General features: G+C 51.6%; 2 protein-coding genes, 1 long non-coding RNA gene and 1 pseudogene across 4 annotated transcripts in view; all 4 read left to right on the forward strand.

Moving 5' to 3' along the window:
• The first annotated feature begins 11,717 nt into the window (after positions 1 to 11,717).
• On the forward strand, positions 11,718 to 52,259 carry CLPTM1 (CLPTM1 regulator of GABA type A receptor forward trafficking). Of its 2 annotated transcripts, none has more exons than XM_050927795.1 (14): positions 11,718 to 11,825; positions 12,785 to 12,900; positions 24,877 to 25,000; positions 30,353 to 30,511; positions 32,619 to 32,736; positions 37,179 to 37,264; positions 39,593 to 39,713; positions 41,346 to 41,590; positions 44,990 to 45,083; positions 45,945 to 46,135; positions 46,616 to 46,711; positions 48,034 to 48,169; positions 50,854 to 51,021; positions 51,563 to 52,259. In XM_050927795.1, the coding sequence occupies exons 1-14, from the start codon at positions 11,775 to 11,777 to the stop codon at positions 51,850 to 51,852; spliced, it is 1,995 nt and encodes a 664-aa protein (XP_050783752.1). In that variant the 5' UTR covers positions 11,718 to 11,774; the 3' UTR covers positions 51,853 to 52,259. The 2 variants fall into 2 exon arrangements, with proteins under 2 accessions (XP_050783752.1, XP_050783753.1); XM_050927796.1 differs by having other exon boundaries at positions 11,720 to 11,825; positions 12,788 to 12,900.
• Positions 52,260 to 53,229: 970 nt separating this feature from the next.
• LOC127036737 (uncharacterized) lies at positions 53,230 to 65,085 on the forward strand. Its single transcript, XR_007770213.1, has 4 exons — positions 53,230 to 54,305; positions 57,521 to 57,983; positions 61,463 to 61,523; positions 62,274 to 65,085. It is a non-coding gene; the product is annotated as an uncharacterized LOC127036737 (long non-coding RNA).
• A 27,245-nt stretch (positions 65,086 to 92,330) lies between these two features.
• Positions 92,331 to 96,821, forward strand: LOC127036699 (CLOCK-interacting pacemaker-like; annotated as a pseudogene).
• Positions 96,822 to 102,052: 5,231 nt separating this feature from the next.
• The window catches only part of ERCC1 (ERCC excision repair 1, endonuclease non-catalytic subunit), an 8,039-nt gene continuing 7,354 nt past the window's right edge, over positions 102,053 to 102,737 (forward strand). Inside the window, exon 1 of the mRNA XM_050927847.1 lies at positions 102,053 to 102,243. The gene's annotated coding sequence lies outside the window, so the exon portion shown is untranslated. The remainder of the gene's footprint in view (positions 102,244 to 102,737) is intronic.

Consider the following 102,737-nt stretch of genomic DNA (forward strand, 5'->3'; position numbering starts at 1 on the left):
GCATTAGAGAACATGGGGCTGGGCTATGTACAGGCACACAGAAGACACAGTCCCTGCCCTGAAGTGTTCATTACCATCTAAAACAAGGCACAAAATATTAATAGATTCTATGCCCAGAAGGCACCACTGTGCTCATATAGTGACATCCTCCGTCACACAGGTCATGTAACTCCCCTGAATGAATTTTTGTTCAAACCAGAGCAGATGCTAAATGGAGGAAGAAGAGGTCCAGGAATGGCTTGTGTGGTTATAATGAGCACAACTGGGCTGTTCCACCTCCTTAGGCAATGCATGCGGTTGCTGGGTTTGCAGTCTCAGGTTTTGCAAGCCGCTCTTGAAAAATCTTGGGCCTGATTTTTGGAGGTGTTGAGTAGCTGAAGCCAATGGGTGCTCAGCACCTCTGAAAATTCACTGGCCCAAACTTCATTAATGCAGAGTTAGAGTTGTCTGGCAGCATCTCATACCTGTCAGGAATGTCAAATGCACCCAGCCTGAACCCACTGAAACCCAGGGGACACTGAGTCCTGGTGTCACGGACTCGTGCACTCTCTCGCAGGGCCGCCCAGAGGATTCAGGGCCGAATTGCCACCGAAGACCTGGAGCAGAAGAAGCCCTTGCCGCTGAATTGCCAATGAAGACCCAGAGCAGAAGAAGCTCCAGGTCTTGGGCAGTGAAGTGGGTCCTTCACTAGATCCGGGTGTGTTTGGCGGCACTGAAGGACCTGCCGCCAAAGACCCGTCGAAAATTCTCATGGGGGCCCCTGAAAACTATCGTGGAGGCCCCTGCAGGGCCCGGGGCCTGGTGCAAATTGCCCCACTTGCCCCCCCCCCCCGCTCTCTTGGCTCCGTACGGTCCCTGGGAGGAACCCCCTTCAGAGCAACAGCCCTTCTCAGGGGTCCACCCTGTCTCAGGATTTAAGCCGTAAGCCCTTCTGCCTCCTGGATCCGCACCTCTCTGAGCCCTAAGCACCGCACACCTGTCTCTCACCATGGGCATCTTCAAGGAGTCCACTTGCTCTGAACCCCGGGGCCTCCATACCCAGAGGGAATAATGCAACCCTGAGCTCTAGACCATAGTGACTCTCAGCCAGCGTAAAACAAGAGGTTTATTGAATGTCTGAACACAGCACAGGAAACTCTCTGGACCGTCAGGCTTAGCATCCCTCAGCACAGTACATCTAGGTCTGTCCAACCTCCAGGTGGGCACTGGCTGCTCTCTCTCCAGTCCAGAAGCCTCCTCCTTCCAGCCAAGCATGCTATATCACCAGCCTCAACCGTTCCTCCCCTGTCCTTTGTCTTCCATCCCAGGTATACAGGTCGCTGGGGCCCTCTCTCCTCCTCTGGCTGGAAGTGGTTGGTCAGGACACCGGGGTCCTCTCTCCACAGCCCATTATCTTCCCACTGGCCAGAACTGGCTGCCGGGGTCCCAGCTGCTAGGCGAGGCCACACCTGGTCCTCTGCAACAACAAATCTTCTCCCCCCACCTCGTTAAACATGCAGCACAAAGGGAAACCGAAGCACGCACACACTATTCATGTAAAACCCTACAAAAATCCCCAACTTTGTCACACCTGGTACGTCAGCCCTGCCCTGCAACCTTCACTTTGCTCTGAGCCACAGGGAATGTACTGCAGGTGGGCTCCTGCAAGCACTGCCCTGTAACAAGGCAGAGGAAATGTGCCCTTGATGTGGAGGACCCTGAGCATATTTTCTCTGCAGCTGTTCCAAATGCCCCCTGCTGCACTAGGGATGGCTGCAGTGACTGGTCAGGGATTGCTTGCAGCAGGTGGTCATGCTGCAATGTGAGAAGAGGGACACCTGCACCCAAAAGACCTGGCCTATGTGGGTTGTGCAAAGAGAGGAGTACAATGGTCTGTGGCCAGAGGTGTAACAGTGGGAGCCATGCCTGTGAACTGAAGAGCAGATGTTCCAGAGGGATCCTTAGGACAAGGAGTGGGAACACAGGGCAGCTTTGCACGGGGTGGTGAAGTGATCAAGGTCACGCAGGCCACTCATAAGAACACCTCCTGTTACCCTGCAGCATTAGTGAACACGACATAGGAAACTAATACAAGGTCAAATCTAGTGATGACAAGGCCGTTAATAGGGAAAGGGCAGAGTTAAGGTTGCAGGGCAAGGCTGCTGTAGGAGGCCCTTCCTTATAACCCTTAGCTTAATGACTAGGGGACACACCCTGCACTTGGGAGACCCTAGGGCAAGTCTCCCCTGCTCCTGATGAAGCAAAAAGATTTGAGCGGTGACCTGCCCCCTCAGGTGAGTGCCCACACAGCTCTACAGGGTAGTCCAATATGGGCCTCTCTTAATCTCGCATATGAAGTTGTTCCACTTTAATTAAATTGAATAAATCAATATTAACTGGGCCAGAAAGTTAAAATCATTCTATAGCCTAGTGATCAGACCCTTGTTCAAATCCCTTCTCCACCTCAGGAGGAGGGGAGACTTGAACTGGGTGTCATCCTGGCTGAGTGCCCCATCCCCTGGGCTAATTATTGCAAGGGAAAGCTGCTCCCCACTCCCAGACCCTGCATGCAACATAGACAGCCAGCCTTTTTTCCCCCTTTTTCCCAGAAGCTCCAACATTTCTATGGGCCATGCGGAGACATGACCCCCTGGTTTGTGTACACTGGATGAATTATTGTAGAAAGCTGCAAATTATGTTGTGTTTACTTTTCACGACAAACATAAGTTACTGTTTGGGCTGAGGAGAGTACCCAGGTGCCACATTAGTCAATGTTGACCTTGCGTCAGTCAATACAATAGGGCTCTCTATTCTGGGTACATTTTCTGTTGCTCAGCAACCCCTGTGATCATGCCAACATTGATGAACTGCAGCTACTTGGTTTTCTTTGATCACACTCAGTCCCATTGTTCAGGAAATGAGGAAGGAGCACAAGACATAATTACAGCCCCCAAATGCTGCTGCTGCTTCCTAGAATCTTTCACTCCCCATCTAATTAATGCTGTTTGCCTTGGCCAAATGTGTAATACAAAATCTGGGAGTGGGGCGGGGCACTTTCGAGCACTTTCAAACATCATCTCTTACCCTAGAAGCTTTGCTCTCAGGGCTTGTCTACATCAGAAAGTTGCAGCGCTGGTGAGGGAGTTACAGCGCTGCAACTTTGAAGGTGTACACATCTGCAGGGCATCACCAGCGCTGCAACTCCCTGTTTGCAGCGCTGGCCGTACTCCCGTTTTGTCTCGGGTGTAGAGGATCCAGCGCTGGTGATCCAGCGCTGGTAATCCAATGTAGACACCTACCAGCGCTTTTCTTGACCTCCGTGGAAGGAGGAAGCCTCTGGTAATCAAGCTGGTCTCCTTTCCCGGTTTGCTCTCTCGTTCCCGGAACCCCGAGCAAGCAGGTCTCCTTCCCTGCGGTTTGCTGGGTGGCTCCGGGAACGCGAGAGCAAACCGGGAAAGGAGACCAGCTTCGCCGCGGTTTGCTGGGTGGCTCCGGGAACGCGAGAGCAAACCGGGAAAGGAGACCAGCTTCGCCGCGGTTTGCTGGGTGGCTCCGGGAACGCGAGAGCAAACCGCGGCGAAGCTGGTCTCCTTTCCCGGTTTGCTCTCGCGTTCCCGGAACCCCGAGCAAGCAGGTCTCCTTCCCTGCGGTTTGCAGGGTGGCTCCGGGAACGCGAGAGCAAACCGGGGAAGGAGACCAGCTTCGCCGCGGTTTGCTCTCGCGTTCCCGGAGCCACCCTGCAAACCGCAGGGAAGGAGACCTGCTTGCTCGGGGTTCCGGGAACGAGAGAGCAAACCGGGAAAGGAGACCAGCTTCGCCGCGGTTTGCTCTCGCGTTCCCGGAACCACCCAGCAAACCGCAGGGAAGGAGACCTGCTTGTTCGGGGAACGCGAGAGCAAACCGCGGCGAAGCTGGTCTCCTTTCCCGGTTTGCTCTCTCGTTCCCGGAACCCCGAGCAAGCAGGTCTCCTTCCCTGCGGTTTGCAGGGTGGCTCCGGGAACGCGAGAGCAAACCGCGGCGAAGCTGGTCTCCTTTCCCGGTTTGCTCTCGCGTTCGCCGAACCACCCTGCAAACCGCAGGGAAGGAGACCTGCTTGTTCGGGGGTTCGGGGAACGAGAGAGCAAACCGGGAAAGGAGACCAGCTTCGCCGCGGTTTGCTCTCGCGTTCCCCGAACCTCCCTTGAAGCCGCCCAACAGCGCTGCAGTGTGGCCACATCTAACACCACTTGCAGCGCTGGTTGCTGTAAGTGTGGCCACTCTGCAGCGCTGGCCCTATACAGCTGTACTAATACAGCTGTAACAACCAGCGCTGCAAAATTTTAGATGTAGACATGGCCTCAGAGCAAAACTTCTAGAATGAGCCTCTGCAGAACAGAGGCAGAGAGCAATTAACATGCACAACACACACCCTCAGAGAGCTGTGAAGGACAGGACTCACACAGTACCTGCGTGCTGGGCAGGTTCAATAGCCACAGCATGCCAGCTTCAGCCACTCGCTGACTCTGATGTCAGGCTGCCCATGAACCCTCTGACTTAGAGCCCCAGTCATCCTCTGGTTCCCATGCAAATGACTTTCACACTAGCTCCTCAGCATGGCTTGGGCTTCAGCGGAAGTCCAACTTTTAGCCTGTTGCTTCCTCAGAGGGGCAGTGGATACAGTGTATTATTTGAGATCAGTCTCCATTGGAGACTTTCCAGTCTGGAAAGGATCAGAGCCGGAGTTTGAACATCAAGTGTGGACAGAAAAAAGGGATAAGAACTGTAACATTTGTATGTCACGTGATTATTTTAGGGGTGCTGTATGTTAGGAACCCCTGGCTCAACTGACCTCAAGTTTGGACCATTAATGCCATAGGTGACAACTTTTCCCAGTGCCAGTGGGTGCTTGCAACCCCTTGGCCCTGCCCAGCCCCCATTCCAACCTCTTTCCCAAAGTCCCGGCCCCAACTCCACCCCATCCCTGCCCCTACTGGACTTCTTCCCCTAATCTTCACCCTGGCCACGCCTCTTCCCCAGCACACTGTGCTCCCCCTCCCTCCCAGCGCTTGCTGCCATGAAACAGCTGTTTTGCAGCAGCAAGCACTGGAGCTAGGGGAGAAGCAATGCACTCGGGAGGAAGCGGAGCGGAGGCAGAGTGAGCTGGGGCTGGGTGAGGCAGGGAGCTGCCGGTGGGTGCAGAGCACCCACCAGTTTTTCCCCACGGGTGCTCCAGCCCCGGAACACCCACAGAGTCGGCGCCTATGATTAATGCTACTCTAGATCCTCCTGAAGATGTCAAGTTTTGTATAGAAAAGCTAAAGCTGCACATAGATTTTAGAGCACTTAGAAAAACTGACAGTTGAACAGTGAACTAGTCTCCACTAGTCTCTATAATGGTGCCACCGCCTGACTATAATCACATTCTAGCATTTCAAGTTTTGTACCGAACAGTAAAATACCAAAACTTGGGGGCCACTTTTGCAAATTTTGGCCTTGAGCCAGATTTTCAGACCCTTATTTGCACGATATATACCTGTTTGTTAAGAGCCGAAAGGCAAGTAGGTTAACCCAAAACATCTTGCAGCCGTGCCTGACAGTGGGGAGAATCACCCTCTGCCTTACCTGGGGGGCTGCTTGTTGATCCCACACATGCAGCACACAAAAATGCTATGTAAGGCAGCGGTACATGATCGTGAAAACTGACATCACATCCTGTGTCTTTTTCTAAGAGGTGCTGAGCACCCCCCAGTTGGTTTGAATCAATGGGTGTGTCAGCCCTCACCCCCTCCAAAAATCACAGCCACAGGCTGTAATTACCAGACTGTAGGCACCTGAACCATATTCAGAGGGGCTAATCACCTGCTAATCTCACGGGAACCTTTGGGGACTTGCTAGTGTTCAGAAGCCATTAAAAATTAGTGACTGCCATCTGTCAGGGTGGATACAAATAACATTTTTAAAAATATTGGATTTTTATTTAATTACATCATTCTTTTTAAAAATAAACCTATCTGAAATGAAATTATGACAACGTATATTAAGGTCTAAACTCTCTATGGTTTAGTATAATTTAAGCAACAAGTTTGCGGCCAAAGTTCTAAAGACAGTCTAGTCACTGAATTGGGGGAGTCCCTGGCTAAGTATTTGGACCCATAGGTGCTGACTCTGTGGGTGCTCCAGGGCTGGAGCATCCATGGGGAAAATCTGGTGGGTGCTTAGTACCCACCGGCAGCTCCCTGCCCCACTGTCCCAGCTCACCTCTGCCTCCGCCTTCTCCCCTGGGCGCACCGCGTGCCTGCTTTTTCCCCCAGCTCCCAGCACTTGCGTGGCAGAATAGTTGATTTGCATGGCAAGCACTGTGAGGGAGGGGGAAGGACAGGGAACACAGCGCACTTGGAGAAGAAGCGGGATCGAGGTGGGGATTTGGGGGAAAGGGTCCAATAGGGGCAGGGAGGGGGCGGAGATTTTGGGGAAGAGGTTAGAATGGGGGTGGGGCCAGGGCAGGGCCAGGGGCAGCGCGAGCACCAACTGGTGCTAGCACACACCGGCACTGGGGAAAGTTGGCACCTATGCTGGGAACAAAGTTTGTTGATATGCTGAACCAGCTTTGGACAGTGGTAGGCACTTCTGCAGTGCATGGAGAATATTTTCCTCACTTTACTCTATTCAACTAGTTCAGTTTAATGACTAGTTCATTCAAAGTCGAGAAACTGACTGGGACTTAAAAAAGAACAGGAAAGCTTGTTTTCCTCTCCCAGTCAACAGATAAAAATGAGATATGAGGAGATGAAAACTAGATCTAAAATCTTGAGAGACATAGTGACCAAAAACAATCAGTTCAGTTCACTAACAACAGATCATACTTCCCTTGGTGAATAATCAGTTAATTTTAAATGTAAGACATATTTTGATAAATTTATTTTTTTTTATGTATCCAGAACATTTAAGGCAGTTTTATTTAATTAATAAATTTAATTAATCCAATAATAAGAATATAGCAGTAGGGATCTATTACCGACCACCTGACCAGGATGGTGATAGTGACTGTGAAATACTCAGGGAGATTAGAGAGGCTTTTCAAATAAAAAACTCAGTAATAATGGGGGATTTCAACTATCCCCATAGAGACTGAGTACATATCACTTCAGGATGGGACGCAGAGATAAAGTTTCTTGACACCTTAAATGACTGCTTCTTGGAAATCTAATCCTGGAACCCACAAGAGAAGAGGCAATTTTTTACTTAGCCCTAAGTGGAGCACAGGATCAGGTCCAAGAGATGAATATAGCTCGACTGCTTGGCAATAGTGACCATAATATAATTAAATTTAACATTTCTGTGATGGGGGAAAACACCACAGTGGCTCAAAACTGTAGCATTTAATTTCAGAAAGGGGAACTACTCAAGCATTAGGAGGTTAGTTAAACAGAAATTAAAAGGAACAGCACCAAAAGTGAAATCACTGCAAGCTGCATGGAAACTTTTTAAAGACATCATAATAGAGGCTCAAGTTAAATGACTCAGTTTACCCCAAATTAAAAAACACAGTAAGAGAACCAAAAAAGAGCCACTGTGGCTAAACAACAAAGTAAAAGAAGCAGTGAGAAACAAAACAGCATCCTTTAAAAAAGTGGAAGTTAAATCCTAGTGAGGAAAACAGAAAGGAGCATGAATTCTGGCAAATGAATTGTAAAAATATAATTAGGAAGGTCAAAAAAGAATTTGAAGAAAAGCTAGGCAAAGACTCAAAAAGTAATAGCAATTTTTTTTAAGTACATCAGAAACAGAAAGCCTGCTAAACAGCTAATGGGGCCACTGGATGATTGAGATGCTAAAGGAGCACTCAAGGACAATAAGGCCATTGCAGAGAAACTAAATGAATTCTTTGCATCGGTCTTCACAGTTGAGGATGTGATTCCCAAACTGGAACCATGCTTTTTAGGTGACAAATCTGAGAAACTGTCCCAGACTGAGGTGTCGTTAGAGGAGGTTTTGAAACAAATTGATAAACTAAACAGTAAGTCACTAGGACCAGATGGTATCACCCAAGAGTTCTGAAGGAACTCAAATGTGAAATTGCAGGACTACTAACTGTAGTCTATAAACTATCATTTAAATCAGCGTCTGTACAAGGTGACTGGAGGATAGCTAATGTGATGCCAATTTTTAAAAAGGGCTCCAGAGTTGATTCCGGCAATTAAAGGCTTGTAAACCTGACTTCAGTACTGGGAAAACTGGTTGAAACTACAAGTAAAGAACAAAATTGTCAGATGCATAGATGAACATAATTTGTTGGATAAGAGTAACATGGTTTTAGTAGAGGGAGATCATGCCTCACCAACCTACTAGAATTGTTGAGGGGGTCAACAAGCATGTGGACAAGGGGGATCCAGTGGATATAGTGTATTTAGATGTTAAGAAAGCATTTGACAAGGTCTCTCATCAAAGGCTCTTAAGCAAAATAAGCAGTCATGGGATAAGAGAGAAGGTGCTCTCATGGATTAGCAACTGGTTAAAAGATAGGAAACAAAGGATAGGAATAAATGGTCAGTTTTCAGAATGGAGAGAGGTAAATAGCGGTGTCTCCCAGAGATCTATATTGGCTCCAGTCCTATTCAACATATTCATCAATGATCTGGAAACAGGGCTAAACAATGAAGTGGCAAAATTTGCAGATGATATAAAACTACTCCAGATAGTCAAGTCCCAGGCAGACTGCAAAGAGCTACAAAAGGATCTCTCAAAACTGGGTAACTGGACAACAAAATGGCAGATGAAATTCAATGTTGATAAATTCAAAGTAAGGCACATTGGAAAACATAATCCCAACTATACATATAAAATGATGGGTCTAAATTAGCTGTTACCACTTGTGACGGTCCATGCCTTGGGTCAGGGCAGAGTGGCCTATCGGTCACAGTCTATAAAGCTTCAGTGTGGGCCAGTGCAGCCTAGCGGCCGGAGTCTATGAAGCAGCCCTTTGATGCAGGGCAGTGGGGCCTAGCAGCCAGTCTATAAAGCCACTGTGACAGTCTACATCACTAGGGTCAGGGTAGCATTGCTTAGTGGTCACAGTCTATAAAGCAGCCCTTCGGTGCAGGGCAGCATGGCCTAGCGGCAAGAGTCTATAGAGCCACTCTTCTGTGCAGGGCAGTTTCTTTTGTGGGTAGTTTCCTCTGCCTCCACAGCTCTCTTGTGAGCAGTTTCTTCCCTGGCTCTTTTTGCCTCCATAGCTCTCTTGTGGGCAGCTTCTTCCCTGGCCACCTGTTTATTATGTTCTTTTATTCTTTCCTCAGCTTCAAATCTGGCTAATTTCAGTTTTTTCTGGACGTCACTTTCTGTCATCCTATCTTAACTCGAAAGTTAGAAAGAAAAAAAAAAACACTTGTGAATTCCCTTGTAGGAAGTTAACTACCCTGCCCTCAGGCAGAGAAAAAAATCTCCAGCAGCTCACAGCTTTAAAAAAAAACACCCTCTCTGCTTTCTAAGCAGCCAAAAAAAAAAAGTGGGGGGGGATTGTTCTTTTAAAATCCTTCTGGGCTTTTAGTTCAAAATGATCCCACTGTGCTGCCACCATGTCAGGGTTCCTTCCCCACTCTGAACTCTGGGGTACAGATGTGGAGACGTGCATGAAAGATCCCCTAAGCTTATTTTTAAAAGCTTAAGTTAAAATTTCCCCAAGGCACAAATTCCTTCCTTGCCTTAGTATCGCTGCCACCACCAAGTGATTTAAGCAAACATTCAGGGAGGGCCACTTGGGGCCCTACTTTCCCCAAATATCCCCCTAAGCTTCTACACCCCCTTTCCTGGGGAGGCTTGAAAATAACATCCTCACCAATTGGTACAGATGAACATAGACTCAAACTTTTGGATCTTAAGAACCATGAAGAATCAATCGGGTTCTTAAAAAAAATAATTTAATTAAAGAAAAGGTAATAAAATCACCTCTGTAAGATCAGGATGGTAAGTACTTTACTAAATAACAAAACACTCAAAAACACAGAGAATTTCCCCTCTAGGCAAAACTTTAAAGTTACAAAAACAGGACTAAACCTCCCTTTTAGCACAGGAAAAATTCCCAAGCTAAAACAAAAGGTAATCTAACCCGTTTCTTTTCTGCTATTACTTACTATTTTTGCAAGACTAGATGCTTAGTTCAGATATAGCTAGTTCTGCTTTGAGCAGGGGGGTGGACTAGATGATCTTCTGAGTCCCTTCCAACCCTGATATTCTACTATTCTACGTTTTAACAGTTAGGAGCCTATGAGTAGGTCCACACTACCCACCGGATTGGTGGGTAGCGATCAATCTATTGGGGATCAAAATATCGCGTCTCATCTAGACGCAATAAATCAATCCCCGAATGCGCTCCTGTCGACTCCAGAACTCCACCAGGGCGAGAGGCAGAAGCAGAGTCGACGGGGAGCTGCGGCCATCGATCCTGCACCATGAGGACGGCAGGTAAGTCGAAATAAGATACATTGACTTCAGGTATGCTAGTCCTGTAGCTGAAGTTGTGTATCTTACATCGACACCCCATCTCCCCAGTGTAGACCAGGCCTATGAGATTAAACCTATCCTTAGGAAAAGAACTGAACACTACAAATACAAAATAAGATTAAAATTGATTATTCAAATCAAGATTTCATGCTTGCTGATGTAAATCATGGTTACAATCAGTGATTTAAATGGCTTTGATTTAAAACAATGTAACCTGTTTAGTCCTTATCTGACCCCCAGCACTGTACTATGAGCACCTCTGCATAGAGCCTCAAAACCCCATTGTGAGATAGAGAAGAGCTATATCCACAGTGTGGGGATGGGAAGCCAAGGCGCAGAGGCTGAACAGCCCGCTCTGGATTGAGCATCCAGCACTAGGGGCCTCACACTGCAGGTTTTAGCTGTAGCAGCAGAGACACATTTAACGGCACATAAAATAAGAGATTAAAACTATCGCCTCCCTCACCTCACCACTAGTTCAGCTCCCCATCCCCTCCTGCCCATTACGCCTCCTCCGGCTCAGCTCCCCCACTAACTACGGTCCCCCAGCTCAGCTCCCCCTCAGCCCCAGCTCCCCCCACTACTCCCCCTCAGCCTCAGCTCCCCCCACTACTCCCCCTCTGGCTCAGCTCCCCCACAGCCCCAGCTCCCCCCACTACTCCCCCTCAGCCTCAGCTCCCCCCACTACTCCCCCTCTGGCTCAGCTCCCCCTCAGCCCCAGCTCCCCCCACTACTCCCCCTCTGGCTCAGCCCCCCCCCACTACTCCCCCTCTGGCTCAGCTCCCCCACAGCCCCAGCTCCCCCCACTACTCCCCCTCTGGCTCAGCTCCCCCCACTACTCCCCCTCTGGCTCAGCTCCCCCACAGCCCCAGCTCCCCCCACTACTCCCCCTCTGGCTCAGCTCCCCCCACTACTCCCCCTCTGGCTCAGCTCCCCCCACTACTCCCCCTCTGGCTCAGCTCCCCCCCAGCACCAGCTCCCCCAACTACTCCCTCAGCTCAGCTCCCCCCACCCCGCTACTCCCCCAGCTCAGCTCCCCCACAGCCCCAGCTCCCCCCACTACTCCCCCCGGCTCAGCTCCCCCCCGAGACCTCACTATATTCCCCCCCGCCGTTGCCCCCTCTGGCTCAGCACCGCCCCCTCCGCTCAGCTCCTCCCTCCGCATTACGTCACGGCCCAGCTCAGACTTGCGGCCGGAACTGGGCGTGGCTCCTCGTTGAGGAACAGTCACATGACCAGATCATCATGTGATCTCCAAAGGGGGCGGGCCCGGGAGCAGCTTCTCGCGAGATCAACGCAGGTATCGGTGCAGCAAGATGGCGGCGCCGGAGACGCAGGCGGCGCTTCCTGGTTCCGGCCCGGAGCAGGTAGCGGCGCTGTGGCGTGTCGCCGGGTCCCTGGAGTCTGTTCCCCGGCCCCATAACCGCTCCCCACGGGTTCGGCTGCGCTCCCTGGGCCCTGCCGCCCCTTCCCCCGCCGGGCCGGGGCGGCTCAGCCCCCACCACATCCCGCCCCTGCCCACTGGGCTCCGCTGTCCCCGGGCTCGGCCCCTTCCCCCGCCGGAGCCCCCACCTCATCCCGCCCCTGCCCACTGGGCTCTGCTCGGCCCCTTCCCCCGCCGGGCCGGGCCGGCTCAGCCCCCACCTCATCCCGCCCCTGCCGACTGCGCTCTGCTCTCTCTCGGCTCGGTCCCTTCCCCCGCCGGCCCGGGGCGGCTCAGCCCCCACCTCATCCTGCCCCTGCCCACTGGGCTCTGCTCTCTCTCTCTGCTCGGCCCCCCTTCCCCCACTGGTCCAGGGCTTCTCAGCTCCCCACCTCAGCCTGACTCTGCTCTCCCTTGGCCGTCTCAGCTCCTCGCTTCCTCCCTCCTCTGCCCTGGTCGTGTTCGGCTTCCCTAGCCGCTGGGCTCCACTCAGCCGGGCCCCCCTTACCCTCACTTATCCCTAGGCCGGTCCCAGCTCAGCTCCCCACCTGCTCCCTTTCCCCCCATGCTCTGCTTCCTGAGCTCCTCAGTCCCCTTCCTCGCCAGGCTGCCCCGACTCAGCTTCTAGCCTCCTCTCATGCCCGAGTTCATCTCCCTGGACCACCCCGTCCCTTCTGTTATGGCCCAGGTCCTTCAGTCCTGGAATCCATGGGAGCCCCTGTGTTGTTTCCAGACTGGGGCTCTGGGCTCCCCCAGCGGCCCTGGTTGGGGGCTTGTCCTGCGTAGCCAGCTGGGGGAACCACCTGGCCCTGCCCAACATATGGCCGTTTCCCACCAGCAAAAGCAGATAACCTGCTGCCCTGTGCACTGCTTAGCAGTCCGTATCTGCTCCTCCCTCCAAAGCAGGTAACGAGTAATGGAACCGTGGCGGGGGCCCCGACTGCAGAGACCCAGCAGCAGAACCAGCCCCAGCAACAAGCTCCCAATGCCTGGCAGGTCATCAAAGGAGTGTTGTTCAGGTGAGCCCTGGCTGATTCCCCAGCTGCCCTGTGCTCATCACATATTAAAAACCTGATGTTAATTTCAATTTGGCCTCTGAATCCCTTGCCCCTGGCTGTAGGTGCTATGACAGTTATTACAAATACATTTAGTAACAAAACATCAACAGATCCCATCTTATGTTAAAAACTGCCATTCAGCAAGGGAACATTGACAACTAAAAACTCCCGCTCCTCTGGTCTCTTGAGAAACCCCACAGCCCAGCCACTGCTGCAAGAGCAAGACATGTTCTGGTCTGAGACAAAGCTATAAAGTTGGGGTCATCTGCATACGGACAGCACTTCACCCACAGTTCAACGCTTCACCCGCCAGCTCTGCCACCAGTCTCGTATCGCATAGAATGCTGCAGTCCCCTAACTGCAATGCCTAACACTAATCTGGGGCTCCTTCAGGTGGGAGGGAGAAGAGCAGAGCCACCAGAGCTCAGCTTTTTCACTCCACCATGCACTGCAGTTGAGAGACTAATGCCTCATGATCTAGTATTGGCACAGGCACCTCATGTGTATCCATTACTGAAAGGAGATAGCCGTGTCTCTGTACATACCCAGGTCACAGCCCTGGTTGTCAGTTGAAAGTGCGAGGCATTGAGCTACTTCAGAATGTCTCATCACAGCTTCTCCATTTCATAACCAAAAATGGAAATATAGGTATTAGTCTCTCCAGTGACGATCAGCATCAAGTGAGAGCTTTTGAGCAGATTCCTCCACTAGAGCAGTGAGCATCGTGCCCTTCTCTAAGTAGATGTTAGTGTTCTCAACTAGCCTTCAGCAGCACTGAAGGAGGAGATAAAATAAAAGTTGAGTAGAGTGTCGTCCCAGGACATCCAGAATCGGAGTGAACAATGCTAGTCAAGGTGTGACTGGAGAGAGCCAAGTGTCTATTTCCTTCAGAGATTGTCCTGCTTCTATGGCTGCAGACAGTTCAAGCTAAATCTGCTCAGTTTTCTTGGGAACAGGAAAGCTTCACAGCAGCCAGTGTGTGGAAAGAATGTGGATTAATCAGGTTAATTGTTAACCTGAAAGAAATTGTTGCTGGAGGTTTTGCAGATGTTAAAGAATTTTTTTTGACTCTACCACATTTGCACGGCCACTGTGAAAGAATGTGGTGGTGATGAGAGCAGTTTGTGTGTGAATTGAGAGTTGTGGGCTCTAATATTGTGATGAAGACAGATATGGAGAGTCAGGAGCATTGGAAATACAGGGGAAAAAATAAAATAAAAGTCCCATAGGAACTGAAATAGCTTAGGTTAAAGATTCCCATACAGCTTGATGCTCTTTAGCTCCCAGCCCCCAGAGTCAGAACAAGTCTTTTACAGACTAGATAAGCATTCCAGGCTGGTGTAGGCCCTTGCCATGTTTCTAAGTTAACTTCATTCATTCAAGACTGGAACAGTCCTCTATTTAAGACAGGTTCCCAGGCTAACAGTCTTCTTAAATTAAACTCCAAGCTGGAGAGGCGATCCTGGCAATTACAGCCGGTAAAACCTAACTTCTGTACCAGGTAGATTGGTCGAAACTGTAGTGAAGAGCAGAATTATCAGACATACAGGTGAACATGCTTTGTTGGGGTAAGAGTCAATATTGCTTTTATAAATGGAAATCATACCTCACCAATCTATTAGAATTCTTTGAGAGAGATCAACAAACATGTTGACAAGGGGGATCCAGTGGATATGGTGTATTTAGACTTCCGGAAAGCCTTTGACAAGGGACCTCACCAAAGGCTCTTAAGCAAAGTAAGCAGTCATGGGATAAGAGGGATCCAATGGATTGCTAACTGGTTAAAAGATAGGAAGCAAAGGGTAGGAATAAATGGTCAGTTTTGAGAATGGAAAGAGGTAAAAGGCAATGTCCTGCAGGGTCTGTTCAGCAATCAGTGCTCTTCAACATATTCATAAATGATCTGGAAAAAGGGGTAAACAGTGAGGTGGTAAAATTTTCAGATGATACAAAATTACTCAAAATATGTCAGTCCAAAGCAGACTGCAAAGAGTTACAAAGGGCTCTCACTAAACTGAATGACTGGGTAACAAAATGGCAGGTAAAATTCAATGTTAAGTGCAAAGTAATGCATATTGGAAAATATAATCCCAACTATACATGCAAAATGATGGGATCTAAATTAGCTGTTACCGTTCAAGAAAGAGATCTTGGAGATATTGTGGCTAGTTCTCTGAAAACATCTGCTCAATGTGCGGCTGCAGTCAAAAAAGCTAACAACGTTAGGAACTATTAGTAAAGGAATAGACAATAAAACAGAAAATATTATAATGCCTCTATATTAATCCATGGTATGCCCATGTCTTGAATACTGTTTGCCAATCTATTGCCCCATCACTAAAAAGAGATATTAGAATTGAAAAAGATACAGAGATGGGCAACAAAAATGATTAGGGGCATGGAATAGCTTCCGTGTGAGGCGAGATTAAAAATAGGCTGTCAATTAATTGCAGTTAACTGACGCGATTAACGCAAAAAAAGCAATTGCGATTAATCACAGTTTTAATTGCACTATTAATAGAATACCAATTGAAATGTATTAACTATTTTTGGATGTTTTTCTACATTTTAAAATATATTGATTTAAATTACAACACAGAATACAAAGTGTACAATGATCACTTTTTGTTTTTATTACAAATATTTGCACTGTAAAAAAGATGTTTTTCAATTCACCTCATACAAGTACCGTAATGCAATTTTTTCATTGTGAAAGTGCAACTTTAAAAGGCAGATTTTTGTTGTTGTTACATAACTGCACTCAAAAACAAAACAATGCAAACCTTTGCAGGGGTCCCCAACCTTTTTTGTCTGGCGGGCGCCAGACGACGAGCCATGGAGGACCGTGGCAGCGGACAGGCATCCACCGAAATGCCCCTGACAAGCGGCATCATCCAGTGGCATCGCTGCCGAAATGGCGCCGGCAACACCTCTGGATGACACTCTTCGTCAGTGGCAAGTAGCGTCATCCAGAGGTGTCGCTGCTGAAATGCCACCAAATTTTGGCAGTATTTCGGCAGATGCTCGTCCAGTGGCCAGTACACGGGTGCACTTAGACTCCGCGGCGGGCGCCATGGCGCCCGCGGGCACTGCTTGGGGACCCCTGCTTTAGAGCCTACAAGTCATAGAATCATAGAACTGGAAGGGACCTCGAGAAGTCATCTAATCCCATTCCCTGCACTCAAAGCAGGACTAAGTATTATCTAGACCAGCGTTTTCCAAACTTTTTTGGCCATGAAACACTTTTTAGCTTGTTACAGAACACTTATAATATTATTTTGTAGTCATTTGGTTTTCAAATAAAAATTGCGTTATTTATGCTCAAATAAATTTTATTTTATAAAACAAAGCAGAAATACAAATTTAAAATAACTTGAACTAACAATTTCTAACTGGAAAGCGCGTATAAAGTAGTACAAAAATCAAGTGCGAGAGTCAAAATTAAAAAGTGTTCTATTTTAAAAAAGCTATTTTTATATATACACAAACACCAAACAAATTAGATTTTTACTAGGAAAATCTATTTTTATAAACAAAGATACAAATTTGGATTTAATGGGATTGGTGTTCCTGCGTTTTTCTGTCACAGATTCGCTTAATGTTAGGAATAATGCTCAGAAGTTGAATCCTCATGTCAGGTGCAGCATCAAGTCTATTCCTATATTTGGTTTGTTGCAGTATAATACAAAAATCCTGTCTCACACAAATAAGTTGTAGCAAAAGGAAGAAGCACTCAAACTGCACGTTTAGCCACATTAGGGTGCTCTTCTGATAGGCTGCTCCAAAAATTATTCAGCAGGAGATCCTTAAACTTTTGTTTCAAATCAGAGTCAGAAATTAAGTCTATTAGGCTTTCATAATCGTGTGCAGTAAAGCCGACTGGTTTGGTTGTAATTACAAACGGATTTTCAACCCAAGCATTATCATCAGTAGTTGTAGGAAAATATTCTAATAAAGAGGCCTACAAGTCATGTAAGTGCTGTAAAATGAGGCTGGAAACTTCGTGGACTGTAGAATTTATTTCAGTCAGAAAGTCATGGACTGTAGGGAAGCAGTCAAAGTTACTCTTCTACTGAAGATGCCCAGAATTCCAGTTTCTTTTTTAACGATGAAATGTTATCCATTGTAGTAAAAATAGTCACATTCTTTCCTTTCACAATAGATTAATCTCATTTAATTTTGCGAAAATATCTGCAAGATACGCAAGTCTCATTAGCCATGAGGAATTTGTCAGACAGTCATTAAATTTTCCTCCTGAATTATCTGAAGTGAAGAATACCAGTAGTTCACTGCGAAGCTCAAAAAGCCTCACTAGCACTTTATCTCTGGATAGCCACCTCGCTTCTGTATGTAAAAGAAGTGCTTTGTGATGACGACCCATTTCCTCACACAAAATTTTAAATAACCTGGATTGAAGTGGTCAAGATTTGACAAAATTGATAATTTGCACTGCTTCATCGAGCACAATTTTCCGATATGCTGGTATTTTTTTAACTGCAAGTGCTTGTCTGTGTAGAACACGATGTTCTAGTGCGTTCTGGTGCCACACTTATGATTCGCGTTACAGCTCCCTTCATCTTCCCGATCATTGCTAGAGCACCATCAGTACATACATCAATACATTTTCCTCAACTAATTTCATGCTTTCTGATAAAATTGTTTAATGCAGTTGGATATTTCTTCTCCAGTTGTGTTGCTTTGCAGAGATTCACATAAGAGCAGGTCCTCTTCAATAATATTATTAAATCTATGTCGGACAGATACTAATAGCACAGCAAGTCCTGAAACGTCAGTGAAATCATCTAACTGCAGTGAATACTCATGGCCAATTTTCAGTCGGCAAACTAGCTCTTTTTCTATATCATTGGCAAGATCTTTAATACGACATGCAGCAGTATTATTTGACAACTGTACAGCATCCATTTTTTTACCAGACTGCTCGCTCAACATGCACATTACAATATCTTTCGCGCAAGGCTTGATAAGCATTTCTCCAATAGTGTGAGCTTCTCCGGCAAGCGCTATATGGTAACGTACTCGATAAGATGCCTCTGTTGCACTTTTGTTGTCTGTTTTATCAATTTTAATCACTGAAAGTTTACAATTTCCAAGTGAGTCACGCTTCCTCTTGAAAAAACTTATATCTTTGTCTTTGCATTCAGCATGCTTGGTTTCCAAATGCCTACGAAGTTTAGCAGGAGCCAATGAACTGTTTGCTAGTATTTTGTTGCACGCAACGAACTGCGCATCAAGAACATCTTTATTTCCAACACACACAAAACCGAAAGACAAATAACTTTCATCATACTTTCATTTTGGTCTTTTAACACCTGCTTCTTGTTTTTTGATATACTTCAGTGGAAATTCTTTCACCTTGGATAACTCATTAGTACTAACAGATTTTTCGGCAACAAAAGACTGTGATTGTTCATCCTCCTTTTGAAGTGTCACAATATTTTGCTCATTTATTTTGGCCACAGTTGGAGTACCAGAAGAACTTGCTTTTTGTTTCAAAGTTCCTTCTTTTAGCCACAAATCCATGGTGATTGGGTTTAGTAACAATATTTAGAAATACTGATTTTTTTCAAGTTTTTTGTCACAAATATTTATATTGTTTCAAGTGAAGCTAGTTTAGTTGTGCTTATCGTACACACAGTAAAGACCCACAGGTTTGAACGTATTGAGTGAATGTTATGTTCAACATGGCGTAAAGAGAATGGTGTGTGCATACCACTGCAGTTGGCGCAGCCTTGAGCGGAAGGGGTACGACGTCACTAACTGAAACGTGCCCAAAAGGGGTAGATGTGCCACATTCTCTTTACGCCATGATATTCAATACAAGATCTATCAATAACTGGAAAAAGTTTTATGTTAAATTATAGTCATTCAAAGAGTTGTAAACTACACTTCAAATATGCTAAATTTAAAATAAAAAATAATTTAAAGACCCTTTTTTCTAATTATTATTCTTTCACGGAACACGTATTCACATTGTGCGGAACACAGTTTGGGAAACACTGATCTGGACCATCCTTAATAGGTGTTTGTTCAACCTGCTCTTAAAAATCCCTAATGATGGAGATTCCACAACTTCCCGAGGCAGTTTATCACAGTGCATAACCACTGTTGCTGCAGTCTTAGCCCATTGCTGCTTGTCCTATCCGCAGCAGTTAAGAACAACAATTTTTCTCCATCCTCCTTGTAACAACCATTTATGTACTTGACAACTGTTATATCCCCTCTCAGTCTTCTCTTCTCTAGACTAAACAAACACAATTTTTTCCATCTTCCATCATAGGTCATATTTTCTAGACCTTTAATATTTTTTGTTCCTCTTCTCTGGACTTTCTCCAATTTGTCCACATCTTTCCTGAAATGTGTTGCCCAAAACTGGACATAATACTCCAGTTGAGGCCTAATCAGCATGGAGTAGAACAGAAGAATTACTTCTCATGTCCTGCTTACAATGCGTTACACTGACTCATATTTAGCTTGTGATCAACTATGACCCCTAGATCCCTTTCCACAGTACTCCTTCCTAGGCATTCATTTCCCATTTTGTATGTGTGCAACTGATTGTTCCTTCCTAAGTGGAGTATTTTGCATTTGTCCTTATTGAATTTCATCCTATTTACTTCAGACCATTTCTCCAGTTTCTCCAGATCATTTTGAATTTTAACCTTATCCTCCAAAGCACTTGCAACCCCTCCGAGCTTGGTATCGTCCGCAAACTTTATAAGTGTACTCTCTATGCCATTTTCTAAATCAATGATGAAGATATTGAACAGAACTGGACCCATGACCGATCCTTACAGGACCCCACTCATTATGCCCTTCCAGCATGACTGTGAACCACTGATAACTACTCTCTGGGAACGATTTTCCAAGCAGTAATGCACCCACCTAATAGTAACTCCATCTAGGTTGTATTTGCCTAGTTTGTTTGAGACAGTCATGTGAGACAGTATCAAAAGCCTTACTAAAGTAAAGATGTACCACATCTAACGCTTCCCCCCTCCCCCTCCACAAGGCTTGTTTCGCTGTCAAAGAAATCTATCAGGTTGTTTGGCATGATTTGTTCTTGACAAATCCATGCTGACTGTTATTTATCACCTTATTATCTTCTAGATGTTTGCAAATTGATTGCTTAATTATTTGCTCCATTATCTTTCCTGGTACAGAAATTAAGCTGACTGCTCTGTAATTCTTCAGGTTGTCCTTATGTCCCTTTTTATAGATGGGCACTAGATTTGCCCTTTTCCAGTCTTCCGCACTGTCTCCCTTCTTCCATGACTTTTCAAAAATAGTTGCTAATGGCTCAGATATCTCCTCAGTCGTCTCCTTGAGAATTCTAGGATGCATTTCATCGGGCCCTGGTGATTTGAAAACTCCTAACTTGTCTAAGTAATTTTTGACTTGTTCTTTCCCTATTTTAGCCTCTGATCCTACCTCATTTTCACTGTCATTCACTGTTAGATGTCCAGTCGCCACCAACCTTCTTGGTGAACACCAAAACAAAGAAGTCATTAAGCACCTCTGCCATTTCCACATTGTTTGTTACTGTCTCTCCCCCACCCCTCATTGAGTAACAGGGCTACTCTGTCCTTGGTCTTCCTTTTGCTTCTAATGTATTTGTGGAATGTTTTTCTTGTTTCCTTTTATGTCCCTAGCTAGTTTGATCTCCTTTTGTGCCTTGGCTTTTCTAATTTTGTCCCTACATACTTGTGTTGTTTTGTTTTATATTCATCCTTTGTAATTTGACCAAATTTCCACTTTTTGTACGACTCTTGAGTTTTAGATCACTGAACATCTCCTGGTTAAGCCAGTTTGGTCTCTTGCCATACTTCCTATCTTTCCTACACAGTGGGGTAGTTTGCTCTTGTGCCCTTAATAATGTCTCTTTGAAAAACTGCCAACTGTCTTCAATTGTTTTTCCCCTTAGACTTGATGAGTCTTAGGCCATACTTACAGGATGGGGGACTCTATCCTGGGAAGCACTGACTCTGAAAAAGGTTTGGGGATTGTGGATGATCAGCTCCTATGAGCTCCTAGTATGACACTGTGTCCAGAAGAGCTAATGCAGTGGTCCCCAGCCTTTTTGTCTGGCGGGCACCAGATGAAGGACAACTGCGGCAGTGGAGTACCCACTGAAATGCCATTGAATTTCGAGGGCATTTCAGCAACGACGCCTCTCGATGACGCTGCTTGCCGTCAAGTGACGTCATCGAGAGGTGTTGCCCCCGAAATTCGGGAGCGACGCCTCTAGATAACGTCACTTGTTGGTGACAAGCATCGTCATCGAGAGGCGTCCCCACTGAAATGCTGCTGAAATTCAGCGGCATTTCGGCGGGTGCTCTCCCAGGGGCCAGGACACGGGCACATTAAGATACACCTGCGGGCATCGAGTTGGGGACCCCTGAGCTAATGCAATCCTAGAATGCATAAACGGGAATCTCAGGTAGGGTAGAGGTTCTTTTGTCTGTATTTGACACTGGTGACTGCTGCTGGAACCCTGTGTCCAGTTCTGTTGTCTGTAATTCAAGAAGGATGTTGATAAATCAGAGAGGGGTCAGAAAAGAGCCGTGAGAATGATTCAAGGATTAGAAAACATGTCTTGTAATGAGACTCAAGCTGAATCTATTTAGCTTAATAAAGAGAGACTTAAGGGGCAATTTGATTAGTCTATAAATACCTACATGGGGAACAAATATTTAATAATGGGCTCTTCAGTTTATCAGCGAAAGGTCTAATGTGATCCAATAACTGGAAGTTGAAGCTAGACAAATTCAGATTGGGCCAGTGAGAGTAATTAACCATTGGAACAATTTACCAAGGGTTGGGGACCTCCGTCACTGACCTTCTTAAAATCAGGATGTTTTTCTAAAAGCTCTGTTCTAGCAATGGTTTTGGGGCAGTTCTCTGGCCTGTCGTATATAGAAGGTCAGACTGGATGATCACAATGGTCCCTTCTGGCCTTGGAATCCATTAATCTTCCTGCCCCCAAAGAGTTTACAATCAAAGACAGACATGATACAACATGATAGATTCCAGAAACTGATGGGGAAGCATGAGGCACCAGTGAGACAATTCTGATCAGCAGGATGAGCTGTGGTCACAGCTGTTGTTTTTTGTCTTGTACACATTCTCTGTGCTTTGACTTGTCCTGCTACAACCCACAGGCTTGAGAACTTGACTTGCTCTCCACCCTGCCCTCGAGTCTCTGTATATCCAGCACATGGTAGCGTTGTATTCCCCTCTGAGCCACCTTAAGGTGGCTATGACACGGCTGTAGTGGGCAGCAGACTAAGGATCTCCACCAGAGACGGCAGAATCCAAACTCCCCTGTGATTTCCACTGCCCACCATTTTCTAAGGAGCTCTGCCCCATCTGCCCCACCCCACCCTTTTTTTAGCCTCATAGGCCCTTCATGCCCTGGCATTCCCTCTACAAAACACCCAGCCTCCTCAAAATAACCCACCTCCCCATGCCACGTTCTCAAAAAGGAGGAATTTATTTTTTCCCTGACACCACCTGGATCATGTTCTTACTCTTTCATGGGGTGCTCTGACTCTCGTCTGCTTTGGCAAACTCTCGTCGGGAGTGATCACAACTCAGCTTCCTGCCAGTGGGCCAGGAAAAAGATTCATTGAGCCAGGAGAGAGAACTAAATCTTCGGCCACTTTGCTTTCCTGAAAAATCCTGAGATTTGAACAAACCTATCTAGTCGCAGGGGTAGTAGAGTTGGAGGGGTGTTCCATGCATGGGCCAGGCTGGCATGTGGAACAGTAAGGGCTCTGAGGGTATGTCTGCACTGCAGTAAAAGACCTATGGCACATCCATCACTGACACATCAGCTGACTTAGGCTCAAGGGCTTGGGCTGCAGGGCTATAAAACTCCAGAAGGGGAGAGGGTCTCAGAGCCTAGGCTCCAGCCTGTGTGGCTACACTATTTTTAGTCCCACAGCTTGAGACCATGAGCCTGAGCCTACTGACCTGAGCTCTGAGACTTGGTGGTGTGGGGTTTTTTTTAATCAAAGTGTAGGTGTACTCTGGGGCTTGCACTGTTGCAGCGAGGGTGGGGACAGCAGGTGAGATGAGTAGAGCAGAGGCCTAGAGGGGAAAGGGTGGAAGTTTACATTCAACAGAGCAGATGTGGGAATTCAGCCCAGTGACTTGGAGGGGGCTGACTTGGGCTGGTCAGATAACGAAGTTGAGCTTGGAATGTGGCACTCAGAGTAGATGCGAGACTTGCAGGACACAAATTTCAGCACGCACCTTTAGTGCCTGAAATGTCCTGCCTCTCTTGGTTCTGTGTCTTTAACACATTTTTAACAAGTTTTTTGTGGCTAACTGCTCTAGAAAATAAATTCCTAGCTGCGAAGCCTTCGGTGTAACTATTGGCAGTGGCACTTAATATTGTAACTGGCATACCTCTGTGGTACTGAACCTTGAAAGAATTGGAACTTTGAACTTTTCGACTTATTAAGGTAAATTAGCTTGCAGAAGGGCTGGCAGTAAGGACTTTCCGCTTGGAAATGTGCAACGCATAGTTAGCTGTTTCAGTGTTAAGTGTACAAAATCCATTGTAATATCTACTTGGCATGCCCTCTCTTAGCTCAAAGGGCTGAGTAGCGTTTGATAGTCTGTAGTTCAAAAGGAATTATCTTGGGGCAGTTCTCTGGCTTATGCTATACAAAAGATCAGACTAGTTGATCGCAGTGGTCCCCTCTGGCCTTGGAATCTGGGAATCTACTAGGTAGGGATCCAGTACTGCAGATTTCTCTGTGTCATTAGGGCTCTGTCAGTCCCTGGTATCGCTATAGTTTATTTTCAAGTGTCAGCACAGCCTTCTGTAGGTGCATTTAGGTTTGGGGTACTTAACTAAAAGCTGACTTCACTGCCAACTTCTGTGGACTGTGTATCCCAGTAAATTCTCACTTACTCTATTGCCTTGCCCTGTCAAACAGTGTGAGAATTCATTGGGCACCTCTCACATATGTGGCGTTTTCATGTACTATTTGGACGGCCGAAGAGGTTTGTTAATGCAGAGCTCAGGTTGCCTGAGGAATGCTGCCTTGTACCCTTCCAGAATGTGGAGGAAAGCTAAACTTAAAACTTCTGAAAACCAGGAGCTACAAATGTAGCCCCTCGTTCAGGGTCTTGTCGGAAACGAGGCAACTACTGTTCTGCTTTTTAGTTGTTTGGCTGTGAATTTCCTTTGGTTTTCTCTTGAAGTGGTGGTGACAGTGAAGAGGTTATGACTATGGGGCACGTGTGGGGTTGGGGCATATGGGAGCCTCCTAATGGGCACATCTTGCTCTTTCTCAGCTACCAACGCTGCCCAGCCTCTCTGTGGTAGAACTAGAAGGGCTAGAGGGAGGAGGGAAAGTGGTGGTAGAGAGGCTATGAAGAGTACATCTACCAGCTAGAGACAGCAAGTGGCAGGAGAAACTTGGGACTCCATATTGGAGCCTAACATAGGGGTCCATGTTCTGCACACCCATATGAGGCTTGCAAAGGTGTGAAATGGCCCGCTCATCTCACTGGGTGTTCTCTCAGCTCTTTGTATCGATGTCACGTACTGAGCATACTTGGTTTTAATTTGCAGCACAGACCTAGTCAGTTTTTCATAGTGTTGCTCAGCAGGAGTCTGTAACCGTGAACTGGCACAGAACCAGTTTACCTTGGCTGGGCCTCATAACCACAGGCTGTAAGTCTGAAAAAGCAATGTGACTGAGAGAAACCAGTGAAAGCTTTTTCATTACAGAGCTGGCTGGCCATACAGCAAGCACAGTCCTCCTAGCAGATCTGTCAGCACTTCAGTTGAAGGCTTGGGGTGTGGGGCTTCTGTTATGTGATTAAGGAGGGCATTTGGCTGTGTCAGAAAGGATTGGGTAAAATGTCAGTGTTAATTCACTCCCCCTCTTTCTTCCATAGGATCTTCATCATCTGGGCCATCAGCAGTTGGTTCCGTCGTGGGCCGGCACCACAGGATCAGAGTAGCGCTGGTGGAGCACCCCGCGTTCCGAGCCGCAACCTTTTCCCTAAAGACACTTTAATGGTAATGGTGAAAGGAGCAGGCCTGTTAGCTGACCCAGGTTCTGAGCAGGGGTAGCCATTGCAACCGCATGGATATCAGACAGTTGTTACGGCCAATCTCAGAGGTAGGGCAAATATGGCTTCAGGCTGTGTCTGTATCATCCTGTCCTAGGAGGATAGTAATTGGGGCAGCGCACTAAGACTAGAACTCTGGGAAATGAACCCTGCACTGCACTGTGCTTAAGTCATGTCACTTCAGTGCCCCTACTTGGAAAATGATGCCATCTCCCAGGGGTGGGAAGACTGAATTAGTCAGTGTGCCTGACACAGGCCAAAATCCTCAAGATGCTCTAAAAGGGCAGTATGGGTCTCCTATGTTGCACAGAATTGCAGAATCCACCCTGTATCATAAACGTCTTCCAGAATCTCAGCTTTCCTTTAAAAAAAAAAAAAAAAAAAGGCTTCTAGTCCTTGTAGGTGTGAAAATAACCTTGAAAAAGCGAATGATGCAATAGAGGGGAGAGGACTAATTCTGGGAAGGGGGACATGGTAGGGAGACTGTTTCTAGGAAGCGTTCAGGAGGAAAGGGCTGTTTTGGTGGGCTGGAGGGGGGAGGTCATGCTTTGGTACATTTAACTTTGTGCAGCTGATGAATTCCAAAGGCAAGGGCAATTTTTTCAGTGTATTCTGATTGGAGTGAACTCAGCTGAGTTATGTGAGCCTAGTTCCAGGTCCCACTGGGATTTTGCCATAAATAGAATCTAGGGGTGGGGAGTTCATTTCCCTTTCTTCTGCTCCCAAGGGTGTCTCCAGTTCCCAGCCTGCTACCTAGTCACTGCTCCTCTCTCTCCATATTGGACTTCTCCCAGGGTAAAGGCCTCTTCCTGAGCAGCCTTGTTTCTTGGTGCTGAACGTTAACATAGAGGGAACCTAGCAACCCCTTCCTCTCCTGCACATAAACTAGCCCAGATACCTTCCTGTCTCTCTTGGGCATGGCCAGGAGGGAGCTACAGCTACTGGGATCGTCCCTGTGAGGGAAGTACAGTTTGAGTATGTGCACCTGAGAGGTGGTCACACAGCCAACAGGGCAAGCAGTGCAGCTGCTGCAGAGGGCTAGATGATGAGTTGAAGGGAGCAGCACTTGTAGGAACGCTGGGGAGCGGGAAAACCCAGGCCTGGCTCTCAGATGGGGAGTTGAAGTGGTACTCCTGAGGGCATTCTGTGCCCAAAAAAAAAAAAAAAAATTCTGCACACGATATTTTTAAATTCTACAAATTTTATTTGTCAAATGAATGTGGAGGCTCCAGCATGGCATTCGGGGCCACAGGCCACTGGTTGCATGGAGGTGGGCAATCTCTCTGCAACTCCCCCGTGACATGGACTCAATGGTGAGGCTGCACCCGACCCTGATGCAGCACAAGGACCATGGCTGCCCCAGAAATACCCAAGAGCCCTGCCCCTCTGTGCCAGGTGTGGGCAGGCAGGCTCAGCTTGGCAAGATCCAAGTGTGGAGGGGCTTAGCATGGGGGGGGGGTCCAGGTGTGGGTTGAGAGGGTTCGGTGTGGGGCAATCTGGGTATGGGCAGCTCAGTGGGAGATCTGGGTGAGGGGTGGATCTGGGTGCAAGGGTAATGGGACTCTGCAGGGGGGTCCAGGTGAAGGTAGTTGGAGTTCAGTGGGGGTGAGGGGTCTGGGGTGTGTGGAATAGAGCTCGGCAGAGGGGTCTGGATGTAAGTGGTTCAGTGTGGGGTCCAGATGCTGGGGGAGTGTGGCTCAGTGGAGTGGGGTTCTAGGTGTGTGAGTGGGGTGAGACTCGGAGGGAGGGTCTGGGTATGCAGGAGTCTGGATGGTTGGGTGGATGGGGGAGCATCTTCCCCATACTGTGATCCGTCCCCCTGCAGCTGACGAGCAGGTGGGTGCAAAAAGTATGTTGGGGGAGGTGTTTGCAGAGCTTCTTGAAGACTGGGGAGAAATCTGGGGGTGGGTCTGACCCAGCCCTGGAGGCTGTGCGGGGGAAGAGGAAGTCCTGTCCTGCCCAGCCGAGACTAGCAGCTGAGCCCAGCACAGGGTAGGAGCCACCAGCTGGGTCTTCCCCAGTCCTGCCCTCTGCCCTGCAGTGATTTACCTCTCTGCTGGCTTCCCTGGGCACCCAAAACATACTGCTGGGGAGGGTTACATGACCGCTCTTGTAGATTCCCTTTGCTTCCCCATCAGAAAGCAAAGGGAATTCAAGTCATTTTGGGATATGAATTCTGCACATGTGCAGTGGTGCAGAATTCCCCCAGGAGTAAAGTGGGAATGAGAAGAGACAGGTGAGGAAGAGGGAGAACATGTGGGGGTGAGGGAAATGAGTGAGAGGTTTAAAGGGAGGAAAAATGGGAGCCAGTGGAGAAATCTTGTCCTGAGTGTGCAAGGAACACCCTGGTCCTCAAACCATGGTTTTCTGGCTAGTGGTTTTGAGCCCTGAAATAACTTCCTTCCATTAACGGATAGGAGTCTGGAAGAGTTCTTTCCAATTCCTATCCATGGTGGGACGCAGAGAAGGATGTGGTAGGGAAACATTCTTCCCCCCAGCAATCAGCCAGGTGCTGGTTAGGAGACTTGGGGGCTCAGGCTCTGACGTTTGAACAGCTTGAGAAGGAGGGAAGTGAAAACAGAATTCTGGGAAATGAACCCTAACCTGCCACTGCCAGATTCCTGTGCTCTTTATTCGAGCAGCCCTGGAGCTGAAGTAGTGAAGGTTTGAAAGCTGGGCTAGCCCTTGCTAGGGAGCGGTGTCTTGCCTCTTTCCAGAGTACACTGGGTTTGGACATCACACACTGAGCACGTCCAGCAAAGTTTGTAACGCGTTCACCCAGCTGACTTTGCTCCCTGTGAGCTCCGTGCTTCTCACAGATCAGCACTTCCCAAATGGGTCTGTGCCAACAGGCTCTGCTGTGGGGCTGGAACACTGCAGGTTCACCGTTCTCTTCCGCTGACTGACCATGCATGTCACCCCGGTTTTGTGCAGCTGCACTCACTTCCTGCCCGCACATCATCCCCTCCTCCCTCATTTTCACACTGGGTAAACAGAGCACCAAGAGGACTTGTCAAAAGTCACATGGGAAACTTGTGGCAGACCAGTGTCAAGCTGCAGTCTTTGGTCTCCTAGACCTGTGCCTCTAACCATGGCCCCAAGTATTTGCCTCTTGCTGCAGAATTGGGCACAGATTCTCAGCTCTCATTTTTTTTTAAATGTATGTTTCTAATCGTATAACCTTAAAACTGAGACAAGGAGAAACTGCCTCTGTGATGCCAGTGCAGGGCTGCAGAGAGCCAACGAAATAGCTCTAAGGTGTGAATCCCCATTCACTCAGGACCCTATGGACTCCACGGTTCTGCACCTGCAAACATAGCATGTTTCCAAGACGTTGCAGAGTTGGTTTTGCTGTGACTGAGTGCTGATGTTTTGTCCTGTCTCCCTGCTCTGTTGGATCCTGTCTGCACCCACCTTTTGCTCTGCAGCATTCCCCACGAGTGGAGAGTTGACTGGATTCCAGCATGTGTTCCCTGCACTGCTCCATGGGACCAAGCTGTAGGGATCAGATGCAAGAGTTGGGGGCTAGTTGGCAACAGGGAAGCTGGAAGTACAGATGGTGACCAGGGCTATCTGGAGAATGGTTCAGCAGCTGAGACCCAGGGAGATGAGACAGTGAAGCTGACTCTGTTCTCTTCTGCCTGCATGTTTGCCATGGGGGTTGTCCCAGTTTGACATTGAATATGTGGTGCCCTGCCCCTAACCCTCTACTCCACGATGCAGCTGAAGCAAGGTGCTCATTCATTGTCTCCCTTTTTTTTAACTTTAAAAGGGACCAGATAACACTAGTGCATTTCCCGCTGTAGGTTGGCTCTCGCGTTTTGAAGTCTGTTGTTGGACAGTGTCATAAGCATGTAGATTTGCAGCAGTTCTTCTGAGTGGCACTGTGGCCTCAGAGCATAGATGGATTTGTCACATCACAGAACTTATTACACGTTCTCTATCTTAGGCCTTGTCTACACTAGAATTTTACATCGGTGTGGCTAAGTGTCTTGGGGTGTGACAAATCCACACCCTGAGAGGCATAGCTATACCAACATAAGGCTATGTCTACACTAGCACTCTCGTTGCTAAAACTTTTGCTGCTGAGGGTGTGTAAAAACACCCCCAAAGAACAAAAGTTTTAACAACAAAAAGAGCTGGTATGGACAGCGCTACTCCCGGTGACGAAGCTGCTGCCCCTCGTTATGGGTGGTTTTATTTTGTCACCGAGAGAGCACTCTCACGATGATAAAGAACAGCCACACAGCGCATCTGGCAACGGCACGGCTGCAGCAGCCCAGCTGTGCCATTGTAAGGTGTGCTGTGTAGACGTAGCCTAACTCCAGTGTAGACAGCACCCTGTTGATGGAAGAATTCTAGCCTAAATACCACCTCTTGGGGGAAGTGGATTGCATGCACCGATGGAAGAATCCCTCCCGTCAGTGAAGATAGCATCTACACTGAAGTGCTTTATGTAAAAACCCTTAAGGCTTGTCTACTTAGGAAAGTGTTTGCAGTTGTACAGCTATAATTAAACCAGTGTAACTATACCCATGTAACTCCCTGTGCAGACACTCTTATTCCAGAATAAGAGTGGTTTTTTCAGTTTAGTTTAAACCCTTTCCCAAGCAACATAAGCTAAATTAAAAAAGGCCCTGCTCTATGGGACTATGAATGTGTCTGCACAGGGAGTAATACTGGTATAACTATAGCTGTTTGTATTCAGACCTTAGCTTATACTGGTATAACTTTTCCATGTAGATAAGCCCTTAGTGATTGCATAGCTAACCTGCTCAGTTTACAGATATAGAGCTATTTTCCTTGCAAACTCATCATGGGATCTGAGAGTCAAGCTGGGGTCTTTCTGGCTCAGCAATAAAGATTGTACAGTCAAGTAAACTTTTGCAACCATGTTGCCCTGCGTGGATCACATAGCTATGACAGAGGCTAACTGCCAAGTCCTGCCATGCAGCTAAAGATCCTGATGACACATGAGCCTCAACAGACTCCCGGTTCCCCTCTCATTCCTGTGCTGCCTCTGCATGGTTAACAGGAGTCAAAAGCAGGAGAAACTTACGTTAGCCAGCAGTGCTAACTCTTTTGTCTTGTGAGCCATCTGCTGAGTCAAAAGGGACCACTTGTCAGAGCAGAACCGCACTTCACAGGTAAGTAAAACAGCATTTCAGTTGGAGTTCCATCCGGGATGACTGTCCGCTCCTGGGAGTATCCCCTTTCACACACCCTCCCTTTGCTATTTTGATGTCACCATCATGCTGAACTGCCTGCCAGAAGCAACCCTCCTCTCTTCTCCCTGCAGGATCTTCATGTTTATATCTCAGAGCATGAGCACTTTACAGATTTTAATGTCACCTCAGCACTGTTTTGGGAGCAACGGGACCTTGTCTATGGTGACTGGACCGGTGGTGAGAATGCAGATGGGTGCTATGAACGCTATGCAGAGTTAGACATTCCTGAGGTTAGTACATAACTGTGATTTCTCTCTTTCTAGGTGGTTTTTCTCCTGACGCTGCATATTGGGCCATAGAATGGAGCACTGACTTGGAGATGAGTTTTTTTTCTCCCTTTTTTTGCTCTGTCCTCCTCCTTTTAAAGCCTTAGATGAAATGCTTAGGCTAAGGCTTTGCAGGCTTTCCCTCTGCAGCCTTCAGGGATCTTATGGAGTGACTGAACTTTCCATAAGTAAGGTGTAGCTGGCATTGTATTGCAGGCCTGAGTTTCACTCTCCTGATTTGGCTAGCAATAAACTCCCCTGCCTGCAGTGTCCTTTCTGTCCTTGTGTTCCAGAGCAGGAGTCAGATGCTGAGGTGTACCTGCACAAAGCATTGGTCAGCTTGCAAAACCAGCCCCATTTTCTTATTTGCAAATGGGTGCTGTCTTTGGGTGGTGGCGAGCTGCTGCTCTGCCAGTAATGGTGAAGTCTAGAACATTACCTAGGGAGGTGGTTTTTAAGGTCAGGATTGACAAAGCCCTGGCTGGGATGATTTAGTTGGGAATTGATCCTGCTTTGAGCAGGAGGTTGGACTAGGTGACTTCATGAGGTCCCTTCCAACCCTGATAGTCTATGATTCTGTGATCTTCTTTTATTCAAACCCAGCCATCTCTCTCTGCCCATATGAATAAAACTCTCACCCAGGCCCCTCATGTCCCATCCTGACTCTGGCTCCTTGCTACCTCTGGCCTGTTCAAAATGCCGCTGTTCAGATAAGTGTTCCTGGTACATCAGTTGGACTATATTACTCTCCCTCTTCCATTTGCTCCGCTAGCTCCCCCTTTCACCTTCTGTCAGATTTCAGCTGCATACTATCACTCTTCAGGGCCCTCCTCCTAGCTGTTACTGTTTGCTAGCAAGTGGTCTCCTGCCGCTCCTCCTGCAGTGTCTGCCTCAATAGCCTGCCTGCCTGTAGCTCCCTTAGTGCTTGCTTCTGGGCCATAAGCAGGCATGGATCATCATCTCTAAATTAGTCTGTAAAGCCACTGCCCAATCTTTCTCCAGACCCCTCCTAAAAATCTGCTGCTGCAAGACATTCACCACTGCAATGGCAGACAAATGGCCCTTGGGGATTACCAAGGCCTGGCTTGGTTGTCTTTTACTTTTTAATCTTATAAACATTTAAAAAAAAAAAAACCAAAGTTACTTGGAGCCACTGAGTGGGCTGGGCTGGACTGGGCTTTGGGTAGAGCCAAAGATAAGATGTGGTGGGGCCATGTGATTCCATCGCTGTTCTCAACTTCTCACCCACATTCTCTTTTTTTATGCTCACTTGGTCTTGTCTGCTATTAAGCTGCACGTTTTTCAAACCATCCATGTCTGAACGGCTCCCACGCGATAGGGCTTCATCTCCCTCAGGCCCCATGGTGTTACTGTAATACAGAACAGTCTTATTGATCTGTCACAGGTTCATCTTTTGAGTAACCCCAAAAGCTTTAATACTTTGCAGCCTCTGTATGGTTAAAAGTGAGCTCCTGCCTTTCTTATAGCCACATAGTGCATGGGAAACCTTCTTTAGCCATTCATGATTAGACAAATAGCATTCCAAGAGCAGCCATTCCCAGTGTTCATACGTATTATGCACAGAGCTAATTTATGGGCAAGGCTGTCTTTTGTTCCAGGTTTGTACAGCACCTTGCGCAACAGGGTCCTGGTCCATGACTGGGGCTCCTTGGCTCTGTAGTAATATAAATAAACAGCAGACTGGAGTAGGGGGGCGTGGCACTTTCCTGGAAAGAGCAACGATTGGTGATGAAGCTTTATGTTTAGAATTGTAGAGATCTGTAAATCTAGTTATAAAACCAGCTGTCATGATGTTCCCCTCGTACAGATTGTATGTATTAAGCCTTTTCATTGCACAGGGAGTAGCCATATCACTTTGGATTGGCTAGTGGACTCACTGGAGCATAACGGACACTATTAGTGCATCCAGAAGAGGAAGGCAATGTGTCTTGACCAGGACCAGAACACTTCTTGATGCTTGCTGCTCTGCATAGCCTAGGCAATGTCGTTCCTGGTTTTCCAGTGCAGGGAATGACGAGGCTAACCGTCCTGTTGGTGTGTGTGATTTCAGAGTGTGCAGCATAATGGCTCCATGTATGTCCATGTGTTTTTTACGAAGAGTGGCTTCCATCCGGATCCCAAACAGAAGAACTTGTACAGAAGACTTGCTACGGTTCACACATCACGAAGTAAGACAGCTCGTGCTGGCATGAGTGGTGGGGTTCAACAATGTTTGATTTCCTTCTCTTGAAGCATCAGGGATGGTCATGGCTGGAGATGGGACGTTGACTGGGGTGGGCCAGGGCTCTGAGGTGGCACCGAGCATTCTTTCTCAGGTGCTGGGCTGGCTGGTTTTTGCTCACGTGCTCAGGGTTGAACTGGTTGCCATACATGGGGTTGGGAAGGAATTTTCCCCCTGGTCAGTGTAGCAGGGATCTTGGGGTTTTTCGTCTTCTGCAACAGTGGGTGCTGGTCACTTGCCAAGATTATCTGGGTGTATCTCACATAATCATTTCCCTGCAATTGTGGGGTTCTTGGGCACTGGTGCCTCTCGGTCCCTTCTGTTCTCTGCCTGTGGCATGAAATAGTCTAGTCTCCTGTGAGCTGTAATGCTTAGATCTAATGTTGGTTGTTGAGTTTACTGTGTGTTTGCTGGTACAGTTGGTGGCCTGTGATATATAGGAGGTCAGACTCTGAGGTGGCGGTCCCCAATGTTCCCTCTAACTTATTCTGTCCATGTGCAGAATAAATGTTGTGTACCAAGGTATGTGTGGATGTGCACCACCAGTAGAAACAAAAAACCTAAAGACAATCTGTATATATTTTTAAAAAGTTTCCATAGGGATAATTACTCCACTAGGACAGGTTAGGCACTAGAGCTAGGGAGAGGAGGCGGCGCCCTAATCCCGCAGGAAGGGCTGCTCCCCAGTGGTCTCGCAGAGCTAGGGAGAGAAGGCAGCGCCCTAATCCCGCAGGAACGGTCGCTCCCCAGTGGTCTCTCAGAGCTAGGGAGAGAAGGCGGTGCCCTAATCCCGCAGGAAGGGCCGCTCCCCAGAGGGCTCTACTCAAACTCACTACTCAAAGAATCAAATTTAAAGAGGAATAAAAATTTTGAAATGTATAAACCAGTCAAAACACTAAAATAACGCACTTTGAAAGAATAAAATTACAGAGAATACGTGTGCGTTGCAGGAAGTACCAAGGAGTAACAGCAGTAATAATATAAGTATGTGTTGGGAGGTGTGTGTGTGTGCTGGCTGCTGGGGAAAACCATGCACCGTCTCTTTAAGACACACACGGAAAGCTCTCCTGCTCTGTCATGAGCCCTGTTGTCTCCCGTCCCTGGCTCTGCAGAGATGGGGTACATGGGGATGTGGGGGGGAGAGAGTGTGTGAGTTGGCTGCCGGGGAAATCAGCGTTGGGGGAGGGGCACCTGAACACATGCAGCTGGCTGTGGGGACTCTGCTAGTCAGCTGGGCGGCCCTTGAATCTCTCCCATGCAGCCGCCCACGTGTGCAGTTTATAGGGAATACAGATGGTGCCTTCTGGCTAGGGTGACCAGACGATAAGTGAGAAAAATCAAGGGGATAATAGGCGCCTATATAAGAAAAAGGCCCAAATATCGGGACTGTCCCTATCAAATCGGGACATCTGGTCACCCTACTTCTGGCCTTAAACTCCATGACCGTCTGATTATGTACATAGTGCTTGAGCTGTGTGTGATAACTGGTGTCATAGTACAGAAGTGTTCTAATACTGGAAGAACTAACTGAGAGGCTACCATAGTGCTGTGTTGGTGACATGTACCCTTTGTGTGGCAAGCTGTAGTGTGATTCTACCGCAGTGGCTCTCAAACTTACTTGATCATGCCCCCTTCTTTTTGTCTTAGTAGGACCACTACTGTTATGTCCTGTACAACACAGGCCAGTGAACTTTCCCAACGTTATTCCTTTTGAAGTAGAAAATCTCTTACTTTCAAAAATATTCAACCTTGATTTTAAAAATTCCCAGTGATGGAGAATGTACCATGACCCTTTGTTAGTTGTTCCAATGGATAATTATCCTCACCATTAAAAAATGTATAGCTTCTTTCCAATCTGAATTTTTCTAACTTCAACTTCCAGACATTGGATTAGGGTGACCAGATGAGAGACATGAAATATCGGGACATGGGGGGGCGCCGGTGGAACAAAATTAAAAGAAAAAAAGAGCCGCTGGAGCATAGGAAGAATTGGTGGGGGCTGAGCACCCACCGACAGCTCCCCGCCCCCCACCACACTAGCTCATCTCCGCCTCCCCTGAGCATCCTGCTTCTCCCCCCTCTCTCCCAGTGCTTGCGCCGCCATACAGCTGATTTGCGCAAGCCTGGGAGGGAGGTGGGTGGAGGAGGAATGTGGAGTGCTTGGGGAAGAGGCGGGACCAGGGCGGGGATTTGAAGAGGGATCCAATGGGGCAGGGAGGGGGCAGAGTCAGGGTGGGGCCGGGGCTGAGTTGGGGGCATGAGCCCCCTCCGCCTGCGCACCGGAGTGCAAAACATTGGGATAATTTGCCCTGGCAGCTGAACAAACAAGTAAATATTGATCATGTTAGACTGCTAGACTGAAAAGCTCATTATCAAATATTTGTTTCCCAGGTAGGTTCTGTAATCCAGTCACCCCTTAATCTTTTCTTTGTTAAGCTGAATAGTGAGCTCCTTGAGTTTGTCACTGAAAGGCAAGTTTTCTAATACTTTAATCATTTTCGTGGCTCTTTTCTGACCTCTCTCCAATTTATCAATCTCTTTCTTGAATTGTGGGCACCAGAACTGGACACACTATTCCAGCAGTGGTCACACCAGTTGGAAATACAGAGGCAAAAGAACCTCTCTACTTGTACTTGACTTTCCCTTGTTTGTGCATCCCAGGGCTGGAGCCAGGACTATGCACCACGGTTGTGGGCTGGAGCGGGGGCTCTGTGCCTCCCTGTGGCGGAGGGGTTCCCCCCCATGGGGCTCCAGCAATCATTCCTCTGCACACTCCCATTCCCTCCCCCCAGTTATTTTTAGTAAAGTCACAAGGTTTTCATGGATTCTCCATCACTGACTCTCTTAAAATCAAGATTGGAATTAATTCAAGGGCCTTTTACGGTCTGACTAGAGATCGTTGGTCCCTTCTGGCTTTAAACTCTGTCTCTGTTTTTATTATATAAATTTGAATAAATGCCCTTTGGAAAGGGACACGTTTGTGTGTTTAAAACAAACAGATGGGCATGAACAGACCTAGGAGTTGGTTTCTGGAGAACGATAAGTGAAATTTATTTCTGAGAAGTCGTGAAGAAGTTTGGGGTGATCCTAGAGAGTTACAGAAGAGCAATGTGCTATGAATCAGAAGTGAGTGGGTGCAATTTTATGTTGGAAAGGGAGTGTGTTGTGCTGCGTAGGATGGGAATGTGGCTCTCTTTTGTCATGTAACATGAAGCTAGGTAGAATGTCATCTGAGCATAATCTCAGTGAGGTTTATAGAAATCTCTCCAACATTGCTTTTGCAGAGACCATCTTTGAAATATGCAAGGCTGCTACTGAGATAAAGCCAAACACTTTTATTAGAAATAAGGCACAAATTTAACAGTGAGGTGATTAACCATGGGTGCAAACTGCCAAGGGAAGGGGCAGATTCTCCAGCTGATTGCCTTTCTGGAAGGTATACTTTAGCCGGACAAACCGTTGGGCTCGATGCCGGAGTAACTAGGTGAAGTCCTGTGTTATACAGGGAGTCAGAGGATTTCCGTATGAGGAGAGATTAATAAGACTGGCACTTCTTAGCTCGGAAAAGAGACGACTAAGGGGGATATGATTCAGGTCTATAAAATCAAGATTGGTGTGGAGAAAGTTAAATAAGGAAGTGTTGTTTACTGTTTCTTATAACACAAGACCCAGGGGTCACCAAATGAAATTAATAGGCAGCGGGTTTAAAATAAACAAAAGGAAGTATATTTTTCACACAACCTAGTCAGTTTGTGGAACTCTTTGCCGGAGGATGTTGTGAAGGCCAAGACTATAACAGGGTTCAAATGGCTATTAGCCAGGATCGGCAGGGTTGGTGTCCCTAGCCTCTGTTTGACATAAGCTGGGAATAGATGATGGGATGGATTACTTGATGGTTCTCTGTTCTGTTCATTTCCTGGCATTGGTCACTGTTGGAAGACAGGATACTGGGCTAGATGAACCTTTAGTCTGATGCAGTATGCCCATTCTTATGTTCTTAAGAAGCTATTCTGTCTCCATTGGATGCTTTTCTTATATTAATTTACTGTGAGCCTTGAACAGGGTTTTTAAATATTTGTATACATTTAAAGCAGGTGTTCTCAAACTGGGTGTCATGACCCCACAGGCGGTCACAAGGTTATTATGTGGAGGGGGGCGGTCACGAGATGTCCAGTTTGAATGAAGGATGTTCAGGAAGTTCCAAGGACTGATGCTTTTCATTCACCTGGTCAGTGGTCCACTTTGTCCCAAATCATGAGCTCAGGAGAAGCAGGGAGATGCTGCTTAAAGTGGATCTGTTTTGGGCGGCTGCCTCCTGCAGAATGTGTTACTGATAAGTGGAAGAATTCAGCATTACTCACCTTTGCCTGCCTGTCTCTTTCCTTCTAGTGATAAATAAATATAAACGTCGACGGTTCCAGAAAACCAAGAATCTTCTGACAGGGGAGACAGAAGCAGATCCAGAAATGATAAAGGTATCTAACTGCTTTCCTTATTCAGCAAGGCCCTGGCTTCTCTCTCACCTCTGCTTCCACACCCAGGTGCGCCTTTGCTTGGAGAGAAGTTTAGGCTTTGCTGCACTCAGGTACTAACTTCCACTTCAAGAGAGAATAGGATGAATGGTCAGGATCTCTGCTGGGGTGGGGTGTTGGAGCGATTACACTGGCCTACAGCATTTCCCAGAGAGGCTGTGAAGCAAATTGACTTGTAAAACACATGGTAAAGACATTTCAAAGTACATCTTAACTCCCTAGCACAACTTGGACATCTACAGAATTTCCTGTATCCCAGGTATCGTTGCCCTGGGAATAGCTGCTTTGCTACAAGTGGATTGATAATTTAAATTAAGAAATCAGATTTTTTTATCATCCGTGTATCCCTTTGTTTGCTGTGGGTTAATGCTTTTCCCAAACAGTGGGAAGTAGAAGTTGGACTCAGCAGTGAATAAGTCCAAAATGTTCCGTAGATGTTTGTTGGTTCACCCTCCTTGATCCTTGGTACTGCGGAGATGTTTCTGTGGAATTCTCCTGCCTACACAGGGTGGTACTTTGCTCCTTCTCTTTAATGAACCATTACCTTGTCCCCCCTCTGATGTATTGATACAAGGTTTTCCTTCATCCCTTTATCAGACAATTGCACTGGGGGCCTCTGACTCTGTTTCAACTACCTTTTCCTGCTCCTATATGTGTGCTGCTGCTATATCAGTTCTCCTACTGCCTCTCCTGTGGATCTCCCCTTTTCACCTCAACTCTCTAGTCCTGTGACAGCAGTCTGTGACTGAGGAGGAGAAGAGTCCCAGGCAGAACTCTGTTAAAGGGTTAACTCAGAAAAGGAGCCCGGTTAAACCTGCTGTTGAAAATGGATACAAATCTGAGTATGATAGAGAAGTAGAAACCAGCTACAGAAGATTTCCTCCTGGCCTTGTGTTCCAAAGGGTAGACTTGGTGCTCTCACCCCTAAGGCATGTGCTTTCCTGTTCTGAGTGTTCTCTGAGCCCAGGACAACCCAGCACTATTTGCTGGGGTGTGCCAGACTGGATCACAGGTGCTGCTGATTTACAGCCTCATAAGATGCAGAAAAGCATTATTAGAGGCCACCCTGCTGGTTGTGGTCTGGTCTGATCTAATCCTTGTTTGCCTATCTGTGACTGGCTGGTGCTGACAATCCCAAGCTCTGGGTGTCCATAAACTTCTGATTGCTAGAAGCTGGGATGGATTGCTCAGTAAATTGCCCTGTTCTGTTCATTCCCTCTGCTGTCGAAAGACAGGATACTGGGCTGTGGACCATTGGCCTGTCCTGGTCTGGTCATTATTATGTACTAGTGTTAATCTCTTGCTCCCTCCTGGCTGGAGGAATACAAAGATGGCAAAAACACAAGACCCAAAAAAGCCCATAGGAGGGGGAAAACTGATGGACAGTTGAAGGGGCTGATTGGCTGAAGTGAGACGTGGAACCAAAGGCCTGTACAGTGAGCTCCCAGACACATACTCTGACCTGGTTCAGAAATTTTCAGTTTGGGCTGGAGCTGCCCTGTCAAAGTGGTGCCTTTAGAAGGGTTAGTAACTAGTATTACGAAGAACCTTGCTACCTAAAACCTAGCAGAGTTCTTATGGGTTTTAAATTGTAAAAAAAATCTCCTAGTTTAAAACTAAAAATTCTGCACACAATCTTTTAAAAGTCTACACATTTTGTCAAAATAACACTACATAACCATGCCCTTCCCCCTCCCCCCCCCAGCCCAGGGATCCAGAGGGAGAAACAGCCTGATGCTCTGTCCCAGGTTTGCACAGTGCTTCCTACATGCTGCCCTCTTCTTCCCAGGGCATGCTGGGAGCTGCAGCTGCCAGGTTCCCTCTAGCTCCCTCTCCTGCCCTCCTCTCCTGTGCGCGAGCTGGGCTCTGCAGAGTCCAGTGGCCCCTAGTGGTGGCTATTAGCACTGCAGCTCATTTCTGTGGGGAAAAGGAAATTCTGAATTGCGCGATGATGCAGAATTCCTCCAGGAGTAAGTTTATCTCCTCTAATCTATCTACATCTGCCCACGTTTGGCCAAGATCTGGATGAAACTGTCTTCCCCTTTGTCTCCTTCATGGTCTTAAACCCCTCAGGTCCTTACATCCCTGTCAGATAGTCTCTCTAGCTGCATTATGGAAGTCCAGTGCCTTTATCTGTGTTCTCTTTCCCCAGGACCAAATCTAATGAGCTGCACTGGCTGTTTTTGTATATGTGGCGCCCTGTTGCTATCGCTAGAGCAATGAAATGCCCCAGTACCCTGTAACAAATGTGACTTTGTGTTTTTGTTGCAGAGAGCAGAAGACTTTGGCCCTGTGGAGGTGATCTCACACTGGCACCCTAATCTCACCATCAACATAGTGGACGATCATACTCCCTGGGTGAAGGGTAGCGTGCCACCGCCTCTGGACCAATGTAAGAACTTGGGATCTGCCAGCACTTCCCGTTCTCTGAGATGCCATTTTGGAATGTGTGTTTTTGCTCCAAGAACTCGTCTCTTCACAGCTTATCTGTCTGGTTCTTATAGCTGGTCTTGTCATCTCCTCTCATCTCTCTGCAGAGTTTCCCTCTGTTATTTGCCCACTCTGGGACATTTGTTGTAATATAGTAGTTGCATGCGAGTGGAGTTGGTTTTGTCTGCTTTGGACTAGCTTAATTTCTTCAGCATGCTTGTGGATTGGGCAGTTGAGGGGCTTGGAAATGGAATATTGGAGACTTTCCCTGTAGTTCAGTAGTATAAATTTCTCCCAAGTTGGTAGTAACTAAATTGTTCCTATCTGTTCATTGCCCTGTGAAGGATTGGATTTTTTGCAGTAAATGTTGGTAAACACTGATTACACACACACACACACACACACACACACACACACGACTATTTCCATCAATGATGATTGATATTGATAGGTAGACAAAGTAAGAAAAATGCTGCTTGAAAACTTGAGTCCAACCATAACGTGCTTAAGAGGGTGTTATAATGCCGGCATTAGCAGAGCTAGAGCAGAGCACCTTTTTAGGGACCTTTAACTTCCTTAATCTCAATGTCTGTCATTAAATAATTGTCAGACACCTCTCTCCATAATATCCTGCAACTGTGAAAAAATAAATAGGTAAAAATTGGATAAACACTTAAAGAAATAAGCATTGATAGCTGTCAACATTATTTTGAAAAAAACAAATTGAATTCTGCCAAGCTTGCTTACAGAAAGTGAGTTAATGGCTTCAGTGCAGCGTCTAAGAGGCAGGCTTCCACAGCAAAAAACAAAACAAAAAACCCAAAAACCCCCAACCAATTCACCCTTGTAATTGGGCCCCGTGTTGCCTGTCTCACTGGCAACTCAGGACCGAATGGGTCATGGAGCGTAAACTCTCACCAGGTGGCCCCCTAAGTAAGGACTCTGTTATGCTATCAGGGAAAGATGTTTTGGGCAGACTTTCCCTGCTGCTTCCCATGCTGTTCTGTGGCTAAATGAACATCCATCTCCAGGGTTGTTAGACCGGCGCTATCCATCAGCTTGAGATTCAAATCACAAATGCTCTTTAAAGAAAATAGCTGGCACCATAAACTTCCTGGAAGCCAGTTTGATATACTGGAATCCTGCAAATGGCCTGGTTTCCAGGGGGTGTTAATTGGATGCTGTCAGACTGCTTTCAATACCTGAGTCTGCACTTGGTCAGTAATATACAGAGGGAATGGGTTTGAGCTCTGGGCACCGAGAGAAAGGTGCTATACTCTCCCCTCCCTCTGTGGCAAAGCAAGACCCCCTCCTTCGCACTCTGGTCGTCACTTAGTGCCCTGTGTGCTGTAGGAGCTGGCATTTTTCTCCCGAGGGAAGGCTGGGTAGCTCAGGCTCCATGTACCAGCCAGCTGTACAGAAGCATTTGCTGGTCTGGGGTTTCTGTTGGTGCTGGTCTAGGATGATTTTTGTAGTTACAGGATGAGGTGGGTCTCCATTGTCTGTCTTAGTGAGTGAAGGTAGCTTTCTTTGTGCTATCCCATTCCTGTTTGCTCTCTCAGGCCTGTCTCTGCGTTCTCTCCCATTGCTGCAGATGTGAAGTTCGATGCGGTCAGTGGTGACTACTACCCCATCCTGTACTTCAACGATTACTGGAACCTGCAGAAGGATTACTTCCCCATCAACGAGACAGTGGAGCGGCTACCTTTCCGCCTCTCCTTCTGCCCACTCTCACTGTGGCGCTGGCAGCTCTATGCCGCACAGAGCACCAAGTCTCTGTGGAACTTCCTGGGAGAGGACTTGTACGAGCAATCGGATGAGGAGCAGGATTCTGTAAAGGTTCGACAGCCTTGACAAATCTCCTCTGGGTGGGTCCCTCTCTCTGCCACTTTCCACGGAGGTCCCACAGGCCTCTGTCCTAGGCTCGCACCTCTCCACCCTTTCTGACCCACTCGCAGAGCTTCAACTGCTGTTCCTGTGTGGATGATTCCCAAATGTACCTCTCCACTCCTGGCCTGTCCCCCTCCATCCAGCCCCGTCTTGGCCTGACTTTCCAACAGCTCCTCATTTCATACTATCAGCTTAATTTTCACATAGCCAAACCTGAGCTGCTGGGGTAAGAGTTTCAAAAGTCTAAGTGACTTAGTAGCCTTGCAAATGGCAAAGTCACTTTTGAAAATGCATCTTAGGCCCCTAAGTAGCTCAGGCACTTTTCAGAACATTCCCAAGTGGCCTACCCCCTCCTGATCCTTCTCCTCTTGCCCACACATCACCACCATCTGGGATCCCTTTCAATTTCCTTTTTCTATCAAATCCCAGCAGAGTCTGGATCGTGCTGCTGCATTCTGCATAAATCTGGAAGATCCAGCACTTCCCTTCTGGCCCTGCAACTGATGGGCTTGCCCAGGTCCCCTTAGCTTCCTGCTTTGATTCCTGCCTTCTCTACCCAACACCCACCTTTCTTCTGGGATAGAGAATCAGCCACTCCGTGGCTTCAGGAAGTGATCCAAGTATGCACAGGCCCAGTCTTGAACTGGCCTCAGCAAGGACTGAGAGATGTTTCTTTGAGCACTCCTTGCCTGGACAGGGCAGCGTTGAGCACTCTGGTCTCAGCCAGTGCTTCCTGTGTGGCGGGGTGAACTCAGCCTGGGATGTATGAAGGGCTTCAGCCTTAAGCTGTATCGGTGCCTCCTGTGACTGGTACAACAGGACAGGCCCCAGGATATTATTGCCAAGGAAACCGAGGCCAGTGTAGTCAGCGCTATTCTGCTCTGTAGAAATGGTGTCAACCATCACAGGATTTACTCTTGGATCTTGTCTCCCTAGCTCAAGACAGGCCGGGACTCCCCCAGCTGTTAGATCTGTGGGGCTCTGGGGAGCTGGCAGTGGGATGACCTTGAAGACTAGAGGGGCAGAAATGGGATGAAATTCAACAATACAGAGTGCAAGGTCATGCACTTATCGGCTAATAATAAGAATCTGCTACAAGCTGGGGGTTCATCAGTTAGAAGCAACTGGGGGTGGGTGTGCGGAGAGGCTTGGATGTGAGGGTCGATTGCAGGATGGCTGAGCCACCAATCAGTGTGGTGTGGCTGTGAAAAAGGCAAATGCGATGCTAGGATAATAGGTGAGGCACTTCCAGTATCTCCAGAGAGGTACTAATGTCATTGTACAAGGTACTGTTTAGACCTCACTTGGAAGGCTGTGTGCAATTCTGGTAATCAGGAAAGATTAATTCAAACTGGGACAGGTGCCGAGAAGAGCTACCAGGCTGCTCAGGGGAATGCAGGGCCTGCCTTCTGAGAGGAGACCAAAAGAGCTTGGTTTGTTAGCCTAGTAAAAAGAAGGCTGAGAGGCGATGTGATTGCTCCCTGTAAATACAGCATGGGGGTAAACATGGAGAGGGTGATGAGCTCTTTAAGCTAAAGGACAGTGTTTGCACAAGAACAAGTAGATATAAGCTGGCCAGAAACAAATTCAGGCTGGTAATTAGAAGAAGGTTTCTAAACATCAGAGGGGTGAGGTTCAGCGTTGCTGGAGCAAACAATTATTTTTGAGAGAAAGCTGAACAAATTTGAGAGCAAATGTCTGATGGGGTTGTTTGGGATGGGAGGGAGGGGGACAGGGCTCAGCAACCTGGGGGGTTATGTCCTATGTACCTAAAGTTCATCCTTTGGGGTTTCAGTTGGCCGCCAGCCAGGGGTCAGACAGAGATTTATTCCCCTGCCCCTCAATGTATTCTGGGAGGGTTTTATCTCCTTTGAAGCATCAGAGCTGAAGATAAGACTTTGCAGGGGTTTCCAGATCTCTGGGGTGGCACCGAGCATTCTCTCTGTCAGGTGCTTGGCTGGTTGGTTCTGACTCGTGCTCAGGGTTGAACTGATCGCTGTATGTGGGGTCAGGAAGGAATTTTTACCCCAGGTCAGATTGGCAGGGACTTTGTGGGGGTGGTGTTTGCTACCTTCTATTGTGTGTGGGTGCTGGTCACTTGTCAAGTGGGTCAAGATTAGTTGGGTGTATCTCACTTGATTGTTTCCCTGCCATTGCAGGGGCCTTGGGCACTGTGTCCCTCAGTTCCTCCTGTTCTTTACCTGTCCAGTCTCGTGTGGGCTGTTATGCTTTGATCTCATTTTGGTTTCTGGGCTAATGTGCGGGTTCTGGTGTGGGGGTTGGTGGCCTGTGATGGACATGAGGTCAGACTGTTCTCTTATGGCCTTAAACTCTGGCTCTGACTGCCACTGCAACCCATCCCCCCTCCCCCCATCAACAGGTGCCTGGGGCATTGCCATTACTATGGGATGTCATCCCCCAAACTCCATCACTGGAAAACACAAGTCAATTGGGATGGAAAGTGATCCCTTAGCTCTTTGTGAGGCTGGCAGCAGAATCTGGGCCTGTAGCACGACCTCAGCCCTCCCTAGCAAAGCCCACCACTTCCTCTGTGTCCAACTGGCGTTCAGATCAGCACTGCTGTTCGTATAGAATCTCCCTGTGCTCTGGACAGCACTGTTAATCTGGGCAGTATTTGCAGCCAGTTGGTGAAGTCTGAGACAGGCACTGTGCTTTCCCCGAGGGACCCGTGGTCGCAGGGATCTGCATTTCCTAATCTAGCAATGTCCGAGTGTAGGGAAGGGCACGAGGAATCAGGGCAGCGCTGGTCTCCTTTAACTGTTTTCAGGAGACATAGTGTTCAGTATATGCAGTTTTACAAAAGGCTTACATCAAAAGGTACACATCTAATTTTAATTTAAGTGCATAGTTTATTTTAAAAGCTTTTCACTTTAGTTTAGAAATTAATCCTATTAATGCTGTATCCCTTTTTACAGAAATAAGTTCTGAGACTAGTGCAGGAAATAATGGTTTGATTGTGCCACTCATTGCAGTTTTATTCTGAGCTGTCACAGTCTTAGGGCCTCTCCTCACTCCACCACAGTGGCTGGAGTGAAAGCCAGACACAGCGGGCTTTGCTCAGTCCCTGGGAGACTATCCACAGTACCTCCCACACACTTAGATGTAATCTAACTTCGTTTCCTGTGACTCTGAAATCTGTTGGCATTTGTGCTTCCTCCAATTGTTCCTACTAAAGCATCTCTGGATTGGGTTATTTTTCCACAAGCGGGTGCTCCTGTTTGTCCACCTGAAACCCTCAGTTCTGTCTGGATTGCCTTCTCTGGGTCCCTTTGGGTGGGGCCTGGCTGGAGGGGCAGGATAGGCCCTTCACATCTTTTTCTTTTCCAGGTTGCTCTTTTGGAGACCAATCCATATCTACTGGCTTTGACCATTATCGTTTCCATAGTTCACAGCATATTTGAGTTTCTTGCCTTCAAAAACGGTAAGTTCTGCTGTGTAGTGAAGATCTCCTTTTGGCTCCAGCCCTTCTCTTAGGAAGGGTTTTTAACCTGGGTCTGCATTGGCCTTGCAGAGTTGTTCAATGCCCCTGTTGTGGGGGGCAATATGAATGTAAGAGGAAGAACGTCTGGGACAGGTGAAGAGCATGAATGTGACTAAATGGAAAACATAGTTGTTTTCACTTGGGCCCAGGCTCTCCAGTGATAAATTGCTGAGGCCCCATAGGGGTGACTCAGCTGGCCTGTCCCTCTGCTACCTGCCGTAACTCTCTGCACTCTGCTCCTTGCCGTCGTCTTCTCCCCACCCCACCCCCCATGTGCTTTAGGGCAGGAGGAGCACTCTCTCCATTCTGCCAACCACCAGTTTCACAAGACTCTCCTCAGCTATTGGGGGGGGCCTGCAAACTTCAAGTGCTTCCCTTACAAAGTCTGTGGGCAGCAAGCTTCATGCCTCTGATGCTGCTGGGAGTTCGGTCTGTATAATGACCCCATGATCTCGTACTAGCCACACACCTACTGGCCACAGGAGAGTCTGTATCCACAACATAATGGAGAGGGCAAAGTCAGTCTGCTGCTAACAGTGGATGGGTTTCTGGCCAGGTTCTTCTGAACTACCGTCATGGCCCACAGAGCTGGCCTGGCCATTTTCTTCATACAGCTGGGAAACACAACTCACTCCCACTCATGGAGGTGAAAGGCATTAGCAAGTAGACCTGTGCTCTGCTCCTTTCGTAAGGTAGAGGAGAAAGCTGGAAACTCCTTCCTGCAGTGGGGCTCTGGCTGCCCCTGAAGGGCCCCCTATGCTCAGGATGTTCTCCCTCTATGCTCTTCTCTCTGGCCCCTAGATATCCAGTTCTGGAACAGCAGGCAGTCTCTGGAGGGGCTCTCCGTCCGCTCTGTGTTCTTTGGGGTATTTCAGTCACTTGTGGTCCTTCTCTACATCCTGGACAATGAAACTAACTTTGTGGTTCAAGTCAGCGTCTTCATCGGGCTCCTCATAGACCTCTGGAAAATAACAAAAGTCATGGATGTCAGGGTAAGCACGTGGCTCATTGCGCTACACCAGCGGTTCTCAGCCTGCAGGCTGCATGTGGCCAGTTAGCCCACAGCTGTGTGCTAAAGCCCAGTCCATATGCCCAGGGTCTGCTGGGTTTCCCGTTGCCTTGTGGGGAGGGGGCAGGGCTGCCAGCCCACCCCATGTAGTGGGAGTCCAGAGTTGGGGCAGCTGCGCAGGATTGGGGTCCAGGGCAGCCGTGCAGGCCCCACAGGGTCAGGGGTCCAGGGCTGCTGTTGCCCTGGCCCCTGCAGCCCAGGTAATACATTGTGGACCGCATACACACTAGACTGAAGGGGTGCCCTGTGTAGAAAACCCAGTTCTCCACCTTGCCAGAGTAAGCAGAAAGCTAGAGAATGTGAGATCCACACCCCCAGCTAGGCTGTCTTCTCAGGAGGAGCCCTCTTGGGGCCTTTATTATGTACTGCCTCCCCTCTAACTTCTGCTCTTGTCGATGAACAGCTGGATCGAGATGACAAAGTCGCTGGGATTTTTCCACGTTTAACCTTCAAAGACAAATCAACATATATAGAATCGTCTACCAAAGTCTACGATGATGTAAGTCCAATGCCTGGCAGGGGATTTCCTTCAGCGTGTGGTAGGATCCCTCTGGGAGGTGGGGGTAGTGTGGGTTAGATTCCTACGCCACTAGGTATGGGAGCCCTTGACCGAGGAAAGGGGACCCAAGTATACCCTGCATTAGGATCCTGCTCCCAAAAGAGGAAAGGTGCCCTGGATAGCATGTCCCTGGTCATCCCTTCTAGCTTATTCCTTGGGAAGCTGCTGCTCTCCCAGCAGGACAGCAGCTCCCTTGCTAAGCTGGGCTACACTGGGCCCTGCAAGAGAGCTGAACCCACAGCACATTCTAGGTGTTGGCTTGTTTGCCCTGAGTTCTGTTCCTCCTCTCCTCTCTGCTGGATGGACACGTGGGTCTTCATGTGTCCAGTTCGCTATTCTCCTGAGTCTATCTCACCTCTGACCCCTGGCATCTGCCTGAGTGACGCATGCCCTCCATGTGCCTGTCTGCAGCCACGGTATCCCCTCCATCAGCTCAGTGTGTGGCCCAGTGCCCGCACTAGGCCCTGCTGCCCCAAGTTACACCCTTCAGTCTTTTCCTTCTGGCATGGCTGCAGGTGCCGAGGCACAGTTGTCATTAAGCCACATGTGTGTGGTGGTGCAGTCCCCCCTCTCATGCGGCCGGGAATCTCAGCAAAACATCATAGTCATGAACTGCTAAAGGGTGCCCAAGATGCATCTCTTGGCCACTCTGCTGGTCTGATCTCCAGAGCCAGGTTGGCGATGTATGAGTGTAGCTCAATGGCTTTCAAATTTCTTGTATTGGTGACCCCTTTCACACAGCAAGCCTCTGAATGTGATTTCCCCCCCTCATTAAAAATGGGGGGTGCATAATTTAATGGGGGCTAAGGGCTGTCAGTGGCTACCTTGTGACCCCCTGAGGGTTTGGGACCTCCAGTTTGAGAACCCCTGGTAGCTCTACCCCCACCCCCACCCCCGCGCCCCCAGTCTTTGAGAGGTGGAGCGACAAGTGTTCAGGGGGCATGGAGCACGCTCACTCCTTGGTGGCTGTGGTGGCAGAAGGGGAAAAAGGATTGAGACCCTGCTTCCAGCCCTGCTGTGATGCGCTAGCGAGTGAGTGAGATGGGATGTGGCCAGCACCTTGTGACCCCAAGCACTGTTCAGAAACCCCCTTCTAACAAGAGTCTCCCACTGTGAAGCCAGGGCTTGAGAACCAGCAGGCCTGCAAAGAGGTGGGTCTGTGACTAGTGGGCCCCTGTACACACGCACCCTGCCCCCCGATCCTGAGCAGGATTCTGTGTGGCTCCCAGCTGATTGGTCACCTTTGAATATTGCCTCCCCAGATGGCGTTCCGGTATCTCTCGTGGATTCTCTTCCCCTTGCTCGGCTGCTACGCTGTGTACAGCTTGCTGTACATGGAGCACAAGGGCTGGTACTCGTGGGTCCTGAGCATGCTCTATGGCTTCCTTCTGACGTTTGGTGAGTAGCACCCACAAGGCAGCGTTCTGGATGCCTGAGTTTGCTGGAGTCACTGGGCCCCGTCCAAGGCCTCCTGACCCTCTCGCGCCCAGCTTTGGGGTCCGCCCGCACTCGGGGGAGGCTGTGGGTAGTGCTCTGGACGTGTTAGAGGCTGGTCACGTGTGTCTGGCTGGAATTAGGATGAGCTTTCAGCAGGGAGAAGAGATACTGAGTTGCACTTACCAGTAAGGAGCCCTCCAGCTCCTGATATCGCATGCAAAGGGCCTGGCTTCACATCTGCCGTTTGGGAATCATTAAGAAAGGGATAGATAATAAGACAGAAAATATTATATTGCCTCTGTATAAATCCATGGTACACCCATGTCTTGAATAATGCGTGCAGATATGGTCACCCCATCTCAAAAAAGATTAATTGGAATTAGAAAAGGTGTACAGAAAAGAGCAACAAAAATTAGGAGTATGGAACAGCTTCTACATGAGGCAAGATTAATAAGACTGGGAGTTTTCAGCTTGGAAAAGAAACGATTAAGGGGATATGATAGAGATCTATAAAATCATGATGGGTGTGGAGACAGCAAATAAGGAAGTCTCACTTATTCCTTTTAAAGCAAGAACTAGGGGGGTCACCAAATTAAATTAATAGGCAGCAGGTTTCAAACAAAAAAATATTTCTTCACACAATGCACAGTCAACCTGTGGAACTCTTGCCAGAGGATGTTGTGAAGGCTGAGAGTATAAAAACTCAAAAAAGATCTAGATACATTCATGGAGGATAGGTCTATCAAGGGCTATTAGCCAGGGTGGGCACGGATGGTGTCCCTCCCTCTGTTTGCCAGAAGTTGGGATTGGGCAGTGGGATGGATCAGTTGATGATTACCTGTTCTGTTCATTCCCTCTGGAGTACCTGGCATTGGCCATTGTCAGAAGACTGGATACTGGGCTAGATGGACCTTTGGTCTGACCTAGTATGGCCCTTCTTATGTTCTGTGTTCTCATGTCTCTCTCTCGTGCTCTTTCTCACAATCCAGAGCAGATGGTTGAAGTCTTCTTGTTTCTTCGTTCCTGTCTCCTAACCCCAACTTTGAAGCGTGCCCTGCGGTATTGTATAGGCACCTCCAATCTCCTTTCAGACTCTGGGTATTGACATTCCCCATGGGCTTCGCCTGCAGTGATTAGGTTTCACTGTCCCTCACTTAGTAACACTTGTAGTCTGTTTCTGGCCATACTCCCTGCTCTTGAGGGAGCTACTGTAGCAACTTCAGACTCTGTTAATCTTCAGCTTCTGTTTCAGAGAGGTTCTGTTTCCTGCCGTATCCCGTGCGTTGGCAGTGTGTGCTGGTGAATTGCTGGGCAACTGCCTTTTCTGTGTAGGTCAAAGTCCAGCCTTGCTAGTTTGAACTCGGGTGGAACCTTTTCTGCCTCAATGAACTGATGGAATCCAAGCAGGCTGTGATCATAGAAACTGTTTCCAAGCTTGCGGTATCTCTTCTTCACATAAGCTTAGTCTACACTGCAAAGTTTTGCCAGCAGAGCTCTGTTCCCTAGGAGTGTGGGGAAACTCTCACATTCCCTAGCCAGCATAGCTATGCTGGCAAAACCCCTGGTTAAGACTAAATGTAGAATCTTTTATTAAGAATCTGAATAAATGTATGTTAATCTATATAACTGATTAAAATTTGTATAGATACAGTGTATCCTCCAGGCTAGCCAATAGAAACACCAATGAAATGCAAAGGCTGTATAGTTAGTTGCAAATCAGCATGTTTTAATTGTTACCAACCAGTGAGAATTGAACTGTTCTTTAGGAAAAGAACTAAACAGTGCCAATGCAAAGCAAGATTAAAACCAGTGATTTAAATCAAGGTTTCCTGATAGGTGATTTAAATCAGTCCATCCTGACCTGCTGTCTCCTGGTCTCTGCAAGGCTGCCATGACCTCCCTTAGCTAATGTATTGCAATTTACACACAGAACACCCGACCTGCGTTGAAAACCAAACTCCCTTTATTTTCACTTGCTTTGCTGCTGACTAGCCTCCCAAAGCTACCGTTCCCTGTTCCTTTCAGATCGCAGTGGGCTTGTGGCTGCCTGCCTCTCTCCTCCTCTCTGCCTCCCGCTGTTCTGCTCTGAGCATTGTCTGCCTCTGGCCCTTCATGTAATCTCACCAATACTGGCTCAGGAGCCGCCTTCCTTGCAGTGCCTGAGCAGCCTTCTTGTGTTTAATAGATTTTAAGGCCATAAGGAACCACTCTGCTCATCCAGTCTGATCACCTGCCTAGCACAGGTCAGAGAATTCTGTCCAGCCCAGCAGCTTGTGGTTGGACTAGCGCACATCAGCCTGGGCTCAAGTCATGAGGAATGCACCCCATCCTTCAGCAGCTTGTTCAGTGGCTGATTGGCCTCGCTGCTAAAAGCGTGACTCTGCCATTTCAGATAGCGGAGAAGGTCTCTCCCTCCCGCCTCTGCCTCAGCCATTTATTCTTGGGACTCTGAGTTTGGTGAACTCCGTAGAGATTGGGGCCTGCTTTATGGCAGAGCTGCTGTGCACAAGGTTTGCCCTCATTTCTGCCAGGATGTAACTCCATGGCCCGGGCCAGCTCTGTTGGCATCCAGCCTGTCCCAGATGCACACTGGCCGGAATTAGCCTAGTGGCCCACAGCCTGACTTCTCCCCCTTTCCCCACCAGGTTTTATTACGATGACTCCGCAGCTGTTCATAAACTACAAACTGAAATCAGTAGCCCACCTGCCCTGGAGGATGCTCACCTACAAAGCACTCAACACCTTCATCGATGACCTCTTTGCCTTTGTGATCAAAATGCCCATGATGTACAGGATAGGCTGCCTGCGAGACGGTAAGGGGCTCAGTGCCAGCCTCCTGTTCCCTGCCATTGTCTGTAAGGATGGCAATGCGTCTCCTTTACGAATGTGTCATACTGGCTAGGAGCATGCTGTGCTACTTGGGGATGGGGGTGCAGCATGTCAGTGTGTCTCCCCAGCCAGTTTGGGGATCGCCCAGGCTTAGATGGGACCCTACCAGTGTCTGAACCCAGCACTTAAGACCCCACTTCCTTTGTCTTATTGCAGCTGCATGGCCCTTCTCCCACTGAGCCTTCCAGGAGTCCAGTGATGGCTCCATGAGCTGGCCTGTGAGTTCCCCATGCAGGATGAGAAAAGAGTTTTCCTCCTCCTCTCTGTCCCAGGGCCTCAGCAACTCCCTTGTGGGCTGCAGCTGAGCTATGCTGTCACTCATGCCTGGGGTCTCTTGCCAAGCAGCTCACGAGGCACTTATAGGCCACGGGGCACCGAGAACTGGGCAGTTCAGAGGTGTGCATCTGGCCTGGGGTTTGCCTGCTGTTTACACTCGCTCTGCTCTGCTCTGCTCTCCTCCCACAGATGTCATCTTCTTCATTTACCTCTATCAGCGCTGGATCTACCGGGTGGATCTGACGCGTGTCAACGAGTTTGGGATAAGTGGGGAGGGCCAAGTCCCTCAGCTAACACAAGGTACCACTCCAGCGGACTGTGCCCCTGCACTGCTACCCGATGGGGAGGCAACGAGCACGCAGGGGGTGATAAAGGAGGGCCTGGCTGATGGCTCCCCTGCACCAGTAACGGAGAACGTGGTTGATGGCTCCCCTGGGGCCCAGATGGAGAAAACAGCAGAGGACAAGAAAAAGGACTAACCTGCTCTAACTTAAATTTTTAAACAAAGCCTAACTTTCCACTCTCCCCTTTGGATACTGGACAGAAAGCGAAGCGGGGAAGCTGCTATGGTCCTCTGGCTCCAAAGCTTTTTATTTTCTATTCCAGTAACTTTGGGGCGGGTAGGGATTGAGAATTTGGTGACATTCATGTGATGTGCTGTATCCATGGGAGAGAACCCCCGTATCTCTGTATTTAAAGTCAAACTCATCCAGTAATCATTGTGAGCGCCGTTCCATTGTGCAGGTGTTTAGGACATTAAGGAGTTTCTCAGAGTTGTGTCTCTGTTTCATAAAGAGAGCTGATTATCCGAACAAGTCCCATTTCTCATCATTGCACTCTACTATGGACTCTGGATTGAATAAATTCATATGGGTGTTAAGTTAAACCTTGCCTCCTTCTTTCATCTCTCTACACATCTGCCCTGGATGCAGGCTCCTCTAGGAACATAGGATTTGCCAGACTGGATCAGAACTGAGCCCCATCTAGCCCAGCCACCAGCATCAGCTGCTTCAGAGAAAGGTGTGAGAACCCCTAGTAGCAGAGGTGGAATAATCTCCTCTCCTTCTCAGGTCTCAACCTGGTCTCTAAATTCTGAAGCCAAGGTTTAATATCCCACCCGCCTGTATGGGGTTTTTTGTTAATTCCCATAAATGTCCAGTCCCTTTTTGAATCTTAAGTTCTTAGCCTCGGTGGTTTCCTGTGGCAATGAGTTTCACAGTTTAATTACACGTTGTGTGAAAAATTATTTCCTTGGCGGTTTTGAATGCGCCGCCTTCTAATTCAGTGGAAGGTCTTTGTTCTTGTGTTAGGAGGCAGAAAGAACAGAAGCACCTTCTCCAGGACCTGTCACTGTTTTATAGACGTTTATCTTGTCTCCTCCAAGGTTACAATTTGGGGGTTTGGGGTGGGTTGTTTTTTCTTTTGGTATCTTCATTTGAGAGTTTTCCAGGCCTTGATCATTCTCTGTTCCCCACTAGTTCTGCACTGTCCTCTAAAATGAGATGATCACACAGCGTCCAAATGAGGTTGCGCCACCGAGTTTTGGTAAGATAAATAATGCAGAGAACATTTTAAAGCTGTCCCATTCCTTATGCAAGCCAGAATTAGCTAATGTTCTCAGACCTCTCCCATCTGAGCACCTCCCAGAAATGGGTCAAGCCAGGTGACTGGCATGTTATCAGTGGCAGGAACGACATTTTTAACTTCAGCATCCAGAACCCTGTTTTCGAAAATCACCTTGCAGCATGCAGTTCTGTCTGAGCAGGCTGAGCTGCCTCTGGGAGCCCCCTGCTAGCTGGGTGAGGGTGATGCCAGGGCAGAGGTGCCAGCTGAAGCCATGCCAACCCAGCTTGCTGGTTTGTTGGGTTGGCTCTGCAGGGCTGGCAGGAGTCCAAGGCAGTTCAGTCAGTGGATGTGCCTGCTTGAGGAGACAGGACCTCGTCTGCGGTGAGCAGAGCCATGTTCAGAGTGCCCAAGGGTGAGTAAGAGGTGTGATGTGCCCTGTCCTGGCGTGTGTGTCTGCTCCATTTGGACCATGGGAATTGGCTAAGGGCTGCGCTGCCACTGGTCACTCTCCTTAATTGTCAGGGGGGTTGATTACAGCCATCTGCGGGGCAGATGCATTGGCCTGCTTTAGGGACACTGGCTTGAGCATAAGCCTAATAGTGATGGGTGGAGGGTGACTTCTGAGGAGCTTTTTTGCAGCTGCTGGCCTCTGTTATTTCAGCACCGGATTGCTGCTTGTGAGACGGGCGCACTGCCTGCCCCTGCGTTGCCACTGTGGCCTGAAGCTCCGTGCTCTGACGGCTCTTCGGAGCGCTGCCTGGGAAGGTTGCTCCGCTTTACTCCATACAGGCCTCATTCCCGTCCACGCCCATGCTTGTGTCTCCTGCAAGCCCACTGTTGGCGTTTGGTGCTCAGTGGGCTGCTGAGGGCAGGTGCCTTTGCCAAGGGAGTGTGGAGGAGAGAGCATTGTTTTAGCAGTCGATTCAATTCATAGCCTTGGTGCTGGCATCCAGGTTTTCTGCTGTTATTAAATGAGACCTTATTAAATGAGCAGCTGCTGCTTCCCGTGCATCTCGGACCCCTAGCCAGGCTCCAGGAGTCTAGCGCACGTGCCCAAAAGAACATAAATTGAAACATTCAGAAAATACAGTTCTGCCCCCGCAAGTATCCCTCTGAAGAGCCGGTGTCCCAGTGGGGCTGATCTACGGAGCCATGGAGAATGTGCCATTCACATCGTGCTCAGGGAGGTTGTTTGAAGAGGGAGATGCCATTTCGGGGGTTGGCATGTCAAACACCAACTCACCCCGCATCTGCGGCAGTGAACTGAGCTGGAAAATGAACTAACTTGCAGGGGAAGCCCTTGAGTATCTGCATCGGGGCTCGGAGGGGCTGTCTTGTCCTCAGATGCACCCACAGCAGCAGGCAGGTATGTGCTCATGGTGCTTTTCTCTCAGCCATGCCCAGAAGCTCTACTGCCCCTGAAGAGTGGTGAAGCTAAGCCCTTGCCATCCAAGGGAACATGAGTGCCACAGGACAGGTAGTCTGGGGTGCAGCTGGACCTGTGGCCTCTGCTTTCTGCGGCAGGAATCCTGGCTCGGAAGCTTGTCGATCCATTTTCATTGCCCAAGTGGAGGGACTGGTGTCTTTGCTAATCCCCGGGAAGTTTAGGACTGTTGCTCCTCAGTTAAAGCAGGCCGGGCTACAGAGCTGGAGTGACTTGCTGAAGGCTCTATAAGGAGTCGCTGGTGAAGCTGGACCCAGAGCTCTTGTGCTCTAGAAAACTCTTCCTCTCGCTGCATTTCCTAACAAGAAATAATTGCCAGATTCCCAGCTTTGGCCTATTTGACTCACCCTCCAACCCACAAGCTCCCTGCCTTCACCTGTCAGGCCATGTTGCCCTGCCCCCCTTACCAAATTTAACCCCTCATCCCTCTGTCAGCCTCTGCCTCTGCCCCCCTGTCCCTCTTCATGTGGTCTCCCATGCTGCCGTCCTGTGCTCAGGAATAGCTGCCCATCATGTGCAGTGCTGTGGCCTTAATCTAGAATCCCAGAAATGCTGGTCTGGAGCAGGCCCTGAGAGATCAAATCCAGTCTCCCTCCACTGTGACGACACCTAGACCCTCCCTGACAGGGGTTTGTCCAACATGGTCTTAAAAAACCTCCAGTGACGGGGATTCCCCAGCCTCCCATGGACGTCTTATCTACCCTTAGAGTTAAAAATCTTCTGTAATATCAGACCTAAAGCTCCCTTGTTGAAGCTTAAGCCCCTTACTTCTACCTTCAGTGGACGTGGAGAACAATTGATCTCTGTCCTCTTTGTAACAGCCCTGAACATATTTGAAGACTGTTCTCAGGTCCCCTTTCAGTCCCTTTTCAACACGAAACACACCCAGTTTTTAACCTGTCCTCCCTGCTCAGGTTTTCTAAACCTTTTGTCACTTTTGTTGCCCTCCTCTGGTTTCTCTCCAGTTTGTTGACATCTTTCTTGAACTGGTGCATAGAACTGGACCCAGTCCTCCAGTTGAGGCCCACCAGTGCCTAGCACAGTGTTTCTCAAATACTGCCATCAGGGGCTCTTCTTGCAGTCACAGCTGTGATAGGCTACACCCCTCGGCCCCCCGCCAGGGTACCTGACATCCTGGAGTACTACTGACCCTGCCTGTGCCACCCTCCTGGGCTCCCTTACGCTGTCCTGCTGAGCCAGGCCCTCAAGCCTTCTCCAGAACACACACAGGTAGGGACACCCCCAGGTGCAGAAAGAAACACTGACATCAGCTCTGCACGGAAAGACTCAGCTAGGGGATTGCCCGGCACTCGAGTGCACATCCCCTCTAGGGTGCAATCCCCAAATTGTATTGTCTTGCACTGCACAGGGAACTGTACATTGTAAGCCCCTGAAAAATACCACCTCCCTAGTAATAAAGTAATAATTGGAGATATACCAATCTCCTAGAACTGGAAGCGACCTCAAAAGGTCATTGAGTCCAGCCCCCTGCCTTCACTAGCAGGACCAAGTACTGATTTTTGCCCCCGATTCCTAAGTGGCCCCCTCAAGGATTGAACTCATAACCCTGGGTTTAGCAGGCCAATGCTCAAACCACTGAGCTATCCCTCCCTCGGTGCAGAGGAAGACATGCATAGCTTTTTGCCCCCTCCCCTCCATTACGAATTCCACAAACTGATTTTAGAGAAAACAAAAACTTGTATTATCCACAAAGGATAGATCTGAAGGGATTATAAGGGATAGCAAACAGATCAAAGCAGATTCCTGAAACAAACATGCAAACTCAGCCTAATACACTAAAGAAACTGGTCGCAAGTAGTAATTTCTCACTCTAAATGTTGTTTTAGGCATTTCTTCTGCAGGCCAGACACCTTTTCGAGCCTGGGCTCATCTCTTCTCTCCCCTCTCCCCTTTGTCTTGTTTCTTAGATGTTTCCAGCAGTCATTCTGGTCAGGGATTCAGTGAAGAATGAACCCTGATTATCTTACTCCCCTGCCTTAAATAGGGTTTTCATAGAGCAGGAATCCTTTGCCTTTCAGTATCAGAGGCGGGGTAGCCATGTTAGTCTGTATTCACAAAAACAACGAGGAGTCTGGTGGCACCTTAAAGACTAACAGATTTATTTGGGCATAAGCTTCCGTGGGTAAAAAACCCACTTCTTCAGATGCATGGAGTGAAAATTACAGACGCAGGCATTATTATACATGAAGAGAAGGGAGTTACCTCACAAGTGGAGAGCCAGTGTTGACAAGGCCAGTTTAGTTAGGGTGGATGCGGCCCACTCCCAATAACTAATGAGATGTCAATACCAAGAGAGGGAAAATTGCTTTTGTAATGAGCCAGCCACTCCCAGTCCCTATCCAAGCCCAAATTAATGGTGTTAAGTTTGCAAATGAATTGTAACTCAGCAGTTTCTCTCTGAAGTCTGTTGTTGAAGGTATTTTGTTGAAGAATGGCTACTTTTAAATCTGTTATAGAATGTCCAGAGCGATTGAAATGATCTCCTACTGGCGCTTGTGTGTTACCATTCCTGATGTCTGATCTGTGTCCATTTATCCTTTTACGTAGAGACTGTCCGATTTGGCCAGTGTACATGGTAGAGGGGCATTGCAGGCACATGATGGCATATATCACATTAGTAGATGTGCAGGTGCATAAGCCTCTGATGATATGGCTGGTGTGGTTGGGTCCTCTGGTGTCACTAAAGTAGATGTGGGGACAGACCGAGAAGGCAACGGGGCTTGTTACAGGGTTTGGTTCCTGTCTCTTAATGTTTCTGTGGTGTGGTGTGTAGTTGCTTCAGATTTGGAGGCTGTCTGTAAGTGAGGATTGGCCTGCCTCCCAAGGTCTGTGAGAGTTGGGGGGCAGCAATGCACCTCTGCCAGGTACATTGGCCAAACCGGACAGTCTCTACAGAAAAGAATAAATGGGCATAAATCAGACATCAGGAATAGTAACACACAAAAGCCAGCAAGAGAACACTTCAATCTCCCTGGCCACTCAATAACAGATTTAAAAGTAGCCATTCTTCAAAAAAATAAACCAAGCCCTGTCAAATGTGCTGCCTTCTCCAAAGTGTGCCTGGTTTCAGCAAAGTATTTAATTAGCCTCCACAAATTTCTGTTCCTTGCTTGCAGATTATAGTGATCTCAGCCCAAGAAGCTCTGGAATGTGATTCCTTCTGAGGACGTGCTCAGTTGAGACACAATGACATTGACTTGGTGTGCAGCAGAATGTAGTAAGAAAAGCATGGAATGGATTTCATTAACACGACTGAGCTGCTTGTGAATGGTTTTGTGGCTACACATATTGGTGATGTCTTTCTCTGAATGTCACTGTCATTGGCAGTGGAAGTCACTATATTTGTCACTGGTCACTGACACTTATTTTCTCGCTACTGAAACTCAAAAGTCACTAAAGCGAGTGACAAAGTAGCTAAATTGGCAACATGGGGACCCACCTCCCCAACCAGCAGGGGGTCTTCATGTCCGAGTTCCCCATTGGTGGAGCTGAGATTGAAAGAGCTGGAGGACCATGAGAGACAAGCAGCATGAACTGGTGATGGCAGAGCTGAGAGGCAGAAGGACCCTTGCCGGGTGAGTGGGAGATGGGCCCAGGCTGGCCAAACCCCCAGGGAACCCTGATATAAAATTGTTGCCCCAGTTTAAGGAAGGGGAGGATATAGACACCTACCTCACTGCCTTTGAGCAGGACTGCAATCTGAACCAGACTGACCCTGCAACAGGCTCTGGCATCTCACCCCCTTACTGGGCCCCAAGGCCATAGCCAGATCGATGGAAGCAGGGGACTATGAACTGTTCAAAAAAGCCCTGAAGCTCAAGTTTGAGCTGACCCCTGAGACGTACAGGAAAAGGTTCCAGAGCTTGCAGAAGGCCCAGTGGTTGACCTACCTGGAACTGGCAACCCAGACAGGGGAATGCATCCGCTAGTGGGGCTTGGGGCCGGGACCCTGACCAGGGAGGATGGATTTGAGCTGATGGGGCTGGAACGACTACATGAGCACAGTCCCCTGACCTGAGACTGTGGCTGGTGGACAAGAAGCCGAAGGACCAGCAGAGCGCAGGGTGGCTGGCTGATGAGTGTAGACGGCAGGTCAGGATATAGAATGGGTTCCCAGAAGCTGCAGAAGGGGGGTCACCAAGAATCCCCCACAAGGAGGACTTGGATAAACTCTTCCTGAGGGAGACAGCCAGTACTAGAGCTGACCGACTGCCCCTAGGGGACCAATGGGACCTGAGGTGTAATTACTGTAGGCAGAGGGGTCACAGATGGGTCCAATGCCAAAAACTCCGGGACAAGATGAGTGAGCCAAGCCCTCATCGAAGGGTTAAGTGGGTGGGGGCCCAACCCGAAGAGGGACAGGCTTCCCAGGCAGGTGCGGCTGGCAGTTGAGCAATGGCCCTAGAGGGAGGAGTCTCAGGCCAGCTCCTCGAGGAGGCTTGATGCTCCAGTTTCAAGGCTCTCAGACCTACAGGGTGGGTGCAGGGCAGCTCCTGAGGAGCATGTGCTTCATTCTCCTGAAGGTGTATGGGAAGAAGATCCAGGGGTACTGGGACTCGGGCGCTGAGGTGACACTGGCCTGGCCCAAGGTGGTGGCCCTGGACCAGTTGGGGCCCTACACCTACCTGACCCTGATGGGCATGTGTGGGCCCCAATTAACATACCTATGGCGAGGGTACATCTGAAATGAGGGGCCGAGGGTGCACCATCATTGTCACTCAAAGTGCTGATGGGGAGTCACCTGGAGGATTGGCCAGGTGGACCCCAAAGTGCCCTAGTCATTAACCAGAGCCAGCTAGAGTCACTCTGCCAGGACACTGGGGAGGGTACCCTGCAGGGGGCGTGGGGCCCTACCGCAGCAGGAAGGGAGCCACCATAAGAATGGTCGTACCGGGTCAGACCAAAGGTCCATCTCGCCCAGTATCTGTCTACCAACAGTGGCAAATGCCAGGTGCCCCAGAGGGAGTGGACCTAACAGGCAATGATCAAGTGATCTCTCTCCTGCCACCCATCTCCATCCTCTGACAAACAGAGGCTAGGGACACCATTCCTTACCCATCCTGGCTAATAGCTATTTATGGACTTCACCACCATGAATTTATCCAGTTCTCTTTTAAACGCTGTTATAGTCCAGCCTTCACAACCTCCTCAGGTAAGGAGTTCCACAGGTTGACTGTGCTGCGTGAAGAAGAACTTCCTTTTATTTGTTTTAAACCTACTGCCTATTAATTTAATTTGGTGACCCCTAGTTCTTGTATTATGGGAACCAGTAAATAACTTTTCCTTATCCACTTTCTCCACATCACTCATGATTTTATATACCTCTATCATATCCCCTCTTAGTCTCCTCTTTTCCAAGCTGAAGAGTCCTAGCCTCTTTAATCTTTCCTCATGTGGGATCCTCTCCAAACCCTTAATCATCTTAGTTGCCCTTTTCTGAACCTTTTCTAGTGCCAGTATATCTTTTTTGAGGTCAGGAGACCACATCTGTACACAGTATTCGAGTTGTGGGCGTACCATGGATTTGTATAAGGGCAATAATATATTCTCATTCTTATTCTCTATCCCCTTTTTAATGATTCCTAACATCCTGTTTGCTTTTTTGACCGCCTCTGCACACTGCATGGACATCTTCAGAGAACTGTCCACAATGACTCCAAGATCTTTTTCCTGATTAGTTGTAGCTAAATTAGCCCCCATCGTATTGTATGTATAGTTGGGGTTATTTTTTCCAATGTGCATTACTTTACATTTATCCACATTAAATTTCATTTGCGATTTTGTGGCCCAATCACTTAGTTTTGTGAGATATTTTTGAAGTTCTTCAGTCTGCTTTGGTCTTAACTATCCTGAGCAGTTTAGTATCCACCAAGGACAGGGCTTGGTGGAACTGTGACCCCAGTCCCAGCCAGTGAGAGGGAGCAGGTTCCTATTCCTTCCCCAGCTGTTGAATTCCAGGCCAAGTTGCAGAAAAAGATCCCTTCTTAGAGACGCTGAGGGAACTTGCTGGCCACAGCTGCCGAAGCCCCTTGGGAAGGCTGCAGGGAAAGATTCCGGTGGAAGAAGGGATTTCTGTACCAGCAATGGGCTCCCCCAGGGACTGTGGAACTGTGGGGGATCAGGAGGCAGCTGGTGGTCCCCGAGATGTGCCACTGCAGGCTGCTGTACCTAGCCCACAATGTCCCTTTCTTGGAACACCAGAGAATCCTGTGCACCAGGCAGAGGCTGTTACAGAACTTTTACTGGCCTGGAGTCTTTGGTGCAGTCCAGCAGTACCGCAGGTCCTGCAACCCCTGCCAGAGGGTGGGGAAGGTCTGGGACAAGGGTAAAGCAGCCTTAAGACCCCTGCCCATCATAGAAGAGCCTTTTCAGAACGTGGCCATGGACATAGTGGGTCCCCTGAGCAAGGCGACCTGGTGAGGGAAGAAATACGTTCTGGTGGAGGTAGATTTCGCTACTCACTATCCTGAGGCAGTGACCTTGTTCTCTATCGAGGCAGACACTGTAGCAGACGTGCTGCTGATCGTTTTCAGCAGAGGGGGGTTCCCCATGGAGATCCTCTTAGACCAGGGGTCCAATTTCATGTCAACCCTGCTCCAGTGCTTGTGGGAGAAGTGTGGGGTTTGACACACCTGAGCCTTGGCCTATCACCCTCATTCCAATGGGGTGGTGGAGAAGTTTATTGGGACCCTGAAGATGATGCTGAAGACATTTATGAACTAACACTGACAGGACTGGTACAAGTATTTATCCCACCTCCTGTTCGTGTACAGGGAAGTGTCCTGAGAATCTATAGGGTTCTCCCCTTTTGAGTTGCTGTATGGGAGGAGAGTGAGGGGACCCGTGCTGAGAGATGAATGGGATGGGAAGGGCTCCGCCAATGGAAAATCAGTGGTGGAATATGTACTGAATTTTCAGGAAAAGCTTGCTGAATTCATGGGCTTGGCCAGGGAGAATCTCGCCTGGGCCCAAGGGTGGCAGATGATTTGGTATGACCGCACAGTGCATGCTCACTCCTATGACACCGGAGACCAGGTGATGGTTCTCAGTCCTGTGAGAAAAAACAATCTACAAGCTGCCTGGGATGGACCCTTTAAGATCATCAAGCAGCTGAATGAGGTGAGCTATGTGGTGGAACTCTCACAGCCACTGATTGTACCATGTCAGCAGGATGAAGCCATACTTTGACAGGGAGAATTTGGTACTGGTCATGTGTGGCCAGTGGGAGGAGAAGGGGATGATCCCCTGGTGGATCTATTCCCTGAGACAAGCGCTGGCCTCCCAATGGAATCAGTTCCTCTCTCTGACCAGTTAACCCCTGCCCAGCAGGCAGAGATCAGAGAGGTGTTGCAATCCTATTAGCGGCTGTTTTCCAACAGGCCTGAGCTCACTAGCTGAGCTGTCCACTGAGTGGAGACAGGAGCCCACCTTCCCATCAGGTGTTTTCCATTCAGAGTCATGGGGAAAACTGCCCAGGACCTGGAGACAGAGGTCAAGGATATGCTGGCTTTAGGGGTGATCCAGCAGTTCAACAGCCCACGGGCCTTGTGGACTACCGGAAGCTCAATGCAATCATTATGTTCGATGCCTACCCCATGCTTAGACCTGACGAGTTCCTAGATAAGCTGTGTGTGTGCGTGTGCTCATTACCTCGCTACTATGGATCTCACCAAGGCCTACTGGCAAGTGTCGATGGATCCAGATGCCAGGCTGAAATCTGCTTTTATCACCCCTCTGGGGCTCTGAATTCCTGGTCCTGCCTTCGGGCCTCAAGGGGGTACCTGCCACCTTCCAGCGCCTGGTGGATCAATTACTCAAGAGGATGGACAATTTTGCCCTGATGTTAATTGACGATATCTGTGTTTTTAGCCAGACCTCAGAGGAACATGTGTCCCAGGTTAAACAACTGCTGAACCAGCTCCAGGATGCAAGATTGACTGACTGTATAAGCTGGGAACTGCAAAGTGGGGATGGCAGAGGTATTGTACCTGGGCCACAAGGTGGGGAGCAGCTGCCTAAAGACAGAGCCAAACAAGGTGGAGGTGACCAGACATTGGCCTCTGCCCCAGACTAAGAAACCTTTATTGGGGTGGCAGGGCGCTACCGGAGGTTTGTGCCTGACATTAGCTCCATTGCCACTCCCATCACAGAGTTATGGAAGACGGGTAAGTCAGACAAGGTAGTCTGGACTGAGCAGTGCCAGAGGGTTCTCCGTGCTCTGAAAGAGGCTCTGGTCAGGGGCCCAGTGCTGGTAAACCCAGACTTTGATAGGCCCTTTATGGTGTTCGCCGACACCTCAGACATGGGGCAGGGTGCAGTGCTGACGCAGGTTGACGAGAAGGGGGAGAAACACCCCATTGGGTACCTGAGCAAGAAATTGCCCCCCTATGAACAGAACAATGGGGCCATAGAGAAGGAATGCCTGGCCATGGTGTGGGCCCTTAAAAAGCTGCAGCCGTATCTATTTGGGACGTGCTTTACTCACCCCTGATGTGGCTACACTTGATGAAAGGGGCCAATGCCAAGCTCCTGAGGTGGAGTCTGCTCCTTTAGGATTACAATATGGAGGTGGTCCGTGTTAAGGGAGTGCCAACATTATAGCTGATGCCTTGTCATGCAGAGGGGGGCCTGAACTTCCCCAAGTCACTGGCTAAAGTGATCATGCTCAGTTTGGTCTCAGAGGGAGGAGAGATGTGATGAAGTGGAATTTTTCCCCTTATGTTGCATGTGAGTCTTACTGCCCTGTATTAATACTTTGTGTGCCTCAGTTTCCCTGTGTACTGCACCAATGCCAAGGTGGTGGGAATTGGGTGTGTGACTTTTTCTGAGGCCCTTGGGGCAGGTGAGGCTGCCCAGCTGCCTGCATGTAGGGGTTGGCCTATTCCCTTGGTAACCTGAGACCCAGGAGGGGGACGTGACCTGGTGACACTTTGCCTGGGAAGCAGGACCAAGCCCAGTGGGGAAGCAACCGACATGTTGAAGGCCAGCAGCGGGGCCCAGGGCAGTCTGCTGTGGGGGACTCGAGGAGGGGGAAGTCCACGGCATCTGGCTCAGGGTTCCCCCAAGATGGAGTTGGTTGAAACTGTGCTAACAAGCTCTGTTCTATGCTGTATTCCTGTCGACTAATACACCTTCTGTTTTACAATGCCAGCTGAGAGTCATTGCTGACCGCAGCATTGGGGTGCAGGGCCCTTAGGTTTTCCCAGGAGCCCCACACAGGTGGACTCGTTGCAGGAAACGCACAGTGAACGTGGGTGCTGAATGCTCAGAGGTCAGACACAGGAAAGCCGTGTAGGCTTCTTGCCCTGGCAACAGTGCAAGTGCCCAAGGAGGCATGCTACCCCAGAGTCCTGACTAGCTTCAGACAGAGCAGTTCCAGAGCATCGCCCGGTGACTCCATGACAGAGGGTTGGGTGGAGAGAATGAGGCAGCAGGATGGGTGGAGAGGATAGGGTGAAGGAGGAGAGAGTCGGGACAGAGGGCTCTAGGGAGCATAGAGCAGTGTGTCCCAGAGGAGAGCCCAGGGAATGGACAGGGGATCTCAGAAACCATTGAGGTGGGTGAGGATTCCTGTGATTCTGTAACACAGGGAAGCAGGGTGCTTCCACGTAGGGAAGGGGCTGAGATTAGCTCCTTTCCAGCAGAAGGTAACATGCCTTCAGGCACAAGGGCAGGAGAGGTGTTGTCAGTGATTAAGGAAACTGTCCCAGGTGTTAGCTGGCAGATTTTTGCAACTGAACCCTTCCTAAGGAGCACAGAGAACTGTGTCTTAGGAGGGGGCCCTGAGGAGGAAACTGGGGAAGGAATAGTGGGGGTACAGGATTGTCTCCTCACTAGTCATTTGGGGCAGGATGCCCAGGACACTCGGAGGATGGCTGGGTCAGCATCTGTGCACCCAGGCACTCAGCCTGTGACTCAGGTTTTGAGAAGAAACTGTGTACCTGACCTCCTGGAGGGGAGCAATCACACCGCTGACTTCTCAGGGACAGAGAAAGGAGTGGCGGAGGGTACCCAGTCCAGGTCCCAATTTTTCAGGATGCTAGTTCTGACAAGTTTTTGGAAAGTAACTGAGTCTCTTTAAACCAAGATGCAACTCCAATGCCTGTGATAACAGAGGAGCTCGGACCAGGAAATTGCCAGGTGGTAGTTTGCCAGAATACAGATGGTCCAACGGCCAGAGAGGGGGGTGTTTTCCTCAGGCAAGTGAGACACAGAAAGCAGTTATGGGAAAGCTGCTGGGAAAGGTGCCCTCAGAGGGCTGTGATTTGTGCTCTCTGGGCTAGTTGTGTTTACCCTGGGTGTGTTAGCAGATCACCAGTCCAGATAACACCAGAGGGGAACCTCACAACCAGCTGTGATGACTCTCTCTCTCTGGGACAGGATCCAGGCCCTGCTCCTGTAACAGCCAAGGATACAAGTTTGAATTCAGGGAACCAATCGGCTGAGACAAACAGTCAATGTGAATGCAAATAACCTGGCTGGCACGGGGGGAGGAGTTGCTAAGCTCAGCTGCCCTGCCTGTCTGTAACCAGGGCCCTGGAGCTGAGTGGGACAGAGAGATGCTCCCCACTCCCCTGAACACGGGGGAGATGGCTCATGCTGGCTCTGATGCTGTGAGCAAAGCAGCAGGCTTGCTGCCTGCCCTCACTGGGGCAGCAGGGGTGAAGCTGAGTCTGGGGGGATCGGAGACCCCAGCTCAGTGTGGGGAACCACAGTCAGGGCGGGATGGCTGCCAGCTAGGGCTGCCTTGTCCAGAGGTGCAAGAGGCCCCAGGGCAGGGGGAGCAGCTAAAAGGGTGCTGCTGGTGACAGAGACGCCTGGTCAGAGGATGGCCAAGGTCAAGATGGGGGCTCTTCACCAAGAGAGCCCAAATCCCAGTGCTCCAGTCTGGAGGGCTGTGACTGCAGGCAGTGAGAGGGAACTGGTTTCACTTCCCTCTCCAGCTGCTGAATTCCAGGCTGAGCTGCAGAAGGATCCCTCCTTAGAGAAGCTGAGAAACTTGCTGGCTACAGCATGGGGAAGGCTGCAGCAGGGAAAGTTTCCTGTACTAGGATTGGGATCCCCCAGGGGAAGAGGAATCGTGGAGGATCAAGAGGCAGCTGATAGTCCCCCAGAAGTACCACTGGAGGCTGCTGTACCTGGCCCATGATGTCCCTCTCTTGGGACACCAGGGGATCCAGCGCGTCAAGCAGAGGATGCTACAAAACCTTTACTGACCTGGAGTCTGTGACCCTGTTCAGGAGGTCCTGCAACCCCTGCCAGAGGGTGGGGAAGGCCTGTCATAAAGGAGCCTTTTCAGAAGGTGGCCATGGACATAAGAGGGGCCCCTCAGCAAGGCGACCCAGGCAAGGGAAAAAATACATTCTGGTGGGGATAAATTTTGGTATCCGTTACCCAAAGGCAGTGGTTCTGTCCTCTATCGAGGCAGACACTGTAGCAGACATGCTGCTGACCATTTTCAGCAGAGTGGGGTTCCCCAAGTGGGTCCTTACAGACCAGGAGTCCAACTTCATGTGAACCCTGCTCCAGTGCTTGTGGGAGACGTGTGGGGTCTGGCACTCCTGAGCCTCGGCGTGTCACCCTCAGTCCAACGGGCTGGTGGAGAGATTTAATGGCACCCTGAAGATGATGCTGAAGACTTTCCTGGGCCAGCATCTGCAGGACTGGGATAAGTATTTACCCTGTTCATGTACAGGGAAGGGCCCTAGGAATCCATGGGGTTCTCTCCTTTGCAGTTGCTGTGTGGGAATAGAGTGAAGGGAACCCTGGACTTGGTGAGGGATGAATGAGAATGGAAAACTCGCTGAGCTCATGGGTCTGTCCAGGCAGAACCTAGCCAGGGCCCAAGGGAGGCAGAAAGTCTGGTACAACCGCTCAGGACGTGCCCGCTCCTGTGCCATCAGGGACCAAGTGATGGTTGTCATCCCAGTGAGGAAGAAGAAGCTGCGAGCTGCCTGGGATGGGCCCTTCAAGGTCATCAATCGGCTGAATGAGGAGAACGTTGTGATGGAACTGCCCAACCGGGCTCACAGCCACCGAGGGGACCATGTCAACATGATGGAGCCGTACTGTGACAGGGAGAGGCTGGTACTGGCCGTGCGTTGCCAGTGGGAGAGGGGTCAAGATCCCCTGGTGGGTCTCTTCCCTGAGACAGGAGCTGGCCCCTTGCTGGAATCAATACATCCCTCTGACGAGTATCAGAGGAGTAGCTGTGTTAGTCTGTATCCACAAAAATAACAGGGCCGGTGGCACCTTGAAGACTAACAGATTGATTTAGTCATAAGCTTTCATGGGTAAAAAACCACTTCTAAAAAAAACAAAAAAACCTTCAGAAACAGACTTCAGAGAGAATCTGCTGAACTACAATTCATTTGCAAACTTAACAGCATTAATTTAATCTTGAACAGGGACTAGGAATGGCTAGCTGGCTACAAAAGCAATTTTCCCTCTCTTGGTTCTGACACCTCCTCATCTGTTATTGGGAGTGGACCACATCCACCCTGACTGAATTGGCCCTGTCATCACTGGTTCTCTACTTGTGAGGTTACTCCCTTCTCTCTATGTATCAGTATATCTATGCCTGCCTCTGTAATTTTCACTCCATGCAACTGAAGAAGTGTTTTTTTACCCATGGAAGCTTATGCCCAAATAAATCTGTTATCTTTAAGATGCCACCAGATTCCTCTCTAACAATCTAACCCCTGCCCAACAGGCAGAGATCTGGGCTCACTAACCAAGCTGTCCACTGGGTAGAGATAGGAGCCAGCCCTCCCATCAGGTGTTGCCCATTCAGAGTAACTAGGAACACAGCCCAGGCCCTGGAGGGAGAAGTCAGAGACATGCTGGCTTTAGGGGTGATCCAGCCATCCACCAGCCCCAGGGCCTCTCCCGTGGTGCTGGTCCCCAGGAAAAATGAGTCAATCTGATTCTATGTGGCCTATCGGAAGCTCAATGCCATCACCATGTCTGGTGCCTGCCCCATGCCTGGGCCTGATGAGATCCTAGACAAGCTGGGGGGAATCCCACTACCAGGGTTCTGACCAAAGGGTACTGGCAGGTGCCTTTGCATCCAGATGTCAGGTTGAAACCTGCTTTTGTCACTGCTTCGGGGCTGTACAAATCCCTGGTCCTACCTTTCGGCCTCAAGGAGGCACCAGTCAGATGCCAGCACCAGGTGGATCAGTTACTGAAGGCGACGGAGAATTTTACCCTTGTGTACATTGATGATATTTGTGTCGTTCACTAGAGCCAGGAGGAACGTGTGTCCCAGGTGAAGAGGGGGCTGGGTTGCCTCCAGGATGCAGGGCTTATTGTAAAAGCTGGCAAGCACAACGTGGGATGGAAGAGATGTTGTACCTGTGCCACAAGGTGGGGAGCGGCTGCCTAAAGGCAGAGCTGGCCAAGGTGGAGGCGATCAGAGATTGGCCTCTGCCCCAGACTAAGAAACAAGCCCAGGCCATTATTGGGATGGCCGGGCACTACTGGCGGTTTGTGCCCCACTGTAGCTCTGTGTCAGCTCCCATCATGGAGTTATGCAAGAAGGGGAAGCCAGCCGAGCTGGTCTGGACCGGGCAGTGCTAGAGGGCTCTCTGTGTGCTGAAGGATGATCTGGTCAAGGGCCCGGTCCTGGGAAACCCAGACTTTGACAGGCCCTTTATGGTGTTCACCGATGCCTCAGACACAGGGCTGGGCACGGTGCCGATGCACCCTGATGCAAAGGGAGAGAAACACCCCATCGTGTACCTGAGCAGCAAGCTGCTGACCTGGGAGCACGGCTGTGCAGCCATAGAGAAGGAATGCCTGGCCCTAGGGTGAGCACTTAAAAGGCTGCAGCCGAATCTATTAGGACACCACTTCACTATGTACGCTGACCACTCACCCTCCCGTGGCTGCACCAGATGAAAGGGGCCAATGCCAAGCTCCTGAGGTGGAGTCTCTCCCTCAAGGAATATGAGGTGGAGGTGGGCCATGTGAAGGGGAGTGCAAATGTTATAGCTGATGTTTTGTTCCGGAGAGGGGGGGCTGAACTTTCCTAGGTCATTGGCTAAAGTGACCTCACTCAGTTTGCTCTCAAAGGGGGAAGAGATGGGATGAAGTGGAGATTTTCCCTTGTTATGTTGTATGTGAGCCTATGTGAGTCTTACTGGTGAGCCTGTGTGAGTTTTACATTAATACTGTGTGTGCTTCAGTTTCCCTCTGTGCTGCACCAATGCCTCGCTGGTGAAATAAGGTGTGTGACTTTGCCTGTGACACCCTTGGGGCAGGTGAGGCCTCTGTATGCTATGGCTAGTGCCCTTCATAATCTGAGACCCAGGAGGGGGATGCAAACAGGTGACTCTGCCTGGGAAGTGAGACAACGACAAGGAAGAGGAGCAACGGGGGTGTCTGAGGTTGGGTCGCTGGAACCTGGGCAGTCTGCATGGGGGGACTGGAAGAGGAGGAGTCCAGAGCATCTGGCCCAGGACTCGCCAAGATGGACTTTGCTGAAAGTCAGTGACTGGAGTTCTGTTCTATGCTGTGTTCCTGTCGACCTTCTGTTTTACTGGCTGGCTAAGAGTCACTGCTGACTGCAGAGTTGGGGTGCGGGGCCCTCTGGCTTCTCCAGGAGCCCTGCCTGTGTGGACTCACTGCGGGAAGTGCACGGTGTGGAAGGGGATGCTGAATGCTCCGAGGTCAGACCCAGGAAGATCAAAGCTGGGTAAGCTGCTTACCTGGTGACAGTCTGCTCAGAGAGAGGAGGCTCCCCCAGAGTCCTGACTGGCTCATATGGAGTAGTTCCAGAGCATCGCCCGGTTACTCCGTGTCATGGAGCATCATACTTCCCCACTTACTTTACTGCCGGTGGGTTAAGTCACTGACTAATGTGGAGGTATGTGCCTAAGGTTCTCTTCAGGTTTTGGCTATACAACTTCCAAGTGTTACCAAACATTGTGGTGTCACCCACAGGTGTTCTTGCAAAGTTCTGAGTTTCTTTTTCTGGGTTGCCAGAAAACATCTGGTGCAGGTATCGTGGCATTTAGCCATTAATGCCATGATGTGGTGTGCCTCAGTTTCCCCTTCCACACAGCAGACCAGATTTGTTATGGTTTCCCTGCTGTAACAAGCCTATTTACAGGCATTAGCTGAGAAGCAGTAAGTATCCTTATAGGTGATACCACTCCTAGCACGTCCAAAAGCTTTTCCCAATGATCATGCATGTTACTCCTCAGCACCAATTTTTTTGTCATAAGGTTTATCACTAACAACAAACTTTGTATCATGAGATGTAACAATAACACCGAAGTTTTGATCACAGGCAGGTGTTTCCAAGTTTCTTTATCATACCAAGCCTTCTGTTTAGACAGTCTGGTTTCTTCAACACCCATTGTGCCTTTCAGCTCCTCCCTGAACCTCAGCATGTGTTCGGTTATTGGTCGGTCTTCCCCTTCAGTGTTTTGTCTAGTGTCCCCCTTCAGTAAGGGTTTTCAATTTAAGTGTGTCTTTGGGGTTTTGGTGAAGTAAGGATGTGAGGGGACCTTGTATGTTGGGCTGGTCCTCTGTGGAGCTGCATTTGATCTCCAGGGCTATGCCATCCAAAAAAAATCTACACCCCCTTCTTGGGGGTTCCTTATGATTTCCACTTCCAGCACTGGGACTTTCCCCACCCCCTTTCCCTAGAGGGTGGTTGTGATCTGTGCTCTCTGAGCTAAGAGGTGTCTTTTCTCAGCAGCTCTTTTACAGCTCCTGTTTGTATCTTACCAGCCTATGAAATTCCCTCCTTCTCTTTGTCTGATGGGTCATTAGGATTTTCACAAACAACTCTTCAGTAAGATCTCCATCCTGCCTTAAAGAGACAGTTTTCACAAGTACACCAGGAACAGCTTCCTGAAAAAGTGGAACCTGGGTTGGGATACTCTCCATTACCCCTCTGTCTATCCTCAAGAGGTCAGTTGTGTGACTGGTCCCTTCCGGGAGGTCAATTACATAGCTCCCTCTCAAAACCTGAGCCACAGATTGGGTACCTGGGTACACAGATGCTGAACCAGCCTTTCTGTCCTGGGCAACCCCCTCCCCATGTAATCAGTAAGGAGACCTTCCTGTACTCCCACTAATTCTTTCTCACATTCCTCCTCTAGGACCCCCTCTAAGAGACACACCTCTGTGTTCTCTAGAGTTGGCTCTATCCCCTGAGCTCACAGCTAACAGCCTGGGCAGGTGTCTCACTGACCTCCTCAGTTGTCTCTATGATTCCATCACCCTTCTCTGGGCTCCCCTCTAGGACACGTCTCCCTAGGCACCCTAGTGTAGGGTCTGTCCCTTTCTTATCTGCACTCTGCTGGCAGCTACCAACCTGGACAGTTTTCTCACTGACAGACAACACACTCCCATCCCGCCTGGAGGAGATGCCACCTTTAGCTACAGAGCAGGAGCTGGTCTCAACCTCTCACATGCCTGGAAGCATTCAGTTTTCCACTGCTGCAGAGGAATCAAGAGTTACTCCCATTCCCTCAGCAGTTTCTGGGACTTTACCCTTTTCTTCCAGGGTTTCAGCATAATACTCCTCCTTGCTGCAGGCAGACCCCTAGACAGCCTGAGCTACACATAAGAAATAATTTCCCAGTAATAAATCTATAGGGTTATTATCCACCACTAACCAGGAGGATGAGTTAGATGAAGTTTTCTTCAGACAACTAACAAAAGTTTCCAAATCACAGGCCCTGGTTCTCATGAGGGACTTCAATCACCCTGACATCTGCTGGGAGAGCAATACAGCAATGCACAGACAATCCAGGAAGTTTTTGGAGTGTTGGGGACACCTTCCTGGTGCAAGGGCTGGAGGAACCAACTAGGGGCTGTGCTCCTCTTGACCTGCTGCTTACAACGAGGGAAGAATTGGCAGGGGAAGTAGAAGTGGGTAGCAACCTAGGCAGCAGTGACCCTGAAATGGTGGAGTTCAGGATCCTGACAAAAGGAAGATAGGAGAGCAGCAGAATATGGACCCTGGACTTTAGAAAAGCAGACTTTGACACCCTCGGGGAACTGATGGGCAGGCTCAACAGGTAGTGATCAATGGCTTGATGTCTAGTTGGCGACTGGTATCAAGCAGAGTGCCTCAGGGCTCTGTCCTGAGGATGCTTTTGTTCAACATCTTCATTAATGATCTGGTTGATGGAATGGATTGCACCCTCAGCAAGTTCACTGATGACTCTAAGATGGGGGAAAGGGAGATAGGCTGAAGGGTAGGGATAGGGTCCAGAGTGATCTAGACAAATTGGAGGATTGGGCCAAAAGAAATCTGATGAGGTTCAACAAGGACAAATGCCGAGTCCTGCACTTAAGATTGAAGAATCCCATGCACTGCTACAGGCTGGGGACTGACTGGCTAGGCAGCAGTTCTGCAGAAAAGGACCTGGGGATTACAGTGGATGAGAAGCTGGATATGAGTCAACAGTGTGCCCTTGTTGCCAAGAAGGCTAATGGCATATTGGGCTGTACTAGTAGGAGTATTGCCAGCAGATTGAGGGAAATGATTATTCCCCTCTATTTGGCACAGGTGAGGCCACATCTTGAGTATTCCATCCAGTTTTGGGGCCCCCACTATAGAAGAGATATGGACAAATTAGAGAGAGTCCAGCAGAGGGCAACAAAAATGATTAGGGGGCTGGGGCACATGATTTACGAGGAGAGGCTGAGGGAACTTGGCTTATTTAGTCTGCACAAGAGAAGAGTGAGGGAGGATTTGATAGCAGCCTTCAACTATCTGAAGGGGGTTTACAAAGAGGATGCAGCTCGGATGTTCTCAGTGGTGGCAGAGGACAGAACAAGGAGCAATGATCTCAAGTGGCAGTAGGGGAGGTCTAGGTTAGATATTAGGAAAACTATATAGGATGGTGGTGAAGCACTGGAATGGGTTACCTAGGGAGGCGATGGAATCTCCATCTGTCAAGGCTGATTCCCCGCTCTGGCACTCTGAGTGCAGAAGGTGGGGCTGTCATAGTATAATTCCCAATTCTGAAACTTAGCGTCCAAAATATGGGTACTAGCATGAATTACCCTAAGCTTAATTACCAGCTTAGATTTGTTAAGCTGCCACCACTCAAAAATATATAGTGTTTTGGGGCACTCTGGTCCCCACCAAAAAACCTTCCCTGGGGACCCCAAGACCCAAATTCCTTGAGTCTCACAACAAAGGGGAATAAACCATTTCCCTTCCCCCTCCTCCCCTCCAGGTGTTCCCTCCCTGCACTCCTGGAGAGATATACAGATTCAAGCTCCATGAATCTAAACAAAGGGATTCCCCCTTCTCCTTTCTTCCTCTTGCTCTCTTTCCCTTCTCCCCACCAATTCCCTGGTGTACACAGACTCAGTTCCTTTGAGCCTTAACTAGGAGAAAAAAATCAGACAGGTCTTAAAGCAAAGCTTTTAATAAAAAGAAAGGAAAAAGGTAAAAGTTTATCTCTGCAATTTAGATGGTAAAAAGTTACAGGGTCTGTCAGCTTAAGAAATTGGAGAAACAGCCTCCTCCAATAGAAATACAATTTAAAATACTTCCAGCCAAATACACATTTGCACATAAAGGAAAACAAATAAAAAGACTATACCGCCTTTCTACCTTTATACTTACAAAATTGGAATAGAAGATTAGAGAGCCTGTAGGTACATGTGGTCACTCTCAGAGCCCAGAGAGAACAAAGCAAAACCCAAAAAACACAAACAAAGGCTTCCCTCCACCGAGATTTGAAAGTATTTTGTCTCCTGATTGGTCCTCTGGTCAAGTGTTGCAGGTCACTGTTTGTTAACCCTTTACAGGTGAAAGAGACATTAACCCTTAGCTATCTATTTATGAAAGGGGCCCGCAAGGATTCTAAAAATTAATACTGGCCACTTCAGGCTGGTATTAGACTCCCAAGGTTACAGCTTTTCTCTGACCTTGAATGGATAGATGCTGCCACCACCCAAGTGCCAAAAATCACCTTTGAGAGTGCAGGAAGGCACGCTTGGGAATTCTTCCTGTGGGGTACCCTCAAGCCCTTTCACTCCCCCTCCCGGGAAGAGCTGAGAAAGAAAAAGCAAACAAACAAATAAAAAAATGGGAACCAGGATGCAGTATTCAGCCTGTCTGAAGGGGACACCCACCCACGCCCACCCACACGCACACCCCCTGCAGCCTCTGCTTAAACCAAAACTGGTCAGAAGAAAGATGTACAGAAAGCAATGAAAAGGCTGTGGGAGACACACCTTAACCCCTCCTGACAAGGGTGACAGGATTAAGGCAACTCCCCTAGCCTCATCTGCATCAGAGTTGGGACAGGGAGGCATCTCTATTAGCATACAGAATGAAGAACAGACATTGCAAGGCAAGAACCACACTAAACTCTGGGACCAGAAAAGCAGAGACACACTGCATCATGGGGTATCTCTGCTTCAGATGTTAGTGAACCCAGGCCTGCACACACCCAGCTCAGCAATTATCAGACCAATTCTAGTAATGAATCTTTGGTTGATATCCAAAATAGCGAAGCTGCCTATTTGCATTGTGAGCTCCCTTGAAGGAACACTGCCCATAGCTAGGAGTGATCAGCTCCTAGTGTCTAGCCTTGAGTCATCAGTAGGGTGACCAGCCAGCAAATGTGAAAAATCGGGACAGGGAGTGGGGTAATAGGAGCCTATACAAGAAAAAGACCCAAAAATCGGGACTGTCCCTATAAATTCGGGACATCTGGTCACCCTAGTCATCAGTTTACCCATAAACAAATCTTGTGTTCTCCCTTGAGCCATTATTGTTTCCCTACAAAACCCCTACCCAAGCTCAATTTAAGGGTTCTGGTGCCTGGATCCAAACTCGGCATTAGCTCCACTGGGACTTTGTCTTCGCCTGACTGATCGTGCTGGGGGCTCTGCCTGTCTCCAGTACTCAAGACCTTGAGCTATCACCATCACCTGGGAACCCCGACCAGTTCAAGCTTCATGGAGTGGTGAGACCCCAGCGCGCTCTCTCTCTCTGTGTTTTCTTCTCTACCTCAGATATAACTTTTTAACCCTGACTTGTTTGATCAGGTCTAGTTTTCTATATCTGACCTTTGTAATCTGTAATAATGTAACTGCTGTGTCTGTTTAGGCTCCTCCTGTGGTTATGACTATTATACAATAAATAACTTTTATAGTTAAGCTGGTTGTTTCCCTCTCTCTCTCTCTGAACTTTACTCTTTTGTTGTTTTGGCTTCCCCATTTACTCTGCAGCAACGCTCCTCTTACCTAAGTTAAAGATCCCCGCAGCGCCTCAAAATACTGTGGGGTTTGCTCATCAAGTGGGTTACTACCAGAACAATAGCAATGTGTAAGTGGGGATAGGGATGTGCTGAACCTGTGACATACAAGGATGGCAGCTTGGAAGTGCTGCTTGACTCCAGACTACTGAGTCCAGGGGCATATAAGGGTGGCAGCCTGGAAGTGCTGTTTGACCCAGCCTGCTCAGGCTTACTCTATTCCGAGGGGGTACCTATGGCATATAAGGGTAGCAGCGTGGAAGTGCTGCTTGACCTGGCCCACTGAGTCCAGGGACATATAAGGGGTCAGCTTGAGAGTGCTGATGGATCCGGTCCACTCCGACTTGCTCTGTTAATGTGTGTTTGTGTGTGAGTTCATCTGATTCTGAGGCTGGAGGAACCCGCGCTGGAGAACCTAGGTCCTGCAGGGTAGCTCCATTGGGAGGGGACTTACCCAAGGGAGAAGTAGAGCCCCTATGAAAACACAAGTGACACAGGCAGCACATTGATAGAATTACAGAACCCCCCACTCCCCAGAAGAGTAATAAATGAGCATACCCCAAAGTAACAGGCAATTCTGGTAACACACCAGCTAATTAAATAACATGTGCACAAACCTCTTAGGACACAAAACCCCAATCCTGTTCTTAAAAAGGTAAATTTTATTAAAAACAAAAAGAAAGAAAATACATCTCAAAACTCAGACTATTGCTAGTTTTTAAAAAGAACCACTTATAAGGATTAAGCATCAAAATAACTTCTTGAGGTCCAGCTTCAAGGTTACAAGCAAAACAAAAGCATTTGGGGTTAGCACAGAGGAATCTACAAGCCACAAAGAAATAAAAGAAATAAACCTAATCGCATCTTCCTGGGCATTTCCTGATTTCCTTACATATTTGGGGTTTCAAATGAGCAGTTTCTAGGTAAGATCTGATGTGTTTTCATACCTGGCCCAAGCTCACAGCATAGTTCCAGCCCAGTCTCTGCTCTCTGGGAGAACAACACAGACAGACAAAGGAGAAGTTTTTCTACAATTTTAAAAAGTTCTAGCCTTCCCATTGGCTCTTTTGGTCAGGTGTCCACTCCCTTCCTTTTACCTATGCAGGAGACTTTTTAACTCTTTACAGCAAGTAGAGAACAGCTACTAAAAGGGTTTTTATAGCTAACTGGCTGGCTAGGTGTCCATAAAAGGGATCTACCTCCCTCCCCCTTTCATTTATCACACCATCCTTAGAGGTTTTTATGCCCAGCTTGACAAAGCCCTGGCTGGGATGATTTAGTTGAGATTGGTCCTTCTTTGAGCAGGGGGTTGGACTAAATGCCCTCCTGAGGTCTCTTCCAACCCTAATATTCTATGCTACAGATAATACAGCTTCCAAATTCTCAGTTTCTATGTGCACTTTAGCCAAAGGCACAAGGATTTTGTAACTTCCTACTAATAAAAGCTCTGCCATCTGTCCTGGCAGCATGTCATTTTCTTGTACATTACTTCTCCTAACCACAGAAATTTCTGCACCTGTGTCTTCCCACCCAAGGTGCTCCCTGCCATTAATTCTGACAGCCTCTATGTGCTGCATGCCTGGCTGTGCAGAGGCTACTTTTACAAATCCTGTATGATAAGTGGCAGAAGGTACTTCTGTGCTCAGGGTAGCAGCATGCATATGAGTCTTATCTAATCTATCTGTGACATTTCACTCCATATTCTTTATGAAAATATGCTTATAATATGGATATGACATAACTGAGATATGCCAGATGGGTCTTGTAAGGTATCATTGGAAAGGTTATGCTTTACTGAATGTGATTATCCAATTTGTATGCCTGTATCATTTCTGTATCTGATGTTAGGAATATTGATTATGTATCTGTATTTCAAATGTGTTACTTTGGGCTCACCCCCAACTTTTAGCCCTTCAGGTACAATAGAAAAGCCAGACAGGGCTAATGGCCCATTAGCAAGGACAATGGACTGTGAAAGGGATTAGTCTTCCTGTAGACTCTTCAGACAGCCTACGAGTAATGGCTGCCACAGCTCTGCAGAGACATGGGTCTGAGTCACCCGGTACTGGATGCCCGTGTTCTTCCATTGGGAGACAAAGGGTTCCTGCCATACACAAGAGCTATACAAGGCAGGGAAGTGACATCATCGGGGTTCTCCTCTTCTTCCCCATCGAAAGAGACACTGAAAAACACCTGGAAGCAAGAACTGAGTGGAGAAGGGTTGAACCCAGACTGAGAGGATGTCCAGTCTGAGAGTGGAAATACCTGAAGTTTCCAGCTCAAGGTGAGTGCAGCTGCCTTTTAAGACTTTCTGTAATCTGCCAGCAACAATATCTAGGGTCAGAAATTACTATTTGTAACCAATTTCTTTAGTGAAACAAGCTTAGCCGGTGTGTTTTGTTTTATTTGATTAGTAATCTGCTTTGTTCTGTTTGCTCTCTCTTTAACCACTTAAAATCCACTTTTTATAGTTAATAAACTTATTTCTTGTTTATAATATAAGCCAGCTTGTGCAATTCATAATGTGGGGGCGGGATAAGAGGCTGTGCATACCTTCCTCCATATTGAGGGAGGAGGTGGATTTCAAAATATACCTTTGGGTCTGCACTCCAGGGGAGGTGGACATCTGAGTGCTGGGGCAAGTCCCTTAAGCTGAGCCTTCCCAGAACTGATCTCAGTGTCTGTTTCGTTCTGCAGTTGGGTGTGGCCCTGCCTCTGTGTGTGCTGGAGGAGGCTTAATAACCTGACTCAGCAAGACAGGTAAAAAGGGTGCCCAGGCTGGCATAACAGGTGAGCTCAGTGGTATCTCTGTACACCAGGTGGCATCCTAAGGGGGACAACCCATCTCTCTCTCTCTCTCTATCGCCCCAGGCAGCTAGCTAGTTTACCTATCTCTAGACCAGCTCCTGAGAGGGAGGAGGTGGTATTCAGGGGCTAATTGGTGGATAGGGCAAAGGAAGAGGGAGCAGGAGCTGAGGAACGGATGGTGCGGAGGGAGAGGGCGCAGGAGCTGGGAGGGGGTGGATATGGCAGAAGGGGAGGGGGAAGAGCAGGAGATGATGAGGTGGATAGGGAGGAGGGATAGGGGGAGGGGGCAGGATCTGGGGAGTGGATGAGGCAGAAGAGGAGGGGAAAGGAGCTGGGGATGTATAGGGCAGAGGGGCAGGAGCTGGGGGTGAATGAGCAGGAGGAAGCAGAAGCCGGGGCATGTGGTAGAGGACAGAAGCAGGCTGAAGGGGAGGGGAGACAAGGACAGAGGGCCTGCACCCAGTGGCGTAGCCAGGTTTTCAGTGTAGGGGGAGCAAACATAAAAAAGGCACCCTCCCTTGGCTCCTTCTCTGGCCACGCCCCCATTGGGTCCTCCTCTGGCCATGCCCCCCAACCAGACCCCTCCCCGCTCACCTTCCATTCTGAGCCGTCGCCTGTCCCCGGCCTGCACCCAGCGCTGGGCGTGCTCCATGCGGGGCTCGCCAGCCAGGCGGCCTTAAAGGTGCAGGGGCCCTTTCGCCTCCCCCCGCTCGCCGCATTAGCAAGGGGGGGGGGGAGCGCTTGGCCACCAAGCCCTGAGCCGAGGAGCCGGCCCCCTTGCTCCTCCGGCCGCGTCTGCCACCCCTGCATGGCTCCTCCGGCTGTGTTGTTGGCAGCGCCGGCCGGCAGGCACCACTTCCATGCCTGCCGCCCTGGGGAGAAGCAGCTGCTGCCTTTGAACCCCACTAGCTACGCTACTGCCTGTGCCCACTGCAGTGCCCATTCCTACTGAGTGTGGGTGCAAGCCAGGGCCTTAGGCTCCCCAGCGCTCTGCTCTCAGCAAGCAGCTGTGCCAGAGCACAGGGATGCACAAGGAGCCGAGTCAAGGCTCCCTGGTTAACTGTCAGCCTGGCACTTCCCATCATCTGAGAGCTGGGCTGTGCTACCCAGCGCTGGCGAGGCAATTCCCTGGCTGAGCTATGAGGTGGTGAAACCTGCACTGTAATGCTGCGCTGGGGAGCTGGAGACAGAATGGCCCAACCCAGGCCCCAGGGCAGCAGTGAGGTTAGCCAGGCAGCTTGTGCGCTGCCATCTCCTGGTCTTCTGGAGCTGAACTGCACGACCTTCATGTTCCCCTTCATCTGAGGGCTTGGCTACACTGGAGAGTTGCAGCGCTGGTGATGGGGTTACAGCGCTGCAACTCACTCTGTGTCCACACTTGCAAACCACTCCCTGGTTGCAGCGCTGGCTGTACACCTGGTTTGCTTGGGGTGTAGTGATTCCAGCGCTGGTGATGCAGCGCTGGTCATCAAGTGTAGCCACCAAAAGTGCTGTTATTGGCCTCCAGGGTATTAGGAGGTATCCCAGAATTCCTGTCCACAACAAACTGGAAGAATGGCTGAAATCCGATCTCCCCGTAGCTACTTAGCTAAAAAACAAACACAGCTGCTCTTTGCTCCAGCAAGCGAGCGAGCGGAGGCAGGGGAATTGCTTTGGAATGTTCACAGCTGTTTGCCTGAGGAGAGAGGGGAGGGGTAGCGTTGAGCAGCTGCTTATATGGTCTAAAGACTATTTAGGAGTGCATAATTTGCATTTAGTGAATAAGAGACAGGTGGGGGAAAGGTCAAAACTTTTAAAATGATTGAAGGTAGGCACTGTGTATCTTCCAGTCCTTAGAACTTGCAAGGCAGGGAGCTGAGAACAGTGTCAGCTCCAAAATCTACTCTCTCTGTCTCCCCCACGCTCCCTGTCACACACCACCCCACCCCCCTCTTTTGAAAAGCACGTTGCAGCCACTTGAATGCTGGGATAGCTGCCCACAATGCACCACTCCCAACAGCGCTGCAAATGTGGCCACACTGCAGCGCTGGTAGCTGTCAGTGTGGCCACACTGCAGCGCTTTCCCTACACAGCTGTAACTCCCAGTGCTGCACATCTCCAAGTGTAGCCATACCCTCAGGGTGCATCGCTTCCCTGATGCTAAATGTGGGGTTCTCACAGCTTGGATGCAGCCCTTGCCTTGCAGCGGGTCCCTGTTGGGGTGGGGTTCAGAGATTATAAAGCTGGATGTGACCTTTTTGATCATCCGGTCTGACTCTCTGAGAGCACAGGCCCGAGAACTGCCCCACAAGAATTCCTAGAGCAGAGCTTTAGAAAAATCTTGTCCTTCAACCTTGATTTATTGCTGCTGATGGAGAATCCACTGTGACCCTTGGCAACCTTTTCAAAGGTTAAATACCCTCATCAGGAAAAAATTAGGGTTTATTTCCATTCTGAATTTGTCTAGCTCCAGCTTCCATAGGACCATGTTAGACCTTTTGCTGCTAGATTGAAGAGCCTGTTATTAAATGTTTGTTCCCCAGGTAGGTACTGACAGACTGTGATCAAGTCACCCCTGAAATCAATGCTCTTTGTCAAGGTTGAGCTCTTTGAGTCTCTCACTCTAAGGCAGGTTTTCTAATCTTTTAATCGTTCTCATGACTCTTCTCTGATTTATCAACATGCTTCTTGAATGATGGGCACCAGAACTGGACCCAGAATTCCAGCAGCGCTTGGACCAGTGCCAAATACAGAGGTAAAATCACTTTTCTGCTTTTATTTGAATCCCCTGTTTACGCATCCCAGGGGCATTAGCTCTTTTGGCCACAATATCACACTGGGAGTTCACGTTCAGCTGATTCTCCCCCATCACCCCCAAGTCTTTTTCAGAATCACTGCTTCTCAGAATAGGTTCCCCCATCCTGTAGGTCTGGCTGATATTCCTTGTTCCTAGATGTATACATCTGGAGTTGGGGTTTGCAGATGGGTCCCTGATAGAAGTGGGGGTGGGAAGTCTTGCCAATTCTCTAGAGGCTTGAGCAGTTCTTGGCGTAGCTCACGCAGTCCCAACTTCAGGAGTCAGGGGATAACAGCAGAACCTCATTGAAGAGAAAAGTGTCCTGCATCCCCGATTCTGGAGAAGCTGGAAAATGTGACATGAAGATGGCACTAATGCTCAGAAAGCAAAGAACCAGGCCACGTGCGAATTACTGGTTAAAAAAAAAAACTTAAATTTTTATGCCAGACTCATGATTTGTGGGACCTGATTCATGATTTCTGAATTCTTGAGCTTGGTGATACTGGCTTAGGGCTTCTCTACACTGGCACTTTACAGCGCTGCAACTTTCTCGCTTAGGAGGTGCTTTTTTTAGAGCGCTGCGCTCTGCTGCGAGGACACCACGTTGCCAGTGTAGACTAGCCCCCAGGAAGTGCCACTGAGGGGAAAGGGTTTTCTAGTACAGATGGGGTTCCATCACTTTTTGGGGCGGCAGGGTCAGGAGTGGGTTACTGCTGGGGAGCAGAAGGGGGCCACTGAGGGCAGGGCTAGCAGCCCAGATGGGGGGCTGCTAGGGGACAGGGTCACTAGCTCAGGTTTGGAGGGTTGCTGGGGTAAGGAGAGGGGTCTATTGGGGGACAGGGCCAACTGCCCAGGCTGGGGGTGCTGAGGGGCAGGGCTGGCAGCCCAAGTTGGGGGGTCACTAGCTCAGGGTTGGAGGGTTGCTGGGGGCAGGAGGGGGGTCTATTGGGGGACAGGGCAAACAGCCCAGGCTGGGGGCTGCTGAGGGGCAGGGCTGGCAGCCCAAGTTGGGGGGTGCTGGAGGGACTGTTGAGGTGGGGCTAGCAGCCCAGTCGGAGCCCTGGGGGATGCCGGGGGTCAGGGGGACCGATACTACGGCTCCCCCGGGCGCCCCCCAGCGCTGTGAGTACGGGCCCGGCCCCACGCGGGAGTGTGACCAAGAGGCCCCGCCCCTTCTTCCCCGAGTCCCGCCCTCGCACATGTCTCCGCGTTCTCTCCACGCCCCTCACGTGGACACGCACCAGGCCCCGCTTCCGCACGTGGCGTCGGGGCCGCGCCGTTCGCCCCGCCCCCTTCGCGGCGGAGGTGCCAATTGGCTGCCGGCGCTGTCAGTGTGAGCGAGGGGCGGAGTCACAGTTGAGTCTTTGTGTCTGAGACTGTGCGGCGGAAGAATCGGGGTGAGAGGCAGGTACTGACCCCCCCGGGACCCCGCTGACCCCCCCCAAAGCCCCGGCCACTCCAACCTCCACCAGTCCCTCAGTCCTCTGTCCCCGACCCCCCGGGGCCCTCCGCCCCCCCCGGGACCCCGCCGAACCCCCAGATACCCCGACTCTCCCAGCCCCCCAATCCTCTGTCCCCGACCCCCCCGGGACCCCCCAGTTCTCTGCTCCCAACCCCCTGACTACCCCGACTCCCCCCGGGACCCCAGCTACCCCGACCTCCCCCGGCCCCCCCAGTCCTCTGCCCCAGACCCCCTGGAGCCCCCCGACCTCCCCCGGCCCCCACAGTCCTCCGCTCCCAACCCCTCCGGGTCTCCCCAGCCTCCCCCGGGCCTCCTCAGTCCTCCGCTCCCAACCCCCGGGGCCCCCTAGTCCTCCGCCTCCGATCCCTAGGGCCCCTGACCTCCTCCGGGCCCCCCAAGCCTTTGCCCCCGACCCCCCGGAACCCCCTGACCTCCCTCAGCCCCCCCAGTCCTCCGTTCCCAACCCCTTGGCTACCCCGACCTCCCCCGGGACCCCTAGTATTCCGCTCCCAAATCCCCAGGGCCCCCTAGTCCTCCGCCTCCAATCTCCCGGGGCCCCCCAGTCCTCTGCCCTCAACCCCCCGGCCACCCCGATCTCCCCTGGGGCCCCCCAGTCCTCCGCTCCCAACCCCCCGGGGCCCCTCAGTCCTCCGTCTCCAACCCCCGGGCCCCCGACCTCCCCTGCCCCCCCAGTTCTCCGCCCCTGGGGCTCCCCGATGTCCACGGGGCCCTCCAGTCCTTCGCTCCCAATCCCCCGGCTACCCCGACCTCCCCCAGGGCCTCCCAGTCCTCCGCTCCCAACCCCTCGGGGGCTCCCTGGGCTCCCCCAGTTCTCCACCCCCTAGACTCCCCAGTTCTCTGCCCCCAACCGCTGGCTACTCCGAGCTCCCCCAGTCCTCCGCCCCCAGCTACGCTGAACTCCCCCAGTCCTCTGCTCCCAACCCCCCTGATCCCCCCCCCCCCAGTTCTCCACCTCCCACCCCCTGGACCCCCTGACCTTCCCTGGGGCCCCTCAGTTCTCTGCCCCTGCCCCCTGAACTCCTCTGACCCCCCAGTCCTCTGCTCCCAACCCCCCGGACCTCCCCGGTTCTCCGCCTCCAACCTCCCGACCTCCCCCAGGCCCCCCCGTCCCCCCTAGTCCTCTGCCCTCGACCCCCTGGCTACCTCAAACTCCCCTAGTTCTCTGATCCCCAGGCTCCCCCCGTCCTCTACCCCTGGCTACCATGAACTCCCCCAGTTCTCTACTCTCTACCCCCTGGAGCCCCGCGAACTCCCCCAGGGCCCCCCAGTCCTCCGCTCCCAACCCCCCAGAGTCCCCTGAAATCCCCCCGGGCTCACCTCCCAGTCCTCTGCCCCCTATCCCCTGGACCCACTGAACTCCCCTGGGGCCCCTCAGTCCTCTGCTTCCGACTCCCCAAGGACCTCCACTCCTCGACCCCCCTCAGGTCCCCCAGTCCTCCACCCCCAGCCCCCTGGGGCACCCCAGTCCTCCAGCCCAAACCCCTAGTGTCCCTGGAACTCTCCTGGGGCCCCCCAGTCCTCTGTTTCCAATCCTCCAGAGCCCACCGAAATCCCCTGGGCCCACCCCCCAGTCCTCCGCCCCTGCCCTCGCCCTCCTGGGTCCCCTGAACTCCCCTGCCCCCCCCAGTCCTCTGCCCCTTACCCCTTGGAGCCCCCCAAACTCCCCAGAGACCTCCAGTCCTCTGCCCTGACCCCCCCAGGGTCCCCCAGTCCTCCACCCCTAACCCCCTAGGCCCCCCCAAACTCCCCTGGAGACTCCCCAGTCCTCTACTCCTGATCCCCTGGGGCCCCCCAGTCCTCCACTTCCAACCCCCCAGGTCCCTGAACTCTCCCAGAGCCCCCCAGTCCTCTGCCTCTAACTTCCTGGGGCCCGCAGTCCTCTGCCCCCAAACCCCTGGGGCCTGCCAATACTCTTCCACTCATACCTGCTGGGCCACCCCTGAGCCGAGAGGTAGGAATTGACCCCCCTGCCTCCCGGGACCTCCCATTCCTCTGTCCCCTGACCGCCTGGGTCCCTCTGAACTCCCCTGGGGCAAGAGGCAGGTACTGCCCCCCCCAACTCCCCTGGAGCCCCTCAGTCCTCCCCTCATCAAACCCCCGGGGCTCTCCTGAACTCCCCTGGGGTGAGAGGTAGGTATTAGCCCACTGGGACCCCCTGCCCCCAGAACCCCCAATCCTTCACCCACACATACCCACTGGGTCCCCTGAATTCTCCAGGGGTGAGAGGCAGGTAGTGCCTTCCCTGGCAACCACCCTAGTCCCCTGGAATGACCCCAAACCTCTAACCCCCCCGGCCTCTGAATTCCCCTGGGGCGAGAAGTAGATACTGACCCCGTAGGGACCTCCCTGTTCCCCAGGGAACCCCTGAGCCTCCTGGACCCCTCATAACCTGCAAACCCCCTGCCCCCTCTGAACTTCCCTGGGGACAGAGGCAGGGATTAGCCCCCCAAAACTCCCCCAACTGCTCCTGGCCCCCAACTCTGCATGGAATCCCTCTAATCCCTCTGTGTCAGAACCTGATTCCCCCCTGGAATCCTGGCCTGGTTCTTGGGGAACTCTAGCCCTCCTGAGCGAGCAATAGATACCAGAGCACCCTGGGTAATTCTCCCTCCCACCCCCCCCAACACCTGTTCAGATGCTTGGGTTCCTCCTGGGATTGGGCTCTCCCTGGATGTGGAAGTGGGGTACTCAGGATGAGTGCATATGTGTGGGATGCCCCCTCAATATGTGGGTGTGGGGGTGCCCTAGGATATGGAGTGAGGGACTCAGGATGTTGGTGCCCCCTGGGATATGGGGACATTGGGGGACATTTTAGGACTTCCACTGGCTGCTTTATGGGGAGTGTATGGCAGGGGTTACCTGCTGGGGGGCCATGGGAAGAGCTGGCCTGAGGCTGTTGCAGGGTCGATCACAGATCATGGGGTTGTTGCTTTGTTCAATTCAGAGCTGGATCCTGGGCACCCACTGGCAGGTTGAAATGCCCTTTGTGGTGTGTGGGGCTGAGCTATGGAGTGGTGAGCGAGGGAGCGGCCCCTCCCTTTGGGTTGGCTGAGGACCTCACTTCCAGGGCCCTGTCCAATGCAGGGCTGGCTGCATGGTGCAGGGAAGCTTTGCCCCCATTCACACCCCAATCTGAAGGCAGCTCAGTCTCCTTTACTGAGTCCTGGGGGTGCTATTGCCACTGGTTAGCCATGGCTCTGGCAGATGGGGGGTGGGGGCAGTGGAGCTGGGGCGGTGTCAGATTCTCCACCGCACTGTAAAACGGTGAAAGGACGGGGGAGGGCGTGCTGAATGCCTTTCCAGAGGGACTCTGTCCCGCAGCGTAACCCAGGCCCTGCAACCCCTGGCTGATTCCTCAGAATACAGCTAAGGGCCAGGCTCAGCTGGGGACCCGCTGCCAGGAAGGATGCCCTCCCCCTGCTCCTGGGGTGCCCTACACCGGCCAGGCTGTACTGTGCAGAGGATACTGGCTGTGCCAAGCCTGCTCCTGTGCAGGGAGAGTGAGTGGCCTGGGGCCTGGCTGAATTCCCAGCCCCGTCTCCCTGCTGTAGGTCTGGGTGTTCCTGGGACAGCCATTGTGTGTCCCAAGCCAGGGCCCAGGAGGTCAATGCTGGGGTAAACGCTCTCCTCTTGCATCTCCTGGGAGCTGCTGGGGTTCAGTCTCAGCCCGGCAGGGACCCCTGAGGACTGACTTGTGGGGCAGGCAAACTCCTCCGGGGAACAACCCAGCTTGTGACTGGGGAATGTGTGTCCTGGGAGAGGTGATGAGCTGGATGCAGAACATGCCTTGGCCAGCTGGAATCCGAGGCATGTGCTGGACACCTCAATGCCTCTGAGGTGTTGGTGGACACAGGTGTGGAGTGAGGGCTGGTGGGGTGGGGAGGAAGTCAGTGTCTGGCTGATATGGGGAATGAGTGCAAGGTGCATGAGTGACTCTCCCAGCAGACAGGCCTGGAGCCTATGCCAGCTCGGTACCAGGCCATGAGACTGCAAACCACACACACACACACCCTCCCCCGGACTGACTGTGTGGTCTGCATAGCGACCCCCCAGCAGGGGCTAGGCTGGAGATGCTCTGGGAACTGGCAGTTAGTATGGCTGATCTGCTGTGCGGGGAAGAGACAGACACTGTCCACCAGGGACCTGCTGCTGGGCGGAGGAAGCTGCAGCTCCGGGGAAATGCGGCCGTTGCCCGTTGGGGTTGGAGGGCTTTGGGGAATTCCATGGGACAGGCTTTGCCCTGTCTGCACCGACCAGTCTGCTACACAGTGTGCTCCGTTCTGCATGGCCCCAAATCTCCCGTGTGCTGCCATGAGGCAGGTGGGAAGGACTGGGCAGTGGGGGGAGTTGTGTTGGCTCCTAGGCTGTGGTTGTAGGTCTGGCCTTGGGATGGGGTTATATCTCCATTGTGCCACTTGTGTAGAGATGACTGGATACTTCGGGGGGGCTGCTCGCCCCTGGCGTGGCCGCTCTGTGGGAGCAATTGCCACTGGCTTGAGAGGACAGTGCAGTAGTTGATGGGTTGTCATTGGAGTCCATTTGCTCCCCGGAGCACAAGCTGTGGTGAAACTGGACAGCGGAGTTGGGGGAGCCTCTGCCTTTGCCATGACCACTAGCTCATGCCCTAGACAGGGACAATGACCCCCCAGAGGGGATGAAACTCGCTTGCCCAACCAAGTGGCAACCAAGCCCAGCATTGCACAGCCTCTGCTCCAGCCCCCACCGTGCACAGCAGCAGCTGCACTGGGCACTTCTTTCCCCAGGACTGGCACTCAGAGGGCATTAGCCCAGGGACGGGGGCAGGATCCAAGAGTCGGGACAGTACCTGGGAGCCTTGCCTCCCAGTCCCACCCTCCACCCCGGGCCATGCTGCTTCTCCAGGCTTTGCATGGACTGGCTTCGGGGGGCCCTTGGCATTGGTTCCAGGGCAGCTCCTTGGAGGATGCTGCTGTTTGTGGTACCTGCAGGTGGAGCCCCTGTCCCTGTCTCCTGCAGTCCTGTTCCTCTCCACAAGGACTGGGCAGCTGTATTGCCCAGAGAGCGGGAACTTCCCAGCCTGGCCTCCCCTAGACAGAATTCGAGGGCAGGGGGTGAGTGTGAGATCTGGATGTTGTCAGAGCTTGAATTTACTGGTGACATTACTGAGGGGAGTGTGTGTGTGGGGTGGGGGGGAGGGTTGGTGGTTTGAGCAGGGGCTTGGACCCAGGACTCCTGGGTTCTGTTTCCAGCTCTGGGAGGAGGTGGGGCCAAGCTCTGATCCCTGGCTCCTGACTGGGACATGGGAAGCTGAGTTTTCTCTCCCCAAGGGGGCTGTATGCGAAGCACCAGTGGAGCTTGCAGCCCCTTTGAATTCCCTGGTGTCCCTACACCGGGACCACCTGGGCCTGCTTGTTGCCAGCACTGGGATCCCTGCATGTCTGAAAGGTGCAGTATCTTGGAGTGGGGTGAAGGAAGAGCCTCCCCTACGTGTGGCTCAACCCTTCCCACATGGACAGAGCTGGGCCTTTCCACTGCATGACTGCTGTGCTCTCCAGACAGCTGGGGCTGGGCTACTGGGAAGCCCCTGGAGAGGATTAAACAGGCAGCGGAAAGAAGCAGCTTTGGGGGCCATGAGAGCTGTGCCTGAGAGCATGTCTAGCTGAGACTGCAGGCTGGGACCCTCGCCTGGCTGGCCGGGGTGAACAGTCCCTTGGCTTGGCCCTGGAATCCTTCCCAGCATGGGGAGGGGCTGTGACCCACGGGTTGGGTGGGGCGGGGAAGCAGAGCCAGGAGTAGGGATGGGTTGAGCAGGACAAGGGCCCTTCTCTAGCGGTGCCACTGAAGGGCTGGCAAGGGCTGGAGTGGGCATGGGGAGAGCCAGGCAGCTTGCAGGGTGGGCTGCAAGGGGCAGAGGTGGGCACAGCCTGTGGCATGGTTGGGGGCTCTGCAGCCCCCACCTCCTCAGGTGCCACAATCCTCTGGGCTGCATGTCCCCCTGCTCCTCTGCCCCCCCACCCCTTCCTTTTCTAAGCTCCATTCCTCACAGCTAGAGAGTTTGAACTGCCCCCATCCAGCCACAGCCCCCACCCTGAGCAAGCTGGACACCAAATCCCTTTGTGGGTGGCCTTCCCCAGTCGTCCAGAGTTTGGGGGAGAGCCGACTAGGTAGCAGTGTGGCTTGGGGGAGGCAGGCTGGAGAGGTGGGTCTCTCCCCACATGGGCTGCTGTTATGTGGGGCAAATGCTGTTCCCCATCTTCTGTGGGGCTCTGATGGCTTCTTAAACATTTTAAAAACCTTATTTACTTTACATACAACAATAGTTTAGTTATATATTATAGACTTCTAGAAAGAGACCTTCTAAAAATGTTAAAATGTATGACTGGCACCCGAAACCTTAAATCAGAGTGAATAAATGAAGATTCGGCACAGCACTTCTGAAAGGTTGCCAACCCCTGGTGTAGAATGAGGTGAGGTGGCTGCTGTCTGAGCACACTGGCTATAGGCTCTTGGGGAGCGTGGGTGCACCTAGGCTACAGCACCCTTGGGCGTCCTCGGTGGGCATTGTCCCCTAGCGCCTGGGCCAGCTGGGCCTCCCTGCTCTCGCGGCCTGCGCTGCGGTCCCTGGGTTAGGTTTGGTGGTGTCTGGTCTCAGGGAGGGCACCACCTGCCTGGCTCCCCTAGGAGACGCTGCATCAGGCTGGACATGCTCCTTTGTGTGGGGGTGCGGGGGTTGTGAAGGCAGCGGGACTGGGGAGCCCGGGAGTGACTGCTGGGCTGGTCCGGCTGGCAAGGTGCTTGCGGGTGAGCTCCGTTCCTATGGCCTAGCTGAGGCCTGGGGCAGCAGTAGCCCGGGGAGGCCAGGAGGATGTCCTTCCCCACCCCCTACCGGCAGCTTGGGGGCTGCCTGCTCCCCTTGCCTTAGCTTCATTGCACCTCGCTTGGGGCACTGGCTGAGGCCCCTCCCTGGTAGTCCCAGCCCTGCCCATTCCTAGGTGTTTGCAGTGCAATGGCGTGAGCTGGGAGCACTCCCATCTCTGGGCTTGGAGGAGGCAAGGTGTAAACACACACACGTGGCCCTGCACCTGACGCAGCTCACTCAGCAGCCGCCCTCGTGTCTGTGCAGAGCGGCCACCGGAGCCCTGTGTGGCTGGCGGAGCTCAGGGCAGCGGCTCTGGGCTGGAGTAGAGTGGGTGGCCCTCTTCCCACACCTGGCAGCTGTGAGGCAGGGGGTTGCTGCTGGTAGGATTGCACCATGCAGCTGAGGCCTGAGCACTGGGATGCCAAGGAGAGTGGGGCTGCAGGGCACCTTTGGGGACTGGCACTTGAGAGAGCAGCTTGGGGCTCAGTGAGAGGGCTCAGACCTCTTCAGACAGCCCATCTCAAAGGTGGTGTAGGCTTTCCCACAGGGTGAAGGATGACGGGTGGACGCTGCTGTATGAAGGTGGGGGGGGGGGCTCTGCTGTTGCAGCCCATCATGGCCAGGGCCAGATCCCACTGCTTGCCCTGCTGTGGATTTGCTCTCTGCTCGGGAAATCAGCTGCCTTTTTCCAGGCATGCTCTCTCACCCAGGTTTGTTTTGTCTGTGCCTCCTTCCCTCTCTGGACCTTGTATGTTTCAACAGTGTCAGTGGCAAGGGGGAGGGGGTCCTGTGGTCAGAGCAGGGGATTCCTGGTTTCTTTATCACAGCTTCGCTGGGCTGCGTTTGCCCCCAGTGGGCTGTGCTGGGTGCCAAGCTGCAGAAGATCTGCCCCAGTGTGTGAGACCTTGGCAAGTGGCTTCACCTCCCTGGCTGAAAATGGGTGGTGATTTCCCTGTGGGAGCCAGTGAGTGGCTGTGCCACCCTGGGCTGTCCAGCTGGTGAAATGTCCTGCAGAAGTGTCGGAGACACCCCCTCCCAGGCCCAGTAGCAATGTCCTTGGGTTGCTGCCCTTCTCCAGTTGTTCACCTGGCAGCGTGCCTCTCAAGCCAGTTAGGTGCCCAGGTCCCGTGGGGATGAGCACAGTGCAAAGCTGAACTAGGGTGCAAGCCGAGGGATTCCCCTGAGCCGCTGGGGCATTGGGTGGGGTGCCGGGGCAGGTCAGATAGGGTGATCACAATGGTTTCCCTTTGTGATTTGTAGCTGCAGTGTTTGGGGGTGGGGCTGCTGGTTGTTGCTTGCTCTGGGATAGCTCAGAAGAGCCCGTGCCAGCCCTACTGCTTACTCTGCTCCATTGTTTGGAAGTTGACTCTGCAGCTGCATTTCCTTAATCTGTGCCAGTGGTCCTGCTCTGACCTCCCATCACGGTAGTGCGTGCCCACTCCCAATACATTGTATCCTGTGCCCCCGGGCTGCTCACCTGTCCCACAGAGGGGATTGAGGCACAAAGGCTAAGTGACCGAGTGCTCATGGTGGCAGAGTAGTGGCCTTGCCCCTAGTCTCCTTGTTCCCTCCCTACTGGGCCACACTTCCTTCCGTGGACACTGCCCCCTCAGCACCCCGTGGCTGGCAGTGGTAGCTGAGTCACAGCTCCAAGCCAAGTCCTTTCTCTCTGGCCAGGTTGTGGGTGGCTGATGCCAGTCTGGTTGGCTCCACTCTAGCTGTGCAGTGGCCCTGATGGCACCCCCAACTCCTCTCTGAATCCTAGGCAGGCTGCTCCCTGTCCGCATGGGAACAGGCCAAGAGAGGCTGAAGATGATCAAAGGTCTGATGGGGGTTTTTGTGTCCCTGTTAGCACATGTGGGCCCTGGCCTAAGTGGTGATGGCCTGGGGGGCGCATCTGTTGAGACCTAGGGATGCCTGCGAGCACCAGGCCCCTGCCGACAGAGGGGTGGAGAATCAGCTGAATGCGAGCTTGCCAAGTGCTGTGTGGGCCCAGAGGGTGAATATGATCTGGGAAGGCAAATATGGGATCCTCAAGCAGAAGCAGGGAGGTTAGTTTCCCTCTGGAGTGGGTTCTGGTGCAACCGCTGCTAAACTCCTGGGTGCAGTTCTGTGTCCACGATTTCCAGCGGAGGTTGGTAAAGTGGAGAGGGTCAGAGAGGAGTCATGAGGATGATGGAAGGACTGAGGGGGTCATGGAGTTCAGCATATGGAGCTTAGCAAGGAAGATGGGTAAGGGATGATGATCAGTGTGGAAGGACCGATAAGCCCAAGATTTGATAGTGGGTCATGTTGCAAAGGGTCAGCTTGCTGCAAAGCCTGGACTGAAACCTCAGCGTGGAAAGCCACCACAGTGAGTGTAACCCCCTGAGCTATGGGCAGGTCTCCACTATGGGGAGTTCTTAAATCAAGTGTCCCTGCTTCCTCACCCACCAGTGCAGAACCTCCTCCATCACTGGCCAGCGCCTCCAGGGCTCTGCTCTGCCTCCCCTGTGCCCTGCCTGACCACTCATCCCAGTCCTGCCTGGCCCCCTTGCACCCTTCCTGGCCCCTTGTCCCAGCACTGGCAGGACTCTGCCTGGCTCCCCTGCCCAACTGCTCATCCCAGCTCTGCTAGGGCTCTGCCTGGGTCCCCTGTGCCCTGCCCAAGTCCTCATCCCAGCTCTGCCAGGACTCTGCCTGGCTCCCCTGCCCAACTGCTCATCCCAGCTCTGCTAGGGCTCTGCCTGAATCCCCTGTGCCCTGCCCAAGTCCTCATCCCAGCTCTGCCAGGACTCTGCCTGGCTCCCCTGCCCCACCGCTCATCCCAGCTCTGCCAGGGCTCTGCCTGGATCCCCTGTGCCCTGCCCAAGTCCTCATCCCAGCTCTGCCTGGCTTCCCTGCTCAACTGCTCATCCCAGCTCTGCTAGGGCTCTGCCTGGCCCCTTTTCCCAGCCCCACCAGGACTCTGCCTGGGTCCCCTGTGCCCTTCCCGAGTCCTCATCCCAGCTCTGCCAGGGCTCTGCCTGGCTCCCCTGCCCAACTGCTCATCCAGCCCCACCAGGACTCTGCCTGGGTCCCTTGCACCCTGCCTGGTCCCTTGTCCCAGTGGCAGGACTCTGCCCGACTCCTCATCCCGGCTCTGCCTGGCCCCTTGTCCCAGCCCCGCCCCTGCCCCCTCCCCCCCCGGAGCGCGGCTCCCCTTGAATTCACGTGGCCGCCAGCGAGGCGGGACGGGGAGCGAGGCTCTGGCCGCGGACAGGTGTCTCTCCCCCGCCCCCGGTCACTGCGCGCCCGCGCTGCCCCCACCACGTGTCCGCGAGCGTGCGGAGCCGAGCGCGCCCGCGCCTGCCCCTCCCCGCCCGGGGGGCCGCGTGTCTCCCGGTCGGCGCGTGGGGCCCCGCGTGGCCGGGCACGTGCGCCGCCGCTTGGCCTGCCCGCGGGCGGGGGCGGGTTAGTGACGTAACAGGGGAGCGAGCGGCCGCTGCCCTGGGAGCGGGGACGCGCTGCGGGGCCGCACCCCTGACCTGGGGGGCGGGCAGGCGCGCGCACGTGTCGGTGCACGCGCGCGGGAGGGGCGCGGACCCGGTCTCTCCCCGGGCGCCTTTGGACTTGCCAGAGAAGCGGGGCGGGGCTGTGGGGTGAGGGGGGCACAGACCTGTTGTGGGTTTTCCTGTGGCTGCGGAAGGGAACAGCCGGGGGGCGGATGGGGTTGTGGTGGGAGGGCCGGGGAGTCGGGGGGGGCTGTGTGGGGCTATGGTGGCAGGGAGGCTCAGCCCATGGGGGGGGGCAGGGTACGGGTACATATGTCCCAAAAAGCATTTCCTCCCCTCCCCCCCAGTCCTTTGGAACAGAGGGGTCAGTGCCGGCTGGGTAGCATCTGGCTGCCCCCATGCAGTGCTGCAGGTGGGGGCAGGGTGAGGGGAGTTGCTATCTCAGGTTCCCTCAAGCAGCAGGAAGCTGGGGGTGGGAAGCTGGGGCAGCCCATCCTTGGCGCCTGATCCTCTGCTTTTCCCTTTCAGGCTCGGAGATGCCTGCGGAGAAGCCCCCCCCCACAGAGAGGCCGTGCCAGCCCCCCATGGAGAGAGGCATGGCGGTGGGGGGTACAGCAGTGGCGACCGTCAGCTCCAAGGGGTGCACAGGGCTGCTGGAGAAGCCGGCCATGGCGGCCGAGGGCAGCAGGAAGTCCCCGGGTCCCCACCCGCCAGCCAGCGAGTCAGAGAAGGATTCTGGCTTCTCAGGTAGAGACGTGTCCCGGGGGGCAGCACTGGGCAGCAACCGATCTCTGGGCCTCCCCTGCCGCATCCCCATCCCTCTGCCCCAGTCTTCGCCTGGGACGAGACTCCATTGGGAGGGGTGGGGGTGTACGACGAGCCCAGCTGGTTTCCTGGGGTGGAGGCAGCAGGTAGCCTGGAGCTGGACCCGGCCAGCCCCCCATCCCCTCCTGCCCTGGGAGCAGAGGGTGCTGTGTGCATGGGAAGGACAGGGGGGTCCAAGTGGACCAGGGGGAGTTGGGCTAAGCTGGCTTTGGTCCCCCACCGCTGCCCAGTGCACCCCACAGTCTGGGGATGAGAGCCTTAGGGTTGCTGGGGCCTTGGGTTATGAAGCCCCTGGGCCCCCATGCCCAGCAGGGCCCCCGGGCCTCCCTCTCTGCAGAGCTTCCCCCCCTCCCCCCCAGCACACAGCAGGGCCCCATCTCCTTCCCAGGCCCATTGTGTGGTGTTACCAGTAGGCCCCAGGGGAGAGGGGGCTATGCAGTGCTGCCCCCTTAGCAGGATGGGCCAGAGGCCTCTGGCCAGCCACAGAGCAGCTTTTGGGTCAGTTTCTTGGTGCCGTCTGTCGCCTTCTAGTGGCTCTGGGTGAATATTGTCTCCTCTTGCAACCCCTGGGGGCCGTTTCAGAACCGATCTGTCAGGGGAGCTGGTGGAGACATCACGGTTCAGTTGCCTGATGCTTTCCATTATTAAAGGTTTTTGATGCCTTTTTATAGGGGCTCTGCCACCCGCAGTGTTTGCAGCAGGCCTCTGACGCTGGACAGGGAGAGAGCCTGGGCTGGAGAAGGGCATTACCTCTCCCCATGAAATTCTGCTCACATTTAGCTGAGCTGTGGGGAAATCACCATTTCCCTTCCCCCCCCCCCCCCCCCCCCGCTTGCATTGTCAGCAAAACTTCAGCAGTAGCCACAATAATAATGGGCTAAGGGCATGCGGGGCCAGGCCCGCTGTGTCGCTAAATCAGAAGCAGCAAGTGCAGTCACTGGCCTTTCCCTGTGGTGAAAAGAGCCAGCTGGGCTGGGCAGCCCAGACCCCCTGCCGAACGCTAGTGTCCTGTCATCCAGTTGGGGGAGCCATGTGGCTGGGCTGCCCTGCCCCCAGCACGTGGTCCTAGTGGCCCATCATCCTGTGGGGGAACCATATGGCATGGCTGGGCTGCCCTGCCCTGCACCCTCTCCCACCCAGCACATGGTCCCAGTTGCCTGTCATCCTGCAGGAGGTGCCACGTGGCTGGGCTGCCCTGACCCCCTTCCTCACCCAGCCCCTGCCCTGCTGCTGGCTCTGCATGTGGCCTCAGGAGGTTTCTGTCTCAGCTTCCCCCTCTGTAAGATGGGGGTGATGATCCTGCGCTCTCAGAGATAGCGGGTGATGTGGAGATCAGTCCAGGAATGTCCAGCTGCCATGGTGAGGAGCCATGCAGAGGCCCCTGGGGACCCTACCCATCTGTGTGGCAGGCAGTAAGGCAGCACCCCTTGCTGAATGAGGAGGATAACAAGGACCGTTCGCTAGTGCCTCATCCCTGTCCATTCCGGGGAACCAGCACATGATTCTGCTGGGGGGAAGGATAGCTCAGTGGTTTGAGCACGGGCCTACTAAACCCAGGGTTGTGAGCTCAGTCCTTGAGGGGGCCATTTAGGGAACAGGGATAAAAATCTGTCTGGGGATTGGTCCTGCTTTGAGTAGGGGGTTGGACTAGATGACCTCCTGAGGTCCCTTCCAACCCCGATATTCTATGAGTTACGAGTGGCATCCTGATGCAGATGCACAAGGGGTCCAGGGCCTGGGCAGCGGGGCTTGGGATTTTCTCATGTCTGAGCATTTGACTCAGTGGCCTGAACAGCATCCTCTTCCCCCAGCTCCATGTCACCTCATTAGCCTCTCCTAGCCCCTGAGAGCCTGCGCATGGGCCTCCAAGCTCCTCTTTCCTCCAACCCCTGTGAGACTGCAGGGGCAGCCATGAGACGAGGCCAGCTGGCAGGATTGAGAAAGCTGCCTTGAGGGGTCTTGGAGCCCTTGTGCACCTCTCGTCTGGAGACTGCCCCACTGGCAGGGGCTACAGTGGGACTAGAAGCTGGCTCCCAGCTTGTGTTTTGTCCTAGGAAGGTCTGTCCTGTCTCAGCAGAACAATCTCCATGGGTGGCACTGCGCAGCGCAGGGGCTGGGCACTCATCTCTAGCAGGCCTCTGCTCCCCAAGTGAGCTATTGAGCAGGGGGTTTTGGGGAGACTCTGGGCTGCTCTGCATGGCACTACCTCTCCCAGCCCCAGACTCTTCCAGCCTAGACAGGAATGGACCCATGCCTGGGGCTCTGGCAGGGCCCTCATGGCCCCATGTCTAGCTCCCAGAGCCAGACTTAGCTGCAGGGCTGGCCGTGAGATACCCCTGGAGCTGAAGCCATTTGGAGGTGGGAGCATACAGCCAGCAGCTGGGAGGTTTGTTGCCTGCTCCCCTTCCTGTGACTCTCATCTCGCCACCAGGCAGCCCAGCCACTGTCCCCCCACGGCCTCTTACACTCTGCTCCTGTCCCCCTGTGCAGACACGAGTTCGGAGTCCCTGAGCACGCTGGATCAGGCTGAAGCGGAGGAGCCGTCCATCTGTTCCTCACACTGGGCGACCAACGGGCCCAGGCTGCGGACGGCGCCGGATCTCGACAGCACATTCACCAGATTCACCCCCATTTACATTGTCAAAAACGTTATCCTGAAACAGGTAGCCCTCCTGCCCCAACCCCCCACCCCACCCCTGAATCCCTGGGGCTAGGACGCGCCCCAGCAGATCGGCCGCTCCCCGAGGTCACTGGGACGGGGTTCGCTGTTGCACATGGTCAGTGGGGAAGGAGGGAGAAGCAGCCCTGGGCCTGACGCAGAGCTGTCCCCAGACATGGCTGTGCTTTCCCACCAGCAGCGGGAGAGGTGAAGCTGTGAGGTGAGGGGGCCCCGCGGGAGCAGAGCCAGCACCCCCGTGCCCCCTTGTTCCTTGTGGCCCAGGTGCGCAGCTCTCAGTGGTCAGAGCCCAGGTAGCTGGCTAGATGCTCATCCTCCTCTCCTGCTCTTCCCTTGCAGCCCCTGGGAGCTTCCTCCAGCACCCAGCTTCTGACCTGGAGTGGCCAAGCCCCCCCAAACAGCGTGCAGGGCCAGGCTCGGCTCATCTTCCTCCAGCAGCCAATGGCTACGGCTGCGCTGAAGCCACTGCTGCCTGGCCGGAAGCCACAGGCCAAAGACACCTACCTGCCCATCCTCAACGCCTACCCCAAGATTGCCCCACACCCGGGCCACAGCCAGGAGAACGAGGCTTCGGCTGGGCCCCTGCCCCGAAGTGGCAGTGCTGGCCATGCCAAGAGCAAGTGCTTTTGCCTGGAGGAGGCCTGGGTGTCGTCCTCTGAGTTGGATGCCCCCACCAGCTGTGGGCTGCGGGAGGAACAGCGCCAGGGTGACACCCTGCAGGTTCCCTCTGCTGGCAGCTCAGAGCCACTGTCCCAGAACACTGTCACCTCATCCACGGAGCTGGCTCGGCCAGCACCCAGCTCCATCGCCGCCCAGGGGAGCCCAACACTCCTGGACCTGGCTGAGGGGAGGATCCTCGCCAAGGCCTCCAAGAAGCTGGGCTCGAGCCACGGGAAGCAGCGGCGCTTCCACAACACAGTGGAGATCCTGAGGAAGTCGGGGCTGCTGAGTGTCACCCTGCGGACCAAGGAGCTGATCCGGCAGAACAGCAGCACCCAGCGGGAGATCGCAGAACTGCGGGAGCACGCCCGGCTCCTCTGCGAGGCCATGCGGAGCAACAACTCTCAGACCTGGGCCCGGCTCCAGGCGGCCATGAGCCTGTCTGCCTCCTACTGGGCCCAGAGAGGCACAGGCCCCAACATGCCTGCCAAGGCCAAGGCGGCCACTCCCCACAGGGACTGCAGTGGGGAGTCCCTGCCTGGCACTCACTCCAGACCTGTCAGCACACACGGCCCTGCCTTAGGCCCTAGGGCCGGCCACTCACTCAGCAAATAAACCTGCTATGAACACACACCACTTGTGACTGAGTTCCCAGGCCAGGGCCAGCTGGCTGAGCATGGCCAGCCCTGCTCCTCTCTGGTGGGACAGGCAGGGAGAGGGAGCTAGTCCCTGCTCAGAGCCTGGCTTCATCCTGGGGGGGCTGCCTGTGGTTTGCACTGCTGCCTTGAGCCACATGAGCTGCACTGAGGGAAGAGGCTGTGTGCCAGGCCAGGCATTGCTGGCCATTCCTCCGGGGGGCTGCGATGGAGAGAGCGGATAGCTCGGTGCTGTGTGTGCATGTGTCTATCTGTCCTTCCCCCCTTGTGGTGACTTCAGCATAGCTTCTTCCTGTGCCAGGGCAGCAGTGCTCTGCTGCCCCACCATCAGCTGGGCTCCAGCCTCGGGAGAATTCCTGCCCTGGGCTGCTGCGGATGTGGGTTACGGGCTGGCAGGGGCCCCAGGGAAGGGCTCTCTCCTGCTGCCTCCTCGAGGCCGTGTGTGATGGGAAGAGGGGCTGGGGACTCAGGTGCCCCGTGCAGGTCAAGGGTACGGGCATGGAGCGTGGCCAGGCAGCTGCTGTCCTCCCCAACACGGGACCTGGTCAGAAACAGCTGCAGCTTCTAGTGATTGTCCACCTCCCCAACCCCAGCAGTGCCTGATGTGCCTGCTCCCCCCCGCTGGGCAATGCCTGCACCGCCCTCCCCCCTGCACCACCTGGTCTGCGTGCACCCCTTTCCCCCCACCCCCACAATGCCTGGTCTGTAGACTGACCCTGGGCCAGTGCCAGTGCAGCTGAGGATGAGAACTGCTGCCTGCTAGACTGTGCTCCCACCACCCATGAGCTCCCTGCCTCAGTGCTGCTCCTTCCTCTCTCTGCTCTGCACCCCTCTCCCCATGGGTGAGCAGCTTGCTTGCTCTGTATGGCTCCAGCCCCCTTGCCCCCAATGTGCACCTCCATCATGTCAGCGGTACCTGGCTGGCAAAGACCACTTCGACTCTAGTGGGGCTTCTGCATCGCCCCAGACAGGCTTGCCCCAGCCCGTCACTGCTGACTTTGGGGAGCTGGGGTTTGGGCCAGGGTGGGTACAGGGCTGTAGCCCCCCACCTGCCAGGGATGCTCAGAGCGGATCTGGGCTCCATGGAAAGGTGGCCCATGTCCCTTAGACAATACTAGTGTTACTGGGGGCAGGCTCTGGGGACCCTGAAGTGAGCCACTGCTGCCACCCCATCCTTGTGGCTCTGTCCCCGGAGCTGCTTGGCTTCTCCTGGGCCCCTTCACACCCAGCGCTCCTTGGCTGGGGTTGCTCAGGTCCAGCCTTCAGGCCCGAAGGAGCAGGGAGGAGAGATGTGCAGGTTGCAGTTCAGAGGGTTGGGCCAGGCTCACTGCTGGTCTGCATCTGTGCCCACTCTGTCCCTTCACACGGCAGAGAGCCTCCAGGAGCACCTGACTGGCAAGTGCTGCCCCTGCTGGTGTATGGGGGTGTGTGTGTGTGTGTGTGTGGGGGGGAGCCCTTTTGGCTTGGCCTGGCATCCTGAGGAGGCCCCAGAAGAGGCTCCTGCAGCCCCTGCTCTGCCACCTCTCTGACTGTGGCTTTTTCAGTTGTTGGTGCAGCATGGATTTTTTTTTCCTGGCATGGAGATGTTGGGCGTATTCTGGGCAGCCATAGCAGAACCACGCTACTCCCCAAGGAGGCGCTTGGCCTCATCCTCTCCTTCGGCCTGGCAGGAGGCCAGGACCCATTGAAAGCAGGGACCAACCTTGAGCTGAGCATTGAGCCTGTGGGGTCAGGACCCTTCCCCTGCACTCCCCAGTATATGCAGTCATCCCAGAGCACAGCTGGGCTGGGTCCTCTAGCTGCCCGCATGGCCCAGGGTGCAGTTCTGCACTCCTTCTCCAGCCATAGGCATTGACCTGTGTGGGGAGAATGGGGCAGTGCCCCAGAGCTGGGTCCAACAGCCTTGGCTAGATGGCATAAATGAGACAGTGGCACCAACTTGGCTTCCTAGGATTTTCAGGACACCAGCCTGGCCCTTTGGCATGTGCCATTACTGCCCTGTGGCTCCATTTGCATTACACGCCTTCCCTTTGACCAGGAGGAAGCTGCCAGGTCTGTGCTCTCCCCACCTAGGCCATGGCTTTGCCAAAGCCATTGCCAGAGGGGGTGGCCCTGGGAGTGAGGGGCATGGGGGAGAAGTGCCAGCCATCCTCAGGCTGAGTCCCACCTGGGGCTACTGAACCGGCAGCTAAACCCCATCCTGCTGGCAGGCCCAGGGGACCCTACAGCTTTCAGCACCCAGGCTGGGCTGAACTCTAGCTCCTTAGAAATGCTCTCCCCCACCACTGCTGTTTCCTCTGCCCCTGCGGTCTAGGAGAAGGGCTGTGCAGGGAAACCTGCCTAAAGAGCTCTCGGGCATGGCGCTCTGCCAGCTCCCAGCCCCTGCAGGTCTGGCCTTGTAACTCTGCCATAGCCAGGGCCCGCTCCCTGTAGGCTGGTACAGGGCCCTCACACTAGATTTGGACCCTGCAGGCATGCAGTGGAGGGCCCTCAGCCCTCCCTGTAGGGCGGCTACATGAGGGACATGCTGGGGCATGTCGGGGGTCACCATGGAGGGTTGCCTTTAGCCCTAGGTGGAGCTAGCCCAGCCCCCAGTGCTGCAAAGCTCCAGGGTGGTTGGGTGTCTGTCATTGGCAGTCAACATGCATCTCTCCCAGCAGGCTCTAGGGCAGTGACTCTCAAACTTTTGTACTGGTGACCCCTTTTCACACAGCAAGCCTCTGAGTGTGACCCCCCCCATGAATTAAAAACACATTTTATATATTTAAACACCTTCATAAATGCTGGACGCAAAGCGGGATTTGGGGTGGAGGTTGACAGCTCACAACCCCCCATATAATCTCATGACCCCCCCAAGGGGTCCTGACCCCCAGTTTGAGAACCCCTGCTCTGAGGGTTGTCTGTGAACTCCAGGGGTCCCTGCTGTGGGGGGAGGGTGGGGATGGATCTCAGAACCATGGGGCTTTGTGTGTGGGGGGGGGGGAGGGGGGCTGAGCAGATGGTGTGAGGGCCCTGTGGGTCTGCTGCTCCCAGCATTGTCCTTACACAGAAGGGGAGTGGGGGGGTGGGGGGGTGTGAAGCCATCTATTGGCGGGGGCCCATAACCACACAAGGCAGTGCAGAGTGGTCAGTCCTGGGGGAGGACGAGGAGGTGGTAGGAGAGTTAGAGCAGGAAGCCTTTTTGTTTGGACTAATTCAGTCAGTCATTCTGTCTCCCACCCTCCTTTTCCCATCCCCAGTTGCGGTTACAGGTTATTGTGATATCTTGTGCACTTACAGACGTGTTTTACAACTAAGCTCACCCTTGGGCCTAGAAATTTACTCTATTTATCCCAACTGTCCCACTCCCACCCCAAAATCCCCCCAGCTCCCTTCCTATGCTCTACAATCCCCCCCTTCCATGATTTTTGAACAGTCCACCACTGCTAGGCCTGGGAGTAACAAACAAGAGGAACTAGATTTGCTCATTTATTAGCATAAATTCAATCTAGTTGGTATTATTGAAACCTAGTTGGAATCATTTGCATGACTGGAATGTTAATCAGGGGTGATAACCTAGTCAGGAAGACTCAGGTGGGTAGCGGTGCTCTACATCACTGTGATGTTCCCCTAGTGTTATCTGGATCAGTGATTTGCTAGGTCACCCCAATCCTCGACTCTGGGAGCCAGACTTACCCTGCTCCGCTGTGAGAACCCCCACTCCTGGGCTGTTCACGCACAGCCTCTGGCATGTAAGCTGCTCCCAACTATGTGAGTGAGCACTTTTGTCTAGCGGCTGCTTGGAAGTGCAAGCGAATGACACTAGCCAATATCTCCGGTCCCAGACACAACCCTAGGAACCTCCATCTTGCAGTGTCCAGTTATGCCCGCTGGATGCTGCAAGCTTATAGGAGTTCCATCAATTTAACAAAGAAATCAATATGTACCAGGCTTGTTATCCCAAGGGGAGTCTCTGACATGCTTCAAACCAAATGCACTGCTTCAGGTATGCAAAGCAAGGAGATTCTGACTGAACTTTTAATTCTTGCCCAACAGGTAGAACAAACAAATGTATTAACTACAAAAGAGAGATGTCAAGTGATTATAAGTCAAAGCACAAGAAGTCAGATTTGGTCCAATGAAATAAAAGGAAAACAGTCTAAGCTGATCTTAATGCTTTCAATGCCCTTACAAACTTAGATGCTTCTCAGCACAGGCTGGCTGGCTGTTCTTCAACCAGGCTCTTCACTTTGGTGAGAGCTTCAGGGGCTTGGTGGTGGTGTGTATAGATGGAGGTGGGAGAGAGAGAGCCTGGCAAACATCTCTCCGTTTTATCATGTTCTTTCTTTGTGGCTTTACCACCCCCACCCCCTTTTCAGACTAAGGTGAGCATTACCTCACTGTAGTCCCAAACTGACCAAAGGAAGGGGGTGACTCATTCAAGAGTCCAACTAATCCTTTGTTGCTGCCTAGGCCGGTGTCCTTTGTTCCTGTGAGGCTGGGCGGGATTTGTCCAATACCTGCCCTGATGAGGTGTGAACTGCTGCTCTGCTCCTCAAGAGTTTGCGCCTGGGCTTGTTTTAAGCCAGGAGGACATATTCTCATAACTATACACATGAAATTACAACCTATAAAACGTTACTGTAACAATTAATTACTGTAACAACAATGCTCAGTGCATCATGAGCCTTCCGAAGCCATGACAAACGCTGCATTGGATACCACACAATCATATCAGGATGAACATGGGGTTCGACTAGATGACCTCCTGAGGTCTCTTCCAACCCTGATATTCTATGACATGGATTATTTAAATAAACTTTGAAGTGTAATGGTCTCATATGCAGCAAAACTAGAATTTAGAAATAAAAGAGGGTAGGGGAGTGGGACTTGCAATGCAGCATCTGACCCCCTCCCTGCAAGGAGCTCAGTGGGCTCCCGGGCACTATTTCTCTGTTGCAGCATCCCACGGGGGGGGGGGGGGGGATGCCCCCCCTCGCTGGGTTTCACCACCTCCCCATGCACTTACCTGGGCTGCCCCCTGGGTCCCTCCATCACACCATAGAGTCCGGAGGACCCGAGGCTAGACAGGCCCCAATGAGCCCATCTCGATGCCTCCTCCAGTTTCTTGCTGCCAGAGGTCCAGCTGTCCCGGGCTCCATACCATAGAGTCCGGAGGACCCGAGGCTAGACAGGTCCCAGTGAGCGCATCTCGCTACCACAGAGTCCCGGAAGCCCCGCAGGTAGAGCGGCCAGCGGGGGAAGCCGCTCTTCCTGGGCTTCTCACCATAGAGTCCGGAGACGCGTCGGAGCCGGAGTCCTCCCCGCGGGCCATCGCTGGACACCCCCCAGCTCGCGCTCCGCGGGGGGAACCGCTCTGCTCCCCCCTTCATTAGGCGGACGCGTGACGCGGCGCCGGTGAGGACGGAGACTAATGCGCATGCGCGGGGGTCCGAAACGAGCGTTGTTCTGACTCGCGGCGGCACAGCCAATCACAGGGCGGAGGGGGCGGGGTGGAGCGCCAGGTGACCCCCGAACGCTGAGGCATCACGTGACTGGGCGGCAGTGGGAGGGGGCATTAGGCTCTGACCCCAATCGCGACCCGTATCACCTACCCCTGGTGGGGGCAGTGACCCTTGACCCAGTGCCAGGCACCTGACCCCAGGGCAGACCCTGAACCCATAACCCAGTCCTGACTTGGGTTGCCAATTTTGATTGGCTGTATTCTTGGAGATTTCATTATTTAATTGACCATTCACCTTTAATTCCTGGAGACTCCAGGCCAAACCTGGGGGGTTGGCAACTCTAGTCCTGACACCCTGGCCCCTTAACTCTGGCAGGGGGTGTCAAGCCCTGACCTGGGCTGGGGGCACTGGCTTGTGGGCTGCAGTGGGGAGCCAGCACTAGCCCTA

Source organism: Gopherus flavomarginatus, chromosome 18, assembly GCF_025201925.1.
Source record: "Gopherus flavomarginatus isolate rGopFla2 chromosome 18, rGopFla2.mat.asm, whole genome shotgun sequence".
Lineage (NCBI taxonomy): Eukaryota > Metazoa > Chordata > Testudines > Testudinidae > Gopherus > Gopherus flavomarginatus.

Coding starts and splice junctions, on each gene's coding strand:
- CLPTM1 (XM_050927795.1), top strand. CDS start 11,775: ATGGCGGCGCCGGAGACGCAGGCGGCGCTTCCTGGTTCCGGCCCGGAG. Junction 37,265..39,592: donor CAGATCCAGAAATGATAAAG/GTATCTAACTGC, acceptor TTTTTGTTGCAG/AGAGCAGAAGACTTTGGCCC. Junction 51,022..51,562: donor GATAGGCTGCCTGCGAGACG/GTAAGGGGCTCA, acceptor CTCCTCCCACAG/ATGTCATCTTCTTCATTTAC.